Source organism: Mytilus trossulus, chromosome 3 (assembly GCF_036588685.1).
Source record: "Mytilus trossulus isolate FHL-02 chromosome 3, PNRI_Mtr1.1.1.hap1, whole genome shotgun sequence".
Classification (NCBI taxonomy): Eukaryota; Metazoa; Mollusca; class Bivalvia; order Mytilida; family Mytilidae; genus Mytilus; species Mytilus trossulus.
The window spans coordinates 29,979,344-30,112,691 of NC_086375.1; the positions used below are offsets into that span (position 1 = coordinate 29,979,344).

General features: G+C 31.8%; 5 protein-coding genes across 15 annotated transcripts in view; 2 read left to right on the forward strand and 3 right to left on the reverse strand.

The window, feature by feature from the left end:
* Positions 1-8,740: 8,740 nt before the first annotated feature.
* LOC134711203 (kielin/chordin-like protein) lies at positions 8,741-14,013 on the reverse strand. Its single transcript, XM_063571662.1, has 4 exons — positions 13,844-14,013; positions 12,934-13,065; positions 11,571-11,711; positions 8,741-10,243 (listed from the first exon to the last, which is right to left on the reverse strand). The coding sequence occupies exons 1-4, from the start codon at positions 13,887-13,889 to the stop codon at positions 8,775-8,777; spliced, it is 1,788 nt and encodes a 595-aa protein (XP_063427732.1). The 5' UTR covers positions 13,890-14,013; the 3' UTR covers positions 8,741-8,774.
* Positions 14,014-18,157: 4,144 nt separating this feature from the next.
* LOC134711204 (vasodilator-stimulated phosphoprotein-like) lies at positions 18,158-52,520 on the forward strand. 5 transcript variants are annotated; one of them, XM_063571667.1, is made up of 11 exons: positions 18,158-18,334; positions 28,252-28,423; positions 30,197-30,362; positions 38,116-38,209; positions 39,091-39,134; positions 40,325-40,710; positions 41,786-41,953; positions 43,388-43,500; positions 43,728-43,760; positions 47,049-47,185; positions 48,023-52,520. In XM_063571667.1, exons 1-11 carry the CDS (start codon positions 18,321-18,323, stop codon positions 48,055-48,057), a joined length of 1,362 nt encoding a protein of 453 aa, XP_063427737.1. In that variant the 5' UTR covers positions 18,158-18,320; the 3' UTR covers positions 48,058-52,520. The 5 variants fall into 5 exon arrangements, with proteins under 5 accessions (XP_063427737.1, XP_063427734.1, XP_063427735.1 ...); XM_063571664.1 differs by lacking the exon at positions 18,158-18,334 and adding an exon at positions 24,070-24,211; XM_063571665.1 differs by lacking the exon at positions 18,158-18,334 and adding an exon at positions 24,070-24,211 and having other exon boundaries at positions 43,731-43,760.
* Positions 52,521-56,078: 3,558 nt separating this feature from the next.
* Positions 56,079-102,050, reverse strand: LOC134711200 (centrosomal protein of 112 kDa-like). 7 transcript variants are annotated; one of them, XM_063571656.1, is made up of 32 exons: positions 102,030-102,050; positions 97,151-97,280; positions 96,453-96,470; positions 93,269-93,332; positions 92,751-92,868; positions 91,975-92,016; positions 90,965-91,104; positions 89,240-89,333; positions 87,801-87,882; positions 87,159-87,196; positions 85,430-85,502; positions 84,704-84,756; positions 83,090-83,179; positions 82,486-82,585; positions 81,856-81,974; positions 77,909-78,052; positions 76,679-76,833; positions 75,533-75,662; positions 74,572-74,664; positions 73,793-73,852; positions 72,895-72,974; positions 72,570-72,705; positions 65,608-65,715; positions 64,409-64,591; positions 63,633-63,776; positions 63,076-63,162; positions 62,655-62,717; positions 62,169-62,221; positions 61,792-61,888; positions 61,039-61,128; positions 60,210-60,275; positions 56,079-58,481 (listed from the first exon to the last, which is right to left on the reverse strand). In XM_063571656.1, the coding sequence occupies exons 2-32, from the start codon at positions 97,251-97,253 to the stop codon at positions 58,344-58,346; spliced, it is 2,961 nt and encodes a 986-aa protein (XP_063427726.1). In that variant the 5' UTR covers positions 97,254-97,280; positions 102,030-102,050; the 3' UTR covers positions 56,079-58,343. The 7 variants fall into 7 exon arrangements, with proteins under 7 accessions (XP_063427726.1, XP_063427724.1, XP_063427725.1 ...); XM_063571654.1 differs by lacking the exon at positions 102,030-102,050 and adding an exon at positions 101,786-101,910; XM_063571655.1 differs by lacking the exon at positions 102,030-102,050 and adding an exon at positions 101,582-101,703.
* A 57-nt stretch (positions 102,051-102,107) lies between these two features.
* On the forward strand, positions 102,108-121,540 carry LOC134711214 (N-alpha-acetyltransferase 20-like). Its single transcript, XM_063571683.1, has 6 exons — positions 102,108-102,237; positions 105,911-105,935; positions 106,370-106,460; positions 107,112-107,241; positions 108,106-108,242; positions 120,619-121,540. The coding sequence occupies exons 1-6, from the start codon at positions 102,185-102,187 to the stop codon at positions 120,702-120,704; spliced, it is 522 nt and encodes a 173-aa protein (XP_063427753.1). The 5' UTR covers positions 102,108-102,184; the 3' UTR covers positions 120,705-121,540.
* Positions 121,541-131,297: 9,757 nt separating this feature from the next.
* Positions 131,298-133,348, reverse strand: part of LOC134711213 (follistatin-like) — a 6,510-nt gene continuing 4,459 nt past the window's right edge. The window contains exon 2 of the mRNA XM_063571682.1: positions 131,298-132,662. Coding sequence (XP_063427752.1) covers positions 132,184-132,662 — 479 coding nt within the window. The 3' untranslated portion in view covers positions 131,298-132,183. The remainder of the gene's footprint in view (positions 132,663-133,348) is intronic.

Here is a 133,348-nt window from a genome sequence, read left to right on the forward strand (position 1 = left end):
AAAGATTTTTCCAACAATTTAGTTAGGGAATTCGCCCTTCTACTGTTTGAATTGAATTGTTAATGGCGAGATTAGTTTAGACGAAACGCGAGTTTGACGTACTAAACTTGAAGCCTGGTTTGGAATACTTTTTTGCAAGAGTTCAGTTTCAACATTTGTTAAATTATGGATGCTTTCTGTATTAGCACTAGTCAAATCGAATAAGCGACATTCCTGACACTGGCTTCTGAGTGACATTTCAATGCCATGCAACATTGTTATCCATTCCATGTGAATTTTGTTTCCCTATCGATCTACTACTTTTAGGGAAAAGATGATCTGTATATCAACGTGGATTCCATTGTCGGTATGAAGAAACGCAGTTTAATGTTGGCGAAACCTGGACAGCCTCAGATGGTTGCAATTCATGTTCATGTCATGCTGGAGGTCTTATAGTCCGAATGACATGCCGTGACTGAGAAAACTTGTGCAGTCGGTTCGTATAGATCAATTAGTATATATTAAACTAAAAAGAATCAAGCAGACAATTGTCAATGTATTGTTAATGAAAGCAGTACACGACATTACAGAGAACTTCAATGAACATAGCTTCAGACTTAACATAACAAAGGGGAGGGGAAACTAGAACAAATACTAAAATGGAGCTTTCTTCGTTATTTGTCATTTTGTTTTTAAATTTCTTTCAAAAGAATTCGAATATTAGAGGAATAAATATTATCATTTCACATATATATGTATGATTTTTTTTTAAATCAAAATTCACAATTTGACAGCAATGGCATCAAATCTTGTAAATCTTTCATATTAAGGAATATATTTCCCTCATGCAAATCTCTGATTTCTTTTTTAAATTTGGTTATAGCTGATCCATTTCGGTTTTCTCGGGTCTGCAACGTTTCCACTAGGTTTTTCGATTTTCAAATATGGCCTGAAAAATCGACTTTTGATGTTATAACACATGTTTCACTGTAACCATCATAAATAGGTTGACCGATACTATGTTATAGTGTCTCAATACGACATGGTTTTTTTTCTGTTTTAGATATTTAGATAGACGAATACCCGTATAATCTTAAATGTTAACGATTGTGACACTTGAGGTATGGCGGGTGGTGAATGCATAACATGAAATGCTTAGCCGGTCTTCGCAAACGGTTTCGCCCTTTGTATTGCGTCCGATTCTTTAAGATTTTTTCTTGTAACTTTCATTTGTATTCTTTCTTGTTATATAATACTGGAGCATCGATAAACTACTGTTACCTTAATACAAACTTACCACATTTTTCAAGTGCCTATGCCAGGGCATAATTTTCCTTAGTAGTATGTTAACTATTTTTTTATCGTTATTTGGGGAATTGAATGGTTTTTACAACGGATCTTTAATTACTAATGTTTCATGTTCTTATTGCTTGCTATTTTTGGTCTTAAAATCATCCATAAAGTTTGTTTAGTCAGTAAATTTTCAGATATGCACTGCGGTATATTAAGTACTGTGCATACAATTTGCTTGCAGTAAACTCTGTACGTTCAGTAGCTGTTCAAACTATTCAGTATTATATTGTGTACAAGTAAACAACAACTACTGAACAGTTTGAACAGTCTGAACAGAGACTTAACATTTCTCAATTGACATCAAGCGAATTGTACGAACAGTACTACATTTACCGTACTGAATAAATCTAGAAGTTGACTAAATGCCTGAAAATGACTGATTAATTTAAGAGCTGTTCATATCAAAATGATCCTTTCAGTTATGTTTCCTGTGAACATTAGAAGATTTAAAGCGTGTTTTTTTTTAATAATCATTTTAACAATTTATAAATCGCAAATCAAACCTATTGTGTGTCGCCTTTTGTGCGTCTTTTTGGTAAATTTATGTTGTGGTTTCTGGTCACGTTTACTCCAATTACCCTTTGATTCATATTTATAAAGATATTTACCGTTTTTAAAAATACTACTATATGAATTACTATAAATATTTGTGTAAAAATTATATTTCAGGAGGGCAGTGTACATACCACGGAAAAGCATTTAAAGTTGGAGACTGAGTCGTTTCCAAGCATTGACAAATGTAACACATGTTCCTGTGATGCGGACGGATCTGTCCCTTGTACTGAAAGATTTTGTTTATTGAATGAAAACCAAACCGGTTGATGACGTAAGCATTTGATCGCACTTTTTAACAAGGTTGCGTTGTATACATTGGTTACATCTTCTGACATCAGACTCGGACTTCTCTTGAACTGAATTTTAATGTGCGTATTGTTATGCGTTTACTTTTCTACATTGGCTAGAGGTATATAGGGGAGGGTTAAGATCTCATAAACATGTTTAACCCCGCCGCATTTTTGCGCCTGTCCCAAATCAGGAGCCTCTGGCCTTTGTTAGTCTTGTATTATTTTTAATTTTAGATTCAGTCATTTAGTCAACTTCTAGATTTATTCAGTACGGTAAATGTAGTACTGTTCGTACAATTCGCTTGATGTCGATTTAGAAATGTCAAGTCTCTGTTCAGACTGTTCAAACTTTTCAGTAGTTGTTGTTTACGTGTACAATTTGGAGTTCAGTATGGCGTTCATTATCACTGAACTAGTTTATATATTTGTTTGGGGGCCAGCTGAAGGACGCCTCCGTGTGCGGGAATTTTTCGCTGCATTGAAGACCAGTTGGTGAACTTCTGCTGTTGTTTGTTCTATGGTCGGTTTGTTGTCTCTTTGACACATTCCCCATTTCCATTCTCAATTTTATTAAACAAATAAGTTATTATGAACAAAACAAGGACACAACCAACGCTCGCCAATCAAGAAAAAAATAAACAAAAAATTAAGCAACTCGAAAAATTTAAAGGATCAATATAGGAAAAAAATTATTATCCTGAGTTTATTCATACTTCATAGAAATTATTGTTACTGTCTATTATTACTACTAACCATGCATTTCCATTCTCAATTTTATTCTAACATTTAGAAGCTGTTGCCTTTAGGGAAAATGGCTGACGTCATTTTTGTTTATAATCTTTTTAAAAGTTTTTGTCAACTTTGAATATGGAAATTAAACTTGTCAAGAAAAACATAAATATGCCGCATTTGTTTCCGGACATTGCTTGGATTAAGATTGACATCATATAATCAAATAATGCTTATTGTTTACCATAGTATCCATAAAAACCTTTAGCACCTTTTGTTACAATGGATTTCGTTCTGGCAAATACAATTTACAAAATATTCGTAGCATCAACAATAGTAAAATACTTATGGGTCGTCCATAACACCTTTCATGCAATTATGTGTTCAATATTTTACAAATTTTACAAACATAACCCATGACAACTACTGGGCGATTACTTTCTGTTTGACACTGGGCTAACATCTTTCATCTGTTTCAGGTGGACATGTTGTGGCACTCCTGTTTTCCACAGGAAGATAAACTTACATAGAAGACTGTTTTACAGTGACTTGACTGTTTGTGTTGCTTTCCACCAATTGCAACTCATTCAAAATTTTGACCCAATTTTTTATTAATTTTATTAAAATATATTATATAGAATACTTTTAGAAAGAAAAACTATATGAAAGCTTAGTTTGGACATTTTTATACCTATTCAAAATAAACAATTTCACCTTAAGCATGGTAATGACTATAATATACCTATACAAACTGATAGACTCAAATTTTCACAACATCATTAAAGTGGAATTAAAGTCTTATAGGATTGTAAGTATATTTTATTTTATCACCTTGCACTTTCACATTTTGACTGAACAATTAGTCCAATATTCTGACCAGTTGAACAATTTGGTTTAATAAAACAAATAGCAATTGGGTCAAAATTTTGAATGAGTTGCAATTGGTGGATAGCAACACTAACAGTCAAGTCACTGTAATTAAAATAATTTTATTTAGGGTGTATGTCGTTGAAGTATGTAATAAGCAGTAACCATGGTAACCTATAAGCTCGTACACTAGTATTCAAACGAGAAATCTACAACCCATCACGTATCTATTTCATATTTTGCGCTGAGTACACATATCAAAGCTACACGTGGTATGTAATGCGTGGAATTTAATGATATATGTAGTATTAATATAAAGTTAGATATATTGATGCTTTTTTGGGGTCTTTTACCAAGTCAAGGATACGATTGCTGTTTTACATTCGGCTGATGTGTTTGTGAGATTTTGATTTTGCCATTTGTTAACGGACTTTCTGTTATGAAAAAAATAAGTAAAATCACAAAATAATACTGAACTCTGAGGAAAATTAAAAACGGAAAGTTCCTACTCAAATGGCAAAATCAAAAGCTGAAACACATCAAGCGAATGAATTTGCCTTTGAGTTGGGTATTTTTGTTCTCTTAGTTATTCTACTTCGTCAATGGTGTTGTTAAAAAGAACAACATGGTTGCTGTATTTATTTAAAGAAGTTGATTTAATGCTAGTCGCGCGATGCTAGGCAGGAGTTGACTCTCCCAATATATATAATCCTTAACCTGGTATCGTTTGAACCTGAAAGATTTGAGTGTGTAAGTTCTCAAATTTATTTTATCTTTTAAATGATCAATCAGTTTATTTGTGATCTATAAAACTTGAAACACAAAATTATCAAATATATTGTTCATTCTGTAGTGTATCTTCACAGTTAACGTAAATTCTGAACAAATATTAATTTCAAAATGGCTCAGCTTGCTTATTTTCTAATAGCGAAAAATAACTGGACAATATAACTTAAATAACAAAAGGGTTGTCAAATGTTTGATATTTCGTACTATTTGTAGTTCTGATCATGGAATATATCGACCTCTGTATATAATGGCTTGCACAAGAGAGCGACAATAGACCTAAGGCGACGACCATTTAATTTTCTGTGTGTGTGGCAAGAGGATTTTCAAAATGAATAAGTTGGCCTGGTATGAACTGAAATAAATCGGCGTTTTGCATTTGCGCCGATCTGCATTTCATTTGCGCCGATTATTTTTTTCATTTGCGCCGATTTTTTCACAGGTAAATTACAGGTGAATAGATATAAGAAGGTGTGGTATGAGTGCCAATGGGACAACTCTTATTTTTACTATCATTAAAGACCTTTTTTAGTTAGGCAGTTGTACAAATGTTATGAATTATCAATCATAACATGGATATAACTGTTTTGAACTCTGAAAAGTATCGAAAAAAGTTCAATTCCATGTGATGAATGATGAATTTTTATAATGATAGAGCATTGATCTGAGTTATTCTCAGTCTGTTGATGTAATTTAACACAAATCTCTAGAAATTGTTTCAACCGCTTGTGTGGAACCTACTAGTTTTCTGCAGTCAACAGTTAATTGGTTTAATGTTTCCCTAGTTTGAAAATTAGTTTTCCGCTGATTTAATTGGGCATTGAAATGTACATATAGTGAGAAAATGTTGAAGGTTTTCTTCCTCAAGATTGCATAGCTGGCAAATTGGGTAAGTACCTCCTATATTAAATATAGCTTTAGTTGCTTGTAAAAAGTAGGTTAACGTTAGTGTTCTATCTTTTGTTGTGGCTTGCTTTGTATTCCCTGCAATTTACACGTAAAAGTATAACCTGAAACTTACCTGTAAATCCAATTAGGAGAAAATATAAATCGGCGCAAATGAAAAAATAAAACGGCGCAAATGAAAGAATGAAAATTTTCAAAATCGGCGCAAATGTCATACGCCCGAAATAAATGACTTTGAAATATTCGGCTTTTAGGGTTCCTAATGAGAGTAATTCCTGTGTCTCCGATCATATTCTTTGTAAGAGAGTTGGTGCTTACAAGGAAACTTTTAAACTTGTGCTTCTTGATTTTTAAGTTGACGTCATGTCTTCAAAAGTTTTACGGAATATGAATCATCTGTGGATTCAATATCCCATTTCCAACACAAACAATGTCACATGGAACTACACAGCCTTCGCCTCTTTTGTTTTCAGGGTTTTGTTTTTGCTTTAGTTTTCGGTGCTGTTTTTTGTGCTTTTTAATGTTTTATTTCAAACCGTCATATTGTTACATACTTCCCATGTACTCATGAGTAATGTATATGGTGATGCAATGTTAACGGTTAGACCAGATATATTTACAAATACGCTTATTTACAATACCTTATCACTGGATATGAATAATTATTGTAATTAAACATTGTAACGGTGCAGGTGTTATAGGTTTGTCCTTTTGGTGCACAATGAGTTCCCCATCGCTTTTATGTTGGTCTTATAAACAATCTTTTTGGTTCTTTCTATATAGTATTTATGGACTATTTATGGACTTTAGTGTGTTTGAACAGCGGTATACTACTGTTGCCTTTATTTACGTATGTTTATATTTGACAATGTTACTGATTATTTTTCTTTGACCTGCATCCATCTTCCAATTATTTGACTGGTTCTCGTATGGTGTTTTGTTTTTAATTCCACCGGTACTGTACAGCTGCTAGACCTACATCCAATTTCCAGCTGTGTGTGACCTATTAGAATGCCGATGGTACAATTCTTCTAGTAAACAGTGTTTCGGTATTGGCATGATTTGAATGATATGTGCGATATGATTTTAAATTTTTATTTCATTTGATTATACAATTGTACATAACCTATGGTTTCCACTTGGTCAGCAAAGTTAACATTGTTTGTACTTATCCTTCATGCTTATAAACGTGTTTATAGTATATTTTTATATAGATTAGACCGTTGGTTTTCCCGTTTGAATGGTTCTACAGTAGTAATTTTGGGGCCCTTTATATAGCTTTTTGTTCGGTGTGAGCCAAGGCTCCGTGTTGAAGGCCGTACATTGACCTATAATGGTTTACTTTTATAAATTGTTATTTGGATGGAGAGTTGTTTCATTGGCACTCACACCACATCTTCCTATATCTATTATAGTATTTTTGTCTTTCTAAAAATTGTTTCTCAAACATTAACAGTAAAGTTTATACAGAAGACACCATATGGTGTTCACTCGCGTAATTCATATGATCAGTTGGAACATTTTAGGCATATCCTTAGTTGTAATTGAAGCTTTAAAAGAAGATTAAAAAACGGTTTTGTTTGCATTTATAAGGAAAGTAAGTTTGCAAATGATGTAATCTAGAACCACTATAAATAATGCACGATTCGTTTTTCAATAAAATTGTGATCTTGTAAGTGTCATGTAAAATTTATTTTTTTAATTTTAACATAGGAATTAATTATTACAGTAACTTTTATATATATTATATATATATATGCTATCGAATTTCAAACGTTCATAACTTGTTTGTGCTACTATAAAAGCGGGACGAAAGATACCAGAGGAACAGTCAAACGCATAGATATAAAATAAACTGACAACGTCATGGTTAAAAAACAAAGATAAACAGACAAATATTAGTACACAAGACGCAACATAGAAAACGACCAATCAACATGAATCCTACCAAAAACATTGTGGAGGGGAGGGGGGTATCAGGTGCTCCAGAAGGGTAGCAGATCCTGCTCCAATTTGGCACCCTTCGTATTGCTTATGTTATAACAGACCCGGCAAATAGTCTAATTTGGTAGGTCACAATCGTGAAGAGGAAACGGGATTGTAGTTATGACATTAAAAACATATTCGATATTATCTGTGAAACGGGTTTTCAATTACAGTCAATCAACTCGTGATGGCGTCCGTTATATTTACGAAGGGGTGCTTTTAACTTCACCATTTGGAACTCTTGGTTAAATAGCTTCCTTGTCAAAAGAAATGAAGTCATGATAGGAAATACAATCCTGGGAATATCGTATCAATTGGGAGATATACAATTCGTTTGCAGGCGCTGCTGGAATGTTGACAATAGGGAAGCTGAAATACTCTCTTTTGTTGGCCATCATTGTCAATTTCTAAATATAAGTAAAGATATGAGGCAGACTTAACTGTATCTGTTGTATCCTTTATCTCTAGTTCGATGGAATAGGTGCGTTCAACATAGACACCAAATTTTGGATTATGTAGTGAGAGAGCATCATCTATATAGCGGAAAGTAAAATAAAAGGATATTGCGATCTTCTTTTCTTTTTTCCTAAGAAGTTCATGTATGAAGTCAGCCTCATAATGGCAAAGGAACAAGTCGGCAGAAAGATGGGCACAATTGGTTCCCATGGGAATGCCGATAGTTTTAAGAAAAACCCGTCCTGCAAACGTAACAAATATGGTGTCAATCTTATTATTATAGTCTTCAAGTTTGCTTTATATGGCATTTTTGTAAGGTTTAATGCTTCAAAGCTTAAAAAGTGGGGCTAGATTGCATAAAGTCAGCCTAGCTAATCAATGGCTCTCCCTTGACACCATTTGCGAGTATGGTCTCGAGGAAACGATGATAGTCCGTCGGAAGGGGACGATAAATGGCTGACCCGTGTTAAGAGAGAGCCATATCTCTTGCACGTTAAAGACACCCTTGCAGATTTCGAAAAAGATCTAATGCCGCTACAAGGCAGCACTCGCAACCGCAAAGTGGAAAGGGATTCATATAAGTTGCAAAACTTGTTTCCCAATCCACTATAAATAAATATGTTTAAACTAATGGTAGGATGTTACTGTTAAACAAACAAACAGTAAATATAAAAAAAAAGGAATATGTGGTATGATTGCCAATGAGACAACTGTCCACAAGAGACCAAAATGACACAGACATTAACAACTATAGGTCACCGTACGGCCTTCAAGTAAGCTAACATTAGATACATTCCTATATAAACGTAGGCGTTTGTACTCTTAAACGTTAATAAATTGTGGCGAGTTTTTATTTAAATTATTTTACTATTTATTCATTGTTGCTTTCAAATGATTGATTGAAGTTATTGGTTCAGTGGTATTAATTGTTGATGTTGTATCGTCGGTGATAGCACGCTGTGTTGATGTTGGTGGACAGTAGATTTTAGTACATCCTATTTCTTGTTCGCCTGTACATCTACATGTATTACATCCATCTGTTGCCTTAAAAGAATCTCCTACATTGTATATATGCCCGTTGTAATTGCATTTTCTTGTGGACTGCGTTTTTCCTGTTATTGTTTGCGTTGTTGGTTGAGTAGATGATAGTTTAGTTGTTGATACTAGTATGCAGAGCATTTTTGTACAGGCAATGCCTCCATCACCGATACATCGACAAGTATTACAACCATCGGTATTTTTAAAACTATCGCCAACGTTGTAAACCTGTCCATTATAAAAACATGTGATCTTATTAGATACAACTGTTGATGCAATGTTATTTGCCTCCACGGTTGTAGGTGGGCAAAGCATTAAGGTGCATACAACAACCCCCATTTCTGTACATGAACATGTATTACATCCATCATCAGCTTTAAAACTAACACCTACATCATAATCACGCCCATTAGAATTGCACTTTTTGGGGGTTGTAACTTGGATCAAAGGAGTATTTGATGGTGAAAGCGTTGATTTTACTTGGACTGTGGTCGGAATTTTTGTGGTTGATTTTGGACATATCATTAATGAGCAAATAATTTCATTTTTACCACAAATACAAATATTGCACCCATCGTCGTCTTTAAAGCTCATGCCATAGTCATATACCCGTCCATTGTAATTACATTTATGTACGGTGGTAGTTTCTATATTCATTGTCGTTTGTGAAGTTACTGAAGGTAATGTTGTAGGTAATGAAGAAACTGCATTTATTGTTACCGGAATCACAGTGGTTTTAACTGATGTGGATGATTCTAGACTAGTCTGCATCTTCGTAGTTTTAGGTGGGCAGGCAATCAAAGTACAGATTATTCGCGTGTTCCCTCCACATGTACATCTATTACAGCCATCATCTGCTTTGAATTGGTCGCCAGCATTATATATACGACCGTTATAGGCACAAGTAGACAGGGGTGTTGTAGACACTGTAGTTACGAAACTTGAGGTCTGCGTTGTTGTAGAAACTGGGGTTGTTTCTACTGCCGTAGTTGGTGGTAGAGTAGTTGGTGGTAGACACGCCATTTGTGTACATGCAAACTGCTCGTTGGCTGTACATGTGCACGTATTGCACCCATCACTGCTGTTAAATTGGGCAAGGTATGCATATATTTTTCCATTATAGTTACACGTCGTTGCTTTTGTTGTTTCTAGTGGCGCCAGGGTTGAAGGTGCGCAATACATTTTTGTGCAGATTTCCACTTGTTTCTCTGTACATATACATCTGTTGCATCCGTCAACTGACATAAAGGAGTCACCTACTGTATAGATTCTACCATGGTAGGAACAACGTGGAATGTCTGTAATTAGGTAAGAGCAATTAGTTTTTCATAGACAATGAACACTCGGAGTTGAGGATTATTTATAAAGGCAATAAGGTTGAAGGCCGTACTTTTACCATTGTTTTCTTTTCACACATGTTGACTCATCGGCATTCACACAGCATCTTCTAATTTCTAATTAAATCTAAATCATTTTATTTATCAGTGATAACATCTATACTATTAAACGAGAAGACCTCATTTTGTGTGTCGCTTCTCTTCCTTCCACGATAAATTAATCATCATGCCTCTGTGTTCTATAGGTAAAATCCATAGTCGTATTTGTCATCCATTCTTGTGATTATTTAGATTGAGTTATTTTTGGAGAAAAACCGACAAAGGAGTCCGGATATTGATTCCGTCATCAGACTGACTTTTAGTCATATATGTTACTTCCGGTTAGAAACATGCACAAGTACAACCAATCGTATGATAGATAACAAAAAGGAAAAATAAATAAGCCAATCAAAGCGTTCTCCATATCATGGTGTTTAGATCGCAAGAACCACAATTATCTTACCTCCTATACATTTCTAGGAATATGATTCGTTAAAAGCGACCTCGTGGTGACCGTGTATATTCCATATTAGGTTAGTAGGGAGGCGGGGCTTATTTCAATACACGGTTTGTAGTGGATTTACGACTTAGGCACTGTTTGAATATTTAAAAGTATTGAAAGTTCTGTTGAATGTTGTTATATCAAGGTTGTTGATAACATATATTTATCGTTTACATAAGTCTTTTAGTGCAGACCAATTGAAGAAGGATCTTAAAATTGAACACTTGAACACTTTAATACAGAAAAAAAGAAGATGTGTTATGATAGCAAATAAGACCACGTTAGTTTAAATTCAACAAATAAAGATAGTCGGTAAGATAAATTCGTTACATAGTGTGCTAGTGACCTAATATGATATATACAGGGTCAGTAAGTTCGAGCTTCGGTCTCACCCCATATGGAATTTACTGACCCTGTATATATCATATTAGGTCACTAACACACTATGTAACTAATAAAGCCCCACCTCCCTACTAAACTAATATGGAATAGACACGGTCACCACGAGGTCGCTTTTAACCAATCATATTCCTAGAAATGTATAAGAGGTAAGATAAATGGATATCCACGAAACAGCTACATATGCATCGAATTCAATATATGTATAATGACCATAAACTTCTCTGGGATTTAAACCTAATAATTTTTATAGAGTGTTTCGAGATTATTTTACATTATCCCTTTTATCATAATTATGTTTAATGCATATCGAAAGTAATTTAACAATGAATTTTATAATTATATTACGTATGTTCACCACTCCAGCTCCACCACACGATATCTTTGTACACGCTGCACCATTAACAGTGCAGACGCACTCATTACAACCATCAGACGACAGAAAGCTCTCTCCAATATTGTAATCTCTACCATTGTCATGACACTTTACTGAAACGATTCAATTTGATCTTTTAAGATATTTTATAAACTGTGAATTAATTCTCTTGTATATCTGAGAGAGAGAAAAACTATAAAGAAACTCGAAAGTAAATCCATGTTCCATAGCCAATTATATACATATGCTAATATCAGCATGTTTCGCTGATAATTAAAGTCTAACTTTTGATTCTTCTCAAAGCGCCTCTTTTAAAATAATTGAGACCTAATAATCAGTAAAATCTGTATATCATGTTATAAATGTAATTATGAATTATACATATACATGAATGCAATGCTTGCTTGATAATTTGGATGTCAAATAATGGGTCAGTGAACAGGCTTAAAAAATTATCTTATCTTATGTTGGAACTTTTGACTTACATAGGTTGTAAAATTGCAGACCTTAAAATTGCGCAATACATGTACTTCACAGTACATTTGTTGGGATAGGTTTACAGAAATGCACCTCAATAACTATATTTGTTGATTTCATTGTCACAATGACTAAGTCCTTTCTACGTAGTACTACTTCATATAACCATGACCAACTTGTAACGGTTACGCACATGTGGACTGGTTAAGTTTTATTTGTTTGTAATGCATGTGTACATAACATGTTAACTGCAAAGTGTGTGTAACAACTGTACGTCTTTATCTATTCGTAACGAATGTAGGCACATATCACATATATAGCATTGACATGTTTTAATGGCGTCTTTACACTAAATCCATTACTGAGAAGTTGGATGTGGCCTTCAACAATGAGCAAAGCGCGTACCGCATAGTCCGCTCAAAAAGCCTTTTCAACTGATTTTTATAGTCTTTTCTTGTGTTGTACTGTTACACCACTGTCCTAGGTTTGGGGAGGGTAGGGCGCACGCTAACATGTTTAACCCCTCCATATTCTGTATTTGCCTGTCCCAAGTCAGGAGCATAAATTTAGCCATGCAATAGGCAACCTACAGACCACTTAGAAGAGTTGTTGCGAGGTTTATTTAGAGTGGTGAGAGCGTGATTTGCTCCCTACACCATTCATTGAAATTAAAGTATTCAGTATGACCGGACGAGGCTGCGAATCCCGCACACGGTCCAATCGGACGCACCATTTTATCATGTAGTACATCTCAAGAAGGCTGTGTAACGTACATTTTCAAATATCACCGTGTCCATGATCCCATAAATGAATTGCTTGTTTTTCATTACACTAAATGACTTTTAAGTGATAACTTACCAGGACTGCATTGTTTTGTTTCACATGAAATTGTTCCATCAGATCTGCACGTGCAAATATTACATCTATCTTCGGCCACCCATGTTTCTTCTGGTCTATATGTGGTCCCTTTATAATCGCAGTTACTGCATACTAATAGAAGGATATGTAAAAAAAATATGTTTTCAGTATTTGCATATATATAATTTATTTACTATGTAATTAAGTTTGACTCATTTAAAACTTTAAATAATATAGGGTTATTGCATGAATATTGGGGAATATTGTCCCGAGTAGAATTTTATATTGAACGAGCTTGCGAGTGCAATATATGTTCTACGAGGGACAATATTCCCCAATATTTATGCAATAACCCTTTTATTGTATAGCAATATAATATTTGAACGTTAAAATTGGTATAAACCGACGTTTTGTCGTTGATGACGTCATGAATTTTGAAGATTTATTGCACTAGTGCAATAATAGAATTTATTGCACGCTAACTTTTGGTTACTTTCTGTGGGAAATATTATATTGCTATACAATAATATACAATATTTCTCCTAGAGATTGATAATTACATTAAAATTCCTGCTTTTTAATATTTTATTACCTTGTGTACATGTATATGGTCAAACTTTTAGGATCCAATATTTTGAAACCGAAATGCATATAAGGTGGATCATGTATATACAAATTGCAAGAAATGTTCAGCATGCTCAAATTTCAAAACACATTTACAAAATGAAAAGCACGACGACACATGGAAAATAATAATCAATATTCATAAATTAAAGTAAGAACATAAACTTATGTTTTCAAGATTTGATAAGGCTTTAAACTAAATGTTAGGGTTCATCATGATATAATAATACAAATCATTTCCATTCTCAATTTTATTTTACATTATAAAAGTCACGGTAATACTTACATATAGAGCAGAAAAGTGAACATAGTACATATATCCTGAAAATCATCTTGCCCTAAAAGGTGTCACAGCCGAGTTCTTGGTCTAATTTTTGTTCTGTCTTATCAGTAAGAATAGAATTATAGAATTTATAATTCGTTCTTTATCATGTCAGTGACCTTTACCAAATTCGCCATAATGAAAATTCCTATATCCTCAATTCAGAATATTGCTATAAATACGAGTCCTCCAACACAACTATAAACTGAATAGATTTAAATAACAAGTTGCTTTCTTTAAAAAAAAAAAAAAAAAAAAAAAAACAATACATGAACCTAAGACCGCTGACTGCCGGGTCACCAAAAGATTGTTGCTGAATTTGTGTTTGCTTTTGAATTGAAATAATTGACTGTGAATAGAAGAAGCCAGTTGAACGTATATATATATTTACAGCTTTTATTTGAATAGTTATTTTGAAGCTCGACTATTTTATATATTACTCGGGAATGTACATATTTTTCCCGATTATAACCCATTGGCAAATCCTAATTTCTACTAATCGGTTGACTTATACAAATTGTACAAACCTATCGCAATATAAATTTATGCACTCAGTTTGCTTTATAATCTGGAATTCTGGATGCATTTATTTTATCTAACACCTCTATATTTTGTTTCCTAAATGAATGCCTTTATATTCTCAACTCGTATGTGAAGCTGTCTTTACTCATGGTATAGATGTTGTATGCGGTTAAACCTGTGGCATGCAATTGATTGGGACCTCTTACGAAGAGACTTATTTTGGTCTCATAAAACATCTCAAATTTTAAGGATTTCCTGATTTTACTTAAATCAATTCAAACATTAAACAGAGAAACTTAGTGTTGTCAAAGTTTATGAATACATGTACACACTTTCAAAATAACCAATTTACATAAAAAGGTATGTAGATATAAAAAACGCCAGACACGAGTTAAGTCTACAAAAAAAGCATCCATCAGTAACGCTCGAATGAAAAAAAATAAAAGGCTAAATACATTACAAAGTTAAGGAATCTATTCCTTGGGTAGACAATCCTCAGCTTTTTTAAAAGGTCAAAGTTTATAATAGGAAAGTGACTCAAAAAAGAAACAAAAGAGGAACAACTCAAGGTCCAAATACCGTTAGTAATGATGACCGTGCTTGAAAGTCAAATGTAAAGCTCTTTCTGCCGTGTTCTGAATTTAGATAACAAATACGAAAATAAGCTTCCACGATTGAATTCAATAGTATTGCATGCAAGTAGTATTTTAGCGCACGAAATAGTAAATAGAAAACATCTCACTGATACTCAGGAAAAGAATACGCATTTGCGTCATCACATATCTTAATCAATAGTTGAAATCGAATGTCAAACGGCTTACATTAAATGTTTTGACTCCGGATGCATTGACATTTTATCCGGAATTTTTGAGAACGCAAACCGATAGTGTGCTTTTGAAATGTGATCTCATCTACCGACTCTCTGTTTAAGTGCAGATGGCAATTGGTTCGAGTCCTTACCGACATAAAAAAAGACTATTGACATATCTGGACTACTCACGCCCGACAGTTGAATTTAATCCTTGATTAAGGGGAGCGTCCGTGTGGCTGTAAGGATGTATGAATACACAATTACGACATAATAAGACGTTAAAATTTGTATTTTATTTTCAACACAAACTACATAATATATACTTGGCATTAAGGAGTTAGTTTAAGTACTGGTTCGTACGAAGTCAGAAATGTATCTGGGTATGGCGATTTTATTTCCTTATGAACTAGTACGAAAACATATGACATACGAAAACATATGACATACGAAAACATATGACATACGAAAACATTTGACACGACGATATGTCTGAGACTCTGGTAGATGCAATTTCAATTCACAAAGATGTAGTCATTCAAAATAATTCTCCTTTGAATAAACTCAGTTTTATAGATAAGAGTCCTCCTGAAAAAAATCACATTAACTTTTGTTAATTTACACTTGGAGTTAAGAAGTGTGCTAGTAATAGAGGTCGGTCATTTAAAGACGTATCAACCGTATCATATACGTTGACGTATCCGCATCTGCAGATATATCAAAAACACAGTATATGATCCCGAGCTTTAGTTTTATGTACTTTGAATAATGCAAATGGGCGACTGATTAATTTCTAATGCAGAATTTACAAAACAATAAGGAAATATCGAGTTCTTGTGGAAAATGTAACCCTACTTTTAAAGATATTCCGGATAGTTGGGACAGTTTACAGGTATGATAGGAGTAAATACGGTAAAATCGTTTGTTTGTGTATGAATTTGTGCTCGCGTAGATTGACAAATAGAGTGATACTCAGCACTTTCTATTACCTTTTATGATAACATCTGAAATGAACAATATTCAAAGTTCCTTACATGTATATAAGGGTATTTGATTATTTTTTTTTGTGTTTATTCATATAAGATCTTGAAATATTTTTAACTAGTCTTAAGAGTATTAAAGGATTGTGTACGATATTCGTGTACCTGCCCTGCATTGGCTCCTTTTTAAGGGCATGTAAAAGAAGTTGATAGAACCCCTTATTTATTTTTTACAAAACACCACTATCACAAATATTGAAAGTGTATGTTTGATTGTTTCAATTTTTTTTTTAAATGAAGTATGGTCTTATTAATAAGCTCGGGATCACATAATATTTTTTGATATATCTGCAGATGCGGATACGTCAACGTATACGAAACGGCTTATACGTTTGTAAATGACCGACCTCTAATATTGCCTAAAGATCTGAATTAGGATATTCACCCTTTTTCTTTCATTGTCACACAGTCACTTTTATATAAATACCGACTTTTGAGTGAAAACTCATCTGATTTACTTAAAGAGTGTTACTCCCTTTCTAGATCACTTCATGATCAAGGTATATACTCATGGTACTCATATGTAAACACATATTAGGTCTGATAATAATATAGTTAGAAAACTGTCGGCATATTCGGGATGATCAGGTACTGTCGGAACGTAATCCTATCACGGTCCGCTCTATCGTATGCAAACGGCTTTGTCTGGTCTCAGTCGTATTGTACTCTGTAATTGTCGGGACTCTGACGTGGGTATCATTGATTAATTTCGTATTAATAACGGGACTGTTTCGGAACGGTTTCGGCAAAAAACGGTTCGAAATCGTCAAGAACTGGATGCAATCTGGACTCAATCGGCAGAAAAACAACTATGAAAAATTACTCCAGATCATTCCCGTTCCACAAGACACCGTCCAGAATACACAAGACATTGTTCGGAATTCGATCCGATACAGCAGAATCTGTCACGACATAGCCACGATTATAATCCGACTAGACAAAATCGGCTGAGTTGTCCCGAATGTTACGGGACGCACCTAACTGTCATGGTGCTTTGCCGAACTATTCGGACCCTTCCCGACCCGTAAGAATCTGTTACGAATTAAAACGACTGCGTTCAGACAATGATAGGACATTCAAGATAATTGAGGATACTAATCCGACTTTTTCACTTTTCGTGTCGTATTGCTGTCTGATCTCAAACGGGAGCAATAATCGGCAATGTGTGAACCCCGCATTATATGTAAAATAAATTATGATTTAAGACATGTCTTTTTTAATGATTTAAACACTCAATACAAAGATTTTCAGTCTATAAATAATAAAATGAAATATAGGCCTAAACCATAGATTATAATACCTGTAAGATTCAAGATATTTTCAAGATATTTTGATTTTGTTTCTTTCTGATTTTTAGCATGTTTAATTGCTAAGTAGGTTTTAATTGTCAGTTTTCTATTGTCTTGATTGTCAATCTGCAGCTCAATGACCAACTGGTTTATGTCATTATCAGATAAGTGTGAAAGCCATTACAACGCACAGTTAGAACCTTTGAAGTCATGGTTGAGCTTCATCTATGGGTATTACATCTATGCCTATACTAAATTCAACCACTAGTCAGCAAGTGAAATCTTCAAGGTCCTTTATTAAACAGTCTATGGAACTGAGGACAGGGGGCCGTGACTTAATTGAGGTCATTTGTTGTGTTTAATGTTTTGGTTTATTTTTATTCTTTATGTAAATTTTAATGTCGTAATTATATTGTTGTTATTACATGTAATTGTCATGCCTTTGGCCCTCTAATGGGTGTAATTTGTGCTTTAATAAAGAATATTTAATTTCCAACTCAATCAAGAAAAAAACTGTCTAAACACCGAAACTTGAACGAATAATTTACTGCAACGGCTTTCCATAGAAATCAAATCCGTTTACGTTTACCGCATTTTATGCTGGCCCAAATTTTTTTACCCACAATCCTTCAGTTCATCTAGGATAAATGGCGTCAAATCGACCAGGAAGACACTGAATCACTATGATTTCATGTTTTACATCGTTCGACAGAAAAATTAGTTGTACATAATAGCATAGAACATAACACAGAAACTGTATTTTGAAGCACACAACAGCCAACATGTCAACAGGAAGGCAAGTACTGTCAAACAACTGTTTTTTGTACCATGTTTTTAAAAAATTTACAAGTTTTATGTTAATAAATAAAAATATTTTGTATATATATATTTATACAGTGTCAGTTCTATCATGTTTATAGAAAGTAGAATGTCAGGACATATATGTCATATAGACTTCAAAGACTCAGAAGAAAATCATCTCTAATACATTCAAATTCGGATATATAATATGTAATTGTAAAGCACAATAATATTGTGAAAAATTATCAAAATACAGGACCTGCGCTCTGACAGTCTAAGCCCATAAAGATCTATCTGTTAATCAATCAGACTGCTGTTACGTACATGAATATATTAAGGACTTGTTCTTTGATTACCTATATTATTACAATATAAGTGATATGAATACACCGTGGCACTATTTAGAAATCTGCGCTGCTTTGAACAATCAACGCCCTACAACAAATTCAACAATCACTTGTCATCGTGGCGTCAGTTGTTTTCTATTGTGATGTCAACATTCTATGTGAACCTTTGTGATGTCCAGAAATGGCGGCCAAATAGCAATAAGGTGTTTGACATAGACAGCTGGTTTATTTCTGTGCTGTAAAACATTAACACCATTTGTGTACATATAATTTGTCATCAAATACAGAAGTTATGTAATTTTGTACAAGCTTTTGAATCATAACAAACAGCATTTTTATTTATATTAACTTCTTAAAGAAGACAAAAAAGTTAAGGCTTGGCAGGTTTTATTCCTGACTTATGGAATACACATCATGTCTAAATTTTTCTAATGTGATAATGACATCATGTAAAAATGTACATGTATATCCTTTTCTTTGTATTTTGTCTATCCGAAATTCAAACATTTTATAAACATGTACTTGACATTAACTAATAAGCAACAGTGTTCTCCCCAGGATTTTTGGATAGCGCTGTGGTAAGCGCGTAATTTTCGACAATTCTCAGTAACTTTATCCCAGCGTGCGTTTTGTTTGTAATTGATTTGTTATGTGTTTTTATTATATCATGCTATTGATGTTTCCTCTTGTTATAATGTCCTTGTCATGCTCATGGAAGTTACAGTGTACCCCTTAATGACTGAGGCTTTGATGTTAATGTTATTGTCTGGATATAGAAGAAGAGTCTTTTTTTTTCTCCATAATGACCATTGTAAATTCATATATTAAATCCTCATACTATCTATGTATAAAACTGAAGGAGAAGAGTGAAGTTTTTTTCCATGATGGATCTACACCAGACTGCCTGTGCCAAGATTTCTTAGCACCATGCATCAGGTAATGTTGCAGAACATGTAGGACCAACAATAAAGTCATTGTCAACTTCTGTTTGGTTTTGTAACCAACTGTAGCAGTGTACTGTTAACCTTACGACGTTTGACAGAAATGACATTTTTTAGCATAAAGATTTCTCATTTTTATGACCTAAACGTTTTATAATATTTAAATGGCCTCATCCAAGCTGGACATCCGAGACAGTAAAATTTCTCAAGTCGTATCAGCTAGGTGTTTGTCTTTCTTATCATATCCTCTCAAATGGTAGAATTTCTGACTAAACAATTATAAATTCGAATAGGGGATAATTAAAAGTTAAAAGACTTGATCATTTTCGGGGTTGGTATGGATAGTACACCCGGCAAATAATTTGTAACAAACCCCTGTGTATGATCGTTTTTAAAATCATCGTTTGTTCAAAGTTCGTAAAACAAGTTTGTGAGTGACGTCGGGAAATGCGGTCAATTCATTTCATCACATTTCATTCATATATATATGCCTCTATATTTTCTTTAAATTAAAAGTATTGATGTCAATGTTGAAATCTTTGTTTATTATGATCTTTCAAAAACGCCATTTTGTAAAATTTATTAGACTGGTCCAGCGGAGTTACTATAATACAACGGAAATAATTCATTCAAAAATCATAAACCAGTTGATCACATGATCCGAAGTGAAAAATAAGCTGGAAATTTGAAAAAATACGAAAAAAATACGGAAAAAAATATAGCGACGCGGTTGCGTTGGAAAGCGCTGCGGTCAGTGCAATAGGACAGCGGGGAATTGCAATAGCGCTGAAAAGCGCTGTGCTAAAATGGCCTGGGGAGAACACTGATCAAACAAAATTGCTGCCCAGCACAGATTAAATGTACAAATGTATGTATGTATTACAAATGTATATATATATACATGTATGTTGTAATTGAAATTTGAAATTTTAATTATTCATGTTTTCCTTTTTTATAATTGGAAAACAGAAAACGTTATAAAAATTTCAACAAACCTGTAAAGGTCCAACAAATAAATAAAGCAAACAAAATTGCTGTCCAGCACAGATAAGTTCATGTATTTTGTATTTGAATTTTGATTATACATGATCAGGTCTAGGGATCTCCGAACGTGGATGAAAATTGAAAGATGGAGGAACTTTCACGCTGTACAGTGTAGCGTGATCGCAAGTATTTCATCCCTCCATGTAAGGAATGGTGAACAGACTGATACATTGTTTATTTAAATTTTTTCATTATAGAAGTATCAATATTTTCATTAATTGCCATTTGTAACCATACAAATGCCAAGCCTTCATGGTCCCCCCTTACAAATGTGTAGTTGAGAATGACCAAAAGCTGTCATGAAGGTTCTCATGTAGTTTTCTTGCTATTTTTGGTAATTGTTATGGGGGTTAAAAATCATATGGAGCTTATTTTTCATGGACACTGTCAAATTCAGAAGTCATGAACCCATTACCAGTTTTGCTGATTTGCAGCAACAACAAAACGATTCTTACAGGTTATGTAAAAGGGTGAAGAGTTTTTATGGCAAAATGACAAACGAAAAGATTTTTAATGACTTTATCTAGCATGTTGATGCTATGCAACATGCATTCTTCAAGTCTGAATGTAAAGTAAACCGGAATTGCAGATGTATCAATATGATTGTAAACTACAAAATGAATTCAGAATTACGATACATTATTTCTTTGGGTATTCTTGTAAATTATATTTTTAAGTTTTTACTCTTTAACTTTTAAAGTAATTCTATATTATCGTTACAACAATTTCAGTGAACAATACTCAAATTGTTTGTGATGAAATAATGTTAATGTTTTACGTCTTATTTTGTACTTCTTAAAAAGGGGGATGCTGATTAAATATTTAACGTGAGTGTGACATCAATTTGAAGCCATAACATAATATATCTCATAATCTCAGTGTCTGTCTGACAAAATATCATTCCGTCAGACAAGATTTTTAGGATTTTTTGGTTGAATGTATATATAGCAAAAAATTTCAAATTTCTTTTGCGGTTAGAAAAACCCTAATACAGTTGGGCATAGACTGATACCTCATGTATAATGTACATGGAATCATTTACTATGAATTTATTATTATTAATCCTGGGATACCTATTTTAGTGGATTTATTTGGCACGCCTATAGATAAACCAATGTATAAAAATTTGTAAGGTTTCTGCAGAACCCAGTGTTTCTGCTTCTTTTGCTGTTAGTCACAGGCTCAGCAAAAATGAGGGAAAAACTATTCTAAATTTTACTCTAGAGATACTATCTTTTGATAGTAAGAAATTTCTGTCCATGTTTGGTAAAAATCAAGAATGGTTTTATAATATGAATCTAATAATGTTTAAGAAAAAATTTAACTGCAGTCTTTATGTTATGGTAATTACTGGAGGAAAAAAACCAAATCCATTTAAAAGTAATGAATTAAAAAACTTATTTTTTGACAAAATTTCCTTCTAGTTTTTAATCATATACAAGCTTCTGTCCAAGTTTTGTACAAATCCAGGACATTTTATGAAAGTTATTAAATGTTTTAAAACTTTATCCACTGAAAAAATGAGATGTGAACTGATAGAATAACTAAGTCCATTAATAAGTAAAATACAGATAAACAGGACGAAATCCCGGGCTTAAAAAACATGAAATCCCAAGGTCCCGATATTCGAAAAAAGAATTCCCGGATCCCAAAAGGGTCAATCCCGAAATCCTGAGCTTAAAAACACCCGATCCTGGAGTCCCGATAAAGGTCCTATCCCCCCTCTATGTAGAACCCCTTTTCAACTTATACATGTATCATCATTACAAATGTACTTTTTCTTTCGTCTTTACATCCAAGTCTGAGGGCTAAAACTTGTTATAGTTAGCAGTCTTCTTATTGATGCTTGTGCTACATAATTTGAGTGTAATTAACTCTGATTAATCTTATAATCTAAAGAAAACAGAAAGGAAAATGACTGGTCACATGACATTATTGACAGGACCATAAAGGATTAATTTGAAATGTCTCAAATCACTGGAATTGATTGTGGGTCTCATTGCAGTCTAAGCGTGGCCTGGGAGATTGTCAACGTTTTGTAAGCTTGACATGTGAAAGTCAAATTATTGTGCCGTGAAAACGGGAAATGAAGTCTAGAAGGACACGTGAATTTACAAAAAACTGAAAATGCTTACGTACATAGTGTAAGCGGGATATGTGAATCTGACAAAATAATAAGCGGGATCCTGGATCAGAACCCCTCAATGAGACCCCCTTGATTGGCAGGTCAATACCAATGTTGGAACACTCATTGTACATGTACCAAGAAAATGTTCTTCCAAAATTTTCTTGGCTCCTATTGAAGTGAATGATTTAAATATTTGGTCTTGGAACTTTCATCAATGCATTGGTATTTATGTAACCACAATCAATTGCATTAATTCTATTTTAATTTTTTTTTTTCTTTATTTGCATGTACAGGATAAAATGTTTTGAACCTTATTGATCAAGGAAAACAAAAGCATCTAAAACAAATTTTCCCAAATTATCTTTTTATTGGTTAATTTGCCAGATGAAATATACATTGAAGACCTATTGGTGACCTTCTGCTGTTGTCTGTTCTGTGGTCAGATTTTTGTCTCTCTGACACATTCCCCAATTCCATTCTCAATTTTATGCACTTTAGGGCCTCTAGTTTTCATAATAAAACAGACAAAAATGAAAGTGATGACTGCCATGTGTTATATCAAATTTTATAATATGAATAATTGTTCAAAATTAAGTTTTATTTTATTTTTAATGAGTCATCTTTGTTGACACATAATGAACCTGTTCACATCAATTTCAGGTTTCTGATTATTTTTGATAATAATTTTTTTCAAAAGGAAATAAAAAAAACTCAATGAAGCATACCTACATGCTTATTGACAGAATAATTACATATAAAATGTATTTTTGGTTTTCAAAGCAATTATTCTGTCAAGAGCAACATTTTTCCCACATTAAAGAGATTTTTGTTTATATCTAATATAAACGATTGTTTCTTTATTAAATTATATTGTGTTAAATACTTACTGGAAAAGAAAATGTTGCTTTCAAATTAGACATTTTTGTTTCTGAATTTAATTATAAAATGTATTTTTACATTAGCATTATTTGATTTTCAAGGCATTAATGATATTGAACACTTATTGAATTACTAGTTAATTGACTTCTGATGAGTCTGGACAGATTGTGTGTGAGGGAAAACATTGGTGTCTGCATGTGTAATGAGCTGGAACAAAAGAATTGAACAATTTGTTGCTTCTCTGGTTCAAATTTCCATTAGTTTTCCACTGATTGCAGATCACAACCATTTCCCAATAGATTCCATTTGATTTCATGTGTTTGAAGGAGAAAACAAGGATTTCACATACACACAGCTTCTTTAAATTACCAGTTGATTCAATTTTCATCTATTGAAAATAAATAATTAATTAAGCATCAATTGTGTGGAGTTTGTGTGTAGTAGTTTAATATCCCATTACACACTTGTGTTTTTAATGAAAGGAATATAATGGATTTAGAGGAAGAAGAGGATTTATATACTACACCTTACGGGTAACGTTTTGTTATTAAAATGTTCATTTCATTGTTCAATTTCAGTGCATTCATGTTAATTTCATTGTTGATTTTTATTCACCAGGTGCATTTATATTTAAATCTCCTGTAGCAATGTCTGTGTTTTTTTTAATTTTCCAACATTCCAGATGTAATCTAGCTTCACGAAATGTGCTCTCATCCCCAATATTGATGAGTCAGACCGAGAAAAATGTATTCTACTACAAAAATTAGCTGAATATCAATAACCATGTTTGTTTCATAGTATTGATCTTTCATTTATAGAGATTATAATAATTGAAATTTATAGGTTAATATAATAGGGTCAAATATCAACATTTGTAGCTTTTTAATGGGGCCATTTTGAATATATTACATAATATTTATTGAATAATGAGAAATCAATTTACCGGTATATATAACAAGTGAATCTATGTGGGGCTATATGCAATCATCAGCATGAAAATGTCTGGTTTTGTTAGACAACCAAAACATTATGGTGGATTCAGGGGTTGGGATGTCGTGAGGCTTACAAGAAAATTTAGTAATGAATAGTGTACTGTTAGATCACTATCCCCCTTCCTATGCCCTTAGTTAAACCACACTCTCTTTTCATTCAAATTTCTTGGTGAAATAGTAATTGAAGCCTTTTCAACCCACTTTAATAACAAATTTGTAAGATCATGTTTCTTAACTATAACAAAACTATAATCCGCTTTCAACTGTTGAAAGTTTACTGACCTAACGGTTTGAAAGTGTTTTGAATTAATAACTTGGGGAATTTACAGCCTTTTCAATTTTTTTCAGATTACCATTTAGTTTCTTACATTCTGTACATGTATAATTTTACAACCTTTTTGTCAGCTCACAGATTACAATTTTTGAATAAAAAGCTGCATTCCATCTGCTTTCTAGTCTATGTACAACGTGCATAAATACGAAATCAGATAACAAACAGCCTACTGTCAGTTGTCACCTAAATACGTAGATTACATCGTAATATACATAAATATATGTGAATGTTATGTAAGATGATAATTACTATGATTAATGAAATAAGCCAAAAATATAAGCTACATGTCGTCAGTGACGGATGTTTTATCACTTTTCTCCCATTCTTATTTTGCTTTTGAGTAAAAATGCTGTATCATATTGATATTGGACTGGTTCCTATCTCTTGACAGTGCCATCTGTCATACAGTCATGATACAGACCTAAATTCCATTGGAGAATTGGCTGATGTGTATCTTCGACATGGCACCATGCTGTCAATAGTCAGGGATTAATAATTTACATCTAATGACCAACTTTTAGTTTAAAAGTACTGGCTTTCATGATATCTTGTTCATCAGAGAGGGTTTTGGCTTATCATAAATATCATAATTACGTTAATTTTCCCCACATATATGCTGATCAAAGGCTTAAAATGCATTGGCCTAATGTAGGTGCTGATGCCTTTTAAAAGAAGATAGCTTTACCAGCATACATTTTTGGAATGAAAACAAAACGTTCAATGTTATAGGGTATCTCACTTGATAAGAACAATTGGCTAAAACATATTAATGTCAAAACCAGTATTATATCTGATGGAACTTTTGAATGTATCAAATTATATTTCCTAGTCAAGGGTTACCATTTAGACATTTAGTTCCTTTCTCTCTGCCCTTGGGTAGTAAAGATGTTATCATACATGCACGTGCAAAATTAGTCATTTTGCCTTGAAGAATTAGTTGTACATGTATAATTATCATATTTATCTACCAGAAACAATTCAAGCGAATTCAAATAGGTGACATGACTAACTTAATAGTGACATAACAGTGAAGTTGATTTTACCATATGTTTAGTGACTACAGACTTGTTTATTTTTGTCAGTACCAATTGTTCTGGATTGAGAACATAATGTTATTTGTGGATATTTGATTTTGTGGTTTTGCCAACGTCTACAAAAACATACTCTATTAGAAATGAAGATGTAGTATGATTGCCAATGAGACAACTCTTCACAAGAGACCAAATGGCAAAAAAATAAGCAACAATAGGGGACTGTATGACCTTTTACAACAAACAAAGCCCATACCACATTTTGAAAATTTAGATATGGGATACTCAGAAATCCACCAAAATTCATATGCCACACATAATTATGAACCAGATCATGATCATAGACACCTGTTAAGTTTATTTTAGTTCAACTTGAGTAGAAGGAACTAGTAAGATGTTCAATTTATAAAGCAGTTGAATGGTATTATAAATATTTTCTATGGCATTTCTATTGTCATTCTCAAGTTATGCCTCTTTAAAACATATTCTCAAGTTATGCCCCTTTAAAACATATTCCCAAGTTATGCCCCTGTAAAACATATTTTCAAGTTATGCCCCTGTAAAACATATTCTCAAGTTATGTCCCTTTAAAACAATGTCACATATCATTGCATATTGAACTCAGACAAATGTTAAGTAACGGTTCCAGTAGAAATATCTGTCTGTAATCCTTTAAAAGAGTATTTGACAATTAAGTAAAAAGAGGCTCAACTTCAATTTATAACAAGTACAAAAGCCGAAAAAGGAATATATACTACTACTTGTAGTCTTGTAATGTTGAAATTTTAACTATTAATTTCAAACAGGATGTTAGAAATTGATAAAAGGATGTGATAGTTAACTTTCTTATTCTTAATATAGGCCAAACGTCTTCAAAGATGTTTTATATAATTTTATTTTTTAATTAGATGAAGAAGTGGCAAGTAGGGTAATTTCTATATGTTTTTTTGGTGAAACTTTTGTAATTTGAACAAACTGGTTCCAATCTGGTCCCTTACTGCAGATACATGTATTGCCTGTCAGTTCAAATTGCAAAGTTTTACATGTATTTTATTATTATTGTTTATTGAATTTTTCATGTTAAACACATTATATTTTGCATGTTATTTATATTCATACAGTACATACATGTACTGCATTACGTACATGTATATACTATATACACATATTTAGAACAAGAGGTTGTAAAGACTAAAATGAATATTCTTTTATTGAAATGGAATTTCTTTTTGTCATTGGGCAAGGTTTATATTTTATTCTTTTATTGAAATGAATCTCTTTTTTTCATTGGTAAAGATTAATATTTGTCCTGTGCACATGAATTTCATGGAAGTTTCTTTCTAGCAGATACAACTTTGCCAACTTTCTTTGGAGAGGCACACTTGTTGGCTTTTGATTTTGCTTTATGCCATACACATGATTTTTTTCATTTTGATATCGATGCCAAAAACAAGTGTCTGCTATAACAGTTACAACAATACATGATTTTTGTACAAAACATATGATACCTTAATTATTCCTTATTTTAAGCTCCCTGTCAGTAATTTAACTATAAAGATCTATAAACATAGGAATTTGCCAAATGTATTTATTTATCTTGTATTTGAATGACAGAATATAGGGAAATAGTGTATCACATTCCCAATACATACCATTACATAAATAAATAAACATTGTTTTCAGTTCAATCAGGCATGTTTCTGTTGGTTATAATTAGCCAATTGTATACAGAACAGTTAATTTCATTTAAATTTAAATAAATTTTGTAAGAAATGATTGCTTTATTTCTGCGTAAAAAAGGATGTGAATTTTTTTTTTTTAAAAGATGTATATACATTGAAAGGCTTCTTTCACAACAAATAATTGTTATTCTGAAAATTTAAAGTATCAAAAACACAAATTTTCAGAATGCAAATTGGGTTAACTTTATCAAAACAGGTTCAAATTATGATTTAGAAAAACACAAACTTCTACATACACAGGAAAATGCCTGTACCAAGTCAGGAATATGACAGTTGTAATCCTTTCGTTTAATATGTTTGAGCTTTTGATTTTATTATTGGATTGGTGACTTTTGCAGTTTGAATTTTCTCAGAGTATGCTTTTTTTGTTATTTTACATTTCGAATAATTATACTTTAAAAACTAGAAAACACATGTACTTGTCTCTTACATAAATTGAAAGAAATATAACAGATAATTGATTTCTAATTTCAGTGAAGTGCCCATTGTTTCTGCGAGGGCCAATGTAATGTTATATGATGACCCTACAAAGAAATGGGTCCCTGCTGGCAACGCCCAACAGCAGGGTTTATCAAAAGTACAGATTTACAGACATACAGGAAACAATACATTTCGAGTTGTTGGTAGAAAAATGGCCAATCATGAGGTTAGTAACCCCGTGGTAAATTTAATTTAGATAATATTGCAAACTTTATCTTGGTTGATGGGAATCTAATTTTAATAAGGTTGATATTATGACCATAGAGAGCTAGAATATTGACCTTTTGACATTAGATTTGTGTAGGTAAAATGTATGTTTTATGCATAGGACGTCAAAATGAAAATGTTACACTGTCCTCAAAAAAGACATAAAAAAAATCTAGTTGGTATTTTCATCAATAAATTCAGACCAATAAATTCAGTCTGAATTTTCATTTTATTTTTTATCTTCATTAAGAATTTTTTGATTAAAACTTGTATCAAAACAATGATGCATTTCAAGATAAAGCAAAAATTTCACAATAGTGCAAAAGATGCAACCTTGGATTTCTCTTGCTGATCCTTGAATTAACTTAGCTAGCCTATGTCCCAACTCTGGGAAGGCAATAAGCTTTCTGTTATTTTATTGTGAGAAAATGCCATATCTGTGTCATAGATTTATGTCAAACTGGTTTGTTTTTGTTCATCATAGTGTTTCATACATATATATTTCACAAGATATACATGTTTATGTAAAAATGTCAGTTCTAGCTTTTGGAAATGTCAACTGAAAAAAATCACAATTGATTTGCAGTAACTGCATTCAGGAAGGTTTTTTCCCCAAAGCCTAAGCCAAACAATACTGAAAGCTTTTATCTACACAAAATGAAGCAGGAAGATACTTAAAACAAATCAGACGCACCTGTGGATATTACTTCCTTTATAGCGGAAACCTTGTTTCCTTCATAAGTTAACTTAATTAGATAACATTGTGGAGAACAAGGCAACAATCTTTGTAAAAGGTTATGACAGTTTACAAGTTTCTTGTAGGAACTCACTAATGCTGACATGTAAACGATATAAATGTTTAAAAAAAGAACTTAAGTTTTGAGACATATGCTAAAAGTCTATGTTTTTTTTCCTTATTTTTTTTTATCAATAAAAATATGACAATAAGCACATGTTTAAGACAAGAAAATGTTGAAATTTTGCAAAAGAAGATTTAAATATTGCTGAAGCTTATGCATTGAAATCTGCACTAGTTTATACAAGGCTGTTTCCCAATTGTAGCGGAAACGAGGCACTCAAACTAATTGATTGTGGTTGTTTGGTTTTTAAAGAATTTAAGTAAAATGTTAAAATGTAAAATAAAAATTTATTAGAATTACCGTGATTGGTTGGCTGAACTCTTTAAAAAAAAGTGCCTCTCATGCACTTGATGCTTTTCATTCTCTGATCAGCACTAGCATTGTTAAATATATAAATATGTTAAATCAATATATTTATAAACAAAAAATAATCCTAAATTGCTCTGATCATTCTGATATGTCATTGTTTAGTTACAACCTTAAGACATATCAAAACAAAAGCAATAAATAGTTTTATTTTATATGATTGAATTCAAATACTCCTTTTAAAAATATTGAAGATCTTTTCACTCATTTGACAGTAAATAATTAAAATTTCCATCATTTAAAACCAGCTGCACAATGTATTGAGAAAGCTGGCCACATTTGAAAATGGAATTGATCAGGATGACCTCATAATAAGTACTGTCTTTTGGTATGTATAGACCCTTTATGGTCCAAAAAACGAGAAAAAAAAAGTTTATTCATGGTTGTATAATATATTTGTATTGATAGGTAGTTATAAACTGTTCTATACCAAGGACTCCAAAATAAAACCAAGCAAAGTTGTATATGAAGACTAATGATAAGTATATATATATTTGTATTTATAGGTAGTGATAAACTGTTCTATACCAAGGACTTTGAAATATAACCAAGCTACACCTACATTCCATCAATGGAGAGATCAGAGACAAGTTTATGGATTAAATTTTGCAAACAAAGAGGATGCAGAAAGTTTTGCTCAAGCAATGAAATCAGCACTAGATACATTACAACGTAAGTTTTAACACACAAAAAAGGAGGCATAGATTACATTTTTTGTATATAAGGGACGCAAGTCATCTTTTCCCCCCTAAACAGACAGTGGGTTATACCAATATTGGTGGATATAGGTATAATGTTCAACAAAGTGCATAAAATCTATTTAAGAAGACATAAGCAAAATCCACAGTACATATTCTCTGAAAATAGATCCTGAAAAAAAAATGATATTGCTGATTTTTGCCATTTGAAGTTTATAATGACAGGGAAGCATATTTAAAGATATGATTTATATATCTTTTTAATATTTGCACAAATTAAAAATATTCTGTAATTTAAGAATATTTTCTGGGTGAATGGAGGAAATTGTGCAAAATATTTTATTTTGACCGCCAATGTTTCCTTTGTTTTGATCTCATTGTCCAATAGTTAGACAACAGGCTCTTTGTTATAGTAATTAGTTCCAATGCCATTCAAATATTTAAATTTGACACAAAAAAATCCTAAAAATGTGTTCCTCAATCCTGAAATCTTTATAAAGATTTCCACATGCCACGATATTAAACTGTAGTTCAAAAATGTTTACAACCTCATTGGTTCTAACTGCAATAACATGTAACTTCAACATGACCATGAATGGTTACGTACAAAGAGCTTGCTCTGACGACATATTCTTTACATGAGGCTTATGATTTAGCATCACCGTTCTAAAGGTGCTTTTACATACCCTTGTATTCAATCTTACATAGTTCTGTTCACACAATACAATTTTTTTATTGGAATAAGGGACGACATCAAAAGTTCAATGTAGGATAAAAAAACTTAACTCACATAGATTTTTCATGTTGTGATTTTTGTGGCAACAACATTATAGGTTCAATTGAGCGGCATATCATGCCCTCATGGCACAACTCTTTATAAATGTAGGTATAATTCTAAATTCTGATGTGTAATTACATCTAGGCAAAAGGGTTGAGAACTTTATAGAATCATTTTTAAAAAAAGTTCAGTAACTTGTATCTTTAGGCAGAATTTGCAATTAATAAACTTACAATGGAATTTTTAATAAGTAGTGGTGATCGGTTAACTACATTTATGGCGTGCAAACAAAAAACAGCTTTTATGGGGGACTTCAGTGAACTTCAGAAGTATTTCAGCTAGGCTATCGTCCCTATGTTTATTAGTTTATCACATATCTAATATGTATATACATGTCAGTTCTGACCTAAATTGCTTAAAACATGTAAAATGTAATTTTGTTCTATATTGTGGAGCTGATATTTTAAATTAGATGTATTTTATTCACAGAAGCTAAAGAAGGTAAATTTTCACTTATAAATAAAACTTTTGCTGGTTGCCATGATGGCAACAAGGTCCACAAACACTGCTTTCTTTTCCTTATGTATAATATTTGTATAACAAAAATGGAGAATATGTTTTTTTCAATATGCATATGCTTTGAATTTATGCATAGAGATAACCAAAAAACAGTTTTCGAACTGTACTGTAAAAAATATTTTAAAGGGGGGGATTTCTCCGAATATGATATTTTTGATACATGGTGCTACATTTTAATTTATTTTTAAATTGTGTTGAATTTTTTTTTTGTCATAAAGGATAAACTTTTGGTGGATATAGTTCAATTTTCATGACATCATTGCAAAGGTTTTAACCAAATCACTCTAATTTTAGTACGTTTTGTAATATACCCTATTCCACATAACTTTCATTGTTAGTCTACCTCTAAGAGTTGTTCATAATACACAGTTGTTATCCCTACTTATATAACCAATGACATTCTAATACAGCTAACATATGCATTGGTTTTTGCTTTTCATTTACTAGAGAGAAGTTCAACAAATTGGCTATATTTTTTTTTAGCTATTTATGAACATGTATATACAATTTATATTTAGAGATATTTATTGCTTAAAAGTTTTTTTTATGTCTAGTAGCATATTTTTTCTGCATATTCAGGATATAGGAGATATTGAAAGGCTTTTTGAGTTTTCTAGAACTAAAATTTACGAATGATTGATTGATTGATTGTTGGATGCTTAAGGTCCAGTGGCAAATATTTCATGCATGTTAAGGACGACAAATTTACGAATAAAACTTCAGATTTAAAGAGCAGTAATTTGGTCTCAGTATTGTTCATGTACTAATATGAAAATAAGATGTGATATCACTGTTATGATTGCCAATGAGACAACGTAAAGTTCACAACTATGGATCACTGTACAGCCTTCATAAATGAGCAAAAACCATTCTGCATAGCAAGCTTTAAAAGACCAAGAATTAACAATTGTAAAACAATTCAAACAAGTAAGCTATATAACTGCCTTTCAGCTTGTTTTTTTTTTAATTTATTTATAGTCAACAGAAAGTAAACAACAATAGTGAAAATTGGTATCAGTATTATATATAAGTATAGATATCCTATGTCATTGTATGTAGTTGTATGTATCAGGAAATCAGCATTGTTTGTATCAAGGTAGTGAACTGAAAACTTGTTCCGGGATAGATTATAAACTTAGTAGTTATATTACTGAAGGTCATTGTTTTACTGTACATGATTTAGTTTCACTTTAGGGCTGTTCCAAAAGTTTTGGTGTAAAAAAGGAGGGGATAAGAGCCACTCAAATTAATTAAATATGGCCATGAATGGTTGCATTTTCCTTACAATTTTATGATAGGTGTAAAACGAAAATTTATATTTCATGGGTGGATAGGGTCTTAAAATCTTATTAATTAGGGCCCCGCCGACTAAGGCGGGTCGCCCTATAGTGATCAGTCTGTCCGTCCATCTGTCTGTCTGTCCGTCCTTCCGTCTGTCCGTCCGTCCGTCCGTAACACTTTCGTGTCCGCTCCATATCTAGAGAACCATTATGATTTCATACTTAATACTTAACATGATTATCAACCAACACCAGAGGGTGTGTCATGTTGTATGTACAACTTTCTAGGTCAAAGGTCAAGGTCAAAAAATTTGGTTTTAGTTGACAACCCCCTGTCCTGTGGTGAAGATCGTGTCCGCTCCATATCTAGATAACCGTTATGATTTCAAAGTTTATACTTGACATCCATTTCAACAACCACCAGAGGGCGTGTCATGATGTATGTACAACTTCCTAGGTCAAAGGTCAAGGTCAAAAACTTTGGTTTAGAGTTGACAACCCCATGTCCTGTGGGATTGTGTCCGCTCCAAATCTAGATAATGGTTATGATTTCAAAGTTTATACTTGACATCCATTTTAGCAACCACCAGAGGGCGTGTCATGATGTATGTTCAACTTCCTAGGTCAAAGGTCAAGGTCAAAAACTTTGGTTTAGAGTTGACAACCCCGTGTCCTGTGGGATTGTGTCCGCTCCAAATCTAGATAACCGTTATGATTTCAAAGTTTATACTTGACATCCATTTTAACCACCACCAGAGGGCGTGTCATGATGTATGTACAACTTCCTAGGTCAAAGGTCAACGTCAAAAAAACTTTGGTTTCAGTTGACAATCCTGTGTCCTGTGGTGAAGATTGTGTCTGCTCTATATCTTGAGAACCATTATGATTTCAAATATTATACTTGACATCCATTTTAACCAACACCAGAGGGTGTGTCATGATGTATGTACCACTTCCTAGGTCAAAGGTCTGTCTGTCTGTCTGTTGGTCTGTCCATCGCTAACAAATTTGATCCACACTATATTTTGAGAGGACAGCTGTTATTATTTCATACTTTATACCTGACAAACATTTTCAACTTAACATATATATAAACCAACACCAGAGAATGTGTCATAATGTATGCATCCTAGGTCTAAGGTCAGTCTGTCAGTCTGTCCATCCGTTTGTTGTTCTTAACAAATTGTGTCCACTCTACCTCTCGAGAACCGTTAATATTTCATACTTTATACTTGGTGGGTCATAATATATTGAAGGCATAATTCTAAAAATATGTGACAAATATCAATTGGGCAGCACCTTTAAACATATTGTTCAAACATCAATCCATACATCCAGAAGTCACCTTAGAGTAGTCAACAATTAGTTCACATCATGCAGTCATATCACTATTATACTATGAAAGTAAGATGAGAATATTTATCAGTTTTAACTTAAAATCTTAGATTGAAATCACACATGAGACTCCTTAGAGTAGTCAACAATTAGTTCACATCATGCAGTCATATCACTATTATACTATGAAATAGTACTATCACTATTACCCCACGTTATTGACAGCGGGGCCCACAGAGATGGCTTCCATCTCAATGATATCTAGTTGATCCACCTCAGCACCTCCCTAAATTTTTATTCTTATATGGCCCTTATTATCTATGAATAGTGTGTACTGAAACAAAAAAGCAACTGTGAGTCAAGAAAAGATAGGTTTGTAAAAAATTTATATAGGCAATACCAGTTAATGCAGTGAAAGTTGACAATGCCAAAGGGAATAAGATCTATACATGTACAGTGCATGTTTACCTTTTAATTACTAAACTAAATGGTTTCCTTAAGATGTATTTTATGGGGTTATTAAGTTAATGGGTTGCTGTCTTATCTTCAAAAACCCCACATCTCTTTTTATTCATATAAATAAATAGTGAATTTATATGTTTGTAGGAAAACAATGACCTACAGCAGCATGACTTTTAACATGAACATCAGCTTTTGAATCATGAACAGGACTTGCAGTCATTAAATTTTTTTGAGTCAGTTTTTTGTACTCATACTCGAAAATCAACCAATCAAATTGCTGGATTTCATGTTTCGAGCATGATTTTTGTGCTCCGAGCACTGAGCAAAGTTTTATGTCTTCAGGTCTGACCTTTATAGACAATAACATTATGTTTGTTGACCGGAAAATCTAATCGCAACATAAAATTTTATATGTACAAAAAATATAGAAATTAGGAAATGTGATATGATTTCCAATGAGACAACTATCCACCAGAGATCTATGATGTAGATGCTATTTAAAAAATGTTACTGTATAACCTCCAACTATGATCAAAACTCATACAGTATAAGCTATAAAAGCTCTCAACATGACAAAGAAACATGAAATTGCATATATGCATAATAACTTGAATACACTAGTTGCCCTATTTGGAAAAAGGTAATAAATATTGTTTTATTAGAGTTGAAGATGGTCATTCTATTTTAAAACCAATAATATAAATCTATATTGACTACATCCTGGAGTGGTTATAGAAGACAGTAAATAAACAAATAAGGCATTGTCAAATAAGTCAATCATAGAAGCATGGGAAGGTGATTGTCAATCATAAAAGCATGGGATCACTGTTTAAAATTGTTTTTAGTTTTTATCATGAAAGCTCTATTTCTAGTAACTTCCTTAATTTAGTTTGAAGTCAATTGTAAGTTGTCTTGCTTAGTTTTAGTGAAATAATTGAGGTATTGTTAAGTCATAAAAGTTTTCACCTTTTTATTGTGTTTCGTGGTTTTATGCTACACTGTACTTGTTATTAAAAGCTAAATGAACACGCAGGATTTTAAAGTTTTATTGTCCTTAATTTTATGCAGTAAAAATTTAAATCTTTAAAACTTAAGATATGGTGTTCAAAATGGGATGTTATTTAAACACAGTCTTATTCCTATGAGGTGTGAAAGATGGGTAACTTTCCCCTCATGGGCAAGAATAGAGAGAATTACAGGTATTGGACACCTCTTCCCCCACCCCACCCCTTTTATCAGAGTTTGAAACTTTTAACACCTGATGCATTCTTGCGACCTAAGATTGATGCCTTCTAGAATTCTACAACAATTTCTGCAGATGAAGTAAAAAACTGTTTATCTCATCTCAAGTGGTTTGACCTTTAATATACACATAGTTTTTATGTCCCACCTACAATATCAGAGGGGCATTATGTTTTCTGGTCTGTGCGTCCTTTCACTCATCCTTCTGTCTGTCTGTCCTTCCTTCCGTTCGTCCCACTTCAGGTCAAGGTAGTTTTTGATGTAGTTGAAGTCCAATATACCTGAAACTCAGTACACATGTGTCTTATGATATGATCTTTCTAATTTTAATGCCAAAATAGTGTTTTGACCCTAATTTCAAGGTTCACTGAACAAAGAAAATGATAGTGAAAATTTCAAGTTAAAGTTTTTGGACAAGGTAGTTTTCGATGAAGTTGAAGTTTAATCAACTTTAAACTTAGTATACATGATCCCTGTGATATGATCTTTCTAATTTTAATGCGAAATTAGAGTTTTTACCCCAGTTTCACGGTCCACTAAACACAGAAAATGATAGTGTGAGTGGGGCATATGTGCACTATGGACACATTCTTGTTTTCAAATATTGGGAAAAGTCCATTGACACTGAAACCTTTTCATAGTTACAGCTAATCTCCTAATGCATGTAAAGCAAAACTTTGGTTGGCTTGCTTGCTTTGTTTGTATAATTGTTTATGCAAGCTTTGTAAATAAGATTGACATCTTTAAACAATATATATAGGCATAGTTTAACCTGTATATATAATTTTCGAATTTAATTGTGCGTTACCCTAATGATTGTACAATATAAAAACAAAGCAAGCAAGCTAAATAAAGTCTTGCTCTACATGCTTTATGAAATTAGCTGTAACAACTTAACATGTTTAATTTTTTGTTAAGGTCAGTTTAACAGGAACCACTTATGATAAGTCAATGGTATTTGGCATGCTGTTTTATTAGCAATTGCATATTTCATTTCAATGGAGATTATATGGCTGGGCACCTGCAGTAATGTTTACTGTAAATTTAGAAATTATTGTGTGCATTTATCATTGCTATTTTTGAAGATTGAACAAAATTCAATCATTGCGGTATTAGAATTATAAGCTCGATACAGACAAAACCTATCAAATATGAGAATGTGATTTCTTTATTTTTTGAAACTCAATAAGTTGCATCCTCCTCATTAATAAAAAATATGCAGTAGTTTCTTAATTTACAATAATTGAATATGAATAGGTTAGTACTTTCGCATCTGACAGATAATATTTCTGTCTGTAATTCAGTTAGTATGTTCCATACCAGATTTAATTTTTCAAAGTTTAGCAACAGTATTGGGTTTTTTTACAAGGAAATTGAGGTCATGTCAACATGAATCTTGGTACAGATGGTCAATTTGATATGAAATTTTAAACTGTTTCCTGATTCACTGATATCATTGGAATGTGGGAAACCAGTATATTTTCAGGTTAAATTTTAACTATGATTTTTAGGCTATGAAGTTGTGATATCTTTAGCTAAGTTAGTTCACATGTTAACTGTAGTTAAAATGGATGTTTCACAACTCGTCCTATGGGCCCATATTCTTGCTTCATATTTGCAAATTTATTTGCATTGTCCAAAGTTCAAAGTTCACTTAAGCAATAACAATGTTTGTATAAGTTTTTTGTTGCAGTATTAATGCATGGAAAATTAGATCAGTCATCATCTTATTTCTTGGGGCAAATAATCATCTGTATTTTTCTGGTTTTAGAAATCTGCAGGCTGCCTCATAGGTAGAGCTGGATATATGTGATTACTATTAGACATTTGGCTACTAACCTGAACACTCAGTTTAACTTAAGATGGTGAATTGTAACTGGTTTTCATATCATATGAAAGTCTGTGACAATAATAAATGGCATGAATTTAAACCAATAGAAAATCAGTAGCCTAGCTGCCAGTGTGTTTAAATCAGAGACTAAATGAATATATTCAAAAAGGATAAATTCTTGTTTCTATTGTCTGTTAAAATGATTTTTTTATTTTTTCAGAATTGGCTGCACAACATGCACCCCCTCCTCCACCACAAGGTCAAGTTCCTCAATCTTATAATGCACCACAGCATGTTCATGAAGAACCTGAAAGGTTAGTTCATTTGTACTGGATTATAATGAGTGTCAAGATAGTTATACATGTAGTTTCCTGCAACTATATAGAACTGGAATATGAGTGTTAAGAGAATTATAGTTTCCTGAAATTATGTATATCTCATATTTCATGATTTAATTGAAACCTTTCATCACAGCTGTTTTATAACTCAGACCAATAATTGTTATAACACTATTGCATCTATCTATACATGTTAATTTAAGCTAAGAGGTTGTAAGAATTAACTAAGAATAAACTAAGAAAATCAGTTGAAAAGGGCTTAACTCACCAGGTCAATATAAAGCAGAAAGCATCAAAAACACACAGACAAGAAGTTGCATTGTATCAATAGTCTCCATAACTAAGTACAGATATGTGAGTAATCACAGTTACTGACAGTTAGTTCAACACCAATAACAACTAATTAATAGCTCATGCATCTCAAATTAAAATGCTTTGAACAGAAATCTGAAATTGTAAAAAAGTAATAAAAAAAAATGAAATTCAAGGAAAATTCAAAATGGAAAGGCCAGAGTCAAATAGCAATACATGTATCAAAAGCTTTAACACATCAATCAAATGGTTGACAACTGTCATATTCCTGACTTGGTACAGCTATTTTCTTAAATAGAAAATAATGGGTTTTATAGCTAGCTAAGCATGCTAAGTGTCTCACTTGTAGAGCAGTTACATTAAATTCCAATATATTGACAACAATGTGTGAACAAAACAAACAGACATGATAAGTAAACATATCAAAAACCACTTGGCTATATATATTAGGCTGCTGTCTTCAGGACATATATTTATGGGAAAACAAATCCCTGGTTTCCAAAATCATGTGATTCGTGGTAAAATATCAATATTTCTATTTACAGGCATCCACCACATCCAGGTCATGTGAGACACCCATCAGGGGGAGGTAAGCAGGTTTTAATATTCTCTTATTATAATAAAACTGCTGAATTATCAGGGACACTCATATTAATCTGAAAATACAATGTAAAAGAACTTATTGAGTAGCAGTTTCCCTAACTATTCATTATTTATACATGATTGATTAATTTGATAGAAGTAGGTATAAAAGTATCTAATGGATTAGGGACTGTCATTCTGACAAGGTAATTTATATACTTTCCTAGAATCTGTCTGATTGCATTAAGATAATTGGTCATCAGATAGGCATGCATGGAATTTAATTAAATGATCACTGATGCACCAAACTTTTTTAAAAAGTTTTATAGATTAGATGGAATAATTCATTGGTATTTCCAGTACCTTGAGGACATTTTTGGTTTTCAGATATATTGCGAAAAGTTTAATTATCTTGGGGTTAAAATGTCATGTTGTTGTCTTTAAAATGGATTTAGTTTGGATTTATTTTGTAGCTTAAGTTTGAGAAAGTAATCTTGCTTATATAAAAAAAAATCATTTACAGTGTGAATTGCGAAGTGTTTTGACCTCTCTTTGGCATTGGATAATTAGAAAAATACAATAAAATTTGCCCAATTTTGAAAGGGTTTTCCCTTGGTACCATGTGTGTTTAAATGGAACAGCCCTATGTATATAAAACCAAATACGAATATTGCGCTGAATTTAATCACTTAGCAATGTAATGTGTAGGAGAATGTTTAAACAGAAATAATAGTGCTCCACCTTGTTTTGAAGTGCATGTAGAGAATTAAGTGTTATGAATGAAGACACCTATTTACTTTTGTTCCTTAATTTCATGTAGATCAGTCAGGATCTAGGCCTTTTGAATTTACTATTTTTCAGTTCCTCAATATAGCAAGGGTGTTCTCAATCGACAATCCTCCATGCCTAGTGACAACTCAAACTATAATACATCAACTGATCAACAGCTGTTTTCAAGAGCTCAGAGTGATCCTGAATACCATGTTACATCCACATTATATACTGGTTCTCAGCAATTCAATGTCATAAGAGAACCGAATGAGGAAAGCGAATATATGTCAACCCTTCAAAATATGGATGGTGCTCCTAAGCTGCAGCATCATATGCAGTATAACACAAACTATTCCTTTTCAGCTTCTCAAAATGATCCTTATAGCTCTAACCAACAAGCTAGTTATTATACTCCCTCTGTTTCAGCACCACAGTATAGCCAGCCAGGTCCTCCACAGCCACAGTATACACAACCTGCTGCTGCTCAGGCTCCTCCTCCAGCTCCAGGGCCACCACCTGGTGCTCCCGAAGCCCCTGCTGCACCCCCTGCTCCCCCAGCACCTCCTGCTCCTCCTGCAGCACCACCTGCACCTCCACCTCCTGGACCAGGAATACCACCACCCCCAGGACCAGGTGTGCCTCCCCCTCCAGGACCAGGAGTACCACCACCGCCAGCACCACCACCAATGCCAGGTGCTGGGTCCAGTCCAGCTAAATCAGGAGGAGGTGGAGGTGGTGGAGGAATGGGATCCTTGGCAGAAGCTTTAGCAAAGAAACATAATACCCTGAAACATGTTAATCCTGATTCCAATGTAAGTATTTAGAAATACCGTATAAAATTGAGAATGGAAATGTGGAATGTGTCGAAGAGACAACAACCCGACCAAAGAAAAAATAACAGCAGAAGGTCTACAACAGGTCTCCAATGTAGCGAGAAAATTCCCGCACCCAGAGGCGTCCTTCAGCTGGCCCCTTAACAAATATATACTAGTTCAGTGATAATGAACGCCATACTTATTTCCAAATTGTACACAATTGTGAATTCATTATTCCTGTAAATTCTTGTTTAATCTTTGTTTACTGATAAATCAAACTTTTCAATAAAGTACAGACTTTATTTTTGCTTTGTATGCAGAAAATGATAAAACCAGTGAAAAGATTTAGTACAATGTAACAGTATCCATAGAAATACAATTTTTCCTTCTAGCTAAAAAAAATGGTTTTTATCTGAAATTATATTTGTTTTCTTAAAGTCTGGTGTATCTATCTATAATTTAGTAATTTAGTTCTACTGTTTCAGTACAAGTGATTATAAATCACTATTCAAACAAATAAAAGGTAATTGTTCAAAGCCAATAACAACTAAATCATGAATCCAAGACTAATAAATAGCAATCAGTGCACATCCAACATGCAATGGATTTAGTGTAAAGAGAGTCTCTGAAAAACATGACCTTGTGCAATGCAAACTTTAAGTATCAACAGATTGATATTCAGAATTCAGAATGTCTTTAGAAGGAATGCATTTCTTATTGGGTTTCAATAGCAAATGAATAGCTCAATGTTCCTGTGAATTATTGTCAGAATAAATATTTAAGAATTAAGATGTCACATAGATATTGTAAGCAATCAAGTATATTTCACAGTACTCAACACAATACAAAGTATAAAAGAGACGATGTGGTATGATTGCAAATGAGACAACTCTTCACAAGATATGAAATTGACACAGAAATTAACAACTTAAGGTCACTGTACAGCCTTCAACAATGAGCAAAGCCCATACCGCATAGTTTATTAAAAGTTGTTTTGAGGATTAGTAATACTATCAGCCTTGTATAATGGTACATTGATCTTCAATTAAACTTCTATTTCTTATTCCTTTAGGATAATGCTGCTAGACCCTCATCGGCTGAACCTGGTAGTAGAGGATCTAGTTCTAGTACTGGTAGTGGTGGTGGAGGGGGTGGGGACTTCATGTCAGAACTACAGAAAAAGTTAAATAGAAAGAAAAATGATGTGGATGGTGTACCACAGCCTGCACCTGAAGTTAAGGTAAGAATTAAATGTGACTGTCATACAAGTGAGAAGTTAAGCTAGCTATAAAACATGGTTTGATCAACCAATGTCTACATAAGAAAATGCCTGTATCAAATCAGGAATATGACAGTTGCTATCCATTTGTTTGATGCGTTTGAGCTTTAATATTGCCATTTACTTAGGGACCTTCTATTTAGAATATTCCTCTGACTGTTTTTTTGTTATTTTACTTTTTGTTTTAGTTTTGATAAGACAACTTCTGTAGTTATCAAGTAGCCTCTCTTGCCAGGTTGTCTCAATATTTCATCTAAAGTATCGCTATAAAAGAGGGACCAAAGATACCAAAGGGACAGTCAAACTAAAATGATATAGTAAGGGATGACATCAAAAGATCAATGTAGGATAAAAAACTTAAATCAAATAGTTTTGGGGTGGGGGGTTAAAATTCTACAAGTTTTGTATATCTGAAATTGATTTTTACATATATCCCTATTGGTAAATCAATTTTCCCAAATTATGTTAAGAGGGGGGTGGGGGGTCAGTGAAAAAACTATGTGAATTAAGTTTTTTATCCTACATTGAACTTTTGATGTCTTCTCTAAGATTGCTGATGAGAAAACTTTCCCTGTTTAAACCCTGTATAATAGGCCAAGTGTGTCCAACTGTAATCTTAATAGACTGACTGCATTCATAATAAGGCTTGAAAAAATTTGAAACAAGTTAATTTCGATTTTATACCATTATTTTTTTTTTGAGATTTGTATTAAATATAAAATACCCCCCAAAAAACGTGTTTACGCTCACCACAGTTTTCACTAAAAGTAGACATTGAATGTACTAACACATTAGTGCTTCAAATTATTTAATACTTGAAGTTAGATATATATTAATATAATGATCATATCCAGAGAGGACTTTCAAATTAATGCATTTCCCATACATTTCCGGTGTGTATTGCCTATGTTATTATGTCACGTTAAAAAGCAATTGTTCAATGATGTAATTTACACTGACTAACCTCTGGTCAATCAGTTATACTCATTCATAAAAAACACTTGATAAAAAAATATTTGAGCCGTGGTGTAGTGGTTTGTGCATTGGACTACTAACTCAAAGGTTCCTGGTTCGATTCCCATTCGGGATGAAATTTCAGGAACTCTATTTTCGGCTCTCCCTTGACACCATTTCGAGTATGGTCTTGAGGAAACGATGATAGTCCGTCGGAAGGGGACAATAAATGGCTGACTCGTGTTAAGAGAGAGCCATATCTCTTGCACGTATAAGACACCCTTGTAGATTTTCGAAAAAGAGCAGGCTAATGCCACTACAAGACAGCACTCATACCTACAAAGTGGAAATGGTGTAATATAAGTTGCAAAACTTGTTTCCCAATCCACTCTAAATAAATATGTTTAAACTAACTACTTGAGATTGGTGTATTTATTTCAGGAGTCAGCTTCAACAAACAGTCTAGACAGGAGACAACGAGATAGGTCGTCTGGTCCCCCAACAAACAGGGTGCCTCCAGTAAATAATGGAGCAGATTCTCCTAAAATCAGAAGGTAATTTTGTCGTATACAACTGTATTTCTCAAAAAAGTAGATTTTAACATTCTTTTTTTTTTAAACTGTTGCTCAAAAGTTGAAAAATTTAAACAAATTAAAAATATAGAGATTATTTGTCATTTGGTAAAAAATGTGATAATGTTTTTAATTTAATTTTGAATAAAGGTGAAGTATTCAAATTCAAATTTCAATAATAATTTCACACATTTTTCGACTATTTTTAGCAGTTTAAAACCATTTGCCTCTCCATCATTTAAGTGAGTAAAATATTCTAGTTCTAAGAAATAGACTGTCTTCTCCACTTCTCTTGAAGTCTGATTATTTCATTTTTGCTATACTCACTTTGGCAAAAAGGGATGAATTTGATATACTTTATGGCCCTATGTCTGCCATTACTGGACGTCACAAAGGTTCCCTAAATATTTTGACCTCTTTAAAGAAAATATCTGATGCCACAATAGAAAAGGATTTGTATGATATCAATAATTCAAGTCATGCAGATTTCATAATAGCGATAAGGTTTTCCTAAAAAGAGACTAAATCTGACAAAATATATAATCTTCACTGCATTGTACAATACAGTAAATTTACTTATTTATACGTTTATTTTGTTTCCTGTCAAATAAAGATCTTGTGGAAGCAGAAAATTAGAAATTATATATCTTATACTATCAACATAAATGTCAAATTTGTGATTAAGATAAAATACCAAGATGTCAACCATTATTTAATTGAAATGCAATCCATTAAAAAACAGAGATTTTCTTCAAATCTGGCACTATCATTTCACATTAAACTGACTTTGCATGATAAAAATCTCTGATGCATCCTCAAATTCTTCGAATACACATAATTCAAATTATGCAGCTAGCTGTCTTTATTATAAAAATAAAAAAAAATGCAACATTCCTTCAAATAAACCCTATTGACTTCTTTTGTCAAGTGAAATTGTAACAACCTAACAAATGTAATGTGATCTATTATAGTACTTCCTTATTTCTGTTCAAGTACAATCAAGAGATTTCAATTAAAGTAATTTTCACATACACACACTTATGTACTTAAGCATGTAATTCTATATTTTTGACAAAACTTTCTCCAATACACTTCTAAATTTTTTTGGGTTTATTACTTTTGAAAATACAATTGTATGAATATATAACATGACATTGAATGTTATAGCTAAAATATAGGTAGAAATCTAAGGTTATATTTACATGTAGATTTTGTTCTCCGCATACTGTACAAGGAAACTTAATTTCATTTTTCTCTGTACATGCTAAATTATATGTACAGTGTATAACAGTAGACCAGTAAGGATTAAAATATCTATTTCATCAGCAGATTATAACTAATACTTTTGGCCTTTTAGTAATGTACTGCATAGATTTAAGCAATTGTAGATTACCAGGTAGATATTCAATATTAAAAAAATCTCGTAAGACAGTACCTTCAACAAATTGCAAGGTTTTAGTAGTATCTGAAGGTCTTTAAACTCTTTGGAACTAATTTCCTAATGCTTTTAGCATAAAAGTATGGTTGGTTTGCTTGCTTTGTTTGTATAAACTTCAGGCTTAAATTAAAATATTGTTTGTTTGCAGTTTACCGACCGACCCTTGAAAATCCTCCCGACTGTGAAAATTTTATTGCTTTAAATTTGAAGAAATTATTTTTAATACTTCTATAGACGAGATCCGGAAATTTGGGTCCTTTCCGGAATTGGTTGTTTAAGTCTAGGTGTATTACACGTTTTAAGTTCAGTTTTTCTTGCCTTCCCGTCAAGCGTTCATGTGACCGTTTAATGATAAAGCACATGGAAATTGTTTACAGGTATCCATGAAGAAATGGAGGAGTACTTTACGCTGTCGACTTCTGTCAATTCTAAGACTAATAACAAACAAACAAGTTGAATAGTAAACTGATTCAGGCACATAAAATGATGTCTTTGATGATATCATTGAACATGTTGAAGAAGAAGAAGAACTGACATGATAACTCATCTTTCTCAACAACTTTCTGTCTCAAACAAATCGGGAACAGAATCTTTTGAGTCTGACTTTATAAACCAATTTCAGTGGTTAAACAATTCGACAGCAGCTTGAAGTATGTCTTATTTTCTATAAATCGTTGTGAAGAAGACAAAGATGAAACCATTCCTCCATGAATTTATGGATACATGTTATCATGCCTCTACGGAGAAAGGGAGAAAGAGCTCATTTGAAATGTAAATGGATAGAGACCATGCCAAATCAACCCAAACTTCACAAAGATGTAGACAAAATAAATGATTAGCTTGAAAAATAAATATACTATTATATATTGAATCTATCTTGAATTGCAATGAGTATGCTCCTTTAGGATAAGGGGAGTTGCCCCACTCATTGCAATTATTTTCTTTCTTTATACAATATTAAATAAATCCAAACTTTGTGGCCTGTGTGAATTGAATTAAAACAGGTTCCTAGGAGCTATGCTGCCAATTTTTTTTATGCAGTCAAAACATTTCAGTACAGACCGTTTACTTTAATGGGGTGCTATGGATTTCACCCCAAACTAGCAAGTTTTCTTTGGTTTTCATTTAAGCCTGGCATCAACATATCTTTCAAAATATAACCTTATTACATATAATTAAATATTGTTAGAAATATGAAAACAGTCTTTTTTGAGTTGCCTTCTTTTCAATTGAGGAAGATTCAATGGCTGATTTTTTTTTTTATTAAAAATACACTCTTTAAAATACTTTGTTTACTTAATATTTAATATCTACATTTTTTCTGATGAAAATACTCTACTTATGAAAACATTCTAGTCAAGAAGCATATATGTCAGTGAATATATTTCTTTAAAACAGTTCTAGTCATTCCTTGTTTATAAGTGTTTCAGTATATAATAAGAACATATTTTATGTCATAAATTGGATAATCACACTATGTTAAAATTTCAGTTTTGGTTAAAAAGTTTTTTTTATCTGACAATGCCTATTCATTTCATGTTGGTTTTCAGTGTTTCTTTGTTGTTTTTTTTCTTAAGAAACTTGGTTTGTGTAACTGCTTGTTTAAACTTTTTGGCTGATAAAATAAAATATTTTTCCTACCTACCGACCCTCTAGTCTGAAGGTACAGTCGGAAAACTGCAAACAAACATATTTTTAAGGTTGGCCTCAGCTTTGATACTGACATCTCTAAACAATATATATATAGACATAGTTAAACCTTTATATTTTATATTTAGATTTGACTTTATCCCAATTACAGTTGTACAATATACAAATAAAGCAAACAAGCTATCCAAATTCTTGCTCTTCTTGCAATAGAAAATTAGCTCTAATCATGATTATGCATTCAATATTTTTTTATCAAGGCTATTGATTCTTACAGTTAGTATATTTTTAATGTTCAAATTAGGGAAAACAATTTTGTTGTTGAATTGCCAATAAACAAATTGAAGATCCTAAAATTTATTGATAAAATGTTACCGATAAAAGTAAAATTACTAACATTTGAAGTAGAAGTAATAGCTAAATGACGTATTTATTGTGTTTACAGGAGAAAAGATTCATTAAATCCACCTCCAGAACCATTATCAAATGGACCAACAAATTCAGCATTAGACAATTTAAAAATAGAAATTATGAATGAAGTACGACAAGAACTACAAAAAGTCAAAATGGAAATCATAAGTGGTAAGAAATTTAAAATATATATTTTCTCCTTCAAATGGTAGAAAAAAATATTTTCAGACCCTCTTGTTGTCCATAAGTGTTACCTTCCTGTAACAGGAAAACATGTTTTTGTTATTTTTTGTTTGCTTGAAAAAAAATTGATAGAAAAAATGATGTTTATATAAAATATTAGGAAGTTGCTACTGTTCAAGGCTATAATCTTTTTACAATTTGTATGTTTTTAATGCCTCATGAAGGTAGACTTCCACACACATTAAGAATATTTGCAACACTTTTTTATGCCCCACCTATGATAGTAGAGGGGCATTATGTTTTCTGGTCAGTGTGTCTGTTTGTTCTTCTGTGTGTCATTCCCACTTCATGATAAAAATTTTGGTAAGGTAGCTTTTGATGAAGTTGAAGTCAAATCAACTTGAAACTTACTACACATGTTCCCTTCAATATGATCTTCCAAATTTTAATGCCAAATTAAGAGTTTTTATCACAATTTCACAGTCCATTGATAGTGCAAGTGGGGCATCCCTGTACTGGGGACACATTCTTGTTTAGGGGTCTGAGATAGATCAGATTGTGTTCCTGTTTACCCTATCTTTTTCCAGTGTCCTGGTCCACTCACTTAACAAAAATTTCCTATTGTATTAGATGGTTACATGTTCTCATCTTTTATATGAATAAATATTTGGAAATAAATTTAGGCAAACATAAATTTCAATCAAGCTGTTTTAATTTCTGAATTGCTTAAGTTATGAGTTTTATTTTAAAAATTGACATTTTCAAAACAATTACTGTTATGTTTATCTTTTTCAGCTATCACATATGTTAATTTATCTTTTTCAGCTATCAGAGAAGAGCTTTCAGCAGCACATAGATGAAAATCAGAACAAAGACAAAATTGGGATCAAAATCAATGAATCATCAGATGGTGCTTACAGTGATTCTGGATTGACCAGTATGCTGCTGTGTAATATTGTCATATGCAATAGACCTGCTTAGAATGTCATCCCAGTGAACAAAGCTCAATTAACATGTGATTATAATTTGTATAGGATTGCTGGTCAGTGATTGGAGGATGATTTTCTAACTTGGTCCATTGCCATAATTGACTGGTACTAAAAATGTGTGTTTCAACCAAAGACAGCAGTTACCAGAGCTATTCCAGTTTTAATTATTTTTATGTACACAGGAGAGTGAGAAAGGGGAAGTAATCAAGTATTATAGATACATGAAATTGCTTTGCTCATGTTTTAACAAGTATTAAGATTATCTGCATATATCAGAAAGGTTATAATCATGTAAAACATTTATTTAATATAATCACTCTCATATGAAGTTTTAAGTTTTAATTCTAATAATATGAAAAGTGCTATACCAAGGTTTTTTCAGCATAATGTTTTTATCATTGTTAAACTTAAAAAGAAATATTAATACCAAAAGTTTAATTAAATTACAAAACAAGTGATTGTTTTAAGTTCAAATAGAAAAAGAAAGAAGTAAATATAAAAATTTCAAGGGTGTCCAGTACCTTTGCCAGTGAAACAAAAAATCAGCTTTAAGAACAGTTGGGCAAAAGTTTATTTGTTAATATCTAAACTTTCCATTGATTTCTTATTTTAGAACTATTATCATTGCCATAGTATTTTTCACATCTTTTCATTTATTTGTCTGATCAAAGAGGGCAAATATATGAATTATGATATTTTTCTCACTTTAATGATCTCTTTTCCTTCTATATAGATTTTAAAATCTTACAGTAAGAATCAAAATTTTTGTAACAGATTTATGTAAATATCTCTATTTAAGTATAATAATCAGCTTATCACATAATAGGTTTTATATGGGGAGATTTGCTTGGTATTTTGGTATTTAGTTGTAGAACCTTGAATAATTTTTTGTTCATTTGATGATAACTGGGGGGATAATTTTTTTTTAGGGGGGGATAATATGTGCAGCGCTGCAGCAAGAGTTTTTCTTGTTTTTGCCAAAATTAAGAATACATAAAGCATATCGCATGTAGTCTTGAATGCATATTTGCTTTTAAATATAATCGTATTCCATACAGACCCAACTCGAGAAGTGTAATTATAAGGCTTCTAAGAATATTTATCAGATATTTTCACAACTATCAAATTTAATCATTATGATCAAAAAGAAAATTTATTTTTTTATTCATGAAAGCCAAAATTATACATGCATTACACAAAACAGAGAATGCTTTGAGTTTTGTTGTTCTTAGGTATAAACTTGCCATTCTGCACGTCATTTATTTTTCTGTATCGTTTATGGTCGAAATTAGATAAAAAGTGTAATTTTATATCTATAAAATAAGATTTATGCCAGAACTTTGCTATTTCAAGTTGACTAGTGATGAACTAATTAAATATGTATTAGGGCTTAAGAGAGGCTGTATAAGGAAGTTGGGAAAGCACTGTCATAGATTTTTACTCTAAATTCAGAAATTATTGTGTGTATTTATTATTGTGATTGCGACTAAAATGCGATTTTAATTGTTGCAATATTCAGAAAAAAACTTTGATTCAAAGAAAAAATTTCAAAATGCGAGTTTTAAATATTTTGATGATAACCTTGTCGCATTTTTCGCAATAATAAAAACATCGCAATAATTTCTGAATTTACAGCAGTATTTTATAATGAGTAATAATTAGAAAGGCTAGTGATCAATTCAATTGTATGTTTTTTCTTAATTCAATTTTAAGTGTTAAGTGGCCCATTTTTTGGCTAAGAAATACATGTATCTATTGAACCTAGACAATGGCATGTTATATGTTTTGATATAAAGGAAAATCTTATGAAACCTTATACAGTATGTAAGATGTAAATGTGTAATGGGATAATAATCGAGTATGTATAACATTCAAGAATCTCATTTGAGGTTGTGATCGATATATGTGATATCAGGAGTTTATAGCTGGATTTATCGAATACATGGGATTATAATTATAAAGAAGTAGCATGATTTTATATTATCAGAGAGGAGTTATTAATAACCACTCAGTGTATAATGATTTTTTGCTGAAATGCTTCCATTATTGTATTACTTATGAAAACGGTAATGAGAAGGTGTCTTTTTATAGCCGAGTTGGTCAAATTTTATTTAGTGTTTAAAGATTCCTATAAGTTCTGTAATGCTATATGATTAAATTTAACTATAACTATATTTGAAATTAATTGGGATTCAATTTATGAAAAAAAAATTGAATAGTTTGACATGGTTTTTAAGGTACCTCCCCTTGAATAATAATTAATACATTTCTTACAAACTGTACTCTGAAGGTCCTTTAGAAATTGGCAGGAAGTCCAGAAAATTTTGCTTTTGTCCATCTTTACTAGATTAAAAGTTCAGTTAGAATTAAACCTTTAAATATCTAGTAAAAATAACTTTCATTCCTTCAAGTCCTAATACTTAATGGACAAGTAAACATACAAAACTTTTGAAATGACTGCTTACATGACAAATGTACTTGTATGTTGTAACGAATATTTCTGTAGATAATAGCACTGTACATAACCCATAAAAAGCACATATATGTATATTACAAAAATCATTTTGCCAAACACATGATCCAGGACTATGTATATGTATGTTACTGTATAGCTTGTTATTTTTATTACTATGAAAGGCCAAGCCTTGTGTTATTGATTATTGTTGTAGATTTTTTTGTTCCTGGAACCAAAGGTTTGATAGACCAAATATAAAAAAATCTCTGTTTTTGGTTGATTTGAAGCAAGAAGGAATTCACTGGTTCTACAGTGATCTAGAGAAGTTTTTATAAATGATGCTGCAGATGGTTCTTATTTTTAACATAAATTGTTAATTTCAAAAATTTTAGTTATGATTTCATTATTGCGAAAAATTGTAACAGGATAGTTTTTGCAGAAAACAAAAATCTCAGTGTTGATAGCATAACTTTAATCACTTCCTTAAATCTGAATAATTTTTAGCTTAGTTGAATTTTGTCAGATTAAGTCGGAACCATATTTTTGGCATAATTAGCAATAATTATGCATTGAGAACTTTTCAAAATGTATGTAATAAATTGTGGTCATTATAGAAACACTAAAATAATGTTGTATAGGCAATGTCCAGTCATTAGAAATAATTTATCAGTATTTATCATGCATAAACAGTATTAAAAAGAGTGTTTTTTTTAACCTTGCATTGTATTTCAGTCAAAACCATGTATTGAACTTTGAGTATTGTTTACATTTTTTTTGGAGTGAAGCAATATAATATATAATGATCAATTAACTGACCAATCTGCTTTCTCTTGTTTATATTTTTATAAAATAGATAAGATTTTTGTTTTGTACATTACGAACAATATCCAGTAGTTGCATACTCATTTTTCATTTGTGATACATGAATTAGGAAATGAAATTTGCTTTAATATTGTATTGAATTTATTTCATAAATAATTAATCATGACAGTAATTTTTCACTACTTAAAATCATTATTTGCTGCTTCTTTGATTATTTAATATCATTTTGTGATTTGATGTGAATATGAGAAACATTCCTTTAACAACAGTTATTGTCTCCTCTTGGTAGTTCTTACGACTTAACTAACTTGGTTTAGGAAAAATGGCTGGCTTTAACTTATTATTTTACAGTGGTGACTAGGGGAGATGATTTGAATTTAAGTATTTGTGATCTCCCTTTTGTAAATTGGCTTTGGAGATGATGATTGGTTGGTTTATGTTTCTCATTAGGTCATTAGGTCAAATATGGCAGCCATGTATCGAGCAATTGATATTTATTCACCATTTAAACTAAGATTGTAGAAATTTATACACTTAAATCACAACGATTGTAGAAATTTATACAGTAAAATCACAAAACTTACATTCTAGGGTCTATGACAAAGAGAGAAAGTTTTTGTAGATGATTTTTTTTTGCATATTTGATCATTAAACTAGATTTTTCAAGACATTTTAGCAATATTTGTAAATTAACCATTGTGTTCAAAATTGTATTGATTATAAACAAGTGCATAGCTTTCTGAGGCTGTAATGGTAAAAAGATTTTGCTCGTTTTAGTTTATTTGGTTTGACAGTGCCTGTGGACATTTCTACCTCTGTAAAATGATTCTCATTTCAAAATCGGTAATTGAAAAGATTGATTCTGCTATAAATAGACTGATATTGAATCATATGTGAAATGAACAGGTGAAAAATAAATATAATTTGAGAATTGTAGAATGAACAAATCTGTAGGGGGCAGGGCAGAAGATCTTTGTTGGCATCCTAGTGCCATATTGTACAGTTGAACATATAGTGTAATCTATTTATCATCTACAAAATAAACTATGCTTTTATACTTAGTTGTTTTATTATTATACCCCTGCTTTAAAAAAAAAAGGTGACAACAACGTGACCATAGAGCAGACAACAGCCAAAGGCCACCAATGAATCTTATGAAAGTATGATTTGAGAGTACTGACAGTTACTGAGAGCTAGTTAAAAAGTGGGGGTTTACTATATTACCTCTGTCTATCCATTCGTCTGTCCATCCGTCAGTCCCTCCCATGAATATAATTTGTCACATCCTTCTCAGGAACTACACAACAAGGATTTCTGAAATGTGGCTTCAGGGTTTATATGTGGTAGCTATACAGTGTGATGCCTTTTCAGATTCATCACTCAACAACTTCCTGTTTACCTTATACTTTTAGCTGGCAGGGGGTATCTAAGTGAGCAGTAGCTCACATGTTTGCTTGTTATATGAGGAGGGGCAATAGGGGATCCGTTAACATGTTAACAGCACCTGGCAAAAACAGTTAACAAAAAATGCAAAATGCTGATAACAATTAACAAACTGGGTTGAAAACAGATAACAGTTTAGATTGATCGCTGATAATCAGATAACAGTTTACAACACCTTGAAAAAGGCCAAAACAGGTTAACATAAAAAAGGTATTGCTGTCAACATATATTTGTTCCACCTGACAGAAGTTCCAGTGGAAACTTTATTATAAACAATGTCATAATACCTGTACCTGTTGGAACAACTATTCTATACTATTTATTCCGTTAGGAACATCTACTGTAATATTTATTCCTGTGGAAATAATATTCCAGAATAGTTTTTCCATTTGGAACTTATATTATGAAGGAACTTCTATTCCGTGACATTGCCCCCTCCCCCTTATATCTTTTCTAGCAGTGTGAGATATTAACATTTACCCTGTATATCAGTGCTTGCACATCTCTTTGTTCAGTCAGTAAGAAGTGGTTATAATGATCATACAAAATGAACTAAAAAGAAACAGTTTATTTATTGATCATACACTTAGGGCCTTGGCAGTGTAGTGGTCAAAGTAGTAAAACTACTGTACCACTGTAAAATAAGGAGATGTGATATGATTGCCAAAGAAGACCTGCTTCAAATATGCACATGTTAAAGTGAAAAACATTGAGTCAAAGATGTTTAAATGAACATCTTAATTATATCATTATATTTGACTTTTTCACATTAAGATGAAAGTTTTTCATCCAAATTTCTTTTTTTAAAACATTGATCCCTTCTAGAAACAAGCAAGTAACTCAGGAAAAAAACTAGTATGGACATATAGCAACCACAAATGCAAGTTTTTAACGACCTTGACTGGATATACAGCCCTTGCAAAGTCAGGTAATATAGTTTCTAGTGATAAGAACTTTTATTTGGTTATGGTCCAGTCAACTAAATATTAGGTATATCTTGCTAAAAATTGTTTGTCAGTTTTAATAGTTAAGTCCATTTTGAAGTATGTGAATCCTTAAAGAAATGGATGGTTCCAAAGTTTATAAGACCATTTGGAAGTAGGTGAATCTTTAAAGAATGAACTGTCCCAAAGTGAAGTCCATTTTGAAGTACCCGGTAGGTGAATCTTTAAAGAAATAGACTGTTCCAAAGATTTTAAGCCCATTTGGAAGTAGGTGAATCTTTCAAGAAATGAACTGTCCCAAAGTTAAGTCTATTTTGAAGTAGGTGAATCTTTATAGAGATGGACTATCCCAAAGACTAGTTAATTTATGGATTAACCTTGGGTGAGACCTATTCAGTATAATACATGTATGATGTACTGAACCATTGATTACTTAAAGAAAATCATCTTATAAAGTCATAGAAACAATTTGCCAATCTAAAAATTAATAGTGGTGTGAACAAATCTCTGTGACAACTGTTTAGTTTGAGTAAAAGGTTAGACAAATGTAACAGGTTATATGAGTGTTACTCTTAACCCAGATCTGTAATCACTACTGAATAGTGAATTAGTGATTTGTTTTGGCGATATACGAAATAAACTTTTCAAAATCCAGATTTATATTCAAAACTGAATAGAGTTAGCAATATGCTTTGCACTACATGTATTATCTTAACCTTGACTAGTATTCACAAGTGAGTAGTTTTAGCAGCCTGTTTTGTTCTTAGATAAACCAAATGATTTTCAAAACATAGATGTGTATTCACAAGTAGTCAATGTTTCCTATCAGTTGTCTGTACACTTCTTTGACTAAATAGTCCGAGAGAAGTCATGATTATTTCTCAATTGAACAGATACAAGTAATGAGAATGAGAATGAAATGACTTTAGATTATTTCTATAATTGGTCATTTGATTTCTGTGATAAATTTAGTGGTGAAATGGCAATCTTCTTTGGCTTATTAGACATCAATAATGGAAGACAATAATGAAACTTTGATGGTAAATATATAAGAATTGATCTTGAACTTCATCAAATGATTGCATGATTGCTGCTGAAGGTCCTTGTGCAAATATTTCATCCTTAATCAGTATAAATTTGAGATATGTTAATATAGTTGAGATTAATCTATTTTTAAAGCGTACTATTTTAATGAACTAGTATACACATTTTTGTGGAGGGGCCAGTCAAAGCCTGGATCTGTGTGTAGAATATTCTCACATGCATAGAAAAACCGTCCTTGGCCTTGCAGTTGACTGCTCTTTTGTCAGGTTGTTGTTCTCTTTGACACATTTCCAGTTTCCGTTTTCTATAGAAAATTCTACTTCATTGAGTTTAGGTTTACCTGTTCACACAAAATCCACATAAATTGGTATATGAACATTTATAAATCAACAGTACCCTACTCTATACTAAGATTTTCCCATGCTATTCAAAAGGTTAATCACCTCAGAAAGATGTATTATCCTACTGACTGGTATTATGACTCCCAAAGTGACCTGCGTTTGTTCTGGCTCCAAATTGTCATAGGTTGAGAAATAGCAAGTACCAATTAAATATTTTTTGGTTTTACCCAGTCAAGTAGGAATAAATAAACACCGATCTTCTTGCAAGTGTTAAAACTTATTAATGAACAGTTGTACATTAGAATTTGATGTGACTGTCATACAAGTGAGAGGTTTAGCGATATAAAACCAGGTTCAATCCACCATTTTCTACTTTTAAGAAAATGCCTGTACCAAATGAAGAAATGACAGTTGTTATCCATACATTTGATGAGTTTGAGCTTTTTATTTTGTCATTTGATAAGGGACTTTCCGTTTTGAATTTACGTCCGAGTTCAGTATTTTTGTGATTTTACTTTTGTATAAAAAAATGTGTTGAAACCAAGATTATTCAGATGGAACATGGGTGAATCAAAAGCATAGGCATCCTAAGCAAACGGTGTCATCTATTGATTCCAATACTGAACAATGATTTTAAATATCTCAAGATTAAATTTTCAAGTTGATCGGACTAATTGCAAGCAAATTGTTAACCCATAGATGTAAGAAGATGTGGAATGAGTGCCAATGAGACAACTCCATATTTGATTGTAAGGACACGACTCTGTGAGGAATATAAACACATACCCAGACATCTATGGACACTTATGCTCTAAATTGTGTTGTAGTAAACAATAGAAATACTGGCACTTCAATGATTTATTTTTATAAATGCTTCATATATGTATGTTATCTACATAAAATATACTTTTCTTTTTTATAGTAGTTACAATTTAACATCAAATATTTTCAATTTCCTATATTCTCATAATTGAGGTTAAGTGTCAAATGTTTTCTCTACTGATTATTGCATACTTGAGTATATAACAACAATATTGCTAAAACATACTATTAACCATGATGCTACTTCATTTTTTCTCTATATCATAGAATTTATTTTTTAACTACAAAGGTTTTCCCTAAAACTTCGTTTGACAATATTTTTTTTTTTTTTCCTAATATCAGATCTCAGCAAAATATCTTAATTTTATAATATATCTATGCACTAGGAATAAATAATGTCAGGTTTACACAACATAAGGCAATAAGGCTATCATTTAGGTTTAGAGATCTTACAGAAATAATAATAGGAAGGGAGTTGACAGACAATTATTATTACACAAATTTAATTGATTATTTCCTTTAATTGTTCAGACTCTCTTTGTTAAGGCCTGTTGTCTCTAGAAAATATTTTTCACTTTTAAAATTTTGAAAGTATGCCTGCCAACTTTTACAATTAAAACTAGATCACCCATAACTAATTGCTGTAGTATTAAAAATATAATATTTTAAAATAAATACTTATCTAGTTTAACCTTTGTATAACTTAAAACAATTTTTTTTTATAAAATTGCTAGAAATTTTGAACTCACATACTTTATCAAGAATCCATCCACCTAAAATCTAAGTTATACTAACCCATTCAGGGAAAGCCAAATAGATTTCATATAAACTACCCTGTTAATATTAAACCATCATACATTTAAAGTCATAACACTGTTAAAATCTTTTGTTAATCAATAAACATATTTATACCGAGTGTTTATTTATGAAAATCAAAATGTCACAAAATACCTCAAAACAAAATTTTCCAATTTGTAACATACATTTGTTTTGTAACTTCAACTCTGAAAAAATCAGTGGTATAATTTTGGGGTATGAGTATATTATGTTATCAAATATCGTAACTTTCATTACATTCTTTTTTGACAGAAAATAGAACTAAATAAATGGAAATTCATAGAAGCTTGTCATTTTATATGGATAATGGAAGAAAAATAGTCATTTAACAGGCATAATAAAATAAAAACATTAAAATTAAAAGAAAGATGTTGATTTGAAATCTATGAAATGAATTAATAAAAAAATATCATTTCTTATGATAATGGTATAAAAAACATTGAAATGTATAAAAAAACATAATGGAATAAAAAGCATTGAAATTTATTGAAAAGCATAATGAAAATAAATATACAATCATTGTAATCAATAGAAGCATTTCATATCATATTAGAATGGAATAAAATACATTAAAATAATAGAAATCATCTTTTCATACTGGAATGGAATAAAATACATTGAAATAATAGAAATCATCTTTTCATAAGAAAATGGAATATTTTTTCTTTACATTCATATAAACTCATCCTTTCAAATTATAAGAAAACGGAATAAAATTGAAAATCATAAAAACTCATAATTTCTACGATCATGTAATAAAAAGATAAAATCTATGGAATCATTCTGAATTATATTTTATAATGGCAGTGATTGGCTGCTATTTACAAAAGAGAATAAATAATTAATGGCACTAATGGTAATATACAAATGTAAAATATATAATTATCTAGCTAACAAAATAATGTTAAAATATAACAACAATAATAAATTAAAACAGGGTGTTATTTTGTATCAACTATTCAGATCTCTCAAACAATGAAAATCAGAAAGAATTGTAATTGAACATTATTTTACAACATTTACTCTTGTCATTCTCAAAAATTCATCAAACTCAAAATAAAATGTTTTGTAATGGCAAGATCATGAAGATGTGGAATAATTTTATTAACTTTCTTTTCAGCCCATTCATGATTGCATATATAAAACCCAACACACCTTCTTCACAAGTCAAGTACATCTAATATACCCTTTCATTTCACCACACTGACATATTTAACAAATCAACACCTTATTCAAGGCTGGAAATGATTCTTTTATTAGATATGCTTTGTCTGAAAGAAAATTCTGAACTGGATTCTGATAACAATGAGCAATGCTAGATGTTAAAAAATAGACAAGTTTTGTTTATATGTATATTACTCTACGTTGGAATGCCTTTTCCTAGTGTTGTAGCTTGAGCATACAATAATATCACAGATATTGCTTAGTTTATTTGGGGTCATGACCCTGTCATAATGCTTTGATTGGTGAACTAGCAGAGAATTGTGGGTACTGGTTCCGTAAATCTAGGTCTTCCTGTAGAACTAATGTCTTCTGCTGTAATGAGTTGACTTGTGACTTCAAGGAGTCAATAGTGTCTTCCAACTCCTGAAAGAGAGAAAAATGAAAATTACAATCAGTCAGTTAATTTTCTATATGCCTTGAATTATGAATGAGTGTAGCATACAAATACAATGTTATAAAACCCTTTGTGGCAAATTTGAAAAATTCTTTGAAAAAAATAAAATTGCTGTAAAAACATAAAAACTAACTGGAAAAATAAAAAAAAGACAGAACTAATTAGCTTAAAAGTTTAAGGATAAGCAGAAATATTTTATATACATTTGTGACAACAAGAACATTACAGATTTCTTAAAGTGTGCAACATCTTATAAAGATCAACAATGAAAATGATGATGAGTGAAAACCCATAAAAACACACAGTGTTAAATTCAACCTGTCCAATTTACTATGTGTATAGTGAAATTACTAATAAAATGATGACTAAAGACCATGTAAAGGGCTTTAAAAAAATGCCTGTCTAAATTATTTTACAAGAATCTGAATGTGAAGTGATTTGAGTATATCAATAGCATAATAATTATTGAAAAATTGAGAATGACTCATGTTTAAGCCATCTCTATCCATGATTCTAGTTTAAAAAAAATATTAAAACAAGAATGTGTTCATAGTACACAGATGCACCACTGGCACTATCATTTTCTATGTTCAGTGGATCATGAAATTGGGGTCAAAAATCTAATTTGGCATTAAAATTAGAAAGATCATATCATAGGGAATATGTGTACTTAGTTTCAAGTTGATTGGACTTCAACATCATCAAAAACTACCTTGTCCAAAACCTTAAACCTGAAGCAGGACAATCAAACAAACAAACAGATGGACAAACAAACAAATGAATGAACAAACAAAAGCACAGACAAGAAAACATAGTGTTCCTCTACTATTGCCATTTGGGCATAAAAAATATATATTATATGATTAGAGACAGGATTTAAAGCATCCATCATCACCACCAATTTAATGTGTGTGGAAAGTTCGTACAATAGTGCATTTGCCATCACATGAGAAAATCATATACCTAAACTAAGTTGTATTTAATAAATCATAAAAACAGACAAAAACCAAGAATAGATAAAACACAAATCCAGTATCCACCTGAAACAAAAATTTTGCTTGTATGATTTTTATTTGAAATTTTGATTACTGCCACAACATATATGGTAAGTGATCAAATTGTTATTAACACATTTGTTGCAAGGTAAGAACAAAGCAATGTGATTGCCAAAACCTGGTGTAATTTGTTCTTGAATGACAAAAAACATAACAAATATTGTTAGACTACATAGTGTGCAAGGTGAAACAATGATATGAAATGATGATGATGAAAGAATGTTGCACACTTTCTTTTTTATAATAAACATGTTTTTATATTCATCGCAAAATTTCTCGTCCTGATTATGCATTTAATTTGCCACTGAATATTAATCAGCCAGCCATTATGTACATAAACATGCACTTTCAATTCAATTACTGCTTTAAAAAAATCTTTTATAGCACTTTTTTTTGGGGGGGGGGTATATATTTTTTTAGGCCATTTGATGGGTCATCGATGTTCATCTATGTAAAATTTTTCTATAGGCTTGTTGACAAAACTAGTTGAAACAACAAAAACAAATATCCACTATATACAATTGTTCCTCATTCATAGTCCAAAAAAATTAGTATCCACTACGAAAAATAAAAATCCACATAACGAATTCTGCAGCAGTATTTAAAATATTTTACTTTTAGAAATATGTCATAACTACTAACCTGTCTGACTGAAGATGGCATTAATCCTCTCATTTTCTCCTCAAATGCTAACTTCAACTGGGTTATCTAAAGAACACACAATATTATTATTACTTTGCTAGCGATTGAATAAAATTGATCTAAAAGAGGTTGATGTTTGTTACTGTATATCATATTTGTTTTTTGTTTTCAACACAAATGTGGAACTATGTTTTCTCTATTGAATTGTTTAATACTCATCATTTTGGAACCTCTTATAGATTGCTTGTAGAAATTGTAGTAGGATTTTTGCTCATTGTTGAAGTCTGTACAGTGACCTATAGTTGCTTTCTTCTACATCATTCAGTCTCTGGTGGAGATTTCAATCATACCACATTTTCTTTTTTTTATATTCATTGTATTTTAACAATAAGGGACCCTAAATTGCAGAAGAATTTTTTACCCTATAACCTTATCTTACTAATTATGTGCTATTTTCTCCTTGGTTTTGTGGGCATCTGTCAGAAGACTATCTTATCCCTACCAAAGAAGTCTAAAAACAAATTTATTGTTCTGCAATATTATTAAATAAATTCAAACTTCTGATTTATCATATCACTTTATGCAGGAGTAGAAACTATAGTATAAACTTATCTTTCCCAAAAAATGCATTCACCTACGTAGATCTTGAAATATGATATAACGCCTATTATTGTTGATGACTGTATGATGATTTCCAAATGGTGTTTTTTTTTATATTTTTAATTATTGAAGTTGTTACATTGCTGTAACATAGACATATACCAGTAGCCACACATCTCTTTTAGTCATATCTAGTTTAAAATAATTTCCAATAGATTGCCCCACTTACCTTTTCATCATGATCTGCCTCCATCTGTTCTATCCTTCTCTCTAATGTTCTATTTCTGTTGTGTTGAGATTCATTATCTTTCCTCATACTCTATAAAAAACAAGATACACAAATTTCAGAATAAATCTATTGCAGCACATCTACTTATTTTTATGAGAAAAAAAAATCAGTTCCATAAAAATCATTCTAAGAGAACAACTGGTGAAGGTCTAACTATGGCAAATGCTTATTTTTATGAAGAAAAAAAATCAGTTCCAAAAAATTCATTCTAAGAGAACAAATGGTGAAGGTTTAACTATGGCAAATGCAAATAACTGTTTGAATGTATTATGTAGGTATGTCAAATATTTCTTTCAAACCTTTTCTCATCTTTTCTGCAAAAAATACATATTATGACAAATAGTTTGCATGTGCTGAACTCTTTATTTGCTAAGGTTATATTAATTACTAATTGATACTACTACAGTGACAGCATGGAATAGAAATCTTCATCAACAAAAGTCAAACTATTTGTTTGCCCATTGTAAGAAAAGAACACAATGTTTTAACACTCAATATCTATCTGATTTACAAGAACTGACATTCTGACAAGTTAAATTTTCTAAAAAATTAGATGATTTATAAAATTCAGGATTTTTTTATTAGATTGAACAATTTAAAGTAGAGAAATATTTTATCCTACCAACATGACCAAACACAGTCATAAATTTTTTAAATGCTAAACATGTCTAATTTTATCAAAATAACATTTACATCTAAATTAGTAGTGTAGTTCTTCTTCATATTCCTTCTGTCCTCTTCCTGTTTTGTTGTCGTATCTTTTAATTTCTTATCTCCAGAATCTTTAATCCTGCAAAATTGACAAAATTACAAATATATTCATTTACAGTAAAATATTTCAAGAAATAAACACTTGCTTATACTTTTGTTTCTGAATTTCCTGAATCAGAAAAAAAATCAGTTTCAAAATAGGAAAATAAACAGATAATGCTAAAAGAATGATGAACTTATCTTAGTTTAAAGAAGTGGTTAAACCGAAAACTGGCATTTATTTTTCAAAGCAATAATTGAAACAGATACATTAAATATTCATGAACGATCAATTAATACAAATAAAGATAGTTGCATACCTTTTAATTTCATCTCTCAGATGACTTATTGTGTTCTGCAGCTCATTAATGGTCTGAAAATTAAAAAAATAAAGATGTCCATTAAAATATATATTCATGAATATAGTCAGTAGCAGATTCAGAAATTTTCATAAGTGGCTGGCTGCCTAAGAGGGGCCCAACAACTTCGTGTTTCAGTGAATCCCTCTTTAAGCAACCAAATTTTTTCTCTCAAAATAGGAATATAAATTTTATAGTGGGTCTCATTGGGGTCTAAGCGTGACACTGGATTGACGATTTTTTGTAAGCGTGACACTTGAAAGTCAAATTATTGTCTCGTGAAAATATCTTTTTTTTCACATTTGGCTTCTTAAACTTTCAGCATACTTGATGAAATTTATTCAAGAAACTTATGTTATTTGCACTCGAATCAGTATCTAACATTTACACTGACTTCTTACATCATGTTTTAAAAGTAATTGTGCAACTTATATTAAAACTCCCTACCTCAGCTGCTCTGTTTCCTCGTTCATTATATTCTCTTTCTATATCCTTCAGTCTATTGTTAGTCTAAAACATAAATATCATAGTTTTAAATAAGGAAGCAGTATTACGATAATTTATAGTTGCTAGTCTGAAAATATATGAAATAATTTTAAATATACAGGCAAAAAAAATAATAAAAAAGCACAAATATTATCTACAAATGCATTTTATTTAATTATAATTTACTTGAAAACGCAATCCTTCATATAAAGTAACACTACCAAGCACATTTACTTTTAATAGGTTATATTCTTTTTTGATATGACAGTCTAATCTTCTAATAGACATATGGTCCTCAGTGACATGAATAATTTGTTAAATCCTGTTTTATTTTGGCATTTGAAATAAAGCAATAATTTTGATCTTATAAATAGGTACCAACTTTTTCTAACATTTTCTCTAACTCTGTACTGTGTGATTTCTGTAATTCAAGTCGTTGCTGCTCCATCTCTGATCTCAGCTTAGAAACCTAAATATAAAATATGACTGATTACAAACAGAAAAATGTCTGAACAAATGTTTATATTTCTCAATAATAGAAGTCATGTCTGTTCTTATTCTATATTTTTAAAATTTGGCATCCCTTAAACATAAATGAACTTGATACTATAACAATTAAAAAAATAAATTCTTGGCAATTCTAAGGAATCTTAGATACTAGCCACTCACATTTTCAACTTAACTATAGTTATTTTTGTGTGCATATATCTATGATGTTAGTATTCAAAGATAACATCTGATTCTGTGCTTACAAATACTAACATCATAGATGTATGCACAGTGACATATCTTTTTTCATCATGTTGAATAATCATTTAAATTTACATTTGACTTACGAAAAATTTTAAAATGAAAAGCTAATATTTCAATTTTCTGTAAGAAAACATATTCAATAAGTCACAAAACTTTATTAACAGTAAAAGTTTGTAAACAACAAACCTCTGCCTCATGGTCTCTTTGCATCTTTTGTTTTTCTTCCTCCCGTAACAATCCTAGTTCTACAAGCTGTTGTTTGCGTAGTTGATTAGCCTGTACAACTTCTTCCCTTAACTCTTGAATCTGTTTCTCCATCATATGAACTTTCTGTTAAAATAAATTGTATGTAAAAAGTATGATTTAAAAATCAATAAAAAAAACAAAAACCTCCAAAAACTGCTTTTATAGTTGACAATACAAATTCAACGAATTAACTACAATTAACATGTTCTTGTTGTTGAGCACTTAAGTCTTATCAATCAATCATATAATAAACTAACAGATTAAGAAATATAGTTGAACCACGCTCAGTCAAAGTCAAAGGGACTTGACTTAAGTTTTCAACTTATACGATGTTCAACTCATCCTAGGTTGAGTGTGCCATCTTTTATGTTGAATGCATGAATTACAGGGCAGTAAGATTTAATCAACTTAACCAAAAATTTGAATCAGCCATATTTCACTAATCAGATATTAAAATGCATCAATCAAACAGGAATGTTACAGGAACCAAAAACTTTGACTCATCTTAGTTTTCAACAAAACAACATGGTTCAACTGTATTATACAGTCAAACCTTTATAAAGAGGTCATAAATGGGATCAGAAAACTCATCTTATGGTCGAGACCTTTAAACTGCCTAAGTATTACTACAGTGAGAAAAGAAGAAAGTGACCTTGATAGCAGGTTTCACTGTAGATATAAAGTATCATAACTTATAATTATAAAATATTTGGTACCTTTGAATCTTTATCTTGTTTTTCTTTAAATCTGCATTCTATGTCATAGACTTCATTCCTATTCTGTTCTTTCATAGTGTCTATTTCCCTGTCATGTTCAGTGAGAACCATTTCCTTCTGTTGATGGAACTCCTTCATATACTGTGCTTTCTCCTGTTCTAATGACATCTTTAGTTCTACTTCCTGTGGGAAAAATAAAATACTGTTTTAGAATAATCATTCCAATATGTATGTATTCGGTCATAAAAAAATAGGGTGGATTTACATATTTTTTTAAGAATCAGAGCCAACTTTTTCACATTGTTGAAGGCTGTAAGGTAGTACATGTATACGATTGTTTTAACTTTGGTTGATGTCTCATTGGCAATCATACAACATCTCCTCATGTTCATAGTGTAAAAGATTTTTTTTGATATGCTGTAAAATGCATTTCTCCAATGGATGCAACCTTCCATTCTGAAAATGCATTTATTCAGTTGACAAGCTCAACCTAACAATCTAGTTTTGAGTTTAGTTCATCACAAATATTAAGCGTTAACTTTCTCTGTACCTCTACTTCATCTAACATGTCTAACACTTTAAATTATATTTAAACGATCAAAGTTTTTTTTATTACTATTGCAAGTATCATATTTATATCATACTGTGGGTTCATTATCATTTGTTGGATACCAATTTTGTGGATTTATTGGGTGCAGGAGAACCGCAAATTCAAATTTCCAACAAATTACAAATGAATATTTAATGTAGACTTTGGCACAGCCACAAAATTAAATATCGACGAAAATGAATGTTCATTATCATTTGTTGGATACCAATTTTGTGGATTTATTGGGTGCAGGAGAACCACAAATTCAAATTTCCAACAAATTACAAATGAATATTGAATGTAGACTTTAGCACAGCCACAAAATCAAATATTAAAGAAATTGGTATCAACTTTTATATTAAAAAATCCACTAACATACTTTTATCATGAAAAGTATTGGGATACTGTGGATTCATTAATATTCGTTAGATACCAATTTTCGTGGATTTTGTGGGTACAGGGGAACCAAGAATATAAATATTCAACGAAATACAATCTTTCTACAGAAAAGTATGCAGAATTTGCCAAAACCACGAAATCAAATAGCCAAAAAGTTTTCATCAATCCACAAAAATAAATGAATCCACAGTACTACATTGAAATGACTTACCCTTCTTTCATGCTGGTCTCGTTCCTCATCCAACTGTTTCTGGAATTCTCTAGCTTGTTTTTCTCTTACTTGTTTTGATTTGTTCAAATCTGCTTCTACCCTTTCCATCTGATTAAAAATAAATTGAAAAGTAGATCAATTGCTAATTTCTTTAATACTTATTTATTTATTCAAAATGTCATATGAAATTCCAGGGTCAATCTTTTGCCCGAAAATATCTGGAGTTGTGATTACAATGAAGTTAGTTAGAACAGCATGATTTCCTATCTAAAAAAAAGATTTAAAATTTTTTGTAAACATTCAGACCAAAGTGGACAATTTCAAAACATATATTAAAACAACAAGAGTGCACATGCTGAAATGTCTCACATTTTTTTGCTAACCAGTGATATTATGATGACAAACCTAAATAAAAAGTTTTAATACAAGTATTAAATATTCGTATCATAAGCCAATGAAATGAGGTCAAGGTCATATAAACCAAAATGAGAAATACATGTACATGTTCAAAGAAATAGACTCCACTAAGAAAACTTAAAATTGACCATTGAACCATGAAAATGAGGACAAAAATAGCCTGATTTAACTTTCTCACATGTCTTTAAGTCAACTGAAAACATTTTTTTTCTTGTAACAATGAACTTTATAATTGGGGCCAAATTAGGCCCTTACGGAACTTACTCCTTTGGACCAGTAGTAAGTTCAGAGGGGAAAATTTTTTGAAAAAGAAAAAGAACAACAGACACCAAAGAATGAGAAAAGCTCACTTGTACATGAAGGCCATGTGAGCTAAAAATCAGCTTATTATTGTTTTCTGCATGCATCTGTAGTTTTTAAGAACTCTCTGTCACTACATGTTTGCAAAATACCACAATAATTTTACCTTAAAAAAACCTTCAAAATGAAAGCCATTTAAAATATTTAAAATTTTAAATCATTTAAACATTTAAATGTTGACCTTTAATTTATCTATATATAGATGTTTTATCCAAGGTGAATGCACTAGTTATTGGACATTTTACTTCCCTGTGGAAATTCCTTTTCTAGAGCACCAGCATTTAGAATATTACGGGTAAGAATGTTGTTTTTGAGATAAGTGGTATCAAATTATGAGACATCAATCCAACAACACAAAAATAAACAAACATCTGCAGGACAACACATTATCATAAATCTCATGAAAGCAACTGCTAAACTATCTACTAAGTTCAGATGCAGCTCATATATAACAGCCAATGGCCCTTGCAAGCGTAACATTCTAAAATTCATCATTTATTGGTTAAAATTTAACATAATAAATACTACTTTTCATAGTGTTTCTCTCTTTTGATTAAATTGATTCTTGCATGTGCTGTTGCATTGAATAACTATTTTTTTTTTCAAAAACACTCATTTTTTTTCTACACTTAATTTCAGAAATAAAGAGAGAATATGGCTTCCTTAGTTATTGACTATTGTACCCTCTGTAATGATGATGGAACATCTACAGAAGCTGTCAGGTGGTGTACAGAATGTGAGGTGTTCCTTTGTACAGATTGTGAAAAACATCACAAGAAGTCAAGAATGTCTAAAGCCCATAATACAATGTCTACTAAAGACTACCACAATCTACCCAAATTTATGCAAGAAATAAGTAGTCATTGCAGAGATCACAAGAAGAAGTATGAACTATACTGTTGTTTCCATGCTTGTCCCTGCTGTGTCACCTGCATCACAGATAAACACAAAAAATGTCAAGAAATGAAACCACTGTCAGATATCCTGAAGCAAGTCAAATCATCTGCCTCAGTTCAACTTTTGGAAAAAGATTTGAAGGATGTAAAGGAAAACTTAGAAGAGATCATCAAATATCTAAACCATAGGATTAATACAAGTACTATTCAAAAAACAAAAGCTGCTGAACAAATTCGATCTATGAGGAAGTCAATAGATGATTTTTTAAACAAATTAGAACAAGAAATTCTTGATGATTTGGATTCAAAGCAATCACAGCTGAAATCTAAGATGAACACTTTACTACAACAACTGAAAATACAAGCCAATCAGATAAGCCAATTGCAAAGTGAGTTTTCAAAAATGACACAACATGCAACTGAGCTACAAACGTATGTTGGTCTGAGAGAAATTGAAAAAACTACATCCGAAGCAGCAAAACACTTAGAAGATTTAAAAAGTGGAGGCCTTTTGGATGAAGTTAACCTAGAACTAACAATCTCTTCTGAACTTCAATCAATGAAAGATGTCAAATCATTTGGAGATATACATATCAATACAAGCCCATTTACCCTTCAAGTGAAGGCAGGAAGAAAAGATCAAGCACAGTACCTATTTCAGACTATTCCTACAATTGAACAAATTAAGCCTTCTATGTTAAGACAGCTTAATATTCCACAAGATAAGCAGATTGATTATGTATGTGCCTGTAAAGTATTACCTGATGGTAAATATCTAGTTCTGAAGAACTACTCTGATAAAAGTAACCTGCAGCTGTTTAGTAATGATGGCAAATTTATGAAAGTAGTGAAATTTAAAGGATGCTCACACGATTCTTGCTTTGTTAAAACTAATACAGCTGCTGTCGCATTAGATAAAAACCAGATAGCATTGGTAGATATAGAAAAAAATAAAATTTTCAAATCAATTAACGTTTCTCACTTCTGTTTATCAGTAGCAAGTGATGGTCAAACATTGGTTATTGGCAGCAATTATAAAAGTACAATAGTAAATCTAATTGATATGTCTCAAACAATCTTAGAAGGAGTTGAGGCAGATTGTGTTGCATTATTCAAAGGAAATATATATGGTACAATCAATTGGGGAAACAAAGTATGTTGCTATAAAAGTACTGGAGAAGCTCTCTGGACATTTATGCACAATGATATTGGTCGTCCAACTGGAATAACATTAGACAAGAATGGCTTTGTTTATGTAGTTTCTATGTCCAAGAGTGTTGTAGTAGTAGTATCACCAGATGGTAAAACCTGTAAGACAATACTATCAGAGGCTGAAGGAATCAAATCTCCATTTGCAATAGATATTGACAGAGAATCAGGAATTATGCTAGTATCTTGTGAACTAAGCGTTGATAATGACGATGGTGATAGTAAACATATAACAGCTTCTGTTTATAAAATCTAAAATGTGACATTTTTCATTTTACAAATTAAAAGTCTATATACATATAATCTTTAGGGTTTACTGCTAGTAACAGTATTAATTTATAAATAAGATATGGTACGATTGCCAATGAAAAACAAATATCAACCAAAGTTAAATTGAAATGGGTGTTAACAATTATAGGCAACCATAGTCAGCAGCCTTGTAATTTATACACCTCTAACCTATACCCTATAAACCCCCTTTCATAATAACTATATATCTGTTTAGCATTTATACAAACTAAAATATTTTCTTAGTACATGTATTCAACCTCACAAATTCAAAAAAGTCTGACTCAGAAATTACAACAAAGCAGTTTGGAAATTGAAGAAAAAGGGGTCAAATAGATGAGTAAGACATCATAAAGAACAATGTGAAGAGACCCCTCCTTCTGATGGACGATTTCATACCTAAGTCGAACTTAATTCAAACAAGTGTTCCTGATTACATGATTCAATTATTCCAAACGTTTCTTAAAAGATAACAAAGATGAAGCCCTGACCTGCTACATAAATTGTGACATAGATATAAGAAGATATGGTAGGAGTGCCAATGAGACCACTCTCTATCCAAGTCACAATTTTAAAAGTAAACCATTATAGGAAAAAGTACGGTCTTAAACTTGGAGCCTTGTTTAACAAAACACAGTAAGTTATAAAGGGCCCCAAAAATGACTAGTGTAAAACAATTCAAACAGGAAAACCAACAGTCTAATCTAAATTAAACCAAGAGTGAACACGCTGAAATGTCTTGCCTTCTTGAGGAATCATTGCTATTACGTTGATAGTCCTAAATATAAAGCTTTATTACAACTCTCACATAAACTTAACATTAACCAAGAAAATTAAACACTGACCAACAAACCATGAAAATGAGGTCAAGGTCAGATGAACCATGTAAGGCAGGCATGTACAGCTAACAATTCTTCCATACAACAAATCTAGTTGCCCTAGTGTTTATAGTTTTAGATAAAAAGACCAAAAACACAAAAACTTAACACTGAGCAATTAACCGTGAAAATAAGTTCAAATAAAACCTGTGCAACTGACATATCAATCATAAAATATTTCCAACCACCAAATACAGTTGACCAATTGCTTATAGTAAAAACCAAAACTAAAAAACTTAACTATAACCACTGAACCATGAAAATGAGGTCAAGGTCAGATGACACCTGCCAGTTGCACATGTACACCTTACAGTCCTACCATACACTGAATATACTAGACCTATTGCTAATAGTATCCCAGATATGGACTTGACTGTCAAAACTTAACCTTGTTCACTGATCCATGAAATGAGGTCGAGGTCAAGTGAAAACTGTCTGACAGGCATGAGGACCTTGCAAGGTACACACATATCAAACATAAATATCCTATTACTTATAATAAAACAGAATTTAACATTACAAAAAATCTTCTTTTTTTTTCAAGTAGTCACTGAACCATGAAAATGAGGTCAAAGACATTGGACATGTGACTGATGGAAACTTCATAACATGAGGCATCTATGAACAAAGTATGAAGCATCCAGGTTTTCCACCTTCTAAAATCCAAAGCTTTTTCGAATTGAGGTAAAGCCGCTTTGAGCTTTCTGTTACAAAAGTCGCAGGCTCAATAATAAAATAAAATTAAAACCAAATTTTGATATTGTTCAGAACTATGTATTATAAATGATGTTTGATATATTTAATCAGCATGATAAAACAAGAGGCTCTCAAGAGCCTGAATCGCTCACCTTAATTCTTTTGGTTAAATCTCTCATCAATGATTATTTTGGCTTATCAATTTATTTAAATGTTTTTTGGATCGTCCTATTTTCTTCAAAAGCCAAAAAAAATAATCATTTTCTCCTATGTTCTATTTTAGCCATAGTAGCTATGTTTCTTGACATACAAGGAAATAAAATATAAAATTTATACTAGATACTCTGAAACTCATTTAGCCTAAGTTTGGCTGAAATTGATACAGCAGTTTCAAAGGAGAAGATTTTTCAAAGTAAGTCAACATGATGAACAAATTGTGAAAAAAGTCTTTAAAGGGCAATAACTCCTTAAGGGGTCAATTGACAATTTTGGTCAAATTGACTTAATTGAAGATCTTACTTTGCTGAACATTATTGCTGTTTACAGTTTATTTCTATCTATATTTATCTTCAAGATAATAAACAAAAACAGCAAAATTTCCTTAAAGTTATCAATTCAGGAGCAGCAACCCAACAACAGGTTGTCTGATTCATCTGAAAATTTCAGGGCAGATAGATCTTGACCTGATAAACAATATTACCTAATGTCTGATTTGCTCTAAATGCTTTGGTTTTTGAGTTATTAGCCAAAAACTGCATTTGACCCCTATGTTCTATTTTTAGCAATGGCGACCATGTTTGTTGATAGATCATAACTTCGGATACAATTTACAAACTAGATACCCTAAGGAACATTCAGTTAAAGTTTGGAAGTATTTTGCCCAGTAGTTTCAGAGGAGAAGATTTTTGTAAAAGATTACTAAGATTTACGAAAAATGGTTAAAAATTGACTATAAAGGGCAATAACTCCTAAAGGGGTCAACTGACCATTTCCGTCATGTTGACTTATTTGTAAATCTTACTTTGCTGAACATTATTCCTGTTTACAGTTTATCTCTATCTATAATAATATTCAAGATAATAACCAAAAACAGCAAAATTTCCTTAAAATTACCAATTCAGGGGCAGCAACCCAACAACGGATTGTCTGATTCATCTGAACATTTCAGGGCAGATAGATCTTGACCTGATAAACAATATTACCCCGTGTCAGATTTGCTCTAAATGCTTTGGTTTTTGAGTTATAAGCCAAAAACTGCATTTGACCCCTATGTTCTATTTTTAGCAATGGCGACCATGTTTGTGGATAGATCAAAACTTCGGATACAATTTATAAATTAGATACCCTAAGGAACATTCAATTAAAGTTTGAAAGTATTTGGCCCAGTAGTTTCAGAGGAGAAGATTCTTGAAATAGTTTACGGCGACAGACCACGACAGGCGACAACGGACGACGACAGACGACTGACGACAGACGACGGACGACGACGGACGCCAAGTGATGGCATAAGCTCACTTGTCCCTTCGGGACAGGTGAGCTAAAAAAGTTTTTTTTAGATGGGCTTTCCTCACTTTATCATCTCTGTTGGAAAAAAATGTTAGATTATTGTACACTTCTAAGAAATTTGAAATATTTTCTTCTTTGATAAACAGTTTATATTTTGTATTAATTTGCAAACATGATTTTTTTTATTCACAAATGATGTCATCACAAACACAGATGATTTCAACACAAACTGATGATGTCAGAATAAAAATGGATAACATCATAACAGAAAGACTAACTCTAATTTCAAACTATTATAAGTTTGTGCATCTGTAAAGAAAATCTTAAGCAATATGCAGACCTGACTGTAGCTGTTTGATAAATGTTTGTTTTTCATCAAAAATAATTTAAGGTGGTATCTAACACTACAGGGAGATAACTCTGTAAAATTCAGCTAAATGTTTTAATCAGAATGTTTTGTTAAGGAAATATAAAGCTTCTCAATGATTAAAATTGGTGTTTTTCAAACTGCTAAATAACAAATGAAATTATTCTGATAAAACGATTGGTTAATTTTTTTTTGAAATTTTTATATTTTTGTCAAAGGGTCAAAGTAAACGTCAAAATTTTATGTGAAAATTAAACCAGCCAAATAAATATTAGTCAAGGGTACAACCTTAATGTAGCTTTGTTTATAGATCAAGGTTAAATTTGTCAGCTGGAAAAAACATACCTGTTGTTTCATTTCATCATACATTCTTGTCTGATTTTTTTCTACTTGACCTTTGAAATCAGTCAGAGATTTTTCAGATTGAGCCGTCTGCTGTTTGTTCTGTTCTTGGAGGGATTTTATTTCATCCTCTTTTTCTCTAAAAAAAAAAATTACAAATATATAAGCCACTTATCAAGGCATAAGTTTTTGAAAGAAAGGAAGTTTATTGAAAACTCCACTTCCTGTGTGAATTTTTTTTTATAAATATTGAAGATATCATCTTGGCAACTATGATAATTATATGAATAACCAAATAAATTTACATAAAAGAACAGAATGTGCTTACCTTATTGATTGTTCTAATTTGTGAACCTGTTTCTGATGACTCTGTTCACTATGTTCCATTTCTAGTTTCATAGTTCTAACCTGTAATAAAGGGAGACAAGTCAGTTCTAACCTATAATAAAGGGGGGATGTGATCTTTGACTGTGAACTATTTAATGAAGGGAGACAAGTTGTAAGCTTTGACTGTAAACAGTGTACTGAAGAGAGACAACTTGTAAACTTTGACTGTGAACTGTGTAATAAAGGGAGACAAGTCGTAAACTTTAACTGTAAAAGTGAAATAAAGGGAGACAAAATGTAAACTTTTGACTGTGAACTGTGTAATAAAGGGAGACAAGTTGTAAACTTTGACTGTGAACTGTGTTATAAAGGGAGACAAGTTGTAAGCTTTGATTGTGAACTGTGCAATAAAGGGAGACAAGATTTAAGCTTTGACTGTGAACTGTGCAATAAAGGGAGACAAGTTGTAAACTTTGATTGCGAACTGTGTAATAAAGGGAGACAAGCTTTAAGCTTTGACTGTGAACTGTGTTATAAAGGGAGACAGGTTGTAAACTTTGACTGTGAACTGTGTAATAAAGGGAGTCAAGTTGTAAGCTTTGATTGTGAACTGTAATAAAAGGACACAAGCTTTAAGCTTTGAATGTGAACTGTGTAATAAAAGGACACAAGCTTAAACTTTGACTGTGAACTATGTAAGGGCTATTCCAGAAAAAAATGTATGGGGGAGGTTGGAAGTCACATTGTATTAATAATACATGGGTGATGGGTATCAGAGCAACTTTTCACACTATAATGCACTATAATTCTCAATTACAATTGTGTGGGTGGTGGGTACTGACAAAAACTGCCTATAACTGTTTATAATGAGATTTCATGATCACTGTTGGAATTCTTACCTGTTTATCATGTAAGTTTTCTAGATGTATCTTTCCTTGTTGTTGTACTTGTTCCATTTCCTAAAAGAAAAAACATTAGAAAACTCAGTAATACAATTTTACCATTAAAATAGCATAACTGTAATGAGTATACTGAATCAACATAACAATACGAAAACATCAAATTTTGAAGAAATCAATTTAAAACTAGTTTATACTTTCAAAATAATAACTTTATATATACTAAAATGATGATATTGTTATAGATAAAAACTGAAATAAAAACTTTTTATTTCTTTACAATTTTATCTAATATACAAATGTAAATAATCAACATTTTTTTACACCAAAGAGCAAAGTGTTACAAAAATCATGTGACGACCATTTAATTGTTACTAAATTTTAACATATAAATAAGCTGTTAGCATTTAATAAAAAAATCAAGAAAAAAATGACCAAACAATTCTACCTTTTTTTCTAAAACATTGGAATTTTTAATCGATGAACTGTGTTCAAACTTCAAACGGGCTTGTATTCAATATATATAAATCTTTGTTTTTTCGAACAAAACTAAAAAAAAATTAAATTTTAAGACCACATATTCAGAAAAAGTCCTATACATTGAAAATTTCAGTAAACAGTGGCGGATCCTGAAATTTTCACAAGTGGGGGCCCACTGACTGACCTAAGAGGGGGCCTGCTCCAGTCACGCTTCAGTGATTCACTATATAAGTAACCAAATTTTTTCAAAAAACAGGGGCTAAATCCGTCTCTGGTACATAGACCATCTCAATACATACCCTTATCTGCCTTTGTCTCTGTTCTTCTGCGTCTTTCAGTGACCGTTTCAGTTGGTCAACTGACTGTTCTAAATCTGATATAGTATCAGTTGCCTGTAAATATCAAACAGGAGGAGAACATGTTAATGTAATATGAACACTAATCCTTCGTTGTACTAAAATGACACAATGCACCAGAATTTTTTCATCAGAACTAATATTCAGGAATTGAGCAAAAAATGTACTTTTGGTTAATTGATTTCATGGTTTGGCAAGTGTGTATATCAGCCTATAGAAACTGTATACTGTGTTAAACATTTAAAGGAGTAGGTCCAGTAAGACCCCCTTTTGGCCCTAAAATATACCAGTTTTACAAAATTGTTAAAACGTAAACTTTTAGTTATTTAATGGACAGTAGAATGCTTCTGCTACATAAATATGGACTGTTTTTGACAATACAATGCACATATATAAGGTACTAACACCATTAAATCATGCTAAATTACTGAAATCTTCACAATTCTAATATTTCAGTTAAGATTTAGACAGTTTTCGTGTAAAACGGAAGTGGCTGCATTCGTGTTCATCCTTAATATGGAAATGAAAGTTGTATTTTATGATAATACATCACATATAAAAAGGTTAAGGATGAACACAGATGTGGCCACTTTCTCTTTTGACAAAAACCATTTGAAAAGAGATGTTTTTTGGCATATTTAATAGATTTTTCATATTTAGGCTTGAATCGGATCGTTTTTAATGACTAAATCAGTTAAAATCTTTCACTTTAACTAATTGAATCAAATGAAAAAGACAAGTAAGTGTTTAAAAAGTGGTCAAAATCTCTCGCAAATGAACCTGAAATTTGAGGCCAAAATCTGTCCTTACCGGACCTACTCCTTGTGGATTCATTTTACCAATAAAATCAACAAAATTAGTACGCTATGAATGATAATCAATCAACAATATTATCTATACCAACCTTAGCGGAAGAGAGATTATGTTCCTGTTTCATGAACTCAAGACTAGCATCAGTTTTATTCTTTACGGTTCTTATCTCTTGGTTGTGAGCTTCGATCATTCTTTGGTGTTCTCTGTCTAAATTTTTGTGACTAGAAAAAAAAATAGTGTATTATTGTAAGTCTGTTCTTAAAATGTGAACCATTCTAATTTGGTCAAAGGTTATATTGACCTCAAAATTATCCTTAATTGGTAGCAAGATTACTTTATTTTTTTTTATGATCATACCTTTTTGTTTTCAATGAGAAAGTGTGTATGTAAAAAAAAGTGTAAATAAAGTTAATTGCTATTTTCCATGGCATTGTCTATAACATGGCTGCCTTCCCAATCTCTATTTAATAAAAATGTTTGATAATTTTTTGGGCCAGGGAACTATTAATTTCTGTTCATATGTAATCAATTATGCCATCAAATTTACAACTTTGTCAAGTTGCATTTTTAAACAAGGCAATGTACAAAATATTGTTAAAATTGTCACTTTCAATAAATGTATTTACACTTTTGGTATTAAGCTGTATTGTGCCACCAAATGACCTTATATCGCCTCCGAATAACCTTTTGACGTCAAGCAACAATCACTTTTAAGTTGTGACCTCAAATGTTTTGAATTATGATGTCAAAATTTACAGGAACCTGTGTGATTTTATATAATGGCGGACAAATTGGCATACAAGTGAAAATATGTCTTTTTTAACCCTCCCATCAATGAGTGAGAACAGTGTAGCTGTCTTGAAATTTGCATACATACAAAAAAACCATAACTGTAATACTTTAGCACTGACATGGAAGCCAGAGTGAAAAAGGAAAGTTGGACGTCCCAAAACCACCTGGAGACGGACTGTAGAGACAGAACGAACATCACTTGGATGGAACAGCTGGGCTTCAGCAAGAACAGTAGCTTAAGACTGTGTGAGATGGAAAAAATGTACCAGGGCCTTAAATGCCTACTGGCATGAAGAGGATAGGTGAGGTGAGGTAGTACTTTAGATTATACAAAGGATTGAAACCACAAACTTGAAAGTTAAATGGAGACTTTATTTTCAGTTGAATGTTGTGTTGCTTATTTTTTTTTTTTGAGTAGTATGGAATATTTTTTGAAGTACAGTACCTTTCCCTAAGCTCACTGTAATCTGACGAGAGTCTGTCTAGTTTACTCTCCACATCAATCTTTTCTCTCTCTAGATTTGCCTTGCTTTTAGCAGTTTGTTCTGAATCAGATAGTAGTTGGTGGAGTCTACTTTCTAGTTCTTTAATTATTGATGTCTGAAAAATAGGAAATTTAAGTTGAAATTAAACATATAGCATAAGCATTGTCAAAAATAACAGTATATTAGCATGTGTAGTTATTAACAAACTTAGCTATTACTTCTTGATGTTATAACCTTGAAGTAAAAAAAAATTTAAAACAAAATAAACAGTTTTTCAGTTAAGGGGGCTTGCAGGTATAAATCAAATTTTTTTTCTAACATAGGATTTCGCTATTTCTTTTTATAAATAAACCTTATCATATACTTAATAGAAAAATGAAATAAAAAAATGGGGTCACCATTCATCTAAGCTCACAATCTGCCTCCGAAAGAAGCATACATTTTTTGTTAATGTCCTTTTTTTCTGTTGAACTAATAGGAGAAATAGAGATAATATCGAAATAAAAAAAGAACTAAATTACAGAAATCGCTTAAATTTTACAATCATTTAGTTTATGTACAGCTCATTTGAAAACAATAATAATAAAAAATATAGGTCACAGATGAGTTATAAAAGATATTTCAATTTTAGTGCCAAAATATGGCATTTTTGCAGCAAAGGGAGATAATTTGGAGCTTTTTCAATGATATAACCATTTAAAAAGTCATCTGGGGCCAAACCGTATCGATTTTTTTGGGTAATTTTTGTACCATATCATAAAGTAATAACTAATTATGTAATAAATAAAATTTGTATTGAAAAAACAAATATTTGATTTTTTGCTGAAATTTTTGTACCCGTGAGCCTCCTTATGTAAGATAAATGTACAATTTCAAAATTTTCTAAAAATTTAGGCAACAAAATGTATTGCAACCATGCATATTTAAACCAATTTTCTAGAGAATAGTAAATTTTATTTTAACTTCACTGAAAATGGTTTTAGAAAATGAGTAAAATAGTAAATCAAAGATAAGTCACTGAATCAAGCTGTTTCATCTGTCAAAGAAATTTGATTTCCAAACCTAACAGTTATTTAAATTATTCAACTCAAACTGACCACTTCCCAAAAACCTGGACAGTACACTAAAGACTTCGGTTAAAAAATGTAAAAAGTTCTATTCTTTAGGTGTATTATCAATATTCAACTTACTGTTGAATGAGTTTGATGACTGTATTCTTGCTCCATTTTTTGCAGCCTTGCATTGGTGTCATCCAAGATCTCTTGGATATTCTTTGTATGTTGTTTCTGCATATCAAACTTTTCTTGTTCAAATTCAGTTTGTAAATCAGTTAACTGTAAGTAAAACAAGTGAAACTGCGAGCTACTGCTCACTGATGATACCCCCGCCGCAAGTGGATAATATTAAAAGTGTAAAAATATGCAAGTGTTCGGTAAACAGGAAGTTGTCAAGTGATCAATCTGAAAACACATCATACGGTATAGCTGACTTGTTTTGTAGTTCCTGAGAAAAATGTGACGAAAAATTTTCAACTTGGCTATCATGTGTAAAATCATACAAGTGTTCGGTAAACAGGAAGTTGTCAAGTGATCAATCTGAAAACGCATCACACGGTATAGCTGACTTAGATAAACCCTAAAACCAAATTTCAGAAATCCTTGTATTGTAGTTCGTGAGAAAAATGTGACGAAAATTTTTAACTTGGCTATCATGTGTAAAATCATACAAGTGTTCGGTAAACAGGAAGTTGTCAAGTGATCAATCTGAAAACGCATCACACGGTATAGCTGACTCAGATTAACCCTGAAACCAAATTTCAGAAATCCTTGTATTGTAGTTCCTGAGAAAAATGTGACAAAAGTTTCATGGGACGGACTGACTGATGGACAGACTGACGGACAGACAGAGGTAAAACAGTATACCCCCCTTTTTAAAGCGGGGGTATATATACCTTTTTTAAAGCGGGGGTATAATGAAACCATTAATTTGAAATTTCCTGCAAAAGTTAAAACTTCCATTTCTTTCAGAAATATAATTATGTTTGAATAACATATGCAATCAGTTCTTAATTTTTTATTTCAGTTTAAATTGCCATTGTCCTTGGTCATTTCTAAATATTTACCTTGCAATAGAATTTTCAAAACTCAAATTAGATAACTCTCTTCCCTGGCTTTTCATAAACTAGTATTGTGATTTTCTTTTGCATTAAAAACTAGAGGCTCTTAAGAGCCTGTGTCACTCACCTGGGTCTATGTGCATATTAAACAAAGGACACAGATGGATTCATGACAAAATTGTGTTTTGGTGATGGTTATGTGTTTGAAGTTCTTACTTTACTGAACGTTCTTGCTATTTACAATTATCTCTATCTGTAATGAACTTTGCCCATTAGTAACAGAGGAAATTATTTTTTAAAAACTTACAAAAATTGACTATAAAGGGCAATAACTCCTTAAGGGGTCAACCGACCGTTTTGGTCATGTTGACTTATTTGTAGATTTTATGTGTTACTTTGCTGAACATTATTGCTGTTTACAGTTAACCTATCTATAATAATATTCAAAGATAATAACCAACCAGATGCTCCGCAGGGCGTAGCTTTATACGACCGCAGAGGTTGAACCCTGAACGGTTGGGGCAAGTATGGACACAACATTTAAGCTGGATTCCGCTCTAAATTTAGATTGTGATTAAATAGTTGACACAGCATAGGTTTCTGACACAGAATGAATGTATTCAAATGAACTTAAAATTTTTGTTTTCTCTTAGAGCAATTCACTATGCTGTTGAATATTAATCCTCTCAAAAAAATGTTTGAAGAATTTTTCTTTTTATTTATGAAATTTCAAATGAGAAAAATTGAACCCAATTTTTTAATCACATCCCCCTTTCCCTTATTCCAAAACTAATTTCAATTAAAATATTCTAATGGAGTTTGCAACAATTACTACTCATTTAAATACATCATAAAATATTAAGATGTAAAAAAACTGATTATCACTGAATGGTAAAGATTATTTAAATTTATCAGTTGGTAGTAAAAAGTGAATATACATTGTATATTGTATATAACAAAGATTTAAGTTGATTCTGGACAAAGAAAGATAACTCCAATTAAAAAAAATTATTGCAGATATTTCTTGCTTACAATACTGGACAAAGAAAGATAACTCTTAATTAAAAAAAAAATTTGCTATTTCACAATATTGTGAAATTAGATATTTCTTGCCATTGCACAATACTGTGCAATTGAAAAGACTTGCTATTGCACAATACTTAATATAATAATTTTAGATCCTGATTTGGACCAACTTGAAAACTGGGCCCATAATCAAAAATCTAAGTACATGTTTAGATTCAGCATATCAAAGAGGCCCAAGAATTTAATTTTTGTTAAAATCAAACTTAGTTTAATTTTGGACCCTTTGCACTTTAATTTAGACCAATTTTAAAACTGGACCAAAAATTAAGAATCTACGTACACAGTTAGATTTGGCATATCAAAGAATCCCAATTATTAAATTTTTGATGAAATCAAACAATGTTTAATTTTGGACCTCGATTTGGGCCAACTTGAAAACTGGGCCAATAATCAAAAATCTAAGTACATTTTTAGATTCAGCATATCAAAGAACCCAAAGGTTTCAATTTTTGTTAAAATCAAACTAAGTTTAATTTTGGACCCTTTGGACCTTAATGTAGACCAATTTGAAAACAGGACCAAAAATTAAGAATCTACATACACAGTTAGATTCGGCATATTAAAGAACCCCAATTATTCAATTTTGATGAAATCAAACAAAATTTAATTTTGGACCCTTTGGGCCCCTTTTTCCTTAACTGATGGGACCAAAACTCCCAAAATCAATACCAACCTTCCTTTAATAGTCATAAACCTTGTGTTTAAATTTCATAGATTTCTATTTACTTATACTAACACTATGGTGCGAAAACCAAGAAAAATGCTTATTTGGGTCCCTTTTTGGCCCCTTATTCCTAAACTGTTGGGACCGAAACCCCTAAAATCAATACCAACCTTCCTTTTGTGGTCATAAACATTGTGTTTAAATTTCATTGATTTCTATTTACTTTAACTAAAGTTATTGTGCGAAAACCAAGAATAATGCTTATTTGGGCCCTTTTTTGGCCCCTAATTCCTAAACTGTTGAAACCAAAACTCCCAAAATCAATCCCAACCTTTCTTTTGTGGTCATAAACCTTGTGTCAAAATTTCATAGATTTCTATTAACTTAAACTAAAGTTATAGTGCGAAAACCAAGAAAATGCTTATTTGGGCCCTTTTTGGCCCCTTATTCCTAAAATGTTGGGACCAAAACTCCCAAAATCAATACCAGCCTTCCTTTTATGGTCATAAACCTTGTGTTAAAATTTCATAGATTTCTATTCACTTTTACTAAAGTTAGAGTGCGAAAACTAAAAGTATTCGGACGGACGACGACGCCAACGTGATAGCAATATACGACGAAATTTTTTTCAAAATTTGCGGTCGTATAAAAATTGCAAAATTTCCTTAAAATTACCAATTTAGGGGCAGCAACCAAACAATGGGTTCTCCGATTCATCTGAAAATTTTAGAGCAGATAGATCTTGACCTGATAAATGATTTTACTTCTTGTCAGATTTGCTCGATGTTCTATTTTTAGCCATGGCGGCCATTTTGGTTGGTTGGTCGGGTCACTGAACACATTTTTTAAACTAGATACACCAAAGATGATTGTGGCCAAGTTTGGTTTAATTTGGCTGTGTAGTTTCAGAGGAGAAGATTTTTGTAAAAGTTTACAGACAACAGACGGTGGACGCCAAGTGATGAGAAAAGCTCACTTGGCCCTTTGGGCCATGTGAGCTAAAAAGTCAATATCGATATAAATTTTTTCTTATCATTTTTTGTCTATTATTATAGATCATGAGTTACTCTCATGGGTAGTCATGGTTGTTCAAACCTCCATAGTTTATTTTCAAAATTATGTGTTAAAGCTTCTTAATTATCAAGATTAAAAAAGAAATTAAAAAGCATTGAGGGAAGATTTCATATTATCTCTTACATAGAATTTCTCTGTGTAAATGAATATAAAATATTAAAAACAAACAACAAGTTGACAAAATAAAGGAAGCATACCTTTCTCTCAAAATCACTTTTGCGTTTTTCTGTAGTATCTTCCACCATTTTCCGTAATTCAGCAATCTGTTTATCTTTTGTTTCTCTGACATTCTGAGAATCTCTGACAACTGATTGGACTGTAAAACAAATGACAATACATTTCTGCTCTTTGTACAAGTTTTCATTCTTTTCACCAAATAATTATATATGATATGAAACATTTTCCTATTTTTGTCTTTAAGGAACAAAACTGAAGATGCCATGGTTGATGTGAAGAAATAACCTAGTTTGATCTTACCAAATGTAGGATACTGCCTGTCTCATGTAAAGAACATTTTTAGTGGTTGTCTTGTTGTTTTAGCATATTCAAAGAAATACAATTGTTGATGGTGAATTTTTGTTCATCTTAAATTTATTCACAACTTCATCACAATAGGTGCCACATGTGCAGTAGAATCATTACCATTGTGAAGCGCATCAGAACACCCTTGATTATTGATGATGTTTGTGTTGCTCAATGATTAGATTTCTATGTTGACTTTTGTATACTGTTGTCAGTTTATTTTCAATTTGGAGTTTGAATTTTCCTTTGATATCTTTTGCCTCTCTTGTCAAAATCTTTTTCATGAAAAAAGCTTTATTTCTTACTTTTTCTTTCCAACTTTGTAATAGTATCTTCCAACTCTTTAGCTTTAGCTCTGTAATTTGCCTTTAATTCTTCAATTTCAGTATTTTTCCTGTCCAGTATCTATAACACAAGAGGAATTAAAGATAAGATATTTCAATATGGCTTGACAGTGTTTTGTTATTGGATTATATTCACTGTCAGCACCAATATTTTTTAGTTTTCTATGCATAAACATTTCACTGGGAGTTAAATTTTCACATCAACTGAACTTTATAGTGATTTTTTTAACTCTTAATGCAATATAAACAAGAATGTGTCTCCAGTACATGGATGCCTCATCTGCACTATCATTTTCTATGTTCAGTGGACCATGAAAATGGAATAAAATCTCTACTTTGGCATTAAAATCATAAAGATCATATCATAGGGAACATGTTTACTACGTTTCAAGTTGATTGGATTTCAACTTCATCAAAAACTACCTCAACCAAAAACTTTAACCTGAAGCCAGACGGACGAACTGACTCACAGACCACATAAATGGGGCATAAAAATAAATGCACAAATCCAGAATTTTTTAATCATATACCAAAACCTATGTATAAATAAATATATTAGACCAACCTTTTGTACTGCAACATCATGTCTTTGTTGTAATTTTAACTTTTCTTCATGGAATCTGGCTTCCAGCATCTTGGTCTTCATTTGTATATTCTACAGAAATAGAGTATACTCAATCCATTTGAAAGGTATTACAAAGAAATATGAATTAAAATTTTTAAAAGTATCCTTAACAAATACATGTGCTATGTTTAACAATAACTTAAAGAAACTAGAGGCTCTAAAGAGCCTGTGTCGCTCACCTTGGTCTATGTGAATATTAAACAAAGGACACAGATTGATTCATAACAACTTTGTGTTTTGATGATGGTAATGTGTTTGTACATCTCACTTTACTGAAAATTCTTGCTGCTAACAATTATCTTTATCTATAGTGAACTTGGCCCAGTAGTTTTAGTGGAAAATTTTAGTAAAAATTACAAATTTTATGAAAATTGTTAAAAATTGACTATAATTAAAGACCTGTTGGTGACCTTCTGCTGTTGTTTTTTTCTTTGGTCGGGTTGTTGTCTCTTTGACACATTCCCCATTTCCATTCTCAATTTTATAAAGGACAATTTCTCCTATGGGGGTCAATTGACCATTTTGGTCATGTTGACTTATTTTAAGGTATCACTTAGCTGTACATTATTGCTGTTTACAGTTTATCTCTATCTATATATAATAGTATTCAAAATAATAACCAAAACGGCAAAATTTCCTTAAAATTACCAATTCATGGGCAGCAACCTATCAACAGGTTGTCCGATCCATCTGAATTTGCTCTAAATGCTTTGGTTTTTGAGTTATAAGCCAAAAACTGCATTTTACACCTGTTCTATTTTTAGCCGTGGCGGCAATCTTGGTTGGATTGCCAGATCATCAGACACATTTTTTAAACTAGATACCCCAAAGATGATTGTGGCCAAGTTTTTATTTATTTGGCCCAGTAGTTTCAGAGAAGAAGATTTTTGTAAAAGATTACTAAGATATATGAAAAATGGTTAAAAATTTACTATAAAGGGCAATAACTCCAAAAGGGATCAACTGACCATTTTGGTCCTGTTGACTTATTTGTAAATATAACTTTGCTGAACATTTTTTCTGTTTACAGTTTATCTCTATCTATTATAATATTCAAGATAATAACCAAAAACAGCAAAATTTCCTTAAAATTACCAAATCAGGGGCAGCAACCCAACAATGGGTTGTCCGATTCATCTGAAAATTTCAGGGCAGATAGATCTTGACCTGATGAACAATTTTACCCCTTTCAGATTTGCTCTAAATGCTTTGGTTTTTGAGTTATAAGCCGAAAATTGTGTTTTACCCCTATGTTCTATTTTTAGCCATGGCGGCCATCTTGGATGATTGGCTGGGTCACCAGATACATTTTTTGAACTAGATGCCCCAATTATGATTGTGACCAAGTTTGGTTAAATTTGGCCCAGTAGTTTCAGGAGAAGATTTTTGTAAAAGCTAACGACGGACGACGCCAACGACGGACGCCAAGTGATGAGAAAAGCTCACTTGGCCCTTTGGGCCAGGTGAGCTAAAAAGAGACTTCAATTTTAACATTTAAACTTTTGTAATATTTTGGAAAATAAATAAAACAATATTTCAAAGGTAAAGTTTTACCTCCTTCCCATAGTCTTTTGTGTGATCATCAAAGAAAGTAGTCCCTCCAGTAGCTGAAAGAAATAATAATAAAAAGATGTTGTACAAATTTCTTCAAATCCAAATTAAACATAAAAACACAATATGAATATATCAATGAATGGAGATTTGTCTCATTGTCAATCATACCACATCTTTTTTTATATTAAAAACTACTATTGGCCCTGTAAGAATTTCAATTATAGATTTATTGGATTTGCACAAAATTGAGTGTCTGATCAGTGACTTAAAGGCTTAGTGTGAAGACTGCATCCAACAACTACATTGTATTTACATTTCATACTAATGTGATATAAACACAGGTCTGTAGATAAATAGTTATGTTGGAGAAATTAATGAAATGCAAAAAAATCAAACTACTCATCAAAAGATGTCATAAACATGTTTAACCCTGCCGCATTTTGGCGCCTGTCCCAAGTCGGGAGCCTCTGGGTTTTGTATTTTTTTAAATTTTAGTTTCTTGTGTACAATTTGGAAATTAGTATGGCGTTCATTATCACTGAACTAGTCTATATTTGTTTATGGGCTGGCTGAAGGACACCTCTTGCTGCGGGAATTTCTCACTACATTGAAGACCTGTTGGTGACCTGCTGTTGGTTTTTTTCTATGGTCGGGTTGTTGTCTCTTTGACACATTCCCCATTTCCATTCACAATTTTAACGTTAGAAATTATTTGAATAAACTTACTCCCAAACAGATTGGTGACACCACCAGTTTCATAACCAGGAGGCGATGGCTGAGCTAATTCTTCATCAGACCCCTGTAATAAATTAATATTTACTGTATTATGGACTAACTTGAAACAAACAAAATGTAACATAATTTCTTACCTCAGAAATATTCTAACAATGGGATTTGCTTGCTCATTTTTGAAGGTCATACAGTGACCTATAGTTGTTAATTTCTGTGACATTTGGTCTGTTATGAAAAGTTGTCTCATTGGCAAAGCATACCACATCTTCTTGTTTAAAAGTACATTTCAAATTTCTTATACTGAGTACATACAATTGAATTATTACCATCTCATTCTATTATTCCAGAATGTAATCTGAATATTTGACCAAAAAATGCACAGCTTAATTCTAACTGACAAGTTTTGGGTAAAATATAGAGCAGATTATTTCAGTTGTTTCATTTATTGAGCATCAAAATAGGACTTGGCAAATTAATGTTATGTGTATCAGTTTATTTGTACTGCAATTGAAATGACATGTTGATACTTTGACAACTTGTGACCATGCTGTGCAGTTACATATATCACACATATTTCATTTTTCAGTAACAAAACTTATATTGGTCAAGTGTCATGATTATTTATCATGAAGGCTTTTCAGACTTGTCCTTTATGTCAATTAAAGCTAGAATCAAAGTTTAGAAAATCATACCCCTGCCACACTGGAGGGCCATTGATTTGTTTTGAAAAAAAAACACCCAAAAATCTGATAAGAAAATAAAACAGGGTGTGCAAAAGTACATCATGTGAGTAGGTACAAATGTACTTGTAAAAGTTTTTCAAAATGGTGAAAGGCAAAACTGCTATGCTATCTAACTGCACTTACACTTTACACTAAAAGCTAGCTCTAGCTATATTTGTATAATTGGTTATACTGTAAATATCAAGTTTGGTGGAAATAATGTTCTTAAATTCAAACATATTTTTTTTTTAAATGAACCTGAAAATCAATGGTGGTTGTTTGTTGTTGTTTATCATATCATTTGTTTGTTTATTATTTTGTATTTATAGATTATTACATGGCATTTTCCATATGGCCCTGGTATCAGCCCTAGACTCCCATATCAAGCCAGAGGGCTTTAGCCCGAGGGCTTGATATGGGTCGTGGGCTGATACCATGGACCATATGAAAAATGACATGTAATAATCTATTTATCACATATTTTTCACCAACTTGTTTAAAAATAGTCTTTGATTGACAGGTTACAGGAAGTTAAACTCGGGGGCTTGATATGGATTTCCAGGGCTGATATCGATATCGGCCCCAAGGGCTGATAACCAACCGCCTATAATTGACCATGCAAAAACTTACATATCAGTACAAAATATGTGATAATATACATTATACTAAATTTAAGTCACAGACTAAGAATATCAAATGTGAAAATAGCAAAAAACTTTTCTGAAATGTATGAATAAGACAAGAAAAATTAGATTGATGATATGAAAATAGGAAAGCAGAAAATGATAAATATATGCATGCAAATGTTATGATAAATATAAATGTATCTACATTAGTAAAACGTAATAAAATAAATGATCATATATAAATAATTTACATAAGTAATTACGATACAGTTTTTTCCAGGATATCAATCCAGCTATGTTTTGTTTTCAAATAACATAACAACATTTCATGACTTGCGTAATTAAATGCCAAGTCTTTCACTGCTGTGCTCTTACCTTCTTCCTTATCTTATCTTTCTTTTTCTTCTGTTCATCTGGTTTAAAACATGCAAGGGTCATTTGAAATTATAATTTGAATATGAACTTTGAATATGTCTCCATATAAATAATTTATACTAATATTTCCTTCCTAATACACAATTAAGGATTTCAAACAATGATTTTTTAATAACTACAATAATAGCTCTATAAAAGCATTCCAAAAAATAAATTGGCTGCTAATCAGATGTAAATGAAATTTTTGAATATTTGATTTGTATCGATTTTTTATCCAAGTAAGATAAAAAATAATTACCATGAATTTATTTTTTAGAATATAACAAGATGCTTGCTTGAAATTTACTTGAAAAACTAATAACAACTTAATCTTTTTGACAAGTTATACAACTGATTATACAAGCCATAATAAAACTTTAAGTTACACATCATAAATTTAATTATAACCACCTGGGTTAACAGAAAAAAATATTTCCATTCCAAATTAGTCGATAAACAACATCTCAAATTATCATGCAAAAAAGTATTTTTTATCTTTCCCTAAGTTTAAGACTAAAAGCAAATCTCAAACTTATTTCTGTTTCCTCCCAAATCAAGTGAGTACCGCCAAACAAAACCATGCAATTCACAGGAGACACTCACCCTTTTTTATATAACTACCTTCGTCATCAGACATAAAATGGACTCGATCTTGTTGGTGACCTCTACCCAGAAAACTATCATCCTGAAATCATCACCTAGTGTTATATACAGTATATACAGGGAATTGTGTCCCTTTGCAAAAATAAACTTATGTTGATCATGAAATAGTATGTGCTGCATACAGAAAAAACTATTCATTTGTTAACCAGTTTTCTTTAAAAAAAAGTTCATAATTTTATCAGGAGTTATCTAAAAACTTGTAAGGTTATTTAAATTGATTTTGCTCATGTGAAGCCACTTGATCCACACACAGAGCAGCATTTCAATAAATGACAATATCAACAACTGACATTTGTTTTGAGCTATTTTCTAAATGCTTGTAGTTTAAAGTTCAAGTTTTAACATATTTATTTATAGTGGATTGGGAAACAAGTTTTGCAACTTATATTAATCCCATTCCACTTAGCGGGTGCAAGTTTAAAGGTTTGGTTGGCTTGCTTGCTTTGTTTTTATAAATGTTTGCTCAAGCATTGTTATTAAGATTGACATCTGCAATCAACAGATGGACGGGTTCAGCCTGTATACATTGTAGGTGGCGCTTTATCTTGTATACATTTTAATCTTAACTACAATAATTGAGCAAACCTTTTAACTACAAGCATTAGGAAAGTAGCTCTAATTATTTTTAACATATTGTTATATGAAACAATTTAATATTCAATTACTAAGAAAACCATTTGTAAGAAAATTGGTTAACACATGTATGGACTGTTTCGTAAATCAAGATTAAAGACTAAATAAAACCACACCATAATGTTAACAGAATTAAAAAAAAAAAAGTCAACACCTATACCCAATATTAAAAAAATAACTGACTTCATCTAAAGATTAGTAAAATGAAATGTCAAAAATGCAGAAGGCAGAATGTAAGAAGAGATGAAGAATGTATGAAAGTAAAAGATGTGAAAATGAAGGAATGAAATGAGAGGGGACTGGTTTTATATGAACGAAGATAACACAGTAAAGTGACGGTTTGAATGATTTTTCACATACAATGTACAATTATTTTCACATTAACAGTACATTTAGAAATAACATGCATATCTACTGAAAAGCAAAACAATGAGATAATAGCAAAGAACATGCATAAAACCTTGGTTTAATATGTTTGTCTTGACAAATACCATAAGATCAAGATTTCATGCGTTAACTTTTGTATGTGTGTAAGCTTAAGGCATGTAATGCATTTAACATTGTATGCAAAGGAAAAAACAAATCAGACACAATTTGCTTAGATCCTCCCAAAAAATCACCCAGAAAGCTTAAGGTTCTTAAACAGAGAATTCTCTGACTAAAAATAGACAGAGAAATCTTTTTTATATATTTATATTTATAATTTCCTGAAATAAAATAGACACTGACAATCCTTCCAAACTTACATATGGTCCTGGTTGTGGTTTTTCTAGACCTCTGCTAGGGGATGTGTATCCTGGATCCCTGTCTAAATCTATTCCTATGCTAGTATAAGCTCGCCTGTAATTACATAGAAATTGATTAATATAAAATATATATCATTATAATACAGATTATATATTAAGTTGAAATTTTAATCAAATATTTTGTTTTATTATGCAATGCCTGCAATAAAATCTAGATTTTTAAATAGTTCTGTAGAATCAAAGATAATTTTTTATGAAAAAAAATAGTTACTGAGAAAGTACTTTAATTTGTGGGTATCAATTAAATTGAAAAGTAAAAGCCTTTAGAAACAGAGGTTAAAAATAGTCTGGATTGAAGAAAATTGCAAAGTAAACATTGACCCTGTGAATCGTAGTGACAACACTAATTAATGCAAGATAAAGTGATCAACATATTAAGGACCATTAAAGGTGTTAATTAGGACATAAACATGTCACCTAGAGAAATCAGTATCATAAACAAATGCTATAAACGTATCTTGAATTGTCAAACAATTCTTATCAAAATCAAGCCCAACATGAAATTATTATTTCCCATATATATAGCAGTTAAAAATATAACATGTGAAAATTGTTGCACAGTGACCTGTAATTGTAAACATCATATTTCTTTGGTCTTTATAAATAGTTGTCATTATGGCAACCATACCACATTTCTATCATTTTCATACAAGTATTCTAAGTACCATTATTTCTTTGTTATCTCTACAAGCTGAAAGATGGGTGTTTTGTATTTCAAATAAATATGCAAGAGCCACTTATTTTACAGTACTAGAGACATGATCTTGTGGATTTTATTTTATAAAATTTTTCATTAAACTAGTTTGCAATGAAAAATATTATAAAAATAACTTATGCTTGCAAAACACAATTTTATATATGGACAATTTAACAATTCAATGCCATAAATTAATATTTACTTCTTGAACAATCATCTTAAACATATTACGCAAGTGTTTTATTACAATGTTATCATCAACCATATTTAAAAAGCAAAGTGTGTGAGGCATCTATAAATGTCAGTGTTTGAATGGTAGTGCTAAGCATTTAGTGTTGTTATAAGGACGTTTATTTAATAGTTTGTATGTTATGAGTAATAAAGAGTCAATGATACACATTTTTATTAGTTTGGGGGAAAAAATCTGAAATAATCTGAGCTAGAGCAAAATACATTCATGTCTAAAACAACTTTCTTCCAACTTTACAATTTAAATTGTTCCACAAGGTATTCAAAACATTTTTAAATATTGAAAAAAAGGTAAAGTTATAGCATGTAAAATCAGGTGACAATTGTAGATTTTTAAAAGGAGCTACAATTAGGCATAGTCAGTGTCAATTTTTGGAAACTTAAAACAACTCTTTTTAGATTAATAAAGAAAATGGTCTCAAGTAAAATTAACAGACAAGCAGCTCTATTCACAATAATTTTAAGAGTAAACATACTTGTAAGTCATACAAATTTCAGTATAGTTTACAATTACTTTTAGTCGTAAGATTTTTTGTGAAAGAGTTGCAGAATCCTAACATCAATATATATTTTAAACCTGTGTAAACCAAAAACCTTTCCAAACTGGCCAAATCAAGCCATAAATTAACAAATGTCCTTATTTCTTGTGCATGCCAGCTTCCATAAAACATCTACATGAATATGAATGATACCTCCGTGGCTTAGGGATTTTAGAATACCTTCTGGATTTCTGTGGGGAGATGGGCGAGGGTAAGGACTTCCATGTTGATGATGCTGCTGGGTTACCGATGTTAGATCTAAATAAGGATGATCCTACAGAACTTGTTAATTCTCCATTCACCCAGTCTGGTACTTTGTCCTAGAAAAAATTATTACAACTATATTAGAAAGTTCTGTCTTAAAAATATATATTGCATAAATCAAAATAATACAGGTGAAAATTAGCTTAATCTTAGAATAGCTGTTTCCCCAACAAATTCTAAATCATTGCAATGCCTTTAAAAGGTAATGAAAGACAAATAGAATAACAAATTGGTTCGCATATATCAACAGCCCGTGTTGATTTAGCTTTTTCCACCTGCCCACCATGGACAGTCCACCCATACCCACTCTAGCTATAATCTCTTTTTCGTAAAAATATTGATTACAAATGCTTATCTGCTTTTTTCAAGTGATTGTACTTGCAAGTCTTTAGATGAAACAAAATAAATTGCATGTTAACTCCTAGGAATGGGCAGAGTGGACAAGGTAGAAATTTGCCCACCAGGTGCCCACTTCAATGGTGGGCAAGTGGACAAAGCAAAATCCACCCGAGCTGTAGTGTATCTTGTGTTGTTGTAAATTGAGTTCGTCATTGAAAATAACCCAGACATTTGTGTTTTCATTCAAAGTTAAATGTGTGGAAACCCATTGGTGGCCTTCTGCTATTTTATGCTCTGTGCTTGGAGTGTTGTCTCTTTGAAACTTTCCCTATTTTTATTCTCAATCTTATTTCATGTTTCACGCTGGTCAGTGTCAACCAAGGCTCCGTATTGAAACAGCACTTTGACCTGTAATTGTTTAATTTTTACAAATTGTGACTTGGAAGGAGAGTTGTCTCATTGGCACTCATACCACATCTTATTTCTATGACCATATTCTTGGACAGTATCCTATTTATTCTAAATATTTCATCTTCTTCATTAAAATAAATGATGCCTGAAACCCTGCTCTAAATAGTAACACTTACATCTGTGTCAGGTGATGAGGAAGGTTCATCAAAATAGATAGACTGAAAATATACAAGTATGTCAATTAAATTATACTGTTATAACAATGTCTGGAGCAACTGTAGTATAAATGACCTTTCTTAATAATAGTGAGATTGTTATTTTTATATAAATACTTTACATGCATGTTTCCTTACAATGCCCTATTTTGATTGGCTAAAAGCAATCCTGCATCATTCTGATATTAACTTTCATTTCTAAATAAAATGTAACATTCATTGTGACACTAGCTTCCGCAATTAAGTGCACAGGTAAATACCGAAAAAATTGATACATTATGTATTAATGATCCTAGCAAAAAAAATTAATTGTAAGTATTGAATGCTCCTTTTAGTAATTTTAAAAGTGTTGACCATTCCTACATTTTCATAATAAAGGCTTCCTTACTTCATACAAAATGTACTTCGGTCAACACTTTTACAACCCAATAAATTTACATAAAGAAACCATTTTAAATGTATTTTCTTAATTTTAAGTTACCTCTTGAAAAATTTTCAGTTTAAAATGCATCTTTTAAATGTGAAAGTAAACTATTAAATCATTTCATGACCTCCTCATTTTTTTTATAAGGAACAAGTTCATGAATTAGAAATGATAAATTGTAAAATTGTAATGGTCCAGCGGTATATATGTGAAATAACTTCAAACATTTAAAGGTTGATTTAAAGAAAATGTTCCATCTACATGGCTATATGATAATTTATTTATATTTATAAGTACTTAAATAAATATCTACCATATATGGAGGTAAAGTAGGTAGTTCCCCATCCTGAGGTTTACTGGTAAACGGTCCTTCCAGTACTCCTCGCTTCAACATGTGTAACATTAACTGTGCATAAGCATTTCTGTTCTTTCTACAAGATAAAAGACACAAAAATACATATTAACCTTATGTTCTCTTTTTTTTCAATTTCAGGACAAGTAACTTATTAACATTTGGTTCTGTCTGACAATTCTAGCATTGTGGAAAACAATTGAAATGATTTTTTTTTGTGCAATGCTTATATTTCAAACCAATCTACACAAACCAAATTTTTTTGGAGACTTGACCGCTGACTTTAGATAAATGATATAGAAGAAACTTGAAGGAGGAACTGAAAGTGACATAAGTAGACAGGTGAATGCTGAAATGAGGTGACAGTTTAGCCAGGATTGACTTCTTCGACTATGCTCTGAGATGCCCAAAAAGCATAGATGCCTGAGCAAACTCAGACTAACAGCATACATTGCTACTATTTTAATCAAATTACATACCTTCCTGTAATGCCTGTAACTGGTTCACAAAGCTTCTTAATCCAGATGGCACACTTCTGTCGATCTGAAAAAAATTTAAAAAAATGATACAGATATCTTCTACTAATTTATCAGTTTGTAATTTTGAATTATATCAGTTATACTTTTTTTGACAAAGTTCTATAATTGTCTTTTACTTACAATGGATATAGTTAGAATATCAATTGACTTTTAACTCTGAAAAAGATGAGCCAACTATAATTTAAAGAAAAAGTTGGTAGCCAATACTTCAATAAACCTACCATTTTAAAAACAATAAAATGACCTTTTGACATGTTCCACACTTAAAATGGATTAGTATAATCTGATTGCATTTTTTTTTTATATATATATAAATCAAATATTGTTTCTGTCTAATTTCAAAAATGAAGTTGCAATGTAGGAATTGGACATCCAAAAATTAATGACTAACAAATATGCGAAGATTAACAGTATCATTTAATGACATTTTCAGTTTAAAGAATTTTTTAGAATTAGGAAATAATTTAAAGTTTGTCTTTATTAAGAAATGTACTGATAAATTATATGAAATTGTAACCTGGTATTTGGATGCCAAAACTGAACAAGGAAAACACTAGGTTGATGTTGTAAATATGGTTCAAAACAGATTGTTTTGGATATAAAGACTTTTAAATGTCAATATGGGAAATTTTTTATTAAGGTTGGTAAACATGGGGAGGACATCTAATAAATTTTGTTACAAACATCATAAACAAAGGAATGAATTCTGTTTAGAAATGGATTTTCATAAACTTAAGTTGGTAAACAAAAGGATGTTTGTGAATGTGTGGAAAAAAACTTAACACTCTCCCATCAACCTCCTGTGATAAAACACACTCTATACTATACTACTTGTGATTTTTTTTCAATAACAGTAATGATTGAAGAATAAAGAAGACAGAAAGAACACAAAAAACTACATTTGATTTTATACCGCTAAAAAAAATCTTTATATAAATGTTTTGATGAACAATGCGTAATGTAACTCATCCACATTTTTTTATCAATGATTTACTTGTATTTAAACCACCATAATAAATTCCATTCATTAGAAATTTACATGCTGTTCTCCTTTACAAATTCTAGACTATAATTCCTACAATTCATTCAAAGTTGCCATAAAATTTCAAAAACTTCAAATTTCTTCATTTTTATTCCCTATAACACATTCTAACCAGTTGAAAACCCAAAATATTATGCCATTATACCATCTACTAAAATCAAGAAAATGTGACCTATATGTACTGATTTTTAAAGTCTTAGGAGGTACAATAATAAAATACCTATTAAATACTTCAATAATTAGATTTGAAAATATCTGCTAATAAGTACGGATATTTAAATACTTAGTGTTGATCTGATTAAATAATCAGAGATCAATACAAAAAAAAATCATTTATATATATTAAAGACTGATCTCAAGAAAAAATCAAACAGTTCAATGGTTTTAACATGGCTTTAAGAATGTGTCAACATGACAAAGTTATCATTTAACTAATATAGTAAATCTAGGGTTGATTGCTAAATTTAAATTCTCAGATATATATTGAATATCATGATTGTTGACAATCTTTGCTCCTGGTTGTGGGATTTTGATTTTATTATCAACTTTTTTTCTACCTATGATTTGAGAACTAGTACTAATAAATGGATTTTTTTTTTCATTTACAAGTACAGCATTAAAAATCTGTGACAAATGTAATAAAAAATATTATTAGGTTTTATTAATTTATGATTGCAGACCTTTTAATAAGAGTGAGTGATTATGAAATAATAATAAATAAATAATTAAAAACAAAAACCCAATTTTTAACCAAAGACATGAAAGAGTAGAAAATAAAATGAAAATAAAACAAATCAACTAAACAATATATACTGAGCATGTATACATTACCTGAGCGCTTTTTGTCGCCTAATCAAATATGAAATTAAATCATCTTTGACTCTCATTTATCAAATAACAAAATCAAATATAACCAAATTTATCTATACATTGACTGTACTTTATAGATGAACATGCTAAACAATATAAAAGGAATAAAACTGAAGAAATGAAACAAATGTCAAATTTATTTCCAAGAATAATAACAAAACGCCACATGAGCTATATTGATTACAAATAATTTACCCCGTTATCAATATTTTGTAATTAGAAAAATGATCAGTGATGGATGCAAATGCCATCATATGATGTATGATGTCTTTAGATTATAAGGAAGCTATGGGAAAAATAAGGGACACATAGCAAGAGTTAAGGCAGTATACACCACCATTCTGAGAGGGATATGTATAACCATGCTCTTTTGCACAAAATCACTTGTTTGATTTTAAAGGTTAATTTATGTATGTGTGGTTTTAAATAAAACCAGCCTGAATATATATTTGTAATTTCTATTCAATGTTAAATTGTTTTAAAACTATATGTCAGTAACAGTAGTCTAAAATAGCTATATGAAAGTATGTTATAAGTTATAAGTATCTATTTTGAGCAATTGAAATAAAAGACAGATGTCAGTCTTAATATGTAGAAACTTCTAGCATGGACTAAGGCCATTATAGGAATTTTCTAGTTTCTTATCCAAGTTTTTTCTTTCAAAAGATTCTGACATAAAAATAAACTATTTTACCAATATGATTTCTAATGGTGACTTAAACACGAATGTGTCCCAAGAACATGGATGCCCCATCTGCATAATGCATTATCTTTTTCTATGTTCAGTGGATCGTGAAAATGGGGTAATTATACTAGAAAGATCATATCAAAAGGAACATGTATACTAAGTTTCAAGTTGATTCGACTTCAACTTCATCAAAAACTACCTCGACCAAAAACTTTAATCTGAAGAAGGATGAACGGACAGACCAGAAAACATAATGCCAATAAACATGATAAATGGGGCTGCTGGCATAAAAAACACTAGGTTTTTGGAACATGATTGGCTCTTGAGATAAAAATCTCAAAAATCATTAACACTTTCAATTTTATTCAGAAAGTACACAGTAAATAATGGAACATTTATTAACAAGTCATGAGCAGAAGTACTGTTAAAGACTTGGAGTTATTGAACAAAGGTGTAGATAAAATACTACATGTATGGATGAAAAGGATTATGAGGAAGACTTTGAGACATATGGATTAATTTACCATCTCTAGTTGACTGGTCTGCTCAATATAAAAATGGAAATTACACATTGTGTGACATGTATATATGTGAATTTAATCCTATCAATTTCCTAAATTTAAGGGGAATAACATGAAACAAAAGAGGCTATAAACTGATGTCTAAAACTCTTATAAATTAATATTTTGGGTACACAAACTTGGTCTATATGTTACCTTCTATGCAAAGCATCATCACTGGCATCACTTGGTAGAGTGAGTCAGTGACAAACGGCAGGATAGTGAATAGGACATATTGAATTGGTAAATTAACATACTATAAAAATGTATGACCTTTAGGATTTGAAAACAGGCTTTTAATTCTTGTGACTTGAGATATGAGAAGAAAAACCTTTTATCTTCCAACCAGTTTGTAATGGTGAAGGCATACATTAACAGCCAGTGGATAAACTTGATTGGACACATCTACATTGTGAAAATTATTAAATCCGACAAAGTGTACATGTAGTGTAAATGCCCTTATCGACACTGAAAAATATAATATTACAGATGCAAATATAACTGTTCTACACATCATGCCTATCTAACAAGTCATAGCAAAAGAAAAATACTTTAAACAGTATATAATGATGATAATTATAAAAGCAATGCAAATTAGGAATAAATTTTTTCCAAAACATTGTTTATTACGTTTTAAAATCTAAATTAATATTACAATGTACCTGTTTTGTGTGGTAACTTCAATACATATGGCTTCATATCTGCCAAAACTTTGTCAAACTTCTGGTCCAAAGACACATACACAGGATCTTCAGAAAATGCCATTTTTATGCAATTTTAAACCAAGCTAACCTTTTAAAAAGAAAATAATGTTTTAAATCCCACATGCATTATTTTGAAATCATGCATAACTTAAAAAACACCTGATTATGGTATCTTAAAATAGTACTATAATAAATTAATATGGGGACGAGGACCCGAAATTACAGTAGATAATATTTTCTTTCTACTAATGAACTCAAAATTGTTAACTTTTTTTCAGATCTACTTCCTGTTCCAGTCTTTTTTGCATGAGAATTTGAATAAAATGTTTATTTATCAACATATCAACAAAATAGCCTAAAGGAAGGAATTTAACACCCAATAATTTAAAATAATTGTTTGATATGAAAAAAATGTAACCTGATAACATCGTTTCTTTGTTTACACTGAATATACATGTACGTCATAACTTAAATAACATCACAACTAAATCCCTAACAACAGAACCAATATCAGAAACGTTACGGTATTTCCAGTTTTTTTATCAACATATTTTCGATTAAAAAAAAACAAAAAAACAGACTGTGTTCCCACTCACAGGTTATGTTAACTATTATGAGTAAAGATGTATATTTGGTGAGAGCAAAGGCTCCGTGTTGAAGACACTTTGACCTATAATGCATTATGTTTTACTTTTACAAATTGTGACTTGGATGGATTGTTGACTCATTGGCCCTCATACACCTTATCGTTATTACCGGCTGACCCAGCCGCTTGAACTTTTGATGTCAACAACAATCCCTTTTCCATTGTGGCGTCAGATATTTTGTTTTATAAAGTCAAAATTTTATCTCTTATATTTATGTATATGGACCATAATTTGCTATTGGGCTCGTTTCCTATAACTATAGAAAAGTGATAAAATTGTGAATTACTGTAAGAAAAGTTGTAACTACATCTATTAAAGATGCCATTATTTTTATCAACATACAAGTGTATGCTACTCTTCCCCAGAAAAAAAATTGAAATTAACAAATTTCAAAGATTATACAACCGTATTTTTGTGTCGTTTCTCGCGTTACTTTTCGCTTCCTAAGTGCATAACGCTTTCAAATAACAAAGAACATCGACCAATAAGAATAGTGAGATGAAAATACCAAGAACTATTAGTATTTCTGTAGCAGGTGTAAGAACACAGTCTTGTTTAAAAAAGGAAAATACAATTTTCAAAGAGATTGCGCCGGGGGTCTTTTATTTTTCCTATGTGCATAATGTTTCATACGATCCTGTGTGAAAATAAATTCCTAATGACTTGACAAAATCGATTTCAGATTTGACCGACATTTTCACACACTTCGTTTCCCAATAACAATGTAAAGGGTCCTTGGAAAATTCAATGGAAATTACGTCTCTTATCATGGTGCCGATGTTAGTTGGATTGATTTTGCTTCAGCAGTAAATATTACTGGATATTTTAGGTCAATAAAGATAATTTAATAAAAAATACATGTTAATATACCGTTACACATGGAATGTACAAAGTTGGTATCTTTGTCACAATTTTTAATTATTTTTTTTTATTCGTGTTCTGCAAACACTTTTCAGAAACGCAATAAACTTGTCAAAGGAAAAGTAATCTCTTACCATGCATGACTTGAAAGGAAGTACTTTATTGATTTTAGCCCACTAAAGTAGGTTAAAATGTGGAAACCATGTAGATGGTGTACAGTTCACAAATATCACATGGTGCTTATTTTAAAGATTCTTATTCCAAGTTAAAAGTTTTTTTCTTTACTGGATTTAAAGAATTTTACATTGCCAATGATTTGGAATAAACTGTATATAACTGAAATTTCAAAACCAAATTTAAATACATTTTTTTGGCTAAAACATCAAGATACAACGATTATGGTATCCTGTATCAATGAAGAAAATATGGAAATTCCTACATAAATTGTACTAATTGTTTTCAAAACAAGCACATATTTAGGACTTTTATAATATCCTACCGTAGTCTAAGATCGTTCATCTTGTCAGTTCGTTATGTATTTGTGTTTGAACTTAACACACGGGGAAACTCCGCATTGATGTCACTACGGTACTTCTGGCGTAGAAAAACAGTGCAAAATACGTTTTTTCTGCACTTTTGAATAAAAAAACATTTCTAAAGGTAAGTTTTCATTGTTGTTCTCAATTATTGCCAAAAAATGCCAATTTTCTAACGCCCATTTCAATCCCAACTTCCGATTATTTAAAAACATTCTAGAACTTCACAAAATCCCATTTCCGGCCTCCATTGCTTTGTGTACATTCCATTCAGCGTCATCAATCTTGTGGCAGGCAATACAGGTCAAGCAAATCGTATTTTTAGGAATCTAAAAATGACATGCTCCTTACCTCTTTCTCGATTTTCCCGCGAAAAAAGCCCAACCAAAATGAAAGGAAAAATATATGAAAAAACGATGTCCATGCTATAATTTTGAACAGGCATATAGAGTTGGTTAATAAGAAACAATTTACATTTATTTTTCATAGAATTTTCTTTTTATTCATTATAAAAAGATCGATATTCTGACCATCATGACTGTAGGTAAATATTCATACAAAATTCCCTTGATGTCAAAAGGGATGGCAAAAAAAGAGTTTTCCTGTTGAATAAAACCCAGAACTATTGCAAACTATTTTGAAGCAATATCCCAGAAAGAAATAACGTAATTGCCGTAGACTGAAAAATCCCCTAATTGACAGTAGAGCAATTTGATTGGATATAACGAATTGACATCACGTGATTTTGACGCCATTGAAATTTTAATGTAAACAAACAAGGTCAGAAGGTTCCATATGTGACATCATCGTACATTTAGTTACTGACAAACAATTTCGAGTTATCAAGCTTGCCAATGCATGGTTATAAAAAAATAAAGCTAAGTCTACAGAAAAAATAAGAAAAAAATAGCCTTAGTATAACGACTTATCATTACACCTGGATACTGTTACATTTAAGATGGATTTTAAGAAAAAGTATACTGTTCAGATTATTTTAAGCAGATTTTGCAATAAAATAAAACTAAAAAAGTGCTTTCGGTTTCTTATGGTTTCCTGTCGCGTTTAAAAAAAACTTTAATTTAACATTGAAAATAGATTTTAAATATTAACATGAAGCAAGTAACACTAGTAATGGTGTTCATTTATGTCTTTTGAAATATATTGTGCAAAATAAAGAAAATAAAGATTGTTTTCCTGTTAAGTTTCCTGTCACGTAAACGCCGTTTATGGACTCATCAGTATTGAAAATGGTGAGTCCAGGACTCATGGACTCGCCTTAGTGAGAACCCTGGTAAACGGTGAATCAAAATGTATTATTTTTTCTCTCGAAAAACTCAATTGTTCCATTAATACTATTCTAACACAAACACAACCCACAGAATAAAAGTTAAAGTTTTAGAACTTATAAAAAAGGATACAAAAAGAAACCAAAGGCCGAATACCAAATTATGGTCCATATCATTATACACAAAATTCTATATTTGTTCAGACAAAAGATGTTAAAATATTTAGCATGTTTAGTAAAATAGAAATTGAAAAAAATGCATTTTACTGTCATATTTTTCTTCAATTGACACCTTTTAAATTCCTGTTCATTTTAAAGATGGTATCTGGACCGTTCGCCCTAGTAACATGTTCGCCCTGGGTCCGTTTGCCCCGAGTTCGTTCGCCCTTAGAGTCCGTTCGCCCTACTAAAAAATATTAATATTCAGGGCATTGAAGCTGAATAAACTTAATCAGATATATTTCTATGGTATATATTCTTGAAATTTATGGAAACATTGAAATATCTAAAAGTTTATGGCATTATAGGATCATTAATTTATTGTTTTATGACAAAATAATTCGGATCACTGCTTATTGTGATACCTGTCTTTTGATGGATCTAAAATAAAAAACAAATTTCTTTTGATAATATATTCAGCTTGAAATTAATTCAAAAAAACGGATTTACAAGTTCATTCATTAAAATACTCTGAGACTAGTCTAAGTTATACTGCATACATTAGTAAATGACTGAATACAATTATTTTGTAATAAATATCAACAAAGATAAATACATTGTATTCCAGTATTCTACTGCAATCAAAGGGAAAATGATGAAATTGATTGCGGCAATATCAATATTCGGTGATTTTTTCAACAAACTTCAACATATTTTATTCAAATACTTAAAATTATGCCACTAGACAACAATTAGTAAAAAATAAAAATCAGAGCGAATGGACCCTGGGCGAACAGGTACTAGGGCAAACGTGAATTAGGGCGTACGGACCCGGATTCTTTAAAGATCATGATGAATGTTTTATGTATGAAATGATGAATGCAAGCAATGGTAATCTTACCTATATATGCAATAATAAATGGTTGTTTCAACTTAACCTTAACGTTTTAAGTGTGAGATATGTACAACTGTAAATAATATAAACACAAATACTAATCAAATCAAACTCGATAAACGTGATCAGGCACGTTGACTTTGTTGTGTTTTTTTAATCAGCTTATTCGTGCGATGTGAAGTATGATTTATGAAAATGCATGAGGTTTACCTAGTGTATGTTGATTATCAAACCTGGTGTTCAATGCAGGACTAGTAACTTATTTCGAAATCATAGCAACGATTTTTTTTAAAGAAGCTTGGTCAGTAACACGACCGGATGTTTGAATTTTCAATTTTAGGCTATGAATAAAGAAATAAGAATTATAAACACAACAAAGTTACCTTTGAAATATAATTAAGACTATTTTCTGATCACAAACAAAATATTAAAATAAGAATAATTAAATTACAACCTGATAGATTATATTACATAAGCTGTAATCTAGATAAAAGGTAATCACAATGGAAATAATAAATCTATCTTTTTATCAAAACTTGCATGAATTAACTTCCGGTTTCATTTTTAGGACGGTCGGGCACCTGTCCGAGCTCCCTGTCCTTCTTAGGGATGACGACTATTCGTCCGTTTACTTGTGACGACTTATTTAGATTTAATAATGTGTAAGTTTAGGCTCTGAAATGGTTACCAGTTCTGTAGTGTCACTTTATCCTTTTAATGTGTTAAAAAATTTGACTTTTGTAATTTTATTATTTATCATGTAAATATGATAATTTATCTAAATGTGAAAGAAAATAATGCTATAAATTTTAGTGGATTGTTTAGAGGGTCCGACGACAATTATCACAGTAACTGAAAATGGGGTATTCAAACTGTTAAAAAACCTTAACACCAACAAAGCAGCAGGACCAGATGAAATACCAACCAAAATACTGCAAATAACTGCTGCAGAATTATCACCAATTCTGACAAGAATCTTTCAGTTTTCACTTGATACAGGAGAAGTTCCACAAGATTGGAGAGATGCCAACATAGTGCCACTATACAAGAAAGGGGATACTCACCTAGCGGCCAACTATCGTCCAGTCTCCCTTACCTCCATCACTTGTAAGCTGTTAGAGCATATAGTTCACAGCAGCATAATGAAACATTTTGACCAACAAAATATACTCTGTGACAACCAACATGGTTTCAGGAAACGCAGATCATGTGAAAGTCAGCTCATCATCACCATCGATCGTATAGCCAAATACCTTTCAAATGGAACCCAGATTGACATCATACTCCTGGATTTTGAAAAGGCATTTGACAAGGTTCCTCATTCAAGACTGCTGTACAAACTCCAATTTTATGGAGTAAGGGGCCGGACAAACTCCTGGATCAGTTCATTCCTATCAAACAGGAAACAACAGGTAGTATTGGAAGGGGCTAGATCTCAACAAGACGATGTTCTGTCAGGTGTGCCACAGGGCACAGTACTAGGTCCTTTATTGTTCCTAACATACATCAATGACATGCCCGGATATACTCAATCAGATGTCCGCCTCTTTGCTGATGACAGTCTACTATACAGGGAAATTAGTAACACTAAAGATACAGAACAACTTCAGAAAGACCTTGAAGCATTAGAAAAATGGGAAAAAACATGGATGATGAGATTCAATCCAACAAAATGCAATATTATCCGCATACCACCAAAGAACAAAGAACCTATACAATACCCATACACTCTACATGGACACATACTCGAACCAGTAGATAGTGCCAAGTACTTGGGAGTTTCAATATCAAACAACCTCTCATGGAACAAACATATCCAGAGTGTTACAGCAAAGGGTAACCGAACACTTGGGTTTGTCAAACGAAATCTTAAAGAATGTACCAGGAAAGTAAAGGCTGCTGGCTATACTGTAATACAACACTCGTGCGACCTGTCATAGAGTATGCTTCTACTATATGGGACCCAACCAACCAAGCAAGCATCAACACACTAGAACTTATACAGAGGCGAGCTGCTAGATTTGTCTATAATGACTACACATCACGCACACCAGGGTGCGTCACTACAATGTTAGAAAATCTAAAATGGGACACATTACAGACAAGACGCCGTGACAACAGGCTATGCATGCTCTATCGTATCCAGAATGAGCTGATAGACATCAACAAGAGTACTTACCTCAAAGGTGGCGACAGTAGAACTCGTGGAGGACACAAGTTTTACCAACAGAGGGTCACCAGTGATGTCTACAGGAACTCCTTCTTTCCAAGAACAATCATGGAATGGAATACATTACCTGCCAGGGTTGCTGAAGCGGGATCAGTTGAAGATTTTCGCTCAGGGCTACAGACAACACATTAATACCAGACTGGACGATTGTACATAATTTTAACCGTAACAACCTGATTTTATTGTAAATACTGTATATAGCCTTAGGGGACTAGATATGTGATGCCATCATGCGTAGTCCCGCAGAGTTTAAACGTTTCATTAAAGGAACCCAACTCTTATATGGAAGAAGAAGAAGAAGAATTAACTGTCAATGGCGTTCTCTATCCTATTTATTTGCTGCAGAACCGTAACTCTAATGGTTCTTTTATATTTTTTTTTATTTATTTTGTCAGCAAATAGTAAAAAAATAACATAAGGACCTAAGAGCTCCGGCTCTGCCAGACCTATTTATATGACAAAAAAGTTACAGCCAATGGAATCTGGGTCTTCTGCTTCTGCTTCTGCCAGATAATGGCCACAATCAACGAACTGATTATACTGCCATGGTTTGGTGCGCATATTAGACCACCCCCCTCCCCCCAAAAATTTTGAAATTTAATTCAGCTTTGTCATCGAGGCTTTGAAGGCCTCGACTGACGGAGCTGATACGACCCCAGGGGGAAGAGCGTTCCAATCCCGGATGGTTCTTGGGAAGAATGAATGTTTTCTATAGTCACAGGATGCTGCTGGTACTTGGAAGGATTTGTCATGCATGTTTCGTGACAGTCTTTTCGGTGGTATTAGACGACCTTCCTTTGATATGGCCACTTTGTTGTTTTCTATTTTGAATAGCATTGTGAGTCTCGCTTCTTTCCTTCTTTGATCAAGTGATGTCCATTTGAGATGTTGTAGCATCAGATTAACGCTGGAGTGGTTATGATGTTTGTTGGATACGTAGCGAGCTCCTCTTCTTTGTACCATTTCAAGTCTGTCAGTCTCTGTCTTAAGATATGGATCCCATACCGGACTGGCATATTCTACAATTGGACGTACTAATGTTTTATATGCATTCTCCTTCACTGTAGTTGATCCTATATTTAAGTTTCTTTTTAGGAAACCAATTGTTCGATTTGCCTTGTTACATATGTTATTAACATGATCATTCCATCTGAGATCGGATGTTCCTGTTCCCCCCAGACATGTTTGCCCATTCACGTTTCCACCTCTAATTTTAGGAGGGTGGACATGGTAATTGGAACACTTTCTCATGAAAACAAATAATAAATTTATTGCCAAATGATGTAAACAGTATGTTTTGGTGACAATTAAATGTGCACTTTCTTTAAGTTGATAAGAAATTGCTTGATTTTGATATATCCTGTTAAAAAATTTCAAAAAATAACGGTAAAGATAAATATTTGAAATGAATCAAGATTTAATGGGATGTTTTAACAAATCACAGTAAAATTTTAACTAATTTGACGCTAATGGTAGTCAAATGACTGTTTGCATCTGACAGTTCAGCACCCTTATTTAATACATGTATGTTGAATATATCTTTTTTCAGTATTTTTTCAGCAAACAATTAAAAAATAGAAAGGTTTGCCCAGAAATTTTGACCTGTTATAATTTTTAGGGATTTCTTTGGAACATGCCCTCAAATGAGGGATATCTTGTAAAGTTTTCCTCTGTTTATATTTCTAAGGAATAATAAATATATTTTTAATATATATATCTTTTTTCAGTAATTTTTCAGCAAACAATTAAAAAATAGGGTTTGCCCAGAAATATTGACCTGTTATAATTTTTAGGAATTTCTTGGGAACATCCCCCAAATGAGGGATATCTTTAAAAGTTATGCTCTGTTTATATTTCTGAGGAATAATAAATATATTTTGTTTGTTCAGATTGATTAAGTAGGTAGTATTTTTAAATGGTACTACACCTGCTAAATGCTTGAAATGTTTTGTTCCATTCAATATTCAACAAACAGTTCTAATAAAATCAATAATGGATGCTACAAATTTGATTCAAAGTAAGTACATTTTCTTATAATTTGTCCATTGGTAAGAGTACTACTAAAGTACAAAGAAACATGTTTAAGTTTTGATATTATTTTGCAGGAATTTAGATCCACTGACAGAAACTGTATCCTTTATACCAAGAACAGAATAAAGGTGATGTCTCTTCTGTGTTTTTAAACCCCCAAAAATGTTGAACTAATCATACTCACACCACATCTAATATAGATATAACCATCATAGTCCTTACATGTAATTGGCACAAATGTACGTACATGTATAAGTAAAATTTTACCTTTCTTTTATTCAAGAAATACACATATTTCAAGTTAATGTAATAATGGTCATTTAATACTGTCATGACTATAAAACAAAATTTTTTTCCTGTAATTGTAATTAACGCAACAGTAAAAAAAATTACTTCTTTAATCATCACTGACCAGAATGATTGAATGGTAATGTTATTATTAAAGTAGAGTCCATTATTGGGAACTGAAGTTTATGTTGTCACTGAGTTGTTACTATTTATCTAGATTTGTTTTTATTCCTTGACACTCTCAGTATGGTTTACCATTTTACATGCAGTACCTTGCTCACTGGCCAGAGTACTTCCAAGTTGCTGAATCGCCGGCTGGACAAATTATGGGATATAGTAAGTACATTTTCTCATAATTTGCCCATTGGTAAGAGTACTTCTAAGTACAAAGAAACCTGTTTAAACTGAACTTTCAAGTGACTTAAGATTTTGTTTCGGTTTTGGCCGATGTTTGTTTTTTTATCACATTCATAACGCACACAATTTGATATGATGGTGCTAAAGAACATGTTGAATTTAATTTTATACAGGGTTTCTGTTTATGCAGGATTCGGTTTAGCCAAGTTTCACTGCATTTGAATCTCAGATACATGCAATAATTGGATACTGTGGATTCACTTTTATTCGTTGGATACTAATTTTCGTGGACTTCGTGGGAATAGATCAACTACGAATTTAAATGTTCAACAAATATTCTATAGGCTTGAATGCAGACTTCTGGCAAAGTTCTGCAAAACCAAGAAATTAGATATCCCTTAAAATGTAAGGTTTTTTTTAATCCATGGAAGTTGGTACCCACGAAAAATAAATGAATCCACAGTATAGCAATCTGCCCACAAGTTAATTTAGACATTTTGTTAAAAGGGGTAAATGTATATATATTCATGACTTTAAGTCTAAATTGTATATGTAATAAGTATTGATTTAGTTAAATTGAGGATCTAGTTAAAATGTTTAAAGTAAAATATACTATTTGTTCAATTTTAGTAATGGGTAAAGCTGAAGGGTCAAATGATTTATGGCATGGCCATGTGACTGCGTTATCAGTGGCACCAGAGTATAGACGTCTTGGTCTGGCAGCTAAATTGATGAATATTTTAGAGGAAATTTCTGAAAAGTAAGTAGAACTTGATGTGTTCTCTTAAGTTAAATCTTGAAGAAAGATACTATGTAGGTACACATACACCCAAAAGACCTATAAACATACCAAACTCTTAAGCCTTTCTATTCTTGGTATCAACTAAGGGAGAAATGGTTTTTCGTAAACTGAAACTTTGATCTGAGGTTGGAACTGTTTGTACTGGTATGTTTATACACTATATAAAAAAGAAAATGTGGTATGATTACCAATTAGACAACTATCCACAAAAGACCAAAATGACACAGACATTAACAACTATAGGTCACCGCACGGCCTTCCACAATGAGCAAAGCCCATACCCCATAGTCAGCTATAAAAGGCCCTGATAAGACAATGTAAAACAATTCAAACGAGAAAACAAACGGCCTTATTTATGGTAAAAAATGAACGAAAAACAAATAAGTAACACATAAACAAAGGACAACCACTGAATTACAGGCTCCCGACTTGGGACAAGCACATGCATAAATAATGTGGCGGGGTTAAACATGTTAGCGGGATTCCAACACTCCCTCTAACCTGGGACAGTGGTGTGACAGTACAACATAAGAACGAACTATAAAAATCAGTTGAAAAAGGCTTAACTCATCAGATGGACAAAAATGAAAAATATATGTTCACAAGTAAATTATGTTATATTGGAGGGAAAAAAGAGGACAGGGTTATTATTAAGAAAATATAGAGTCTAAGAATACCAAATCTTTATATCAGTATTTAAGTTACAAACATTTTAGTTGAAACAATATATTTTATGAAATGCTTAATATAAATACATGTTTAAATGTAATAATCTGTAACATTGGAAGCTTCCTAACAGTCAACTTATATTTGAATTTTCAGAAAACGGTGTTTCTTTGTGGATTTATTTGTAAGAGTTTCCAACAAAGTTGCTGTAGACATGTACAACAAGCTAGGATATACAGTGTATAGAACAGTACTGGAATATTACTCTGGAGAAGTGGATGAAGATGCTTATGGTAAGAAGTTGTTTTTTAGTATTGCTCAGTAGTTATGGATTTACATATATGTTCATTAGTTATAGACCAAGGTGGAATATGTTTGTTGCTGTATAGTGCAGTGGCCTAGCTTTTATACATGGTTGTGTGTTCGAACGGTTGTTGACAATTTGTTCAATGAAATCAGTCAATGAAATCTTTCATATTTATGTATATTGAATGTAAGAAACAACTAGTTTTGTGGTACAAACAATAATTTCTTACGTTTATTCTAAATTTTAAATGTTCCTTTATTTTTACATAAGATATAGACTGCACATTAGGAAATGATATTTTTATGCACATTTCAGGTATAATCCTTATTCAATTTTTCATTGTGTTTCTTTGTCTTGAATATGTTCTCCTATTTATTTGTATTAGTCCTGTAATATTATGTTATCATTTTAATGTTATATTTAACATTGCCATTAAAGCGGGAGGTTTGGCATGCCATAAAACCAAGTTCAACTCACCATATTTTTTTTTATTAAAATGTCCTGTACTAAGTCAGGAATATGTTGTTATATTAAAGTTCGTTTCTGTGTGTGTTACATTTTAACGTTGTGTTAACGTTGTGTTGTTTGTTTTCTCTTATTTTTGAGTGTGAATTCTCAGTACATGTACTATTAGACTTGTCACTGTACTTTTCTATCCCAAATTCATGTGTTTGGTTTTGATGTTATATTTGTAATTCTCATCGGATTTTGTCTAATGCTTAGTCCGTTTCTGTGTGTGTTACATTTTAATGTTGTGTCGTTGTACTCCTCTTATATTTAATGTATTTCCCTAAGTTTTAGTTTGTTACCCTGTTTTTTTAACATCGATATACAAGTTTTGAAGAGTGGTTTACTGCTGTTGCCTTTATTTAGCTGAAAATCAAATAAAACATTTTATATATACATTTGTACGGAGTTATCTCTCTTCAATCAAATCACTTTAAAATGCTGAACAGTTGAGTTGATTGTAAAATGATTTTTGTAGATTTTTTTCAGGGTAATGCAAAAAGATCAAAATATTAAACTTGTAAAATGTTCAAAATTGTCAACTAAATCTGAAAGGTTGTCTAGTTTGTTGAGAAACAATAAAACAAAGAGGGCAAACTATAAGCATAAACTGATTTCCTAAATAGCTCAAATAACCTCCATTTTGCCTTATTAAAGTAGTATTTCCAATTTAGTTAAAAAGATAAAACCAAGTTTAAGTTATTCTTATTTTACATGTATGATGTATACAAAAATGGTTCAAAGGAGCTTTCCAGAATATACTTTATAAAAAATTAAATAGATCACAGTTAGATGACAGTTGCATGTGGTCTTATTATAGAGGTATTTCTAAATTACCTAAAAGGATGAGCAAAAAATTACCAAGATGAACCAAATTTCATCTATGTTGTTAGTTCTTCTTATGATTTTAATGCTTACTTTCATTCAATCAAGAATCATGATGATTTTGGTAAACAGCTCCTTAACTAGTTTATGTACTATTAGGATTTCTTAAAGCTAAATTGCATTGCATTTGCTCTTCCTATTTTGTTCTTTTACATCCAAATGTTTATTGTGGTATCAAGATGTATTTGACACATGGACTTTACCATACCTATCCAAATGAGGGATTGGGTTTGAATTTATAAGTTCTGATATCGATACTCAGAGTGTTTTTGATAGTGAACAATGTCTACTCAGATCTATCTCAAACATTTTCTTAGAATTTATAGAGAAAATGTGCAAAGTAAAAGTTGAAGGATCTTGTTTCTAAAAGGATTTTTTTAAAGAAATAATTCATGGCAGCCATAGATTTGTTTTCATTTAACCATGGGTTGGGCATTTATATGTCAAATTTGGTAATTTTGTTTACCGTGAAAACCCTATTCATACGATACTGTTTTGGCTGTTCCATTTTACCCAATTTTAATAATATTAGAAGTATCATATAATTCAATGATTATTTTTTTTTATCACATTTTTTACTTCTATATTTTCTTCCAATGTAATTTTATATGTTCTGAGGTGTACAAGAAGCTTTAAAAGTTAAAACTCTCGGTATTTACATTTTATTTTTTGTTTACAGAATCATACTTTTGACATCACCTTGTTTCGTTGCCATGTCAACCTTTTTGTTTTATGAAATTTTACCATTAAAATAAATTGAAATGGACTGATTTGTTTATTTTGGCTGTAGAATAGAGATAAATATATTGTATTTAAATCTTGGCCTACGTAAACTGGGGATATTGATGTCGAAAATTGAGTATAATTGGCAGTACAAATATAAGTTGGTCTAAGCTCTGAACAGCTGCTTTTTTGTGTATTACTGCATTTGCGCTAAAGGCAGATATATTGCAATTATACTTGTTGACAATAATAGGCTGTCATATTAGAATATAAAACCTTCAACTCAATCCCAGATTATTGATGTGCATATCAAAGAACAAACATCAATCATTTAGTATCTGCAAAATCAGTGATTTGCTGTCTTCACTATTCAGAGTATAAAAAGGAATGATTTACTTTACTAATTAATTGCTATCATGATTAGAAATTGGTGTCTGCATGTAGAAAAATGCATCAACATTTTCTTTCACTGAAGTATTCAATATTTACAATAAAATGTATACTGTAAATTCAGAAATTATTGTGTGCATTTGTTATTGAGATTTTGTTATTTAAGACTTAAATGTGATTTTAATTTTTATGAATTTGAGAAAAAATCCTATTTAATTCATACAAAATATTTCAAAATGAGAGTTTAAATTATTTCCTTTACAACTCTGTCGCATTTTTCGCAATAATTTCTGAATTTACAGTACCTAAAATCTAATGTGGGTTATTTTGCAGATATAGTTTATCCCTCAATATTTTCTGTTTGTTCATAATACATTGTACATACTTTTTTCTCAATAACTACTGCTATACAGAATGATTTCATATTTGGTCAGCAACTAAATATTGATGAGATGTAAATGGTGGTTTTGTGTGAATGCTTATCAAATCTGTCAGATACCTTCTTTTGGTTTACCATTGAATACCTTGAATTTTTCAGGAACTATTATAAACAAAATGAGTTAATGATTGGTCAGTTACATGACAGTGATGGGTTCTATGTATGTCAGATTGCTTTTTAGATCTGTCAGATAACTGATTCCAGTTTTCAAATACATTGAGTTACATTTGTATCATGTGTATATTTTGGGATATGCCTAGCAATACGATCCTTACAATTTCTATTCCTAAATCTGTAGAACTCAGAAATTTTGGCAGTTTGTACAGAATTTAATAAATGCACTCAATTGTAAGATTAATCATCAATATTGAATACGGAAGTACAAAATAATGTATTGCATTGCTATCTGAAAGACTAAACATATATGCAGAATTCAGAAAGATAGATTGTTGACATTTTTCAAATTATTTGTATTCTCCCAAAATATATTGGAATATAGAATCTTAATATCAGATCATGCAGTAAAATTTATTACCGGTAATGTTTTAATGATTTTTCAGTGTTCTTTTATTGCTTCTGTATAAGCTTCCATAAAATACAAGTACAGCTGGCTTTAAAATGCTACACTTGTTTACCCTCTCAAATTAAAACACTTTACTGCCTCAGAAGAACTGATTTTATTTCTTCTTCAGTGTTCTTGTAATAATTACCAACCGTCATAAAGTTACATAATATCATAACAATTTTATTGAAGAGTTGTGTAGTAAATTACACAGTTTATGACTTGGCGTAATAGTTATTCCCCCTTGAAACTTCTATTGGAACTCTTGCCAAGAGATAATTTGTTTCCCAATAATTTCCAACAGCGGCTGATTATGATACAAGCCAGACATCTATACAATCATTATAATAAAGACGAAAAATTGAAAAGAAAAAACTCATAAAGCTATTATTCTGTTGTAAGACATTGATTAATAACTGGTTGGGTTCCAATATTTTCTGACAAAAGTCCAAACATTTGTCTGCGTATGATTAATGTAAACAGCTGTGGTGTTTCTCAGGGATTAAGTTTGTTAATTAATCTTGGTATGATTCTGACATACTGACCTGCTGCCTGACACTGCTAGATAACAAAGATGCGCAAAGTGTTGATATGAAATGTTGAAAACTTTCACCTGAAGATTTCCATTATCGCTTTTTATTTTTCATTTCAGTTGAAAAAGGTGAAAATGGCAATTGTGGTATCTTTAATTTGTTAAGAGAAAGAAATTATGCATTCTAAGGTGTTATATATCAGTGTTGTTGATGTTTAGGGGAAAAAATCGGTTATCTGTTAGATTTCGTTTTTGTTTGATTGACTTGAAATTAACCTGCAATGAAAGAAGACATATTGCTTACAAAAAATTGTTTGTATCAGATTATAAACAAGATTGCAGTTCTTAAGGGAGATAACTCTAAACAAAATTAACATCTTGGGTAAAAAAAAACTGCCTTTGGTATATTGGTGGCAAACAGGCAAATCCCAGACCTGTGCTTACTGTTGATAATACAGCTGTTTCAAAAACCACTCCTCTTTTGGGGAGATATTTGATATTCGTTAATTTCATAGACATATTTATTTTTCACTTATTGGTTCCCAGATGATTATGATCTCAATGTTTCATATCACAAAGACACAATCTTTGATTTGTTATATGTTGGATAGAGTTCAAATTGAATTCAAAGGTATTCATAAAGTGAAGAGAGGGATATTACAGCATTATATTATAGACTCTTAGAAGTTTGAGGCATAATAATGTTGAAAAATTTTGATCCTTGCAAAAAAGCGGTAGATGGCTGATGGTCCCCAATTCCCAGTAACCTTCCTCTAACTCTCTTTTCCTTCCCCATCTCCCTCTTTCTTAATTCTTTACTCACAGACAAAAATCAGTATTAAAAAAATCTTCCCAGGGGATGCATTATGATTTAAGTTGCAAGAAGATGCTTCATAATGCTGTGTCTAATAATATAGTTTGTCTTTGGTCAGACTGCCACAGACTCAAGTGTACTTATAGTCTACAACTTAATTAAATCTAATATCAATCTAATTAGAATGTGGTCCCACAAGATGTAATAATCAGCTGACGATATCTACAAGTGAAACATACAAGACAAGAAAATGACACCTGAACTAATTAGTTAAGTGACAAGTTCATTATGTTCTATGCCTAATCCTTCAAATAGTTAATAGTTGTTTATCATGTACAAATGATAAGTGCAATTTAATTTGTATGTCTGCTCATTAGCGGGTTTTTGTTTATATGATATACAACAGTGCATCAATTTACATTATTGAAAATAAACAGAAAAATTTTGACAGATGAAACTCATCAGATTACAGATGTCTGCACACCTGTTAATTAATAGACAGAAACTGACATTAACTAATTTGCATCATACTAAGATATAGAAATGGAGATATGGCCGGGTTAAGGTCGATGAGACATACACCCATCAACACATGTTTAACATGTTTATAAATTAGGCAGATAGTTTTATTGTTTGAATTGTTTCACATTTTTCAATTTCTGGTTCTTCTAAAACTGTATATGATAAGGGCTGTTGCAATGTTGAAGGTTGCACAGTGACCTATAATTGATTTTATCATTGTCATTTGGGATGCCTCAACAGTTCTTAAGTTTCTGCTTAAGACAGTTTGATAGGAATTACTTGTGATAGATCAATGATATTTTAGGTTCCTCAGTGTTAGAGTGGTCTAAGTAGTTGCTACTGTAATCACTTGCCAGTCAATAATGATGTTGCGAGTTTTAATCTTGCTCGATTCCAATCTTAACTGACCATGGTTGTCAGTTTTCTAATCAAAGGTTGGTTGTTTTCTCCAGTCACTCTGGGTCCCTTTACCAAAAAAAAAAGAACACCAAGAAGTAGTCTGAGAGGAGTGCTTGAAAGTGGTGTTAAAACAAGAAAAATCAAACCAAATCAATAATATTTTGTATAAAGTTGCATTACTATCAGTTTGAAGGCTTTTTCTGCCCACTAAGTTAATTTAAAAGTGACTTTCAATCATTAAGCAATTTCCAATGTAAAGTTTTCTGCTTTAGTTTGATTAGAGCCGGTGATCAATTAATAACAACTTTAATAACATTGCATTACTATCCGTACAAACTACAATCAGTTTGATGACCATTTCAAGGCCCTAGCTTGAGCTGCCCCATAGGTCATAGTCTAGTGACTGAATATTAAATGTAATTCTCCATCAGATTGTCTTTTTCAAATTTTCTGAACAGCTCAAATGTGAAAAAGGTGAACAGGTTGTCAGGTACAAGTCATGAGTCACCACATAGGTCATGGTCCAGTGACTGAATATTTGAAATGTAGCTATCTATCAGTCTTTTTATTCCAATTTTCTGAACAGCTCAAAAGTGAAAAAGCTGAAAAGGTAGTCCAGTACAAGTCATGAGTCACCACATAGGTCATGGTCCAGTGCCTGAATATTTGAAATGTAGCTATCTATCAGTCTTTTTTTCAAATTTTCTGAACAGCTCAAAAGTGAAAAAGCTGAAAAGGTAGTCAGGTACTAGTTGAATGTACTATCCTTGCAGAAATATGCTTTGTGTGCAATATTTTTCAGGCCTATTACATTCCAACAACCTATCAAAGTTTTAATTTTCTTTTGTGATAGAAATCTTAGATCTATTAAGAAGCAGGAAATGATTAAACCATTGAGAAATTGCTTCATCATTGCTTGATGCTTTCTAATGATGATGATGATAAAATATTGAAATAGAATTTGTTAATGAGAATCAGATAATAAATGTTGAAATTCAAATTTAATGGTTTGAAAAGTAAGGTACACATATGGACATGCACCTGAGAACTTCTGCATCTTTGAGAGAGCAGACGGTTTAATAGGATATTGGGAGAAAATGAAGGTTTTGTAAGTGAAATGTGAGAGAAGAGGATAAAAAATATCTAGGAAATTGAAAAATAAGTTCAAGAAAGACAGACAACATAAATTATGTACAATGGCCAAAAGAAAAAAAGCAGAAAAAACAAGTGCACAAAACACAATGAAATGATGGATGAACTCATGTGTTGTGTTGGTTTTACATTGGAGAAAGGAGAACTGGGAAAAGGAGACAAAAAGAAAGGGGGGTTAAATTAAAAGAGAAAATAGGGGAGGTAGAAAGGGGATTGTTAATTTAGTAAATGATGCAGGAGATAAGGGGGGATGGAAAATGATATAGGCAATAGAGGAGATCTAAAGGGACTAAACTGAGGCATTAATAGGGATGGTAGATAGGTTGGTAAAATGGGGGGGGGGGAATGTGGCAGAAGATAGAGAAGGTAAAAGGGGGGGAAAACGAGGCAATAGGTGGCAATAGGTGGAAAATGAGGCAGTGAGTAATAGGGTAATGATGTCTTCTCTTGCCCTTATTCACATATTGTTTTATAATATCCGTTCGAGTAGTCAGTATAATTGCTTATCCCTGAGAACCAGTACAATAATTTTCTTAAATCAATTTTTATTCTCTGTTATTTTGACACATCATGCTTTGTTAATGAAAAACTAAAACATAAATTCTAATTTGTGTAGTCATTTTCTTATCCAATATTGATGGTTTGCAACAGTTTCTTCAACCACTTGAAATAAACTCCTTGAAATGAATTGTCTAAAATGGCAGTATAGGTATTGATAAGATATCAATTTACTCAGCTCTGGTTTTCATGGCTTTGTTAGCAACTGTATGTTCACAATGAGAGAATTACATTTGATTTAGGTTATTAACATGATTAACAAAGTGTTATCATTATCAGCAAAAATTTTGTAAGTAAATAGTAGTCTGCAAGATTTAAAGTTTGCATCATCGAATGATTGACTTTATTTGTCTCACGACTATCTCAGACTCACATGCAGTGCTTCTGCAGAGAATTTTAATCCCAACATTTTTCATTGGAGGATCCAGGGGGGGGGGGGGGGTTCTGGGGTGTTGGAAACTCCTTCACCCCTTTTTTTTTTACTTTCCTGTTAAGTCATTGTATTGTGACCCCCCTTTCAAAATGGCTGGGATCCTGGACTGTTTCTATAATAATTTAAATGAGGTAAAGAGGGCTTATGGAGCTACATATAAGGATTAATCATAGTTTTTTTGTACTTATTACAATTCCTTATTCTTACATTGCCTTCTTGGTGGGCTCCTGTTATTTCAGAATCGGGGATCTGCACCCTGATACATGTTTTCCTTTTTTTCTTTATTTCCCTATTTTTCAGGGAGGGGTGAATGTTCTTATGTTTCAGTCTATCTTTGAAAGGGATTGAAAAAATGCCAATGGAAGTATATTGTCAAAACTGATCCATAAAAAATTGAATTCCCAGTAAAATCTTTGTAATCAAATCATCTCCTTCTGTGTGTTGATATCGTCAGTCATAAAAAAAATTAGGATGAGAGAATATTTGTGGAAGAAAAAGACTGGTGCACAATCAGTTTCAGTCTTTAATCTCCTTTAATGATTAAGACAATCTATCCCATGGCATGTTTATGGTCTACGTATGCAACGAGTTGCAGGTGATTATTGTGCACAGTGAAGTGCAGCGTTAACTCTTGATGAAGTGCAGTGTTAAATCTTCCTTACATGTGGCATTGTTTACTAAACTAATAAAATTGTTATTATAGACCATAATTAAATTTATTTAACTGCTGTAAATAATTGATTAAGTATGTTATTTCCCGTATTTTCCGGAAATATTGCCAATTTTTCATAGACAAATTCTAATTAGTTTAGCAGTGATGATGATATTTGCCAAGATTTATACAGACAAGTGGTGTTCTGTGACAAGTTTTATTCTACAGTGATTAAATTTTACATTCACTATTGATACAGATCCAATATTTTGTTGAAAATTACAGCAAAAATTGTATCTATTAAGAAAATTATTGCAAAAATTGTATCTATCTGAAAAACTCAGATGTCTAGCTGGCTATAATGATCTAATGATGTAAAAATTACATTTCATTAGAAGATGTCTTCATAAAACAGATTTAATGGATGATTTGAGATTTTATGTTCAAATTTTTCACGTTTCATTTCTCAATTACTTCAGTTGGGTAATATGATGTTTATAGTTACTGAGCAGAATTAGAAAGCGTGTAATATTTGGTTTGGAGCATGCTTGATGAAGGGAAATCCAAAAAGGCGAGCACTAAGAATGCATTATATTTATAAAGTGTCATTTTCATTTAATGATACTATTTCAGTGTGCACAATATATTTATCTGAAAAAAAATAGTTATTTGTTATGTATCATTAAAAGTTTAGAAAGCTGGAAAAAATGAACTGAAGAAAGCAACTCTGCAACAATTTGTCAAACTTATATCAGCCCCTTCTTATTAGACCCTCTGAAGAGCAAGCCAATGTCTTAATGAATTATATAATCGTCTCCAAAATGTCCAGAGACAGCTGACTGTAACAATATGCGAGCTTGAAATAAGGTTTAATTAAGATACATACTTATTAATTGTTGGATACCAAATTACATTGATTTCATGTTACGGCTGGGAACCACAGATTCAAATGTCCAATAAATTACAATGATATGACTACAATTAGACAAAATGAGGTGACCTCTGAGAGTGAGTTGACCTTGAAAGAGGGAAACCTTATTGAAGTGATGGCAGGTTTAACTGTACATATAAATGATAACTTTATAATCCTACACCTCATCAGATCTTAAGGTCACTAAATTATTAGGCTATATTTATTGCATAAAAGAGGAAGGCATGTTTAAGGTGGCTATATTAAAACAAAGCCATCTACTTATTGCTGCTGAAGAAATGTATCACTAATTTCTCCAGTATGAGTCTAACTATCATAAGGCAAATATCTGGATAGTTTATGCTCCTTTAAGTAATTTGTGGTAACTATGTACTAAGCTGTCAATCCTGATGGTAATATACAATATCAGAAACACTTTTAATCAAAGCAGTCTTAAATCATTTGAAAATTATGGTGGCTAGCCTTCACTTTCCAGAGCAATTTCTTTTTGGATGATATTTTTTTATTATTTTGACAGGCATACATCTACCCCATAATTACTAGGACTATAAAATGTTAGTGATTTTTCACTCTGGTAGAAACCTATGTGTTTAAGAGATTTTATGGCTGTCTGATGATATGTATATATAGTTTCCTTGGTTGGATGGTTTATGACTGTTTTTGGAATATTAGATTTAAAATCATTATTTTGATTATGCAATATGGAAACAGAAAAAGATCAGAGTTATGCCTCTTGTAATTTTTTTTTTTAGTTTAATTTTCAAGCTTTTGTTTGTACATTATTTAATTTGAAAAGCATCTGATCTAATATGATATGTGTACAGGTAAATGTTTACTGTAATTATTAAAAACACAGACAATCGAGTATAACAGATGTAACATTTTGTTCTGCATGGGGCAAGGTTGTAGAATGCCAGGGAAAAATATTACTTTTCCAATGGCAAAAAAACGGTAAAATATCTTAATTTCTTCTTGTCACTGACACTTTCGTTTTTAAAAATATCTGACATGGAGGTTGTTTAGTTTATCTCAAAATAATTGTCAACAAACCTTGACTGCATTTTCACACTTGAGTTGTCAAGTTGATTTTAAACTAAATCTGACATGGAGGTTGTTTAGTTTGTCTTTAAATATTTGTCAACAGACTTTGACAGCATTTTCACACTTGGGTTGTTTTAAGGAGTCTGATACATAAATATCTTTTTAACATACTTTTTCATAAAGTTATTAATTAAACTTCTATTCCAGTGAAATTGGTTTCTTAATTCTAGGCATGACCTTATTTTCATGGTCCAGTGGCCAAGTTAAGTTTTCAGGATTATGTCTCTTTCTTAGTTCTTATACATGGCAGGTGACACTGTTAAAAATATTGATTTGTTATTAGTACATATCTGTCTGTCTGTCTATGTCATATGACCTTCACATATTTTTATACTCCAATGGTCAGGTTTAAGATTTTTGATTGGAATTATCATAGAAATTATACATAGATTAACAATAACTTGTATACATTTTGTACTATTAAAAGAAATGGATTTGCATCTAAAAGGTTTATTTGACCGTGACCTTATTTTTACTATACAAATAATTCATATATTGCTGCAGGAGAAACATTTTTAAGTGTCAATTCTAATAAAGCTGTATTCCTTTTTATCTAGAAAATCTCTTATAGACATCCTTTGCTTGTATTGACAATTTAATATATCTGTATGTTAATTTAGGGCACAACAAATCAAATATATGCATTTTTTGTTAGCCATTTTGTGTTGTTGACAAAAAATACATTACATGTACCAATCAAACACAAATTATTTTAAGTTGAAAATTCCAGATAACTAATTAAGTTTAAATATATAAAAAAAAATAATAATAAAATTTGAATTTACAAATTTCTGGAGTAAGAAATTCAAAAGAACGAAGAATTAATTTGGCTTGGTCTTATATATTTACTTTCAATTGAATGATATGCATGTAAATGAGCAAACTTCCTCTCTTGTTTCGTGGAATGCACTAAACTTCATAGGAAGATGAGGATGAAGTGACCTGTAAAACAATTCATGTGTCCTTTTTTGTGTTATGTAATATTTTAAAAGTCGTTTGAACATCCTATCCTAAGGCTTAAAGATGTCTTATTCTGTTTGTGATATATACAGACCTTGATATATTTATAATAGCTAATAATGAAATTACATAAGTGCATATTGAAAGGGATGATATATGTCTAGACTCCTATCAGATTGTACTTTCTATTATCAAAACAGATTAGAGTAGGGGGGAGTTGTAGTCTCAAGGTTCTCACTAAGGTTTTTTGAAGATGAGTCCTGAGACTCTTTAATTTTTGGCCGACAGGAGTCCAACAGTGAGAAGATGCAATTTTATTGCTATGTAATTTATTGCTAAAATCCCCATGACAAAATAGAACAAGGGAATGCCAATTGCAAGGAATTTAGATTTAATCTAAACTTGCGTTATCAAGAGATGAAAGTTTTGCTCAGTTGATAAAACATTATGCAGTCTTGATGCAGCTGTTGCCTGCTCTTTGGTGGGGTTGTTGTCTCTTTGAAATATTCCTCATTTCCATCCTCAATTTTATTTTTGGACTGCACCAATTTTGAAAAAGATGAGTCAATACAGATTTTTTGCAAGTCAACGACTCATAGTCTCACATTAGCGAGAACCCTGAGTCTATTTATTCTTCACTTACTAAAATTTTAGGGTCCTCAGATATATACTAATAAGTTACTGTTAAAAGTGTGAGGCTTTATATTCAGATGGATAAAAATTCTGAATGTTACGTATATAAAAATCTCAGACCTCTTTTGGATAACAAAACTATTGATTAAAACTTACCTATCTTTTGTAGATATGAGAAAAGCGTTATCTAGAGATACAGAGAAGAAATCTGTGATTCCGTTGGCTCACCCTGTTCGTCCAGAGGAGTTGGATTGACCATGAACCAGGTGAACTATGATGGAGACGAGTTGCTATGGTTACTTACAGTTCTCAGCCTCTGTTTCGCTGCAGTGGTCATAACTCTGATTTTATCGTTACTTATGTCAGGGAGCAGCATGGCTGACAGAGACTTGTAGCAGAGAATGTATGACCATTTAAAAAAAATGTTTTATATTCAAACTACATAAATGGATAACAAGAGCTGCCGTTGAAGTATTTCTGAGTTTACCCACCATTGTTATGTAACATGTCATGTCATGTCATGTCCATTGTACAAATAGCATTAATTCATCAAGTGGGGGAAATGACAGAAATTTTATTTCTCTGCATCTGAGCTCTGCATATTCTAGGTCTATTTTTAGAACAAACCCTTACCATATATGAAGGTTTCCCTCAGTGAGGGGTTTCTTAATGTTATGGCCATTAACAACCAGTAAGTTTAATTTTACTGAAATAGATCATTGTTAAACAGTCAAGGGCGTGGGATTTTTAGAGTTATAAATTTATTTCTATGATTATGGTTGTCAACGGTAAAATGATCTGTCTTAGTTCAAAACATTTTTAATTCTAAAATAGAATTTATGCACTGCGTGATTATCTAACCATTGAAGTAATGAGCAGTTATTAAGATTATGAAATCAATTGCGTTTCTTTGTATAACTTCATAATTATTACAAATAATTATGTTTCTCTTATCATGTTGCTGACGTACAATTGTTAGTTGTTCAATATCAAATTTACCAACCTAGAAACTTGTGTCTATCATTTTTCACCTGGAGAATGTTTGTAATGTTTAATAAATTATTACTTTTAATAAATTTTGTTTTACTTCATTTTATTATTATAGATTGACATTACCAAGCTAATGTTATCCCTGTCATCAGAAATTTGACATATCATGGATACGAAAGTTTGCCATATTTAATGTGCATTGTGCTGCAATACCTTGTCAACATGATTGATATTGCATGATGGGAAAAACAATACCTTGAGCAGAGGAAATAAACACACTGAGTTTTCCAATGTTAAATATGAAGGTTTGCCATAGTTAATGTGCATTGTGATGCAATACCTTGTCAGCATGATTGATATTGCATTATGGGAAAAACAATACCTTGAGCAGAGGAAATAAACACACTGAGTTTTCCAATGTTAAATATTAAAATTATGTCAATAGGAAATCATCTAAATCTTTCTTTATCAATTTTGATATACGGTATGAGAGAAACTGTTTACAGAATATCCAAGGTCAACAATGGTAATAAGGAACCATGAAATATTTTTAACACCTTTTTGATTGCACAAATTGAAGAACCTTCAACAAACTTGGTATACTTGTACAATTATTTCATGAGAAGAATATGAAGCTATTGATAAAGGTTAACAGTCCAACTAGCCAAAAGTCTTGGTCAATATATGTTATCTTGACACTGATACAAGTAACATGCCTAAATATTACCCTCGACCTTTAATTTTTGTCTTGTCTCATACCGAACAGCAATCTATAATTGGCCTCATTACGATTTTCGAGAATTTGAAATATTTGACCAACTCTGTTGACAGTTGTTATGTTGCTTCCCTTTGTATATATCTGCACTCCTATATTGTTGTCATGTAGGTTTTATGTTGACTATGTAATTTTATCTTAAAGATCGTATTGGATTTGTTTCAAGGCATTATTTGCCAAATATGGTAAGGACAAGGATTTTTATTATGACTATAATAATCCTTGGTATGGCTGGTATTGCTTTCTTTTTATATTTCATGTGTGCAGGACCTGATCAACCTAACTTCTGATGGGGTATTTTCTTGAGCTTGATTATATTGGTTGGCCTGGCTTTAATGGCTGCTCTTTTGCATGACGACTTTTCTTTTAAATGGAAGGATATAATAGTCGTATTTACACCATGCTGCTAGGAGATTTTAAACGCATCTATTTTGAATGACCTGTAAATGGCCATTTTACTTTGTATGGATGATTTATCGACTTTTCCTACAATGCATGTGTTTCATAAACTTAATAAACATTATACTACTTGGGTTTCATGAGCTTTTCTTACAATTAGACTTCATGTGTGCATGACCTTACTAACCTTATACTTCATGTGTTTCATGACCTTACTCACCTTAGACTTCATGTGTATCATGACCTTAATCACCTTAGACCATGTGTTTCATGACCTTACTCACCTTTGACTTCATGTGTATCATGAACTTTGCTTACCAGTAAACTACATGTGTTCCATGACCTTGCTCAACATTAGACTACATGTGTTTCATGACCTTGCTGAACATTTGACTACATGTGTTTCATGACCTAACAATTAGACTACGTGTGTTTCATGACCTCACCATTTGACTGCATGTGTTCATGACCTTACCAATAGACAACATGGGTTGTATGACCTTACAATTAAAATGTATGTGTTTCATGACCTTTCCATTAGACTATATGTATTTCATGACCGTACAAATATACTACATGTGTTTCATTACTTTAATTACCACATGTGTTTCATTAATTTGATTACCACATGTGTTTCATTACTTGAATTACTACATGTGTTTAATGCCCTTTCCATTACACTACATGCGTTCATCATTAGACTACATGTGTTTCATGACCTTACCATTAGTCTAAATGTGTTTCATGACCTTACCATTACACTACATGTTTTTCATGACCTTACTAACTATTGGATTACATGTGTTCCATGACCTTGATCACCATCAGACTACATGTGTTTCACGTCCTTACCATAAGACTAAATGTGTTTCATGTACTTACCATTAGACTTCGTGTGTTTCATGTACTTACCATTAGACATGTGTTTCATGAACTTAATTACCATTAGACTACATGTGTTTCATGTACTTACCATTAGACATGTGTTTCATGAACTTAATTACCATTAGACTTCATGTGTTTCACGTACTTACCATTAGACATGTGTTTCATGAACTTAATTACCATTAGACTACATGTGTTTCATGTACTTACCATTAGACATGTGTTTCATGAACTTAATTACCATAAGACTACATGTGTTTCACGACCTTACCATTAGACTACATGTGTTTCATGACCTCACAATTTGACTTCATGTGTTTCATGACCTTACCATTAGACTTCATGTGTGTTCATGACCTTACCATTTGACTTCATGTGAGTTCATGACCTTACCATTAGACTTCATGTGTTTTATGACCTTACAATTACAATACATGTGTTTCATGACCTCACCATTACACTACATGTGTTTCATGACCGCACCATTTGACTTCATGTGTGTTCATGACCTTACCATTACACTACATGTGTTTCATGACCTCACCATTTGACTTCATGTGTGTTCATGACCTTACCATTTGACTTCATGTGAGTTCATGACCTTACCATTAGACTTCATGTGTTTTATGACCTTACAATTACAATACATGTGTTTCATGACCTCACCATTACACTACATGTGTTTCATGACCGCACCATTTGACTTCATGTGTGTTCATGACCTTACCATTACACTACATGTGTTTCATGACCTCACCATTTGACTTCATGTGTGTTCATGACCTCACCATTTGACTTCATGTGTGTTCATGACCTTACCATTAGACTTCATGGGTTTTATGACCTTACCATTATACTATATGGGTTTTATGACCTTACAATTACAATACATGTGTTTCATGACCTTACCAATGTCTTTGATTACCATTACACTACATGTGTTTGATTACTTCAATTACCACATGTGTTTCATGACCTTATTTATGTTTAGACTACATGTTTCTTAAAATTGTTATCATTTGACTGAATTTAATTTCTTGTCGATGTGACCTTGTTTGGTCTTAGACTGCATGCATTTTATGTCCTTATCCGGATTGGACCGCATTATGTGTCAATACCTTACATAACACTAGACTGTGTGTGTTTCATGACCGTGCTTAACATAAATTTGAATTGGTTATATGACCTTGCCTAACATTAGACTTGCTTTTACATTTCGGCGTGTCATGTGTTTCATGACATTACATGACATATCATTCTTGATATTAGCTTCCTATGTCATATCATATTGGCCTATGCTACCTAAGATGACATATATTTCGTGACCTTATCATTACTTTTTTAATATATAACTCGGTCTAACCTTAAATAACATGCGTTTAACTTTCTTAACCCTCACAACCGTGCCTGAAATGTTTCATATGTTCATGATATATTTCAAGCCGTCATCTACTTTTACAAGTTTCATCACTTTACTTTACCCAATGAACTTCTTGTCCTTTCCTTTCCGTGTTTTTCAAAACTGATTTAATCAGGTGCCTATGTGTTTTACAGTTGAAAGGCTGCAATTATTTGCACTTATCCTCTAAGTCAGGAATCTGATGTTCAGTGGTTGTCGTCTGTTTATGTGGTTCATCACTGTTTCTCGTTTTTATATAGATTACACCATTTGTTTTCCCGTTTGAATGGTTTACACTAGTAATGTTTGAGGCCCTTTATAAGTTGGTGCTCGATGTGAGCCAATGCCCCTTGTTGCAGGCCGAAACCTTGACCTATAATGGTTTACTTTTATAGTTTGTTACTTGGATGGAGAGTTGGCGGATCCAGGGGGCCCGGGCAGTCAGAGCCCCTCCCCCCTTTAGGAAAAGTTCTGGATCCGCCACTGTATATCTACATAAATACACGATAGCGTCATGTAAAAGTTCACACGTACTGGGAACTGAAGAAAAATGTTTATTTTTACACCACATGTACAAAATACATGAATCAACCAAGACACAACTAATATTAATTGAAATGCACTAATGATAGTCTTAGGAAGATATTAATATCCCATAAGTGTTTGTTTACCATATATGACAAGTATCATAAATCAGTTGCAGGATAGAATTTATCACAAGATTTAGAGAATTTTTGGAGAAACTTAACTTGAATAAAATTGGAAATGTGTCAAGAGACAATAACCCAACCATTACCAATGGGTCTTTTAGACGGCAAGTATCTCGTACCGGAGGCCCATAATCAAAAATATGTACTAGTTTAGTGAAAATGGACGTCCCACAACTTCAAAACAAAAACAAATGGATACAAGACTAACAAAGGCCAGAGGCTCCTGACTTGGGGAGGGGAGAAAAAAATGTGGCGGTGTTTAACATGTTTTGTAAGATGTCAACCCCATCATATATACCTCGGGCTCCAGCCAATGTTGCCGCTTGACGTTTAGCAACTATACGTCGGTATCATCATCGTTCCGTGTGTCCTCTCTTTGTTCGTGTTTGTTCGATTGAAAATAAATGTATAGTTTATTTTGACAATTGAAATGAAATCATGTGTGTTGTTCCGGTATGTAATGGGATTTTATGTTGCACGACCTATACCAATGTCTCAATTTTCTACTACTTTGTGTTAAATCCACACATAATGATAAATACACAGTTTAAAATCACTAGAAACCATCGGATTTGGTCAGAAAAAAGGACACGAGGTCCAGTTGTTAAGTTGTTTCATTATCAGCTTTATATGGTGCCTGGATGCGGTCATTTCGCCTTTTCGTGTATTCGCATTTTCTCCTATAAATTTGCAAATGCGAAATCAAAAAAGCGAGAAAGCGAAAACGAGAAATCGAGAAATCGGAAAATTGAGAAATCGTGAAATCGGGAAAATTGAGAAATTGGGAAACCCATTTTCCGATTTCCTCGTTTCTCGTTTTCGCGTGACGTGTAAAGAGAAAAAGAGAAAACGAAAAATGTCCAGCCACCATAGCTATTAACGGTTAGATAGTTATCAAAGGTACCAGGATTATAATTTAGTACGCCAGACGAACGTTTCGTCTACATAAGACTCTTTAGAAAACGTATGACGATTAAAATTATGGAAGTAGCGGCTGTTTATCGTGGCGGTCATTGTTTATTGTTGGAGGAAACCGGAGTGTCTGGCCTCGGGGAGATCCACAGACCTAGCTTCAAAGGAATATTATAGTCAATTAAGATTTCAGTACTTCTTAATGTCTCGTGGTTTTAGCAAAGAAGCAGCAATTCCCATAATAAGTCATTGGTTTACACTGACAGGGGCTCGAACCTGGACATGTACGTACTTCTGGACACCACTGAACAAGTTTATGTGAACTAGCCTCGTTTTAATGTGTAGGTTTTGTTATTATAAAATTGAGAATTGGAATGCGGAATCAATGTGTCAAAGAGGCAACAACCCGTCCAAAGTCAAATAGCAGAAAAACGGCCGAAGGTCACCAATGGGTCGTCGACGCAGCTAGAAAATCCCGTACATTAACAAGAGTGTACTAATTCATTGGAAATGCACGTCATACTCCGAAACAAATATCTGAACTAAAATTTAAAAAAAACGATACAAGACTGACAAAGGCTTTGTTATTGCATTCTATGGTTGAATCATCAAGTCTGGTGTTACAGTATAATCGAGAGAAGTTTAATTATACCATCACACGAAATTTTGCTGTTGTAAATCAGAGGAATTTTCAATTTGAAATATCTGTCATCTAATTTAAATGCTGTTTGTATAAAACTAATAGATGAAATGAAAAATGCATGTATAAATTACAACCTCTGTCTAAAGATTATAAATCAAGTGCTGCCCCCACACGGGGATGCACCGTAATCAAGTACGATTTCAGGTTAAGAGCAAGTATAAATTAGATTCTAAAAAGTGGAAATCAACTATGCAAGAGAGATGTTTAATGGAAAGGTGATAATTTATAACAGAGATTACAGAAAAGTGAATGTGAACAAAATAACTATAGATTAATGTGGGAAGAGACAGCAACCCAAATTTAAAAACACTGAAATCTTCATAACTTCTTTAGGCTTTAAAAAAATAATATGATTAATTTTTTTTATTTAAAAAAAAACATTTCGTAAATAATTTTTAGAACATTTTTTTATCAGGTCTACAGAATACAAAAAGTGCCATGAAATTTCAAGAATAGAGGTTAAAAGGGGGCAGCCAAAGACCCATCAAAACCCTCATACATAACCAGTAACGTCTAAAATAGAAACTGCGTTATGTGTTGATAGTTACATCTACGTTTAGTACTGAATTTCATATTGCTGCAGTACTGTTAAATATATATATATATTTTTTTTTAAATGTAACCAGATGCTCCGCAGGGCGTAGCTTTATACGACCGCAGAGGTTGAACCCTGAACGGTTGGGGCAAGTATGGACACAACATTCAAGCTGGATTCCGCTCTAAATTTGGATTGTGATTAAATAGTTGACACAGCATAGGTTTCTGACACAGAATGAATGTATTCAAATGAACTTAAAATTTTTGTTTTCTCTTAGAGCAATTCACTATGCTGTTGAATATTAATCCTCTCAAAAAAATGTTTGAAGAAATTTTCTTTTTATTTATGAAATTTCAAATGAGAAAAATTTAACCCAATTTTTTATTCACATCCCCCTTTCCCTTATTCCAAAACTAATTTCAATTAAAATATTCTAATGGAGTTTGCAACAATTACTACTCATTTAAATACATGATGTAAAAAAACTGCTTGTTATCACTGAATGGTAAAGATTATTTAAATTTATCAGTTGGTAGTAAAAAGTGAATATACATTGTATATAACAAAGATTTAAGTTGATTCTGGACAAAGAAAGATAACTCCAATTAAAAAAAAATCTTGCAGATATTTCTTGCTTACTATACTGGACAAAGAAAGATAACTCTTAATTAAAAAAAAATTTGCTATTTCACAATATTGTGAAATTAGATATTTCTTGCCATTGCACAATACTGTGCAATTGAAAAGACTTGCTATTGCACAATACTTAATATAATAATTTTAGATCCTGATTTGGACCAACTTGAAAACTGGGCCCATAATCAAAAATCTAAGTACATGTTTAGATTCAGCATATCAAAGAGGCCCAAGAATTAAATTTTTGTTAAAATCAAACTTAGTTTAATTTTGGACCCTTTGCACTTTAATTTAGACCAATTTTAAAACTGGACCAAAAATTAAGAATCTACATACACAGTTAGATTTGGCATATCAAAGAACCCCAATTATTCAATTTTTGATGAAATCAAACAATGTTTAATTTTGGACCCCGATTTGGGCCAACTTGAAAACTGGGCCAATAATAAAAAATCTAAGTACATTTTTAGATTCAGCATATCAAAGAACCCCAAGGTTTCATTTTTTGTTAAAATCAAACTAAGTTTAATTTTGGACCCTTTGGACCTTAATGTAGACCAATTTGAAAACGGGACCAAAAATTAAGAATCTACATACACAGTTAGATTCGGCATATTAAAGAACCCCAATTATTCAATTTTGATGAAATCAAATAAAGTTTAATTTTGGACCCTTTGGGCCCCTTTTTCCTTAACTGTTGGGACCAAAACTTCCAAAATCAATACCAACCTTCCTTTTATAGTCATAAACCTTGTGTTTAAATTTCATAGATTTCTATTTACTTATACTAACGCTATGGTGCGAAAACCAAGAAAAATGCTTATTTGGGTCCCTTTTTGGCCCCTAATTCCTAAACTGTTGGGACCGAAACTCCCAAAATCAATTCCAACCTTCCTTTTGTGGTCATAAACATTGTGTTTAAATTTCATTGATTTCTATTTACTTTAACTAAAGTTATTGTGCGAAAACCAATAATAATGCTTATTTGGGCCCTTTTTTGGCCCCTAATTCCTAAACTGTTGAAAATATAACTCAAAAATCAATCCCAACCTTTATTTTGTGGTTATAAACCTTGTGTCAAAATTTCATAGATTTCTATTAACTTAAACTAAAGTTATAGTGCGAAAACCAAGAAAATGCTTATTTGGGCCCTTTTTGACCCCTAATTCCTAAAATGTTGGGACCAAAACTCCCAAAATCAATACCAGCCTTCCTTTTATGGTCATAAACCTTGTGTTAAAATTTCAAAATTTGCGGTCGTATAAAAACTATTGGCAAAAAAAGCCAATGGAGATTCGTGTACAAAAAAACAGCATTTGTAACTAAATTTATAGAATTGTAAAGACAGATTACTCTCTTGTTTGTCAATGGTGCGCTAGCGTTTACTATGTACAAAGTCCTTAAACAACTTTAACAATCTACAAAGACATCGTGTTGACCGCATAATTTACATTTTACCATAATTATAAGTTCAATTGCTGAGTACCAATAAAAAGTGACCGCCACGAAATAGCCCAAATGCGGAGCACGAAAGTGGCGTTAAATCAATAAAAATCAAATTGCTGTATGGTTCCCCTTCCTTATTGAAAACTTGTATCGTTTTACATTAACCATGATGATATCGTGTTATGAGTAAGATACACGCGGCAAATCGGACTAACGCCCTCGTGAGTGTATCTTTTACTTAGAGTTATTAACTGGAAAATTAAATCCACAACGTATCATTGAATCATGCCTATCAAACTGAGAATAGAAGGGAAATTATACGATTTGGGAGTATACCAATATGTCACTGCACTACCCTCCATGTGGTATGATTATTTTAATTTGTTGTTTAATCTTTTTATTAAACATCGTGATTCTTCAACGCGTGTTTTCTATCCTCTGTATTACTGTATCATAACAAATCAGTGTAGTTTTAAAACTTTCGCTGAAAACTGTAAAAAGTACGCGTACTGAAGTGCTTTGTTTCATTGTAATCTTCTGGCGGACACGATGTGTGATGGTTATGATATAATTAAAGATTGTGTTTTTATCAGCTGTTTAGCTTATGTAAACTTGTTTAATTGTGTTATGAGTTAAATTTTAAATAATATTAAAAAAGCCCTCAAAGTCACCATTCTTATATATTTTGTTCGCCATACATGCGTTTCCTCTAATCTGTCGATATCTATAGTTTGGCAATAAACACGGTCATGTTTTACTCTAACTGTTAATGAAGTCTTTACACTAAATCCATTGGATGTTGGATATGTCAAACTAAGATACATGATTTTTTTAAATTAGTTTGTATCGGCTTTGAACTGACTGTCAGTAACTGCTAGTACCCTCGGATCTGTATCGTGTTTTTTTTGGTTGTTGTTAGGGATGAGGGATGGATATATACCCTGCCACGTCCTGCCTGCATGTGTTTTTGTATCGATCTGATGAGTTACTAGTATTAACTGAATTTTATAGTTTGTTCATATGCTATGCTGGTACACCACTGTCTAGGGATAAGGGAGGGTTGAAAGCTCACAAATGTTTTCATGTCGGGGCCTATTATAGTCGACTATACGGAATAGGTTTTTCTCATTGTTGAAGGCCATACGGTTGATTACATTCACTTAAGTAAACTTTACTAGTATACATATTTTTTAAGGGGTCAGCTGAAGGACACCTACGGGTGCGGGAGTTTCTCGCTAAATTGAAGACCCATTGGTGTCCTTCGGCTGTTGTCGCTTTGACACATTCCTCATTTCCTTTCTCAATTTTATTTAGTGGACCTTTTTTTACTTAATGATAACTTGAGGATACCACATCTCCTTAATTTTACACAAATTAACAAGTCTCCTTATTTTCATATTGATGAGTTTGTCACATGGATACATTAGACTAAGAATTCTAAGAACTGGACTAGGATCTAGGTATTTCAATAATTTTATCTATTTTGCAAATAATACAATTTTAATGAAAGACTTACATTTAAGAATGATTAACAACATTTACAAAAAACAATTAACAATCTTGAAAATACATTTATACAATTATAAATGAACCTAACCGTAGTCGTTTCAAGTCAACAATGAATACACCTAATATAACAAACTCCGGACAGTGATCGTTTCCGTTCCGGAACTATTTTCCTTTACATCCATTAGTGTAGAGTAGTATTCGGGCCCGTATGCGGATCGGAACTGGAACTGCCGGGGAGTTTGCTAATATAACAGCATAGTGTTGCAAAAGATGTCCGGGCGGCACCAAAAGGTGGTATGCATAGCACTACAGAGAACTATATCTCTGTAAAAATCAGCTGAACGTTTTCATCACTTTTGATCGTAAAGGAATTTTTTATATTGAACTTCTCAATGATCAAAATTTAAAAACAAATTCTGATTATTTGTGTGTTTCAAGTTTTTGAAATTTGTATTTTTTGAGAAAGGGTTAAAGTAATTTTTTTGTCAAATTTTATAAACATGAAACAAGCCAAATTAGTTTTATTCAAGGTGTTTGGTACCACCTTAAATATCCAACCAATTATGTTTTAGCAGACGAGAGTGCAAGTTTGTATGAAATATCACAGTTCTGTCGGAATGTTCAAACGTCTGTGATTGGTTAAACGCAAATAGTATACTGAATTAAGTTTCGTCTCAGCATCTTTGTTTCATGAAACATACAATGGTGATTCAAAGGTTCATTATGCAGCAAATACGGTCTTTTGAATAAGTTAGAAGTTTTATACACATGCGGAATTGATACTGGCTGTACAATTGAGATCTTTTGTTTCAGATTATCATATATGATATGATTATCCATTCTTCGTGGCAATTTTATCTTTTAAATTATTTTTCTTTCTTTCTTCCATCGTTCCCCTAGCTTTAGGTCCACGCTTACGTCTTCTCTTCGTTCTTCTATTTTTACGATTTTTTTGTTTACGTCTCCTTCTTTTCTTTGATTTTTTGTTTTTACGCTTTAATTGTTTTCTATTTTTTCGTCGTTTAGCACTTATATCAAATTCTGTCTCTTGGTATTGTACATTTGTTCCGTGTTCCTGTGTTCCAACCATTCCGCACGCCCCCTTGTGGGCCATTCGGATGCGTTTTGCTTTGTGACATGATGTAACTCTCAAGTGACATCTAGATTCATACGTATTTCCGTCTTTGCCACATACGTGTCTCCGTCGGCCTTTGCATACAAATGGGTTCGGACAAGTACAAAGCGGCAATCCCTGCATGTTTTCCATACATACTTTGAACCTGGGACACGACACTTGTTCACATGCACCATCTGCAAATAAAAAATAAAAATTGCAATTTAATATTGCGTTAGACACAATACAGGCGTTGATGTCCACAATGGACTTGTTCATATACTATTTGCCGAAAACAAGACTTAAGGATAGAACAGAGAATGGAAACTTAGAATATGCCAAAGAGACAACAAACCGACCAAAGAACAGAAAACTTGTACAAGAGATTTCATTTAGCATCATCAAAAAAATAGTTCCCTTCTTTATCTTCTTGCAGTGACTTTTTGTCAGCCAACAATTCAGTTTCCTTTAAACTATTTTTGTGAACCAAATATTTTCACGAGCGATCTGGTTCGTGGTTAATTATATAGTTGGTAGTTAGTTGCATGTGCTCTATATTAACGAGACCAAAACCAAATTTTGATAAAAAAAGATTGGAAAGCTTTTTTTTCAATAAATCGCGACTATATATTAATCATAACATCATGAATCATGGATTTGGATCGTAAAACTACCTGCTTTTGATTTTATATTACCTTATCTTTAAACTAGACAAAAAATGGAAATTTTGAAAGATTAAATTTCAGTGAAAAATTAGGTCGAATTATAGTAACTTGTTCTTTTTTAAACAATAGATCTAACCTCAACACAAACACAAACAACAACCACCACCATCACTTCACACACACAAGATTAACTGGTCTATGTCGTATTTTTTCTACAC

Excerpts from the sequence above, each read along its gene's own strand:
- LOC134711204 (XM_063571664.1), top strand. The coding sequence starts at position 24,168 with ATGGATTTAGAGGAAGAAGAGGATTTATATACTACACCTTACGG. Across the intron at positions 43,761-47,048 it reads TTTGCCTCTCCATCATTTAA|GAGAAAAGATTCATTAAATC; the intron begins GTGAGTAAAATA and ends TTGTGTTTACAG. Across the intron at positions 47,186-48,022 it reads CAAAATGGAAATCATAAGTG|CTATCAGAGAAGAGCTTTCA; the intron begins GTAAGAAATTTA and ends TATCTTTTTCAG.
- LOC134711200 (XM_063571656.1), bottom strand. The coding sequence starts at position 97,253 with ATGGCATTTTCTGAAGATCCTGTGTATGTGTCTTTGGACCAGAAGTTT. Across the intron at positions 75,663-76,678 it reads TACAGTGAGCTTAGGGAAAG|TCACAAAAATTTAGACAGAG; the intron begins GTACTGTACTTC and ends TTTTTTTTCTAG. Across the intron at positions 63,777-64,408 it reads AACAAGATAAAGATTCAAAG|AAAGTTCATATGATGGAGAA; the intron begins GTACCAAATATT and ends TTATTTTAACAG.
- LOC134711214 (XM_063571683.1), top strand. The coding sequence starts at position 102,185 with ATGACGACTATTCGTCCGTTTACTTGTGACGACTTATTTAGATTTAAT. Across the intron at positions 102,238-105,910 it reads TTATTTAGATTTAATAATGT|GAATTTAGATCCACTGACAG; the intron begins GTAAGTTTAGGC and ends ATTATTTTGCAG. Across the intron at positions 108,243-120,618 it reads AGTGGATGAAGATGCTTATG|ATATGAGAAAAGCGTTATCT; the intron begins GTAAGAAGTTGT and ends TATCTTTTGTAG.
- LOC134711203 (XM_063571662.1), bottom strand. The coding sequence starts at position 13,889 with ATGATTTTCAGGATATATGTACTATGTTCACTTTTCTGCTCTATAT. Across the intron at positions 11,712-12,933 it reads AACAAAACAATGCAGTCCTG|TAAAGTGTCATGACAATGGT; the intron begins GTAAGTTATCAC and ends GAATCGTTTCAG. Across the intron at positions 10,244-11,570 it reads AGCTGGAGTGGTGAACATAC|ACATTCCACGTTGTTCCTAC; the intron begins GTAATATAATTA and ends ACCTAATTACAG.